Source organism: Gopherus evgoodei, chromosome 12, assembly GCF_007399415.2.
Source record: "Gopherus evgoodei ecotype Sinaloan lineage chromosome 12, rGopEvg1_v1.p, whole genome shotgun sequence".
Classification (NCBI taxonomy): Eukaryota; Metazoa; Chordata; order Testudines; family Testudinidae; genus Gopherus; species Gopherus evgoodei.
The window spans coordinates 18546786-18666585 of NC_044333.1; the positions used below are offsets into that span (position 1 = coordinate 18546786).

At 41.6% G+C, this 119800-nt stretch overlaps 1 protein-coding gene across 2 annotated transcripts; it reads right to left on the reverse strand.

Moving 5' to 3' along the window:
* Positions 1–210: 210 nt before the first annotated feature.
* Positions 211–92662, reverse strand: LONP2 (lon peptidase 2, peroxisomal). 2 transcript variants are annotated; one of them, XM_030581217.1, is made up of 15 exons: positions 92368–92662; positions 89700–89847; positions 87803–87934; positions 84975–85097; positions 83804–83967; positions 80241–80335; positions 72731–72989; positions 62396–62537; positions 46387–46537; positions 44840–44966; positions 43291–43421; positions 27467–27609; positions 10519–10726; positions 7390–7580; positions 211–1979 (listed from the first exon to the last, which is right to left on the reverse strand). In XM_030581217.1, exons 1-15 carry the CDS (start codon positions 92598–92600, stop codon positions 1758–1760), a joined length of 2469 nt encoding a protein of 822 aa, XP_030437077.1. In that variant the 5' UTR covers positions 92601–92662; the 3' UTR covers positions 211–1757. The 2 variants fall into 2 exon arrangements, with proteins under 2 accessions (XP_030437077.1, XP_030437076.1); XM_030581216.1 differs by having other exon boundaries at positions 89700–89934.
* Positions 92663–119800: the final 27138 nt, after the last annotated feature.

Here is a 119800-nt window from a genome sequence, read left to right on the forward strand (position 1 = left end):
ATCATCTTTGCATATTTTAAGAATCCTCTTCCAAAACTCTTCAATAATTAAGAGGCTGTAATTTCCAGTGGGGACTTACCCTACTCTCCACTAGCATGGACACAGTTTTGAAGGTGTGGGCAAACTTTTTGGTTTGAGGATCACAGGGGGGGAAGGGGGAAATTGTATGGCAGCCATGAATGCTCATGAAATTGGGGGTAGGGTGGGGCCAGAAATGAAGTTCAGGGTGCAGGAAGGGGATCAGGGCTGGGGCAGATGTGTGAGGGCTCTGGCAGGGGCTGCAGGGTTTAGGAGAGTGCTCTGCTGCACTGGGTGGCTTTAATAACTTAATCCTTACTTTATTCTTAAAGGTAACTCTCAAACATTATACCTTATGACATTCCTGCGAGAGATAATAAATCATAACTTTTTCAGATGGGGAAAATAGGTTCAGATGTTTAATCTGCTCAACTGTCCCACCATGCAGTGGCAAAGCCAGGCTTAGAACCTTATGCATAATGTGCTAGATGACACTTCTCATGCAGATACCATTTAACCATTAAAATGGGGATAAGTCATGCTTCACAGAAATGATTAATCAATATTTGTGTTTCTTTTCCATTATGCTGTATACTCACCCACAAGTCTTCACTTTTCCTGACCTGATTTGGTCGCCTCTCTGTTGTGAAGGAGTAGTTTTGGTGGCATTCACTGGGTGACTATTTGTGCATTTGACTAACTCTGGTTTGCAAAATATTGTATTTTATTCCACATCTATGAGCACCACCCCCCAAAAATTTCATTTACCACAGATATGTGTATTAAATATTTGTGCTGATTAAGGTGAGAAACTAACTTTTCTCTCATAGTTAAGGAAGAGATGCATCTTAAGTCAAATGTTAACCACTATTCCCCCATAGCTCATGTGAGGGACCTGAAATTTTTACCTGTAGGGTGAGGTCCACAAATACATCATATTACATATTTCCTAGCTTTTTGCATGTTAACGGTTTGGCCTAGAAACTCTAAATATCAGCTGGGGGGTGTTTAAAAAAAATACATTACTGACCATTAAGATTAGGCACTTAAAATAAGTCATTGAGCCAAAAATGGACAAAATCGGGAATACAGAACACTGGCAATGGTATCTGAGCACAATGAAGGTGGTTGTGGCGACTCATGCTTTACATTTCTTTTAAATGTAACAACTCTAAAATTCTAGTATTTTAACACATGCATTTTTGCAAGGATTTTAGACAAAAAAATTAATGCACTTCAACTTTTTTTTTTTTGCTGGGGAAGTAAGCAGCATTCACTGATAGCTCATCTGAAAAACTAAGTACATTTACTTTAATTACATGAAGTTTAATTTAATATAACATCTCTTGCCTAATCACTACAGCTATCATTAAACCCATCTGTATACAGCAGTAACAAAACTAGAGGAAAAGTGTTTAAGTGGGTTAGATGCTTTTGAAAAATATATCCCTAATTTTCACACGCTTAGGTGTGCAAGCAGGAATGTGTACTCTCCCCATTAATGCCTGTACATGCTTGATAAAACATGTTTGGTAAAGTTGCAGGTTCATTTTTCTGTTATTAATAGTTAAGTAGAACTGGGGTTGAGGCCCCACTGAAAGAAAGGCCTTAATTTTAAGGGGTGGCACAGCATATCACAATTTGCCCTCGTGTTTTGTATCACCGTAGATCACATTTTTACCATCTGACAGTTGAGTAAGTGTTTAATGTTGATGTACAGGATCTCTCACCCAATCTGCTTAAAGTTTACTATTCAAGTGCTCAAGTCCAGTCTTGATTGAAAATCCCCCATCGAAAGCTGCATTCAGAACTTCATCCAGGCAGCTTGCCGTAACAAAATTCAAATCCTGCCGCACATTCATTGCAATCTCTTCAAGGTCTTTTTCATTTCTTTGAGGAATGATAATTCTCTTCAGTCCAGCTCTATGGGCTGCTAGGACTTTGTCCTTAATCCCCCCAACCTATTAAAACCACACGATTTACAAAGAAAAGTTATTTAGTTATGATGCTTTCAGCAAAGCAGTCACAAGAGGCATTTTAAATTAAATACTAAGTGAACAAGACAGTATGATGAATTATGGATGTTCATCTGGAATCCTGAGAGCTTAAATTGCATGGACATATTTTTAATGGAATGTTTTTCTCCTAAATCACTTTTTAGGAGAAGGTAAATTTGAAAGTGTTGGCAATCATTTTAGCTCATACAGGTAAGGCAAACAGGCATTTATTAGTCTTAAACTGCTAGAATGGGAAATAAAACAGGATTATTTCAGCTGCATAGCTGCACGAATCTCAGACATGAGGTCTCTTACCCTCACTTATATCCTTGCATCCATCAACATAGGAAAAACACTTCTAAACACTTCTCCCTTATGATTCCCATTTTAAGGTAACACAGGGCTGGACTCTGCCCGTTCTTTTCTATACATGGTAAAGCCCTGTGTATCTTAGTAGCATTAACAATGGAAAGAAAGGCCATTGTTTGTTCCAGGTGCATCAGCCTCCCTCTACAGCTTACTTCAGGCTTGTCTAAATGACAAGTTAGTGTGCGCCCTGTAGACAAGCCTTTATTTTAAAAATTATCCTTGTACAAAAGCAAAATAACCTGCCCAAAAAATGCTCATGCAGACAGCTATGCTTTTCAAGCAGTTGAAAATATGTACTGTAGCATATCTAAAATACAGCCAAGTATCCACTATAGCTATAACTGTGAATCTCTACACTTAGGGACAAAATATGTAGCCTCTCTCTATGTTTAATGCAGTTTGTTCAGACTCCAAAGAGGGATCATTCTGATTCACCAACAGGTTACTAGATTAAAATTTATACAATTACTTCCATCACAGTATGAAATCCTACAGCTGTAGAGCCATGAAGTAACATCCATGTAAACAAGATAGGAATCACCATTTATTGAAAAAGGGACCAATTAATGTTTAAATTAGATGCAAGAGCATGTTGTACTTTCTTGGTTCATGAAAACAAACTAATTAGCATAGCAGAATGGAGAAATCTTGGATGGGATTTTCAGACTCACATATCACAAGATTGTTGTGCTACTATGTCACTTTGGTATGTGGTGTTGAAAATCCTTTTTGTATATGACTGTTTAACAGTAGCACTCCCTTTTTTTATGTCTCCTGTCTGGAGCTGTATAAACCTCATAATTTCACCTCTATTCCTACCTGCAAAATTTACAGAGATGGACACTTTACCATCCAAAGTAAGCAAGTTTTAGGATTAATGCAAAACTAACTTTGCTCAAAGAGGCCTATTTTCCTATGGAAATGCATATATGTACATGTCCCCAACAAAGAACCAAGTTTATATTTGAGTCTGTAATGAAATGCAAAAGATGAGAATTATGAATTCAGTTTTCTTTTTGGTTACAGGTATTTCATAGTTTTCTCCCTCACCTCACCCCTCCAATCTATTTATGGTAACTAGGTTCATGTTTAAAGCAATCTGGAAAAAAAAATTTAACATCCAAATCAAGATGCTTTCACATGGTTTTACATCCTATATTTTATAGAAAAGCAACCAGCTAAAAAGTCCCAGAAGCTAAAACTGAAAGATCCACTAAAAAGCAAGTCAGAAGAAGATAAAAAAAAATCCAAGTTCCATCAGTAAAGCACCATTCTAAAAACTGAACTTTCACAAGCCCTGTTCATCCTCTAAGAATGTTGATCGATAAGTGGTGGGCAACCTGTGGCCCACCCGTAGTCCATCAGGGTAATTTGCTGGCAGGCCACCAGACAGTTTGTTTATATTTGCATGGCCGCCCACAGCTTCCAGTGGCCATAGTTCACTGTTCCCGGCCAATGGGAGCTGCGGGAAGTGATGTGGGCTGCAGGGACATGGCTGCTTCCCACTGATCTATAACGTACATCTGTGGTGCACTCTCCTTTTGGTGGCATGTAGAATACATACTACATACACCCCTAGCACAGGTATAAATAGCAGCATCGCACTGCTTAGGCAAGTAGACACATCAGAACCTTCTGCTATGTACTCTACCACCCAAGCAGTGCCTCCCCTGTCTACAGTGCTATTTTAGGTAGTACTGTGTCCCACTGCAGGGTCCGTTCCTCACCACTGAGAGCAGCTGGAGCCTTTATCTGTCCCAAGGAAAGACACTGGCAGTTCTCCAGAGTCTCCCCTCTGGTTGAACAGCTGTAGTGCATCATGGGAAGGGGAGAGTGGATCATAAGGCACAATCATTTGTGTCTCCTTGAGCAGCCAAAGTAAAACCAATCCAAAAAGAAATATTTAGATTTGGTTTAACAAACTAACTGAAAGGAAATGTGATTTAGGAATGTCAACTATCAAAACTAGGAGAGCTAATATCTTTTATTGGACCAACTTTCATTAGCCAAAGAGACAAGATTTTTGAGCTTACACACAGCTCTTCTTCAGGTCTGGCAATGGAAGAAGAGCTCTATGTAAGCTCATCTTTCTCTATCAGAAGGTGGTCCAATAAAAGATATTACCTCGCCCACCTTGTCTTTCTAATATCCTGGGACCAAGACAGCTACACTGACACTACAAACTGTCAGAATTGTCAATATTTTGACAAACCAAACCAGAATTTTTCAGAACTTTCTATTCTGTGAAAAGTTCAGATATTTTTACTTTGTCCTAATTCAGAAAGAAAACAAGTGTCAAAATATCAATGTCCTGCATGACAGAAATTTCAATTTTAGACCAACTCTAATGATATGTGATCTAGTATCTTGTAACTGCTAGAAGATGTTTTCACAGATTACAGTGATGCCCTTATTGAGCAACGAAAGTTTATTTGTAAGTGTTCTCTCTCTCAAATTCTACCACCAAGCTACTCATGCTATTCGGTGAGAAGAAACATTAGCCACTTTTTTCTCTGTAAATGACAAAGTCTGATCTTTAGAAAGTTACTGCTCAGTACAAAGAAGCACCACAAATACTATAATAGTTAGTTTGAACTGTACCTTCTCTTGATACTATCATTCTGAAGTAAAGGTTAGCCATTGTTAGCCAAAACTGAAATTAACTCAAGTTTCTCTTCAAAATGTAACTTTGCCATTACAGTCAAACGTCTTTGGCAATCACCTCATTTAGCAAGGAAGGTGACATAAAAACAGTGCAATATATGGATTACCATTCTAAACACCCCACAGCATAAGTATTTAAAAAAAATCTTGCAAGTCATAGGTCTGATGTCAAACAAGTTCATGTGCATGTAATCTTAGGAATTCATATATACAGTTAATGTATGCAATTGTCTTTCATAATTGCAAACATAAAAATTTGACATAGCTTTTCTGAAATGCTCAAAATTTGTTAGCTGAAGTTGTTACTGGAATTAAGAAGTCAGATCCTCAGCTTCTGTAAATTGATGTGGTTCTGTTGATGTCAATGAGTCACTTTTAACTTATAGCAGTTAAGGATGAGGCACTAAAGAACATTCCTTGGATACAAATCAATGGGTTTTAACAGGCCATTCTTTGCTTAGGAAAAAGTTAAAAAATAAAGTATTCCAGATGGGAAAGTGAACACATAGAATGGACTTAGGCTGGCAATCTTATAAATCCTAAACTAACGCAAGTCCTTGAGAAGGAGACGAGAGAGATTCCTTTTGCTATGGTGAAGCAGAGTTAGGAGAGTGTAAAATTAGTATTTTTAATACCAAACACAATCCTGCTTTTCACATAATAAAAACAGGGTCCCGTCTTGCTAACTCTCACTATCTGCCATAAGGCATCCTACTATGTGAAGTCCTTTTGAATTCAATGGAATGCTCATGTGAGAGTCAGCAGGATTCTGGACTCTCAAGAATCAGTTTTCAGAAAGGATGGTGTCATTTCTCAAACAGTTAATAGGGACATGTGTTTGCAGTCTGCACTTAACGATGACCTGGCCAAAAAAACAGTTATGCTGTGCCAGATGTCATGTTATTTAAGATACAACAACCCTATTCAATTTGGTAATCTGATTTAAGCCTACTATGATGACATACCTGAATTACTGCAACACTCTCTTTTCGAGTGCGAGCCTTGACAAATGCAGTCATATCCACTCAGAAGGGTGCTATAAAGATCGTTCTCCTAGCCTGTCACATGTCCAACAAACATAAGTGGCTTGTCTTCACTTTCAAAGCCCTTCACAACATGTCCCCATCCTATTACCTCTTCTGAGATGTCAACTCCTAATTCTGATCAGCCCATGATGCCAGCCTCCATTGCCTACTTGTTTTCTGCTGCCCTTCATGCTTGGAGGTGCTCTCCCTAAATAGCTGCAAATTACTCCACTCCTTATCCTCATTCAGATCCCTCTAGCTCTCTGATGCCTACAAAACATAACCATGATTAGGCTATTTGTGTGCTGAGACTACAACCTCTCATGCTAACTCATATTGCCTCATTATTTCCTTGAATTCCCATCCGTCTGTCCGTATCCACCTGTTTTTTTGTCTTATTGTTAGATTGTAAGATCTCTGAAGCAGCAAATGTCTTTTTGTTCTGTTGGTACAGTGGGGACTAGAGCTCCAAAGAGCTATGACAATACCAAAAAAAAAGAGAAAAACCACATAATGGATGTTTCTGCACTGCTCTCCTAATGGCATGGTTTAAGGTCGTTTTTACTTTGTGGAAAATACTGTTCTCACGTTGAGCGGTACAGATCTAACACTAAATTACAGCCAACTTTCTTTACACATAGTTGCTATAATTATGTTCATAAAGAGCTTAGGGCTTGACTAAAGCGAGATTTTATCTACACTGTACTCAACTCTATGGGGGAAGAAAATATTTGTGGTTTAGGTTGAACTTCTGCCCATACCCATAGCACATCTGTGATGCCTGCATATGCTAATTGTACAAATCAACTGTATGTTATCATCACTGGAGTCTAATCCTCTCTCCATGGACTACAATAATAAAAATACCCTGTCACTACCAATAAGTTGATTTTTTTCCCAGGAACTAATGCTTTTTAATTTGCAACACACATGTAGGAAATGTAAATGGATAGTATGAATTTTAGGAATTATTAGAAAAGGAAATTTGTACTTGTAAAAATAATAAATTGAAGTTATCTGTTCCACTGAAAATATCACCCATATACTAACAGCTTTTGCATGCAAATTGCATAAACTCAAGGAACTTTCACAGTATACATCTGGATCTGAATTAGGACTTTTCTATGCATCTGTGCTAATTATACTGAAAGACAATGCAAGGCTGTCCAAGAATCAACTGTAGCAAGATTACAAGGTTTACACCTGAGTAAGTAGCCCTGAAGAAAATTACTAATTCATCTTACAGAGGGGGCATTAAGAGGAAAAAACCCACAGTGCTATCTTAATATAGGTTAACTTTTCCAAATGAGACTTACTGGAAGAACAAGGCCTCTTAGTGTAATTTCTCCAGTCATTGCTACATCTGAACGCACCAGCCGCCCACTGAAAAGTGAGGCAAGACAGGTTACTATGGTAACTCCAGCAGATGGTCCATCTTTTGTGACAGCTCCAGCTGGGAAGTGCAGATGGATGTCGGTGTTGTCAAGGAGATCAAAACTTCCAGAAGCTTAAAGAAAAGAGAATGGTTTTGAATGTGGAAAATTCAAACCTGTGTTATTCCTGGTCTTTGTTCTAAAAAGGCCACTGGAGAACTAGAATTCTTAGCAAATGCATTATTTGAAAACAGTACACTTAAAAATGGAGAAAAAAAAATCCAATGAACACACTACATTGCCACACTAAAATCTAAACTTTTCTAGGCCAAAGGTAGCTTGCTATCAATATTAAACAGGATAAATATCTATAATTTAAAAAAAAAATGAGTATTTTAAGGCCTAAAAACTTATTACAATCTCTTAAAACATTTAAGTAGAAATAAATATGCTGAATCCATGAGCCTTCATAAAAAATTTTGAGTTAAAGGCTGATTTTCTATATAAAGAATTAATCGGGGTAAAATCATTTTGAGGTCAAGCATTAGGAATTGCATAATAGGCCATATACCATAGTAAGGGCTTGATCCTGTGGGCTACCCAGGGGCTGTGCTGTTGGGTTCAAGAGACTGGTAAAGTCATCGCAGCCCGTGGGACCTGGCCTCTGACTCTGGGCGACACACTCATGCATTTCATCAGGATCATCCACTGAGCCTATGTGGATGGTCTTAACCTTCTATTGTACAGCTTGTCCCTACCTGAGCGCTGATTGGCTTAGTTCACAATATAAAATAAAGTCACTAGCAAAGCACCTGGAACCAGAGTTTGTTGAAGTGCAAAACCAGCTTTTGACAGCAATAGCCTCTTCTGCAGGCACAAAAAGAATATTTTCTTCATTTATGCAAAGTTGAAAAATGAATTGGAAGTTGAAAAAGTAGGAAAATCACTTCTTCACTTCCAATCAATAAAAACAAGGGAGGGCATGATATCTGCTAGTTTTAGACATTTGAAGGACAGCCTTTAAGACTGTTTCATTTTCAAGAGACATAAGCAAGTAGGAACTCCAGCTCCAGTCACTTTCATTAAGGCATACTTGAACATTTTCCCAGGCTGACCTGAAATAATCAGTTTAATTCACTGACTAAAGTAATCCCTCTGTTTAATAATAAATCATTTTAGCTGTAGATGTGGACCACCTTTTGAGAAGAGAAATTTGTGTGTCCAAGACATTTAAGGTTGTTTTGTTTAATAAAAATAAATTATGTCCTGTTCTGTGTTTAATTAAATTCCAGTTGCCATTCAAATTCAGCACAACACAAACCATGAGCAAAAAGTTAATTATTTAGTACATAAGAAATATCATTCACCATTTTCTAATATACTAAAATTGTACAATTAATAAGAATCTGAAAACTTAAGCTATAAAAGTGCTTAAATAAATGTATATAGTTATAGCATATCCTCTTAGCTAGCAAAAAAATGTACCAAATCTAGTGTAAAGGCTCTACTTAGCTGTAAATCAACGTTTGAATGGTTATAACAACTAATGAGAAAAAGCACCTTGTTTTAGAAAATGATGAACAAATGGAAACATTTATTAAAATTGATTTAAATTGAGACATTTCACTTAGTAATTTAAATTGCCTTCATATAAGTCAGTCCACCCTGATACTAAATTCCTAGACAAAAAATATAAACAGTTCTACTTACTTACAAAAATTTTAAAATGTTTAGTAGTCAGGAAATTCAGAGTGTTGGTTAAAACTCAAATATTTAAAAGTCAGGAAATGAGAACATGGAATCAGTAAAGGTCTAATAATTTCTGGAAGTAGTTATAGGTTCAAAATAAATCTTAACTGTAACCTGTACCCCAACCACCATCTTTCAGTTATGGACCAGAGACTTCACAACTCCAGAGAAAATGACTTGTGTACGTGTAAACTAATCTCACCCTTAATGAAGATCTGAATGAAGTCTACATCTTCCTCTTGCCCTTCTGATACGGGACACAGAACACATCTCTTATTATCACATAGAACTCTGCTTCTATTTACCACTCTACCTGATACACCCTCTAAAGATTATATGTTGTAGCCAAGCCAGAAATCGTTCATTTGGTCCTTGGATGCTCTGCTGAAACTACCAACAGGAGGTCAGAGAGTCCTGTTTGTTGTGTTGGCTTTACTATTTGGCTACTCAGCTCCCCAGAACAACAGATCACCAAACCATGCTGAAGTCTTCTAGAACGTTTGATTTTCTTGATTAAATCAGACTAGATTTAAACCTTATTTTCAAACTGAAGCCTTTTTTCAGGCTATTGATGGATAAAAGATGCTTGTGCTTCAGTTTAATAGTTCTAGTACAACCCAAACAGATAAAAGCCAGTGAAAAAGTCTATGCCTACAAGGCTTATTAAACAAAGTTTGACAAAAACCTACTTTTTATAGAAATGGTTTCATTATTTTACAGAACAAAAAGTGTTATTTCTGAAAAATGAACACTGCTCGGAGGTATTTAACTTTCAAACACCATAACACAGGGTTGCTAACAAAGAACTAGAAAGCAAGCAAGTAGTTCAATGATGAAAAGCAAATTAGAAATTTAAAATAGAATTTTAAACATCTAGAGCTGCCTTAAATAAGACAGACCAGTTAAAAACAAAATAGAACACTGAGCTGAATCCTCAGCTGTAACCAGAACTGGCTAATCAGCAGCAGGCACAGGAGGAACTGCAAATAACCAATTTGTGGCTGGGTTTTTTTGGCTGGTCTCATTTTCAGCATAGTGTAGAGGAGCCTATTTCTCCTTTAAGGTAAATATAATTGTTCTAATGTGTCTTAGATAATCAAATAAGACAACTTTTCATGTAAATCAGCAACCTATTCGTTATTATAGTTCATTACTGAAGAATATAATGGTACATTTTGGGTCATCACAGAAACATCGTAAGCCTTGCATAGGAATTAAAACAATTGCTTATATGCATCTCTTTGGTGAGAGGTTACAACAGGTATTCATCTCTATGTTGCATTAGGCTCACACCAACATTCTTGTTTTGTGTTTTTCACATACCATTAGTTAGCTGGTATTTCTTTGCATTGCTACGCAGCCAGCTAATTGCAAGATGTGCTGACTCCTTCATGACATCCCCCAGCTGTCCAGTTAGAGTAAGCTGACCTTCTCCATCCATTTGGCTGGCTTCTACAAACATGATCTCACCTCCTAAAGGGGTCCAAGCCAAGCCTATGGCTACTCCTGGCTGATTCAAACGTTCAGATACCTAAGAGAAAACAACTCAGAGTAGAACACAATTTTTAAGAAAGAGAACAACTCAGCAAGGCTTTGAAAATATTTTTGAAACTCTTAACATTCACAACTTAAAAGTTAAAACTCTTAGAATAAACTAATTTGCTAGGGCAGCGATTTTACTGATGCCTTCAAAGCAACTACTAAGTTTTAGACAGAAAGACAAAAGGCAAGTCTCCAACCTCATATTTAATTCCACTCTGCAATAATTTTCCCCAAATGCGAAAATACGTTACAGCATTAGGGCACGTCAATGGATGCACTAGCTCTCTTCTATGGCATGCAGCTGGGCAAACAGGTGCTGATCCAGAGGCCACTTAAATCAATGGGAGTTTTTCCTTTGCCTTTAATGGACTTTGGATCAGGCCCATTCTGCAAATACTTGGTCCAGTTTTTTAAACGAGTTCACTTTGACCATGCTCACCCCTCTAATGTCTGCTTTTTATGACTCTTCTACCATGAGAGTGTCAGGGACTCTAACCCCGACGGCAAAGTTTGTTGTCTGACCGCGAGAGAGACAGGCAACACCAGCAAGGTCCGATCAAAAGCTCTTTATTGACAAGTGCACGCATTAATAGAGAGCAGCTCATCTTCAGAGAGAACCAGCCCCCTCTTTACATTTTAGTATAAGCCTATATAGACAGTTCCGTCGCGTCATAAATTATTCACTGGAGCAACCCACCCCCTTCTTCTAACAACTAAAAACTAGACACCTTTAGTATACATGCATGCCTAAAGTTAGAAATGTAGGGGAGTTAAAAACAAGCAAAGAACAAAACCAGGGAGTGAAAGCAAGGAGGCTGGGAAGCTAGGGCTTTTATTAGTTCTTCGAAGGATCTGCCCTATTACAGCACATCTGGTACTATGCCAGGAATGCAGCTTTTTTCTTATTTTACTTTTTTCCAGCGCTTTGTGAGACGTGCTGCTTTTTTAGCATTTTTCACTCAGGGATTACTCACAAACCTCTGTTAGCCTGACTTTGGTCAGGTTGGCATACCTGGTTCTGTCTGCTATATTTTTATTCAGGCCTAACAAGAGCCTTACCTACATGAACAGTTGTGAAAAACCAAACTTTAAGCTTGAACATTGCCCCAAGGTTTATTTCAAACAATGTTTTCAATAGAAATATTTGCAATTTATGCTGCATTATATTGGGAACAGGAACTATATCATGAGATGAAATATCACTCACTGCAAACCTTTGTAAAGCATTTCAAACAAATAATAAATTGGAGAAAACTGCAATCTGCTAGAGGACAATGTGTGAACAGAGAAGATGCAAAATTAATTGACTCAATTATTCATCACAAATGGTTTGCCCAGTTCTACTAAAGAACAAGACCTTGTCCCTTAGGAAGTATCATGTGCCTACTTCTATGTGGCTAGGACCTACTGAACTGAAAGATTGTATACACCTCCCTGGGCCACACAGCCACTTTGGAAAACAGCCTAAGGTAGAGCCATGTGTGAGAGAGAAGGGGGCAGATGACAGGATGTTCTCGGTGAGGGCCCCTCTGGTTTGGAATTCCCCCTCCCCATCAGTCTGAAACAGTCCTACTATATCAACCTTCAGAGCCTGTGACAAGAATTATTGTTTTTACTGAGCTGTGAGGGGGTGGAAGGACTGTGGCAGAAGATTATAAAGATCTCCATTCGGTTTTCAGCTCCCAGGTGATTGTATATTTATTGCTGAGCAAAAAGGGGATACTGGAATGGTCTGTGTGTACAATCTGCATCAAGCAAAGGAAAGAGCAAAAGAAAAGTGCTCCTTTATATGGAATGAGTGTATAAATCTAAGGCCATGTCTATATGTACAGTGCTGCAGCGTATCTGGTGAAGATGCTCTATGCTGACATGAGAGAGATCTCCTGTCAGCATAATTACTCCATCTTCGTGAGCGGCAGAAGCTAGGTTGGCAGAAGAAGCTCTCCCACCGACATAGCACTGTGCACACGGGCACTTATGTCAGTGTAACATATGTAGCTCAGCGGGGTGGTTTATTCACACCCCTGAGACACATAAGTTATGCCAACATAGGCTGTAGAGCAGACATAGCCTAAAGAAATACAAATAAATGAAGGTGGCATATGAGTTTCCTTTCCATTTTAATATTTTGCCCCCCTTATAGAATGGCAGAGATTGAAAATCATTTGGGTCAGGGCTCTGGAAAGGTGGATTATTTACTAAATGCTTTAGAGAACAGTTTCATTCAATGGGCAGAAGAGAAGTACCCCTAAACAGGCTTTTTGTGGCAGGGAGTGACGTGATTACATCACCTGCGATAGCATGGATGCAACATTTCTACCTGTCCTCCAGTTACATCCTCCTCTTCAAACATCAATATAATGCGTGGAAGGGCATCCACTGTGTGGGTCACATAACTGTGCTACTCTAAAATCAAGGTTTTATAGCAAAACATTATTTGTAAAAGTTTGCACACTAGCTATCCTCTTCCTTCTGCCTTCCTCTGCAAAAAATCCCTATTAGGCCATCAAATACTTAAGGCAAAAGCATCTTCTCAGCTGCAGAGTGGTAGAATGAGTTTCTTTGGAATGCCATCTCTCTACACAGCATAGATTATTGTTAACCTAACAGTTTTCTTAGGTCTGCTATCCTGCAAGTGTTACCACTACTGAAGATAAACGACACTGAAAATGTAAAGCACTGCATATGGTAAGTGTGAGAGACCATTATGTCTGTACCAAACTGTCAACTCCATTTTGTCTTGTGTCTTCCACTGTGTGTGCTAACTGCAAGTTTGTTTTCTGTGTTGTAAAAGCAGCCTGGTCTTGATGAAGCCAGCCTATTCTAGACACTGGTCCTGCCCAGAAAGAGAAACACATCCTGAAGATGACTTTCAGTGAGACAGCCATCAAGGGCCATCAACACTGTCTCTCAACTACTGATCTATCCACAAGACAAGACCAATGAACTGTCTACAAAGAAGCCTGGCTGGGGGGAGAGGCTGGAGTACCTCAGCCTTGGCACATGGCCAAAGGGATCTAATATTTTATTTAAGGGGAATGCTCCCTGTGAAAGGGGGTCATCCACAACTACATGCCAGAAGACTGAGAGCTAGGAACAGTTAGCACATGGGATTCAGCAGTTGGGTCTACTAGACTGGTATCCCTCCAGTGCCAGACTGGGCCAGGTTGTGACACTAAGGCCTTGTCTACACTAGAGAGTTGCAGCGCTGGTGAGGGGGTTACAGCGCTGCAACTTAGGATGCGGCCACACTTGCAAAGCACGACCAGCGCTGCAACTCCCTGGTTGCAGCGCCGGTCGTACACCCGGTCGAGCCTCGGGTGTAGCGATTGCAGCGCTGGTCAGCAAGTGTGGACGGCCACCGGCGCTTTTATTGACCTCCGGGGTATAAGGAGGTATCCCAGCATACCTTAGAAGCCTCTCTGGTAATCATGCACACTCCACTGCCCTGCTCAGCTGACCCCTCCTTTAAATGCCCCGGGAATTTTAAAAATCCCCTTCCTGTTTGCTCAGCCAGGTGTGGAGTGCAATCAATCATTCAATCAATCAGCGACCATGCCTCCAAACGAGCCCCAGCATGGAACAATTCCGAGCTGCAGGACCTCATCAGTGTTTGGGGTGAGGAAGCAGTGCAAGCACAGCTGCGCTCCAGAAGGAGAAATTATGATACCTATGGGCAGATATCAGAGTCCTTGCTGAAAAGGGGCCATGAATGGGAAGCGTTGCAGTGCAGGGTCAAAATAAAAGAGCTGAGGAGTGCTTACTGCAAAGCCCGTGAGGGAAATTGCCGCTCAGGAGCTGCCCCCACAACCTGCCGTTTTTACAAGGAGCTGGATGCCATGCTTGGGTGTGACCCCACTGCCGATCCACTGTGCAGCGAGGGGTGGGGGGACCATGGCTGCACAGAGGCAAGCTGCATAGGGGCCAGGGCGGAATCCACATTGCTGTAGAAGACCCTCCCTCTCTTCCCAGGTAACACGCAGCAGTGATATATCTGGCAGTAGGAAACCCTGTTGAGAATTTAGGGATACTTGAGTGCAGGGCGCCAGGTTCGCGTTCCCCCCCCAGACACGCGGAGCCCTCCGGTCCTCCTCCCTCCCCCCCCAGCAGGCAGCCAGCCCCGCGGAGCCCTCCGGTCTCCCCAACCCCTTCCCAGCAGGCAGCCAGCCCCGCGGAGCCCTCCAGTCCTCCTCCTCCCCCTCCCAGCAGGCAGCCATCCCCGCGGAGCCCTCCGGTCTCCCCAACCCCCTCCCAGCAGGCAGCCAGCCCCGCGGAGCCCTCCGGTCTCCCCAACCCCTTCCCAGCAGGCAGCCAGCCCCGCAGAGCCCTCCGGTCTCCCCAACCCCTTCCCAGCAGGCAGCCAGCCCCGCGGAGCCCTCCGGTCTCCCCAACCCCTTCCCAGCAGGCAGCCAGCCCCGTGGAGCTCTCCGGTTTTTCCCCACCCTTCCCAGCAGGCAGCCAGCACAGCTGTGCTTCCCCCCCCCACCAGCAGGCCGGCAGTTAAGCGGACCGCCCCCCCCGCCAGCAGCTCGCCACCTTCCTGTTCATTACTGTCCCCTGTGCAGGACACCAGCTACCTCCTGTACCCAGTGCTGATAAACCCCAGTGACCCATTGGTCAATTCCCCCTCCCAGGTGCAGTCGGGGCAGAAACACTCACCCCATTGCTCGCCATGCCTTCGCTTCCCTGGCCTCTCTGTGTTATGTGAGGTATGTGGGAAGGATGCTACAAAAAGTCTAAAAACTCCTTCACTGTGTGATAATAAACAAACAATGTAGCCTCTGTGTATTACAGGTTTCTATCTATGTTTTTTTCAGTGACCTTGAGTAATGCAGCCGGATCACCGGTCTCACGTCGTTTGCAGAACTTGAGAAAAAAACCCCGAAAATCAAAAGAAGAATTGATCAAATCAGTTATGAATCACTACAACAGAGAAAGTAGGAAGACGCAGGAATGGAGAGAGAAAATGTATGAATCCAGAGAGAAAACGAATGAGTGGAGGAAAACAGAAAGCAGGACAAAGGAATTGACTCTCAAAAAAACCACAAAGCAGATGATAAGCCTCTTGGCTCGCCAAACTGAGTCTTTCGAGTCTATGGTAGCCATGCAGGCAGATCTGTACCGTGGTAACCCACATCCCTCCGAAAGCTCTCTTTCTTGTACTCCAGTGTTTGCACCAAACACCTTTCTCCAGCAGCCAGTTCCTTATTACACCCAGCTGCCCCCAACACCTGTACGATCACCTGCCAGCCCTGAAAACTATAATTCTTACCCCGTGCACTCCACCTCCATTACCCTGCAGCATAGTAATCCTGAAGTGCAACAGATATTGAACAGTAATCAAAACAGGACATATTCAAACCTCTGAATGTACAGTCCACCACCTAACCCACTTTGCCTTTTATGAACTGTACTTTGAATAAAGGATTTTATGGCTTTTACAATACGTTTTATTATTGCAGGAAGTGGTAAATATTGTACCCCAAGGTAGAACATAGCACAGCAATGGCACCAAACATTACTGTTGGCTCTCAGCATCAAATTGCTCCCTTAAAGCATCCCTAATCCTTGAAGCCCTTTCCTGGGCCTCCCTATTAGCCCTGCTCTCTGGCTGTGCAAATTCAACCTCTAGGCATCGAACCTCGGAGGTCCATTCCTCACTGAATCTTTCACCCTTCCCTTCACAAATATTATGGAGGGTACAGCACGCGGATATAACAGCGGAGATGCTGCTTTCCCCCAAATCTAGCTTCCCATAAAGACACCTCCAGCGAGCTTTCAAATGGCCAAACGCACACTCCACAGTCATTCTGCACCGGCTCAGCCTATAGTTGAACCGTTCCTTGCTCCTGTCAAGCTTCCCTGTATACGGTTTCATGAGCCATGGCATTAAGGGGTAAGCGGGGTCTCCAAGGATCACAGTGGGCATTTCGACGTCACTTACTGTGATCTTGCGGTCTAGGAAAAAAGTCCCAGCCCTCAGCCTCCTGAACAGGGAACTGTTCCGAAAGATGCATGCATCGTGCACCTTTCCAGGCCATCCTGAGTAAATGTCAGTGAAACGCCCACGGTGATCCACAAGCGCTTGCAGAACCACGGAGAAATACCCCTTGCGATTAACGTACTCTGATGCCAGGTGGGGTGGTGACAGAATAGGAATATGCGTCCCATCTACTGCCCCTCCACAGTTAGGGAAACCCATTTCTGCAAAGCCATCCACAATGTCCTGCACGTTCCCCAGAGTCACAGTTCTTCTTAGCAGGGTGCGATTAATGGCTGTGCAAACTTGCATCAGCACCATTCCAACGGTGGACTTTCCCACTCCAAACTGGTTCGCCACCAATCAGTAGCTATCTGGAGTTGCCAGCTTTCAGACTGCAATAGCCACCCGCTTCTCCACTGGCAGGGCAGCTCTCAATCTCGTGTCCTTGCACCTCAGGGTGGGGGCGAGCTCAGCACACAGTGCCATGAAAGTGGCTTTTCTCATCCGAAAGTTCTGCAGCCACTGCTCGTCATCCCAGGCTTGCAGGACGATGTGATCCCACCACTGAGTGCTGGTTTCCCGAGCCCAAAGGCGCTGTTCCACGGTGCTGAGCACGTCTGTTACTGCCACAAGCAATTGAGTGTCTTCAGCGTCAGGCATTTCAATATCATCGTCTGACTCCTCACTGTCACTTTGCAGCTGAAGGAATAGCTCCACTGCCATGCGTGATGGTGCTGGCAACATTCATCAGCAAGGTCCTCAGCAGCTCAGGCTCCATTTGTAACAGAAATCTCAGAAATCGCGCTGCAGACTCACAATGCCGCCAAACTGCTCGGAATGTGTTGCAAAGCACCACGGGGCGTTGGAACAGGAAGCGGAAAGACCTGCACACTTCCTTCCCCTTCCCACAAGCCACAGCGTCAAAATGGGACGAGGTGCTCTGTGGGATAGCTGCCCACAATGCACCACTCCCAACAGCGCTGCAAGTGCTGTAAATGTGGCCACACTGCAGCGCTGGTAGCTGTCAGTGTGGCCACACTGCAGCGCTGGCCCTACACAGCTGTAACTACCAGCGCTGCAAAACTGTAAGTGTAGACAAGCCCTAAGGCTATGTTTACAGACTTCTGCTGGTATTACCTGTTGATCATGGCTCACACCTCTGCTCACTCATGACCAACAGCTCTGCCGACAGAAGTCTGTGATTTAGATGCAGCCACACTGGCAAAACGGCACTTTTATTGGGACTACTGTTTTCCTTCGTGAGGGGTTTTTATTATTTCCATACAAAGTGCAGCTATGCCGGTATACTTGGATGACTAAAACACGCCTAGTGTAGGCACTGCCTAAGTATACTAGTCCTTCTTCACATGCCTCCTATAAACCGCCTCTTGGGTACCTCACAGCTCAAACACAGGCCTACCTTTCTCCAGTCCTGCATGAACAACATGATTTTGATCAGTTTGAGATAAGCATAAGGAAGGGTGTGTTGTACTCCAGTTTAATTTTATTGATCAAGGCTCCTCCTACTAAATGGACATCCAAACACAATTAACAATGCAATATTCAGGCAGTAATCCATCCCATCACCAAAGTACAATAAAAACTGAGAATGCAAAAGTTTCTTAATGTTTGGCTTTCATAAGTTCCCCTTCCTGTCTAACAAGGACAAAACAACTTCCTTTCTGCAGTTAAAATGAGTGAACAACTGTTCACTCTACAGCTGGTGCCAGTGATTACTGGCCAAAAGGATATGCATGAAAGAAACGCAGACAGATGCTGCTGCAATCGATGCAGCAGGTGTCGATTTAGTGGGTCTAGTAAAGACCTGCAAAACTGACAGCACAGTGCTTGCCGGTCGACTCCAGTACTCCAGCCCTCTGAGAAGAGTAAGATAAGTTGACTGGAGAGTATCTCCCATCAATGCAGCGCAGTGAAGACACCAGGGTAAGTTGACCTACACAATGTTGACTCCAGTTACGTTGTTCATGTAGCTGGAGTAGCGTAACTTAGGTCAACCTATCCCGGTAGTGAATACGAGCCCAAAGGCAGCTGATTCTCGCACTCTCTCTCAGAGGGACTGTTCTGCTTGCAAGCCTAGCCAGCTTAGTCATGTGCAGGCACACACTTATCACATGTGTAAGGCAACAAAATGCATTTGCAGCTATTATTCCCTCACAAAAGGGAACAAACTCTACACACTCCTTTTCAGTACTCTGACATTTTTGATTTTGTGTTCCATGCTTTGGCTGTGCTGCAAGGTGTCAGTATCACACTACACTTGACCTATAGTCCAGTGTGATTTTCTTAATATTTACTTTATTTTTCAGTTTGATGGCTCAGATGTGAAAGCTGTATCTGTGCTACCTGAGACTGGCTCCTGAATTATATATCCTGCTTGCTATGGATTGCTGCTCCTTAGTTGGAGGGGAAGGGGCAGGATGCAATATCAGTGCCTTTGGACTCAGGCACGACATTAAGCTGTTTGTTTGCGTTTATTTCACAGGTCAAGCGATTTAGTTACAATTTTTTTTTAAAAGAACATTGATTTCCCTTATATGGCATTCTTAAAAGCATCTAGGGTCATTTAATATACTAAAAATTCTACAAGACCTGTAGCCTAATAGAAGCCACAATGACCAATCCCTGGAATTTGCTTTAGCTACAGTATGTGTTTTTCTCATCACATCTTATTAGAGTATTAAACAACAAACATCTCTTCATCTAAGTAGTAAGGAAAGTCCAGTAATAAAAAAAAAACAACAAGGATTATTTGAGTTCTGTCTGGTTTGAAGTGCCTAATAATGTTCCAACATTTTATTGCTCTTGCTTTGGAGACCAGCTGCCTGACACTCATGCATTTGGGAACCTTAATGCCTCTCCAACAGACTCCTGTATAGTGAGCAAGTCCATCCCATAGACTACTCGTTGGCCTACAGAATGGTGCACTGGACTGGGGGCCAGGATACCATAAGTCTCAATTGTTCTACTGAATCGTGCTAATATCTGTGTATTTCACAACCTTCATTCCTGATCAAGGCCTCATGCCCTTACCTTAGAGAACAGGCAAGTATCATTTCCCAATTTCACAAATAAGGTAACAAGAGGTTAAGGTTACTTAAGGAATATCCAGGAACAGAACCAAGGTCTCTAAAAGGACAGACTCCAAGTGTCAGACATTTTCCCCCACTGTCCTTTGCACTAACTGGCAGACTCAGCAGAGGTCAAGAACTGCACAGGCCTTGAAAACTGAACTACCCTGCTATCCTCTCAAGAATCCCCCTACGCAGATTTGGGTTGAGACATGCTGGCAGGGCAGTGTATGAGGGAAGCTTGTCCTGACAGCTTGGTGAATGTCTTCAAGCCAACATCTTTCATCAGCACTAAATCCACACAACTGGATTTTTTAAACTGAAGTTTATGGTTATATGCAAAGTAGCTTAAATATTTTGCATAAGATGTCACATAGAACGGCACAAAACTTGGCAGCTAGCATAGAATCAAAGAAGTGTAGGACTGGAATGGACCTTCACAGGTTATCTAATACATCCCCTGCCCGAGGCAGGACCAAGTATATCTAGACCACCCCTGACAGTGCATGTCCAACCTGTTCTTTAAAACTTACAGTGATGGGGATTCCACAATCTCCTTTGCTAACACATTCCAGTACTTAACTATCCTTGTAGTTAGAAAGTTTTTCCTATATAGATAAAGACCTGGGCCACTTCTGAATCACTTCATTTCTCACAATGGCAGAGGAATTGAAATTAGAACAAAGCCCCCCATTACATGTGCAAAACAACTGAAATTAACAATAGTCATTTTCAATAGTCACTGGGCCCAATATGAGTTTAATCAAGTTACAAGTGGTTGGGCCTTCTTTTATCCGGTGGATGATGGAGGGAGATGAGGTCAAACTGCATAAACATTTTATTTAAAATCATTTATCCCAGGCAGCGATAAAACCAACCCTTGTTATAAAGTAATTATAAACCACCGTTGTTAAATCTGTTTTGGTGCACGGATAGGGCCAAAAATAAACAAGAAATATCTAAACAGAAGCTGATCTCACTAAATCATGTTTTTAATATCAGCAGAGATAAGAAAAAGGAAGAAATTCTCGGAATGCGGACAGTTTCAGATGTGATGAAGGAAGATAAAAATTGAAACTAGATTGCAAAAAAAAAGCATTTTGCTTCCCAGATGTATATTTCTTTGCTGTATTCATTTGTAGAAACAGGACCCATTTGGTCACGATGTGATGGCTTTGATCCTGCAAATCCACATGTAGTGCCCAAGACTGTAGCACTGCAGCACAAATGTGACCAGATGCTAAGTATGGGCACAAGTAAAATTAAGCATTTAGCACAGTCAGTCCTCTGTATTAAGCAGCAGTCTTACCTCATCTCCCAGAGCACCTACTACCTTGCTCAAGTGCACTGGATTAAAAAATAGGAGAGTGTGGTGGGGAGACAAGGGTCTAAGCATGATCATCATACTGGCAGCTTCCTTTCTTAGGCCTTCTGCCTGCTCCTAAGTATAAGTAGACTGGCTGTGGCAAAGTAGCTATGGCTTTGGTACAGGATCAAATTCCTCCAAGCATCCTGATCTGAACATCACTTTTCGTCTTACACTTATTATACACAGTACATAAATAGTACAGGATGAAGCTCCTACTTGACTATAGTGTCAAAGTGCAAGGCTTGAAAGTGAGAAAACATTACATTTTTGTAACTATATGGATATATACTGAAATTAAATGTTTTCCCCAGTTATACAACTATCATTGACTGTGGGAGTGGAGCCAGTCTTCTTCAGATGTGGAATTAATTTGGAATACAAAGAAACTGAGCCTATTCAAACTACACAGTTTTATCTCTTCTTTTATAATATAAGTGTGATGTCTCTTTCACACGCAGAAGTCTCAATTTTCTAAAACAGTCCGTGGCCAAAAAAATAAATAAATTACTTTCATTCCTTGTTTTTAACTTGTATATGTTCAAAGTATGACTACAAACACAGATAAAAGGAAATTGGGTTTCTTTTTCATATGCCACAGAAAAAGCTTTCAAAACTCACCCTTTCTGTCCGCAAAGTATTTTCCCTTTAGATTAAAAAACCGTAATTCCTGCCAAGACACAGGACCAAATATAAACACACATCCTACTTTAAATAATTTCTCATAAAAAAATTGCCAGAGGGAATAAAAACAGTTAGACAAAGCCGTTTACAAGTCATCCCATCTCTAGAAACTGCATATTACTAACAGAATGAGAACAGTTAACAGGCTATACATAATACATTCTTCTCCCGTCCATTTAAAAAAGGGCATGTTACTTTGAGTTAATGAAAAGTAATTATTTGGTATAGTGAATGTTCAATGAGAAAGATGACATTAAACTAGCTGATGCCAGTATATTTAAGACCACAGACTTCTGCCACACATCTCCAGTGTGTCTGGTTTGGAAACTGAGTAAGTCAGCATCGCTGACAAATGCCCATTACGTCACTGAGCAATTATGCCAAGATCAAGAAGAAAGGTTACTTTAGTTATTAGTTAACACTTTGCTATTATATTATTTTTCTGGAGGCCGTCGCCTCTACACCTTTTCCTATTCCTTTCTGGTAGGCATTTCTGTGATTTACTCCCTCATTTACCACTGGAAAGTCATAGCAGAAGTTTTCCTCTACCTGGGTAAGATTCTCTTCTCCTGCAAAAACCACCACAGCAACAAATGTGCAGGAGGTCAGACTAGATGATCATGATGGTCCTTTCTAACCTTAAAGTTTATGAGTCTATGATGCATTTGTTAGAAAAGGTCTCCTTGAAAAGTGCCCACATAAGGCAAAGACCATCACTTATTTTTTTATCTGCCATCAAATACATTAATTTTTAGATTTGTGTACCACTAATGAAGTGGGACTCTATACCTTCATGGCACCAAGGCTTTCCACTTCCAAGCACAACTGATCTACCTGCTGCTGGGCTCAAGAGCATTCTACCACTTTATGCTCACTCATGTTCACAGAAAAGACCGTGAGTTTTTAATTTTAGATACATAATGTTTCACTTGCTACTGTTTCACTGTTATGATTCTTCCAAAGCCTCATTACATGATTTGTTTCAAATCTGCTATTAGCCTACTTTGACACCCTAGGATATGCAGGTTGTGTCTTTAAGATAACCTGCAAAGATTATTGTGCGTTGTGAATTAACCTTACGATTATGAACAGAGGGCTATATCCACAAAGGGACTAAGGCCTGGTCCACACTACACAGTTAAATCGATTTAAACAGCTTTAAATCGATTTAACTCTGTACCCGTCCACACTACAAGGCACTTTAAATCGATTTTAAGGGCTCTTAAAATCGATTTCTGTACTCCTCCCCAACGAGAGGAGTAACCCTAAAATCAATATTACTCTATCGATTTAGGGTTAGTGTGGACGGAAATCAAAGTTATTGGTCTCATTCCTTTAATGTAGCTACCCGGAGTGCACCGCTCCGGAAATCGATGGTAGCCTAGGACTATGGACGCACACCACCGAATTAATGTGCCCTAATGTGGACGCATAAAATCGATTTTATAATATCGGTTTTATGAAACCGGTTTTAGTAATTTCGATTTTATGCTGTAGTGTAGATGTAGCCTAAGATACTGCAGACCTAACGCTTACATGCCTCATCATCCAATGGAATTCATGGCCCCAAGTTAGGCACTTAGACTCCTTGTACAACACATGGGGGGAGTCATGTGCCTAAGCATGAGATCCACAAAAGCCAGCCAGCTGAGCAGGGAGCGGCCTACACTAGCCAATAGGCAATGGTGGAACCTATGCCCTGAGGAAGCTCTGCTCCAAAATACAGGCCTATCGCTCCTTGGGATTCTCAGACGTGAACCATCTCCTGGAGTTACGCACCAAAGGTTATTTATTTTGCATGAAACACAAGGAGAGAAGAGAAGGCAGAAGTCTCCATTACAACCTTTAGCCCAATGGTTAGGGAACTCATCTGTGTTAGGTGAGTGACCTAGTCACTGGGATAAGAGATATTCTGGTGTGGGTTTCTCTCAATCTGTTGAAGCCTGTTCCACTGTGTAAAAATAATTAACTAGCCATTGGGTGACACAGAGAGAATGAATAAAGTCCAGCGGGTAGGGCAATCACCTGACAGGTGGGAAACCCAAGTTCAAATGCCCGCTCTACATCAGATAGAGGGGGGAATTGCATACAGGTCTCCCATATCTCAAGATTATAAGGGAGACCTTCTCCTCACCCTTCCCCTCACCCCCAAACATCTCTTGGGCTGTTTTGTGGGAGCTCAGGCAGCCTCTGAACATGCCTACCAAATCGAGCCCCAGAGGTGAGAAGTGTGGCAATGCCATTGGAGGATCCTGTGGGGGGGCTTAGGCATGAGATAAGTGCCTGGATGCCAAGACTGAAGCAGCTGTGCACCTGCTCACTAGCATAACCCTAGGCACCTAAGGGACTTTAATGGCTGAAATCAGGTGCCTAGGAACTTTAGGTGCCTACAGAGTTAAGCAGCAGCTGAACAAGGGTTTTGAGGATCTCAGTGGCCCCTTGGGCACCTATGTCCAACACTAAAGTCTTTTTGAAGATTTAGCCCTCTGTCCCTTTCTATTGGGAGAGCTCAGCATAAAATTATAGGTTAAATTTAGTAAAAAGATCTCAATCCAAGGTATTTACCCTTGAGGAGGGCAGATCAGTCCAATCACTTTAAGTGTTCAATTCCTCCTTGCTTGATATACTACAACTAAGTACTGACATGACAATCACCTTCATTGTGTCTTGATTTCAGCTAATTATATATGGCAGAATGCAGGTCAGAGGTGAAGCTCTCAAAAGATTGATATAAAGAGAAATGAGACTCTGTGCAGGCTGAAAAAAAGAAAAACAAATGGAACCCAGTCTTCTTTGGGATGAGGGCTACACTTTCAATTAGAAAGAGAATCACTTGGCCATTTGAGGAAGTTCATTAGAAAGAAAATGTGAGGAAATTCATTAGAAAAGAGTCACAGGATCATCTTCGGAATTAAACACACACACAAAATTCACATGACCAAAAGTGTTTTGAAATATTCTAGAACCCACGTAATATTTATGTACCACAAGATACTTATATAATTGCCAGCCAATACACTGTGTTATTCTGGAAGCTGATCACCCTTAGGTTATGCCGACCAACAGCGAGTTATGGAAACAGTAACTGATGTATTGCTCAGAGATAAATTCACTAATAATACATAGTTCAAGTAATAGACGAGAGAGAAATTTGCAGGCACTTAGAGGCTTTGCCTGGCTTCATCTCTATTCCTATATATGCCATTTGGTTTGAATCCTTGACTTCCAGTATGTCAAAAATGTTTACATGCAAATAGTGGCACTTGCATATTTGTACATGTAGAATTAGGAACGAGGTTTAAAAATCTGACATGTAATATTTATTCCTGAAGAACTTCAGAACAATTAGAATATTTGGGAAAATGTAACAAATTAGCAAAAACAGTACACAAAGAGGTGCACTCCTGTTCCCATCCTGTTCCCAGTTGAAAACCTCTTCTAGAACTGTTTCCAAATTGAGATAACTGAGAGAACTGATGAAAATCATAAATCAAAATGCTGGGATCTTTTTTTTTTTTTTGGTCTAACACCTGAATAAAGAATACAAAGAAATGCAACCATTTTGAAAGGATTCAAGAACCACTCTTCTTTTTGATGGGAAACTGGTGTGTAGCTGTGTGTGTATGTGAACTTTTGTTGGGATATGCAGAGAGAGTCCTTGTTGACACTGCAGTATTTAAAGCCATCATTTCGTTTTATCCCCAAATTTTTATGGCTATGAAATCTCCACTAGCAACGGAGTAGACTTATCCAATCCATGATCACCATTTGTATAGATCAGAGCTTTGCCTAGGTTTTGAATCCCTTGAATATATAAATCCGTGGGTCATTGCAATAGCTTTAGACAAACCTGCAATTAAAGCATTAAAAATTCAAGTAATACTTAGGTGATCCCTTCAGATCCTAGCCTTAAGACCAAATTTTCAGCGGTCAAAGGAAATCTGTATAATTGAGAAGATGATATAAAATATTCTTTACTTGAAAGACCCTTCCTGTATTTCATTCATTCCTTGTTTCCAGAAGCAACAGGCTCCAAGGAAAAAGACAGCACAAGCAATTCCTGTAAAAGCTGTAGACAACATTACAAAGAATTTGATGGCCACTTGCAATTAAACGCAGTCATATCAACACTAGGGGAGAGATTTAAAAAGGCACCATCTTAAATCAAGCTCTCTCTCAAATTGTCATCTGCCCAAATTCTATTGTTGGGGTTGGCAAAGAGGTTTCTGTGGGACTGAAATTAAAGGATGGAGACTGCTGAAAGGCAAATTATTTTGATTTAACAAGAAAGTTTCTGTACTTCCTACCTCCCAATGTGCAAGTGTAGAGGCCAAAATTGCTAATGTGAGCTTATCCCACCAAAGACAGATATACATTTACACTACCACCCAACATTTCACTTTGAGTCCTCCCCCCTTCCCTCAAATTCTCTCAGCTTTCCCTGCTACCATCAATCACTTTTTCATCATCCTTTCTGACACAATCAGTCCCATTGTTCCCTCCTCTTTACCAGTCTCCTTATTTTCCTTTCTCTCCATTACTACCAATCTCTTCATCCCTGACAGGTTTACACTCTGTATCCCCTCAGCTCAATCCCAAACAATTAACTCATTTTCCTCCGCAGTCTCTGCATCCCCAGCTGCCATTTCCTCCTCCCAATCTCTTCACAGTCTGGCCCTCCCATTGCAGTGAGAGGGAACTTCAGGGACAAGATACTAGAAGCAAGCATTTTACATCCCATTAGTCTCCTGTTCATCTTTATTCCTTATTGGTTCATTGCTCTATTCTCCAGAATTAAGGAAACAAACATGGCTCTCTGCATCAGCAACTGTTTTACTATCCTGTGTACTAGACACTGATTTATGGAGTACTACAGCCACCATTTGCTGCTCAGTAAGTTAACCTGGATCCAGGGTGAGGCAGAGAATAACTGTAGTACAAGTAGCCAAAGAAGAATCTCAAGATAGGGAGTCTACCTTGAGGAATGGTAGCTGGGTAGTATAACAGAGAACAAAGTACCACATGCAGAAAGGAGGTAACAGGAGGACTGGAGGCATGCCCTTTGAGTGACAGAGCATGGGAGCCTAAAGTTGAGATGGGGCTGTAAAGTCACAAAACAAAATTTTTGGTAGCAAGTGGTATAAAGTGAAGTGGCTGGTTTTATCCTGATTTTTATTAGGATTCGGGCTTAGCTGTTAGGGCCTCTGTTTAGGAGACAGGTTTCCTGGGTTCTGCTTTTGGCTTTTTGCCCAAGACAAATAAAAACAAATGTATAAACTCTCACAAAAACAACACATTATTAACTACAGAGATCTTAGCTAACATGTATTCATCTCATAAGACTCTTATACACTACCAAACAGTACGCTCATTTATTTTTTTCATCTAAAGAAATTCAGTCTTGTTGGATGCAGTCCAGATGAAAAGGTGCTTAAGGACAAGGGTCATGACAGGAGGAGAAACAGTTATACCACAAACACATTAAAAAAGAAAAAACACACATCCTAAACAAAATCAGTCACAAGCGATGGAACTACTAATCTTTATGGACAAAAATATTTTAAGTGAAAAGTAAGAAGCTGCCAGACAGAAAAATGAAAGACTTACCTCCATTTCATACATAGGTGGCCCCAGGATATCTTTTAAGGCATGGAAATCAATTAATATCGGCATTTCAGGGGGCAGAGCCAGGTCGGGTGTGTCACTGATGGATTCTGTTTTTGCATCTTCTGCAATGTGCTCTCTGCAGTCTAAGAAAAGAAAATCTCACTTAGGGTTTATAATAGTATTTCTTAACATGCAGATAAAATTCTTTATTAACACAGAAGAAAATATAAGACTCAAAAGATCAGGATAATTAAAAGAACTTTATAAATAAACCTAAAACATTTAAGTCTTTCAAAACTATCCACTTATCAGATAAGAAAATATTCAAGATAAGATTATGTGCTCTCCAATTTTACAATTATGTTTAAACATCAGAGTTATTTTAGTGGCTTAGAAGGGATAATGTTAACTCAGAGATGAGGATGGGAGAGACGGAGTAATGTTGACCTACAAATTATTTCTTAAAACTAGGTTGTTTAAAATAGTAAGCCATTTAGTTATTGCATCCACAGAACAAAATGAACAAAGTTTGCTTTGGGGTTTATATTTTCCCTCAGATACATGTATGCATGCATATCTGTAAAGTCTGATCATAGCTAGTGTACCATTATGTGGAAATAACATGCTCTGCATGTGGCAATAACATGCTTATAGTTATGTCTTTTGCTAGTATTTTGTAAATATAGTCAACATTGCATAGAATTGCATCTTTTTGAAAGGGGCCAAGGACTTGAATATTTAATTGGCAACACTCAGAATAAGTTCTATAAAATGAAGCAACAGTATTTGGACTATGCCTGTAACAGACATTGTTCTGCTATATGCCTGCAATTAGCTACGACGATCTTGCTTTTGTGTTCAATCTGGTTTAGTAATACATGGGTGTAGACAACTAGGGGACTTGGGGATTCCATTAATAAACAAACACTGAGCACAGAAGAGAAGCTAGTTATCTCACTTGAAATCTATTTTATAGTTATGGTACAAAACTACTGATTAAAGTGATATTCAATACCTTATTTTAAACACTCCAGTGCCCCCTCTGCCCAAATAAAAAGTTGTTTGTACCCCTGTAATATCAAACAAGGACAATGAAGTTTGCTGTTCAGTAGCTCTACTTCCCTCTTCCCTCACCTCAATCAACAGATTCCATTCCTATCTGCCAAGCAGTGTGTCCTATCAATCACTGATGACTGTCAATTGGGGTGGCAGAGAATGGGAAGCCTGCTACATGCAGTATGTATAAAGAAGAAAGCTGACTGTGTGGAATGCAACCATGTCTGACTGGGGCTCATCGGATCCTGACATGCTGGATTTCACATTATAGGCACTCAGAGGGATGCATCAACCCACTCTAATAAAACTCACCTTTCTTGCTGCAACCCATAAGCTCTCAAAGAATACTCTCATTTCTTGAGATCCACTCTTAGACGGCTGCTTGAGGTCACTTAGAACTGTATGCACAAACTGACTTCCCTAGTTTGTACGGTGGCTAGCTCGGTTCACACTGAGCAAAACTGAAGTCAATAAGAAAAACTCCAAACGATTTCAATGAGACCGTGACTTGGTGGAGTTGCTTTGTCTTGAAATGTTATCCCTGCACTGGGATACCGTACTACTAAAATGAGTGCCTCTATTCTTTTATTGTCTGGGGTGTCTCTCTCCAAGGTGTCCCAAAAACTAACATTACCATAATGAAATTCCTAGGCAAAGATAAATCACTTCTAGATAAGCTCTTATAGATATATTTGTGTGTTGCTTATACACCTTACAGGGCTATGCCACCCAACTAGCCTGACCCTTAGGCCTACTGTATACCTAAAACGTAGGTCAACCTAGTTACATTACATCATTCAGGGCTGTGAAAAATTTCAAGACCCAGGCAACGTATTAAGGTTGACCTAATCCCCACTCTAGATGTAGCTAGATTAACAGAAGAATTTTTCTGCTGACCTAACTATGGTCCCTGGATTTACTACAGCAACAGAAAAGCCCCTTCTATCACTGCAGTGTCTACCCTGCAACAGTACTACTGTATCACTTGTGTAGACATTCCCTTTTAAACAAAATACCTGAGGGCGACAAAACAGGATAATCCAGGGATTTAGGTACTAGCTTGAGATTCAGGCAACCTGGCTTCAGTTCCCTGCTTTATCCGCAGGCTTCCTGTGTGATCTTAGGTAAGTCACTTTGTCGCTCTGTGCCTGAGTTCCACATATATAAAATGGGGAGAATAGTACTTTTCCCTACCTCACATGGGTGAAGATTAAGAACTGCTCAGATACAATGGTAATGGTGGCCATATAAAATACCTCTGATACATAGCTTCAAAGCTCTCTTAACCTAGACTATTTGTGAAAGTATAATTCTTTGCACACTTGTGATGCAAAGAACTCCTCAGTGACAACTGGCAAGAGCGTTACAAGGATATCCTGATTCTAGTATGTACATTTTGTTCCACTAAAGAATGTGATGCGATATTTTAAATGAAAGCGAAGGTCACTGATCATTCTTATTCTGAGATGTATGTACAAATATTACAAAAGTACTTATGTATGTATACTGAAAATATGATTCTATATCATTTTTCTGTATCACAGCAGAAGTGAAGAAACAAGTTTCCTGTCAGACAGGGGATATGTATTCACCTGTCTCTCTGCTGGAGATGAGCAGGAGACAAGGAAGATATGCCCTTATCCAGCACTTACAAAGTAGATGGGTAACACGCTGAAATTCATGAAAATAAGATCTGAACCACACTTGGTTGCAAGTATTGCAGAAGATATTTGGGGTGAGAGAAATTTCTTTAAACAGAAGGTTTACCTTGTTTAATCTCTAGAACATATTATGATTTTGTTTCCATTATCCTTATTCATTATCACTTGAATCTTGGATAATAAATATAAATACATCTCAGTGCTACGGTAACAAGTTGCTGATCCTGAACTGAATCACTGTACACTGGTGTGACAGCAGACCTGGTATTTCTGTAAGAATTCTGTGGATAAGGGGCTGAACGCTACCAGGCAATGCTTCAAAGCAGTGTGCCTATTTTTAACCTGCAAGACAATACTAGGGCTGGCACTGCCCAGAGGAGAGTGCTTTGGTGGCTAACAGACTGGTGGCATCAGGCAGCTGACACCCAGTTAATTATAAGCAAGTCTCCCTCTGCTGAAGGCAAGAGGGTTACAAGGTGACTCAGTCTTGGTACCTTTGACAAATAGCTTCAAAGCTCTTAACTTAGACTATTTCTGTGTGTATAATTTTTTACATACTACTGCCTGCCTGAATAAGCCAAAGAATTTAAACATAGCAAGTGCCATTTGTGCTCAGCCTCCATGTTTCCTGGCACACACAAGTGCCAGCGTACTGAAGAAGATACTGTAAATAAGGGCTCAGTTGCCGGTGGAGTTAGATCTAGGTGCAGAAGACTGATTATCATTCCCTTTAGAGCATTATGCAACACACTGGAAATATCCAGATGTTTCCATGGCAGTGTTGGTGAACATTTTTATTGTATGTATAGTAGTAATGCCTAGATGCCCTGTGGCCGCTATTGTGCTAGGCACTGTACACATATGCATAATGATGATTGTGCTACCCCAAAGATCAAAGAATAAATAATCTAGGAACAAGCTAATAAAATCTAAAAACTTATTTACAGAGGTAATTCCTTATTACCACATGATGTAAAAGATTCCAAAACTTCCCTCTCCCCACCATACTATTTTAGGAAATAAACTTCTGCAAAGAAAAGAAGGCTACTTCACATAGCTTTCTTTTCTTTGAAACTTCTTTCCTCTCCAATTCAAGTGGAGTGTTCTTACGTCCAGTGCGAGGAATCTACTTTCCTCCCACTCTAGTGGAGGCTCGTAATTTCTATGACTATTGATCAAAGATACCTATGAATAGTCCTTTCCAGGCCAACACTTTCAAATACCTGAATTAATTCAGCATTGAGAGTTGTCCTCTTTCATAAAGGAAACTCATGTTTCAGTGTGGAATAGAATAAGACACTAAGTCTACATTTTATAAGGCATATTAATAACTGCCTTTTTATTTATTAGCACTCTCAGGTACCCCTTTATGAAAAACAATGCAAATGCTAAAAATCGAGGAAGTCGCTTGTTAAATCACCATTAACATTCACACCAACCTCAGTTCACGTGTTAATATCAAAGAAAAGTCTAATTATCCCAACAGACTTTTCACATTCAACATACAGCCATCAATTACTTCAAGACACCTCCTCAGACTGGTGACCCTCCAGTGGTTCATGCTTTATATCATATGTTGGACTAGGATTTCTGCTGAGGTGGTATGCAAAGGAAAGCACAATGGGGTAGAATGGCTATGAAAAGAGTAGAAGCAGTAACAACAGCCGGAGCATGGCCCAAATGTTATGATTCTGACCCCTAAGCCTCTCTACACAAGCAACGTATGTTTGAGTCTGCATCAATTTTAGCAAGGCAGAACTAAGGCTACATCTACAACTATGAGTTAGGGTGTGATTCCCAACTCGCATTCACATACTCACACTAGCTATCATCAAGCTAGCACAAGTTAGCATCAAGCTAGCACAGTAGTGTACTGTGGTAGCACAGGCAGTGGCAGAATAGCTTAACTGTGCTGAGTATAAACCTGCCTGAAACTGGTGGGTACGCACTCACTGTCCATGAACCCCAGCTCCACTACTATTTATACTCATGCTAGCCCAATGAAAGCTAGTGAGAGCATGTGTACACAAGCTGGGAATCACACCCATAGCTTATAGTGTAGACATATCCAAAGAAGCAACCACTGTGTGCTTCTCTAGCAACTTGGCTGGAAATGACAGTGGAAGATTAGTGCTATCAATTCTGTGCCTTCAAGACATGAACAAGCTGTTAATTATTTTTAGCAGATGTATAATGTTGGATTTATTTTTTTTTTAAAGAAAATAAATATTCAGGGAGCGCAAGCACAGCTTGTTTTTGTCCTAAGTCAAGATATTTTAGTCAAAGATTTCCACTCCCAAGCAAATATATGATTTCCACATGAGTATTTCTGCCTGCTTTTACTCTACGTAGTTCTCTGTATAACTGAAGCATACACAGAGGCTTCTTGTAAATAAGTCAGTAGTTAATTGCTACGGCCATCTGCCTTATTAAAAAATAAGTTTGTTTTCTTTGTGCTTAAAATAACCTAATTGAGTAAGTCCTCTTCTATATTCTGTAACAATAACGTAAGGCACTCAAAACTCCCCATCTTCTACACAATTAACTTCAACTCTGACCTTTTCTTATGTATTATTAAATTTAAGCTAAATGTTCCAAAGTCTAATCATAACCAACACTATTTTTTTTTTACTCCAAAGATCACACTTTCTCGCTTCAATGTCTTAACAAATAAGCGTGTGCTGAATTTGAGGAATTCAGTAAGTACCAAATAATCAGTTTTGCATTCATTATAAACATATGCACGTGCACATAAAGGCACAGCCATAAATCATGATGTAGGTTACATGACACTCTACCTAACTATTATTTGCAGTGTTTTTATAGATATGTTGGCCCCATGATATGAAAGGAGACAAGGCATGTGAGGTCATATTTTTATTAGATCAACTTCTGCTGGTGAAAGAAACAAGCTTTTAAGCTCCACGGAGCTCTTCTTTAGGTCTGGATAGTTGAGTCTTCTCTCACTGAGCCACCTAACTGTCTAGAAACAATTATTCAAGAGCTATTGAAAATGATTAGATTCAGTCGGAAAGAATAAACTCAAATCTTCAAAAATAATTAGGAGGGGAAAAGGAGAGGTAGGGATAGAATCTAGTCCAGGGACAGGCAACCTATGGCATGCGTGCCGAAGGTGGCACATGAGCTGATTTTCAGTGGCACTCACTGGTCCGGGGGGGGGGGGCTCTGCATTTTAATTTAATTTTAAATGAAGCTTCTTAAACATTTTAAAAACCTTATTTACTTTACAAACAACAATAGCTTAATTATAGATTATAGAAAGAGACCTTCTAAAAATGTTAAAATGTACCATTGGCACACGAAACCTTAAATTAGAGTGAATAAATGAAGACTCGGCACACCACTTCTGAAAGGTTGCTGACCCCTGATCTAGTCTGTTCAAATTTAGCCTTAAAGGAATAAAAATAAATACATAATTACATAAAATAAAAGGATGTATGTGACCAAAGTGCCAAAGCCATGACAGGAACTTCATACTTCGTGCTGGAACTACATTTTCTCTTCTATTATCATGACATTACTTCAAAAATAAGAATTGTAATGTTTAAGTATTTTAACAATTTAGAAGAAGCTCAAACAGAAGAGGTAGCCTATTTTAGATTCAGACATACTCACAAATGAAACTAGAATTGCTCTTCCAAAGCCAGCCAAGAAAGGTAAAAAAATTGTTTGTGTTTCTGAACAGCTCAAGTGTCATATCTGACCCCAAATTATCAATCCTTCCTTTTACAATACCTCCTTAACTAAGAAATATAGTGCTGGACGTAGCCAATTAAGAGTTTTAATGCATAGAAACTTATTTAAAATTGATGCATACAGATGACAGTAACTTTTAGTTTAATATTAAACAGTCCCATGAGAATAAAAGGACTGACAGGGAGTTCAATTTTCAAGACTGCCACTTGTTTTTTTAGGAATACAATGAAAGTGAATAAGCAGAAGTTCTGTACAGTTTGCTCGTGCTGTACCAATAATGTCTGTCTTCTGATAAATATTTGTTTCCACGCAACAAATTTGGTTAACATCAGCTAACCAGGTTGTTTCACAAACAGAGATTCTGATTATGTCTGTTGACCAGAAGTGAGATGGAAAACAAAGAAAACTTGAAAATAAAATTCAAACAATATTTAATGTATCATGCATTGCCTTAGCGCATGGCTACGAAAGGAGGACAAAATTTTTTATTTTTTTTTTAAATCAGCATAAAAACAAAGGGTTTTTGTCCTTAAATGCAAGAAAGGGAAAAAGGCAACATTCTCTTTTCCTTAACTAATTTACAGTATTTACCTGCAAGATCCCCACAGTATGAGAGACCACAGACCTGGTATTCCCTACATCCCTCCAAATTAAGAAGGAAATCCACAGAACTGCTTTATAGGTGGCAGTTAGGGTGAATTAGAAGGCAGTGGTGGTTCTTACCTTCCTCAACCTAAGGAGAATTTTGTGGGAAACCTGTTTAGCACCGGTGTGTTTCATAATGCCATTCCACAGACAGTATTCTACTGTACACCGCTAAGGCACAAGAGATTAATTTAGCAAAACACACACTGCTATCATTGGATTGCCATGCAGTTATTATACAAGTTTAGTCTTTACCCAAAATATTCAATTATCCTTCAGAAATTGATGAGGGGTATTAGAAAAACTCAAGAGAAATTTAGGTTCAGGAAAGTGAACAGCTCCACAATTTTCCACCTGTGGTCCTAACTCATTCAATAGGTGTTTGCTGATGTTTTTGTACTGACCAATTTGTGCACAGAAAAGCATCTTTCGCTATAGCTAGCAGAGCTGTTTTATTTCCTCCCTCCGTCCCAAATTAATAGGGGTGAATTTAAGCACTCATAAAGGGTGCTGGATTAACGATCCTGTGGAAAGAAGTTCTCTGTTGATGTAAAATTATCATGCGGGTATTACAGGACTGAAAGGGTTGCAGCACTTGGCTCAGACTCAGCAGACCTGGGTTCAGTTCCTGAGAGTGTCACAGATATCCTGTGGCCTTGGGCAACTACATGGCCTTGTCTCTTGCTTTTTGCCTATCTTGTCCATTTAAAAAATGTAAGATCTTTGGGAGAGGGACTGCCTCACAACATATGCATGTACAGTGCCTAGCACCATGGAGCCTCAATTTCAGTTGAGGACTGTAGGCACTAGTTTGTAGTGCAAATAAAATAAAAATCTATAATTATTCGAAATCAATGCTCACTCTGTAAAAACAAGCTTCAAACTAACCGAATATGTAAACACTATTTCCTCTTTACAAGTGCAGGCTTTGAGCCCCTGTACTGTCATTCATTGTTTTTCTCTCCTCCTCTTCTCAGTCCGGTGAGGTTTCCAGGAATACCCCAGAGAAGTACTTTTTCTTAAGCTCACCTGTTGCAAGGATGAAGGCCTAAATTCTTCTCTCAGTTACACCAGTACAGACCCAGAGCAACTCCTGTGATATCAGTGGTGCTACAACTTCAGATTTTCAATGGAACAACAGAACAGAATTTGGATCACAAACTATTCCTTCTACAGCAATCTTCTAGGGGGTGACATCTGGACCTGACAGACTGCCTAAGTTATCTAATGCATAATTCTTTTTTTCCAGCATTTTACTCTAAAGCTTAAGAACTACACCTCTACCTTGATATAACGCTGTCCTTGAGAGCCAGAAAAAAATCTTACCGCGTTGTAAGTGAAACCGTGTTATATTGAACTTGCTTTGATCCAACAGAGTGCGCAGCCCTGCCCCCTCTGGAGTACTGCTTTACCGTGTTATATCCAAATTCGTGTTTGATTGTGTGGCGTTATATCGAGGTAGTGGTGTATATATTCAGGTGTTATTCCACAAATGTACTTTTTTCCTTTCAAGGGCCAAATACTCAAACTCACACAATTACTATTCCATCTTGCAAACACACATATGCTTAACTTTAAGCATGTGAGTAGTTCTGCTGTCTTAAAGTTAAACACGCATGTAAACACTTGCGGGATCAGGGCCATAGACATTTCTCAAAAGGTAATGGTTCAATTAACTTCAATTGGAATATGTTCATATGAGTAAGGGTTGGTTGCAGGATCAGGACTCCGGTCTGCACAATATTTTTAAAAGTTGGACATGAATATCTGATAGCTGAAAGTGGCTCAGAATCAATAAAATATTTCAAATTTGTTTTATAATTTTGGTTTAAGGATATTCTGGTCTTGGTATCATGCTTTATATAAAACTCCAACACATTTTTTTATTTTGATGCCATGGAAGAAAGTACTGACAAAATGAAACATTAAATGACAAATAATTTGTTCCCACAACCAACTTTTTTGACAGCATCTGGGCGACTTGGCCTATATAAGGAAAAACAAAAACAAAAACCAAACCCAAGTGATTTGAGAAGAAAACCAAGCATTATATTTTTCTAAGATTCCTTAAGTATATTAACCACAGTGCAATTTTATTCAAAATTTACAAAGGCCTGCAGCTATACCACCTTGAGATTTACTCTCATCAGACTGAACGAGCCAGCTCCCCAGCACAATGTTTAAGGAGGCCCTGTGCTGCTTGCAGTGCTGTTTTTTTGGGTTGGGATATAAAACAGAAGCCCTCACCACTTTTTGCAAGAAAAGGGATGTTATCCCAAGTGTTCTAATTTCCCATACACACTACAAAAACAACCATGTTTGTGACCCAAACATTTAACAATCAGATTAAGAAAACCACATGTTTTTAGCCCTTTCTTGGAGTCTCATCTCCTCACACTGAATGGGTTATTGTTGAGGCTTACTACCACCTCAGAAATGTAGCCTCTTACAGATGTATTTTACAAGAGTGTTTGGCAACAGTATGTTTTTTTGACACAGAAAATTCAATCAGTAGTTTAAAATAATTTGCTAGGTGACAATGGTAATGATGATCCACTGCGTACTCATTAAAAGTAAAATCAGATTACATCATTACCATACCAAAAACCTCAAACTCAGGCTAGGAGCAAAAGTTTGAACATAATATAATAAGGACTTTATTGTAAAATTACCAATGTTCCGATATAGTACTCTTCTCAAAACAGCTTGTATTATTTTGTTTAACTGATGTTGAGGTAATGTATGTTCACTTGAGAACCCGAATGAAAAATCAAAACGAAAATATAGATTATATATATTTTTTCAATTGATGACATATGCTTCAGAAAATACAGCTGGGTATAAATACATTAATAATACAAAATAAACCCCATATTTTAAAGATAAGTGCACAATTCTGTAAATGACTCTAGATTAGCAAAGATCAACTTAAAATCCCACCTGCCTTCTAGATCCTTTCCATTATTCTGTGTTTGCCTGCTGCCACGTTACACCTCACAAACACAAAGACAACCATTCACAGCTCAATGCTTTTGGGTCTGCTCCAAACAGTGTGTCAACCAAAAATACTAGCGTTTCACTCTGTTTTGAAGCAATTACTTTTCTAGCTGGCAGGAGTTGCAAGTCCAGAACTAATTTTACACTGTAAATAACTCCCTTACTGGATTACTTCAACTTTCTAATACAACTCCTTTTTTGTTCTGCAAACTAACAGTAAATAATTCATAATATCAGAAGTTATGTTATTAAGCTAACTTTTAACTGTTTCAGTAGAAACTATGATAATCAGGGTCTAGATACCCCAAGGGAGAACAGAAGGTTTAACCCCCCAGAAATAAGCAGTTAAGCCAACTGACAGCATACTATGTTATTTAACTGTAAGAATATATTGAGTAAAATCTTCTATGAATGCCCGTAAATGCAATGAACTTACTAGTCATTATGAGATATCTACACAGGTTATGGTTGTGAAGGTGTGTGCGCACATATAGAAAATTGTAACTGTGGTGCAACTTCACAAAAACTGTAAAGCCTGAGGTTATGTTTATTTTCTATGTAACTGATATATGTTTGTTCTCTCCCCTACTATTTCATCTTTGAATCTGTGGTTTTTCTATTAAATAAACTTTTTTTTTTTTTTTTATCCCAAGCAGGTCTCTGGTGTGAAAACCGTATTGAGTGTGAATGCCAAAGAGAGCTGATAACTGGGGGGTAAAAGCTCAGGGAGGACCTATTTGGTGAGACCTGGTATTGGAAGGGATGTTGGTGTCACTCTGCAAAGGGTAACTAGGCTAGCAAGAGCCAGGATTAAACCTTTTGCTTGTGGGAAGGCTTTTGGTGTCAGGGAACTGAATCATAGCTGCACAGCACAAAGGCCCCCTAAGTTATAGGAGCAACTGATGACAGAATCCCTTTTTCATCTGGGTAGATCCCAAAACATTACCAAAGTCTTGAAAAATAAATGTTTTTCATTTATCCAGCAATTACATGACTCCTTTTACACACATGAAAGTGAGTTGTATATGACAATCTTTCAATTTAATGAAATTTAAAAAATATGCCATATGTAAATACAAGATACTATTCTACTTCAGATAAGTTTTTGAACTGGAACAAAGTTAAGGTAGACAAGATACTTTGCTTCTGATTACCTGTATCTCTATTTTAACTCTGTTAGTGTAGATAGGTATGTACATGAAAGCTCTCCTTCAGTGTAAGATGAAGCAGATGATAGATTCTCTAGTTATGGGGTAAAGTCACTGATAGTATAAGCCAGCAGTGAATTTGGCCTATAATCAATTTTCTGACATTACATACTATTTCTGTAGAAATTCTTATGATCTCAAAAGAACACAGGAAATGGCAAGTTGAAAAAGAATATTTTTTCGAACACCACATATTGGATAAGATAAAAACAGAACGGAAAATTACACAGAAATATCATGTAACAAGAGTTATATAATGGTAAAGTCCCTTTATATGTTCCTTTCTAATTAATGGTATATTTCTACAGGAAGAAGTCTGAAAGCTTACTGAACTGCATATTACTAAGCTGATTTTTTCCTGTTTTTCTGGTCTCAGAAAAGTCTCCATTTTCAACATGGAGTGGCCCCCTGAAAACGTATAGCGCATGAAAAAACCCTTGGCATATAATATCTATATATGTTTTGCCCTTAACCTCTTAAGTTCTCCACTATTCATAATGTTCAACGTCTCCATGGTTTTTGATCATTGGCATAAAGGTTACTGAAAGTTTTTCCACAATACGAGCTTGCTAGGAGCTTTGAAAGGTACTCAGCACTATCTAGGCAATCTAAACAGTGTAGTCTATCTTAAGGTCCTTCTATTGTAGAGAGGAGGACACTAAAAAATAGACAATTATTTGTCTCACAAAACATATACGGAAAAAGCAATATGTTTTGAAGTATAAAGATACTGAAACTAATACTCCCATAGCCAATCAAAACAGAAAAACAATCTCTGAAGTATATTCTACATCCTAACAGTAAGAGACAGAATGCATTTTATAATTCACATTTAAGATAAGCATGATCATTAGCAAGCATGTGTATTCTCTGCTGCAAAGAAAAAACGGTTACTCACCTTCTTGTAACTGCTGTTCTTCGAGATGTGTTGCTCATATCTATTCCAATTAGGCGTGTACGTGCCACGGGCACAGTCGCTGGAAAGTTTTCCCCTAGCACCACCCGTCGGGTCAGCTGTGGAATGTCCTGGAGCTCCATGGCGCTCAATATCACCCTGCCGATATTGGCATTCAATATATGACCTGTGCACGCGGTGTGCACACACCTAATTGGAATCGATATGAGCAACCACTTGGAGAGATGAGAGAATTCAGAGGACATACCATGCTTTTGCCACAGTATTGAATAAAAAAAAAAAATATGGGGGGGACTATTAGTGGTATTTCTTATCCAAGGGATATTAATTCAGAAGAGAAAATAAATGGTGAGAAGACATGAAAACTCTTTAAAACCCTATGAATGAGCACCTGATTTTAATATTTAGTACTGTATGGAGATATTTTAAGGAGGATGCATTTTTATTAGAGGGGCAGTGTGGTTTAGTGAATAAAGCAGTTGGGTAGGAATCAAGATACCCAAGTTCTATTCCCAACTCGGCCACTGCTAGACGACCTTGAACAAGTCATTTCACTTTTCTGTGCCTCAGTTTTCCGTTTGTAAAATGAAGATAATGGTACTTACCTCCTCTATAAATAACTTTGAGATCTACTGATGAAAACTGTTATACAGGAGCAAGTTATTATGTGTGGCATAAACTATGATGCTACTTAGGAATCTAGGAAGAAAGCAAAAGTTCTTGCTCCAGAGAAGAGAAAAGTGGCAAAGAAATAAAGCCACAAGGCATGTAGTAAAGCCCACTGAAGGTCTACTTTTTACAATGCTTTTCTACCATATCCCTATTGGAAAGACGACATTCAACACAGACACAAAATGCCTGCTCTCAAACCTTCATCATCCTGTCCCACTGCACAGATATAACCAAACTGTATTTGTACTTCCTCTCACAAAGGGATGTTGAAGTAAAGAATATAAAACAAAACAAAAAAAGAGGACACTGTCAGAACAAAATATTAAAGACTTTACAGGGGTTGGTGTCACCCTCTAGTCCATTTTGAGAGGAAAAATTGTCACAATGCCAGTGGCTGGCAATAGCTGCATCAACATCATCAGTGCCAATGGAAAACTCCCCAGTAAAAAAAGCCTGGAAATTTGGTAAAAGTTCAAGCAGTTTGAGTTAATCATATGTTTCAACTACTTTAAGAGTAGTATTCTCTCCTCTTCTACCGTGAGCCTGCATTCACTGCAGAATGGTTTCTCCTGTGCAATTTGCTCTGACAACTTCCACCACTAAACACTTAGGGCTGGAATCCAAAAAGCAAAGAAGTTTTAAGAACCAAAAGAAATTAAAACAAAATACCCTACTGATAATACTTGACAGGCCTGTAATCTGTCTTATCTGAGTAAATGGCTTGCCAAAATAAAGGTTGCTCTCTCTCTCTCTCTTCCATTACTCAGCCTCAATATACTCTAGTCTAGATAAACTCGCTTTTCAGTAGCAAAGCAGATGGGCAGGCATTGAAGTTTTTTAAAACAGCTATTGATAGTACTGTTCATATTAACACTGAAATGCTTTAAAATTGATTTGTTTTCCTTTCTCAAATTAAACAGATATGATAATCACAGACTGTTTTAGGTTCCCAGCTATTCCACAGCTACAACTTGTATCTTGTATAACTTCCATCTGTGGTTATTGATTTTGGTCTTAATTAGTCTATCTGCTATCATAAATGACAAACAAAAAGCTGGCTAAGAAAAATGTTTGGAGAAAAACAGACTCTTCGCAAGATGTCAGGTAGTAGATAGCTTGCCATCAGTCATGTGCTTATTATTAATTTCCAAAGTTTGAGAAAAAATGCTAGCAAAAAATAGTGTAGTGAGAGCAAATGTATAGACACAAATCGTTTTCAAGCTCTCACCAATTCTCTTATCAAGTATTTGTATATTCATCTCTAAAATTATCAGGGTTTACTACAGAGAAGGATGCTGGGACAATGACTGTATATATCACTTGGAAAGCCAAGTTTACTGACTCAAATCTGATTTATTTTCATATTCTTCATGCTATATTTCCATGACAGACCAGTTCACACTTAAAAAAAATAAAATAAAAAGGGTTCTACCAGGCATGAATAATGGGCAAGGTTACTAGAAAAATATATAGGTATAGATAAAATGCATGTTATTCTTGAGATGCAAAACTCCTGCTGTACAACACCTGGAAAACTACCACATTTCTAAGCTAAATCCTGCTGTTTTTATTTTGGAAATACTACCACAGATAACAGTGTTTTGCCTGAAGCAAGACCGCAAGATTTGACCCATATATGATATATTTACAACATGGCAGAGCTCTACTAGGACACAAGTTTAGAGTACTGCACATTTCTCTCATGATCTATGGAGAGCTGACTTTAGCTCTGCCACAAGTGAAAGTCTAGCTCATTAACCTACTGTACCTGCTTAACACTCAGAACATTTCATACCAGTAAAACAAATTTAATTATCAGTGTTTAATTGGATTTGGTGAACTTCTGCTATGCAAATGAAACAGTGGAGTGAGAAGACCCAATCTGTGTTAAAACTTTGTCGTTTACTATTCCAACACAGTAACAAGATACTACTGCAGCAGTATGATGTTAACTAACTTGATCGTCTGTGCATTTTAGTACAGCGATAACTTTTCACAAAGAAACTTTAAAACTGATTGTTAGCAGCTTAGTGGGTTATAAGGAACAATAAATCACTGTCTTCTGTATAAATGGAAAATAAGTATAGACTTGATAAAACTGAACAAAGTTACTAAAGCTCCGAGAGACCAGTCAGTATTGAGTACTACTATATGCCTAGATCAAATAAAAAGAATTCCAGTATTTACAAAATGCAGAACAATTTCATTTGCACACTTAAAAGAGTTTGTCTCTGAGGGGGAAAAAATCGTTCACTTGCTCCAGACTAACTCAACAAAATGTCAAATACAAACTCTTGATCACTGAAGTGTAATTTCCTAGGGTTACAAGGACACTGTTTCAATCTATCAGCCTTACCAAAAGCCCTAAAATTCTTCTTTGGCAGATGTATTGTCTCATTAAAGCAGCATACAAAAAACCTAAACATCTCAGTGTCTACAGGGCACACTCACATTTCAGTAGGTGACCAGATAACAATTGTGAACTGGTAGAGTGTTCTGGGTATAGAGATGGAACAAGAAAAAAAAAAATCACAAAAATTAGAACCAGGCCATAGTTCAATCTTTGGTTAAAAAGTTTACTTTATATGAAGAGCAAAAAGGGATTTGTAAAAGTTTGTTTACATTAACCTGATTTGAGTGACTGAAAACCATATACAAATTTAATCACAGATATTGGAGATGAAAAAGGCCTATTTCATTACCCAGTTAATCTTCTTAGCCGGGTGGGATTGTGCCCTACAATACATGTTCCAGGGCCTGATTCACCATGATTTCACTCCAGTTTTCAAATGTGTTATTCCTTTGAAAAGCATTTTAAAACAATGCAGTTAGAGACATAAAACTCTAGAGTAAGACGACAATGAATCAGGCCCCAAGTACTGGAGGCACTTCTCAAACAAACATACCACCATGAATCTACTTTCTGATAAAGTACGGAAAAGGAACACAAACCTTCTTCAGTCACTTCAGCACGATCTGGCTTTGTCTCCTTGTGGTGTCCTTCTGCCACTTTCACAGCCACTGCTCTGCAAATAGCTCCAAATTTCCGATCCAAAGAGCGGACTCCTGCCTCTCTAGTGTATCTACCACAAAAAAAATATTTTACTCTGGATTTCAGTCTATAAGCAGAGTATCATCAGTGCTTGTTTCACTTAACAACACATCAACTCTCCCTCCCCACCCCCATCCTACTGCTCTACAGATACATTATCAATGTTAGCTTTTCCTTTGTTTCTAGTTTACAGATTTCTCTGAAGATGCTAGAACATCCCTAATCTGAGCAGGGAAAAGGAGAAAGGAGCACCCGTGTCTGAGACCTACTCATAAAATCTGCAGCAGTACTGTGGAAGAGAGCAGAAGAACACACAGCAGACCCATGACCAACTCTTGATCAAAAGACCAGAAGCAGTTTCAGGGAAGGCGGGGAGAAAAATATTTTCTCCCAAGTAGGGAATGCACAGCTGGGGAAGAATCGGGAAGAGCACTTGTGACATCCCTCAGACAGGAACTTCGGGCAGAAGAGAAAACTTACCTTTCAAAGAAAATGGTAGAGATGGGGGGTGCAAGGATGCTCACTATGTGTTATTGACCACTGTCTACAGTGCTCCAGGCTGCTGCCCTCTGCAAGACTTCCCCTGCACTTCCTACCTGGCATTCTTTTGATCTGCCACTCACAGGAAGGAGAGAGGATCATCCTCTCCAGTCCCTGTCATGGCCTCTCTCCTCTTTCTGAAGTGTGAAGTGGATAGCGTAGCCTGCTGCCATTTATGCATGACTCCACCCTTGCGCAAAATTTTCATCTCGAGAAATATGTGTGTAGTTTTTGCACACCTCTAAACACAGGAACTGTGATCATCCCTCATCCTTTAGTGGCATGCGTAAAACTGAGGTGGGAGGTACGTTCCTTGTACCATCCCATCTCATCTGTGTTGCTGGTCCTAGTGCAGGTGCAATTTTAATATCCAAAACAAGTCAAGAAATTCAAAGTTATGTAGCCCACAGCAACCCCCTAACTTAATCCCCTTGTGGATATATGTTCTATTCTCCATTACTGTCCACTGTTAATTTTATTACCTTAATATATATCTGGAGCATCTTGCATCAGTGGTATTAAAAAATAGTGGAAAATTATGTACTTGACTTTTTAATGTTTAAACTTATTTTTTTTTGTAAACCATGTTTCTGCAAACATGCAACAGGTAGTGGATTAACACAGTGGTTCTTTACAGGTGACGCTGACAAGGATTTTCCAATCTAGGCATAAATAAATCTTCTATTAAAACAAAAAGCAGCAGGTGATCTGCTAGAAAAATTATGCATATTCTGACTCTACAACAACAGAACCACTAGAATAATCTATGCCATTAACTATTCAGTTTAGTGAGGAAGAGATTTCTTTGTAATCTTGTGGAAATGCTTTATGTGTCACATTAAAAATCTTCTATTAAAGTACCACAAGAAAAGTAATCTAGAGCCTAAAAGTAGCGAACAGCACATTTACCTGGTGATGATGTCCAGGGTAGTTACTTGTGGAATTTGAATCTGCTGAGGAGTCAATCCATGCTGTTCTAGCTGTTTAGGGATCAAGTGTCTATGTGCTATTTCTATCTTCTCTTCTTGTGTATATCCTTCAAAAGAAAGCATTTCATTCATTTTCTTACCTATACTGTACCAGGATGTCAAACTTCTTACTAAATTAAATGTAAAACTGAGAAAATTGAACAAAGTGAGTCAGTTTACTGAATTATATTCAAATCACTCTCAATCTCAAATAATCTCAGGAGTCCATTAGCTCCAACAGGTGAACTGCCTGCCCAACTAGACTGTTGTTTTAAATTTCCAAAGCATACCCTGTAAAAATGCTGATTTTTGCTTAGATCAGGTCTTGGATTGAGAGACTCCAAAGATTTGGTTTCCGACATGCCAGATGGTACAAACAATCAATGAAAGCAGAAAATGTTTCTGAAGTATGTTATGGGGAAACTTCACATCTCGCCATATACTCTATAGTTACTCCGTTGATAATATGGGAACAATCAATTATTTATTTACTATGATCATCCAAGGTATAATTTTGAAAAAAGCCTCTAATTTCACAGGCACAGTCAATTATGGGTGTACCTATGTTTGCACAGTATGTTTATGAATGATATGTTATATACAACAAACATAACTGAATCAGACATCTATCTGATTTTTGGTTACAAGTAGCTCTTACACATTACAAGTAGCTCTTACACATGGTAGATGGATACCAGCATTATATCCATTTAAACCCACAAGATTTCAGATACAAAATTAGGTCCCAATCCTGCAAACACGCATGTGGGAGAGTTAATTCACTCAAACAATTCTACTGGGATTTATATGAGTAAAGTTATGCACATATGAAACTGTGGATTGAGTAAACTGAGACTCTTGAAAATTTGTTCTGTATGCCATGTAAAAATATCAAAATGTAAAACGTAACAAAAATAAAACCACCAAGAGATTCCTCTCCCCACAAGAATTAGGGGGCACTCAAGAGGAGCTTTTCCTGTGTAGATCAGTGTACATTTCAATGTAGTATCTAGCTGTACACAGCCAGAAATCCGTGACCAGCTAGAATTTAATGGCTATCCATCATTATGATCCCTGCTGTGACCATTCAACAGGGATAGAACTCCAATCTTCCTGCTGCAAAGCAAAAGCTCTCTCGAAGATCTTGTGAAGAAACTATTAGCTGACAGCAGGATAGGACAGATATACATCAATCCATTCATTAAAGTTCTTCACAGACTGCACAGTACTGCATCTGTTACAAACTAGGTCACATGCTTAGGCCTAGATTTTCAAAAGTAAAACACTGAACATCCCACACACTGAAATTCAGAACCTCTGACAGTGTCTCATGATGGACATCCAAAAATGGAGGCAATCAAATTAATTAGTTACTGTATAAAAGTCTTGGCAACAGATTCTAATTTTCTGTGGTGCTAACCTTACAAGAGTACACTTTTTTCTTTAAGGGAAAAAGCAATCATTTTAGTCAAAGCATTTAAGTGTTACCTGGAACCTGAATGACCTCCATTCTGTCCAACAGAGCTGGTGGAATGGTAGCAGTAGTGTTGGCTGTGGCTATAAAAAGGACTTGGGATAGGTCAAAGGCTACATTTAAGTAGTGATCGGTGAAGCCATGATTTTGTTCTGGATCCAAGACCTTAAAAAGAGTAAACACAAAAATAATGCAATTGCTCCATTTCAAAAACACAAAACACCACATATATGCTCTCATTTAGCTATCTCCTATGTGCTATTCGTATTGAAAGCACGCTTTCCCATTGGATGGGAGTGTCAGATTTGCCTGAGTAAGGCATGCAGTACCAGGCCCTAAATGTAATTCCTGGTCTCTGACATTCTGTCCATCTGTTTTAGTTATTTACTACTAGATTCTATACTGCATGGAAAAAATTGCAATAGAAATCCCTTAATGAAACTTGTGTTTAGTTTAGAGTATTGACAGTAGACAAACACCACAAACTATTGAAAGGTAAACTCTGTACAGTACAGACTGTGTATTATGATTGCCAAAGTCTTCTAAACTCATCCAGTTTACTTCAGCCCAGTGCCACTGGAGTTGCTAGAAGCATTTCAAAATTCAATTATTTAAAATCTCTTATATTAGAGCTTTTATATGCATTACTCTTCAGATTTCTGTATGGTCAATCCTGCCTTTTTAAAATGGTTATATAATTCTCAACCATTTTCTTAAAGTTCATGCTGATTCTGCCTGCAGACTTCATATTACTCAATGCCAGAAACACCATCAAGTGTTCCACTGAACACGGCTCTGGTGAGGCCACTGACACCAGAAATAAAGAACTGCCTTCAGGTTAATATTCCCTCTCATGAGACTGCACATATTACGCAAATCACTGTAATCCACCTAATGCTACAGGCAAGGGATTACCTTTCAAGTTATACTCTGAAATAGTAAAGGGTTCCACCTACTGTTATTCAGAGTACTTATAGTGTCTGAAGTATTTATACGGTAGAACAAAGACTTCTCTTAAAGATCTCTGCTTGCAGAGAAGCCCTCCCCCAAGAAACATAACAAATTATAGACTTTTTTTTCATTGTTTTTAAAGAAATGAAGACGTCTTCATTACTTCACATCTATCACTCAGCCTAAATATAGAGGAACACTGCAGCAAAGTCCTTTTTTCCTAAAGAAATTCACTATTAAGTTAAAGTTCACTGTATCAGGAATTGTCACTTGCACTTAACTTTCACACTATAAACTGACTGACTACTTTTGAATTAATTTTAAGTAGAATTCTCTCCATTTCAAAACGCTTAACCTAGAGTTAAGCTTTAAAGAATGTACCATTTGCTTATGGCAAAAAGCTTGAGACTGCTCTAGTTTTTTCCTAATATGCCAATATTAAAAAAAACTTGGAAATTCAAATTTAATCTTCCACATTATATTTAAATAAACAAAAATTCCACACATTCAAACGTGTGAAAATGCAAAGTTAAAATCATCCAAAGAATATTAACTTAACTCGTTATGTGGTCAGCCTTCCATCTTCTCTTCTTCCTTTTATAACAACTTTGTCAATTTATTTTCCGATTAATCAATTTTTGGTTTGGGCTTTTTTCCTCTCTAAACCAGTTTCAAGATGTGCTCAGATTATGGCCAGGACATCCTAAATTTTGCATACCACCCTCCTCCCCCCTCGACACAGTAACCGTATTACCATTAGCCTTCCAGCTTCCTGCATTTCTTTTTCCCCCCTGAAGAGTTTTAAGAAGGCTTCAATTGTAGGTATGGACATCAAATTTTCAGACACTGTTTGAACAGTTTATCAGTGGGCTACCGAAAAACGGAAAAAGCACTGGTTTGGGTAGCTGGTTTCATAAATCTTTCCTCTGACAGATATGGCAATCTCTTGCAATATCCTGGACAAACCTTATTGAATTAAGTTATATCTTACTGTAGTAACTGAATGTATCACTGTGGGCCAGGGATTGTATGCAATTCCATGGCTGGGTGGAGGTGTAATTATGCATATTCATTCAGTCTGTAACACCTCTGACAGGGCACCACCATTTGGAGAGACTTGCATATAGCGGTTCAAACTGGATACCCTAGAAATCAGCAGACAATGAAAGCATTTTTTGATAAATAACCTGGGTTTAAATTACCAAGAGCCTTTGCTCCGATCTAGCAAACAGACAGGACCTTCTGTGAAAGGGGAAGGCCCCAATCCATAGGGAAAGATTGAAAGGACTGACACCAACCAGAGCCCTTGTGGAGATGTTTTCTCTGTAATGCTTTTACCTTAAGAATAAATATGCTTGCTTAGAAAGAGCTGTGTGGTAACTTAACTGTAGGTAACTACACTGTTTATAGCCTCTGAGGCAAAAAGTAGAGCAAGCCTGTTTAGGCAGTCTGACTTGGAGGGAATTCACAATGTAGGCAGGGAACTGTGCAGCCTGGAAACACCTCAGTTAAAAGGGAGAGAGCCTCATGTCTTCACGCAAGAGAGGTCATTGCTGGGGAGCTTGAAGCCTGAGAGCAGATGCCCTGAATGGACCATGGAAGGGGAATACAGGCACTGTTGTCCTGAACTCTGCAAAATGAAGTTTCAATCTTCATTATCACACAAACTTCTGCTCTTTCCACTAAGTGCCAAAATTTCATGATCTTGGCCAAATCAATTTCTATTCTAGGACAGAAAGACACACTAGCTCCAAGTCTTACGACATCTGTATCTTTTGCAGCTTATGGAATTTTTTTAATAACTAAGTAAAACTGCTTTCAATATGCTACTTGTCTGTTCAGGAATTGTTAAAATCAGATGGACCATAAAAAAAGATCATTGTCTGGCACCAGCACTGGATGATTTACGAATAAGGCATTGGGACCAAGTTCTCTGCTGGTATAAATGGGGAACAATGCTGACATCAATGGAATTTTACCCATTTGCACTAGAAAACAATTTAGCCGTCTATGTTTTATGGTCACTGATGACTTGAATTTGTGTAATGACCAAGTAAGATTGTCTCAGTTTGTGATCATGCTCAGGGTGGTGCTCTGATGTAAAGTTAAGGCTGTTTGGATAAACTCAACAATACATTTGTACTTTCTGAATAATTTGGGGGGTTGTAAAGTAGAATTCTTACTTTTCTTACAAAGTTGTTTGGCTGAAGCAAAGGACAGATTCTTTCAGCCTTAACTTTAGGTTAATAATGGTTTTCCCCAAGGAATTTCCATAGATTTTTGAAAAAATGTTTAAGAATTACTCTCTGCATAGACTTCCTGTACTGCTTTCAAGCCATTTGGAGACTGTGATGATTCTTGCAAACTAAGCAAGGGCTGTGGCAGAGCACAGATCATGCCCTCTCTCCTCCTGTGGTGTTCTATAAGGGAGAGGCTCCCCTCACCCGTAAATATATGTTTCCCCAATTCAGAATTTATATCATATGTGGAAGTGGCTGGTAATAGCTAGCTACTATTTACGCATCAAGGCCCGCAACATTTTTAATTTAACACTCCAGAGTAAAAAAATTATGCCTGCTTCAGAGAAAGTCTTTATAAAGCTTTTGTATTACATATTCTTCCATACAGAAATTTCAAAACATATTAAGTTCAACAGAAAATGAAAGTTATTTTAACAGAAATTCACTAACTTGCATATCCTCATTACTAGAGTCCCATAGGATTGGCCTTTTTTGTAAAATGGAAAATATTGATGGATGATCATTAATTCTAATGACTAAGTCTTGTATTGGCACTATATGTCCCCTCTGTTGGTAGCATGGAAGGAAGCAAAAACCACAAAAGTCCTGTGGAAGCCATGCAAGGGATCTACATGAATGGTAGATGCAAATAATGAAGAAAAGTACTCTACTATACTGTACTTCTCCAAATATCTGCCACCAAAGCACTCTTCACAAACCAGCAATGTTTCTATTGCAGGGTAGCCCAGATTCCAAGGTAAATGGATATTAGTTAATGCCGCTCAAAACAGCACTGAACTTCCTTTCTGCATCGTGTGATCCTCCATCAGAGGGGTCACAGAGAACAGCCACCGCCCAGGTTGACAGAAGTTGATCCAATAAAAGGTATCACGTCACCCACCTTGTCTCTCTCATATTCTGAAACCAGTACGGCTACAACAACACTGCTAAATTAAAATGGAAGTTCCACACCAATTCTCAGCTAATCAAAATAAGCATTAGCGCAGAAAGCACCAACAGAACGTCACATGTTCAAGTGGGCAATTGGAGAACTATTTGAGAGCAAAAGACAATTAACTTCTTGCTGGTGTAAGGCTCATTTCTAAATGCTAATATTGGTATGCTCAGAAATTCTAGACTACCAGCACCTACAGAAAATACTTTATTGTACATTCAGTGTTCTCAACAAGCTTCACATGCACACTATTAAGATACAATAAGCATGAGCTGCACTCCTTATTTAGGCCTAATTACAATTAAAAGGGCATTCTCAACTGAAAACCAAAGAAATTTAAAAAAATAACGAGCTAGCAGTACTTTAAGGCGATGTATCCATCTGAGTCCTCCTGCCAGTTTCTATGATTCTACAACAGTAGTCCCTAAACTGTGGGTTGCACTCACCCAAGGGGGCACAGAGGAATACCAGGGGATGGGAGGCACGTGGCAGGCCCAGGCCAGCCACACACTGCCCCCAGCCCTGCTCCAATCCCAACCGCAACTCCCCTCCTGGCTTCAGCTCCCAGACACAGCCCCCGGTGCAAGCTTAGCGTTGCAGGTGCCCAGTTTTCAATCAGAAGTTCAGGTCAGAATGGGGACTGGCAATGTCCAGTCAACACCGCTGACCGGACACTAAAAGTCCGGTTACCCGCAGTAACTGGCCTTCGCTGTTGGGGGGCAGGAAGAGCAACAGCTGCTGGAAGGGTCTCTGGAGAAGCACTCAGATGGCTCTGGCAAGAGAGGTACTGGTGGCTCCCCCATCCTGCCCCGAGTGCGGCTCTCCCTCCTTTGTCCTGCCCCAGTCACCCTCTACCCCCAGAGTGCAGTTTGCCCTCTCGCATCCTGCCCCAGACACCTCCCATAGCCCTGGAGCATGGCTCCCCAACCCGCACCCTGCCCCTATCACTCCCCATCCCCTCCCTACGCCACTCAACTCCCCACCTGGTTTCCGGGGGGGCGCAGACCAGGTAAGGGAGAGACATGATTGAAAAAGTTTGGGGGACCACTTTTTTTTTATTATTATTATTATTATTCAAAGTGCTTTTCTTTCCCTTGTTGCTGTGTGAAAGATGCACACAAACAGTAGGCATTCTTCCTATAGGAAAAAACTTGAAACTGTTTCAAATACACAACTACATAAACAAACTATTTTCTCTGATCTCTTTCAGTTACAGTTACTTTAGAGGTTACTCATCACAAAAGCAGGTAAACAGTTTTGCAGACAGAAGTTTGATTTTTAAGTCGACAGTGGTCCTTCAAATTTCAGTGGTATTTTTGCCTGACTAAAGAATGAAGGAGCAAGGCCAGTGTTTACAAAATGATCATGAAAAGTCTGGAAAATGTATCCATTTAACCAATACCACATGTACTAAAGGTTTACATAGTGTATGTGGTTCTGTTCCAAAGGCGTTTAGTACTCCTAAAGTTGAATGTGTTTGATCTTAGCAAAGGCTCATTTACTATCCTAGGTATGATTTTGGTTTGACTGAAAAACAGCTAAGCCAGTAAGCTCATTGATCCGACTACATCATGTATACTGAGCACATATGTGCAGATGGCTTGAAATCAGGCTCTTCTGAATTTTGTGACTGCAAAAATGCATGTGAACCCCCATAATTTATATGTATGAGTAGGCATTTGTGCACCAAATTCAGGTAACGTGATTTTCATTTACCCAGCTCAGGTAGCTAGATGTTCAATTACCCGATCTGTATGCTTTAAAACAGGCACACATATTCCTGTGAAAATGTGGCTCAAGTATGTAAATTAGGTACAGTACAGAAAAGTCATTGCCATGTAGTGAGTAACTCTGACAAGGAAAACCACAATAACTTACTGCTGTTGTGAAAGAAAAACTAAAGGCTTAAATAACGAAGTGTTGGCTTCCTGTTGCTAGTATTTTTACTTCAGAGTGTTAGTTGAAATACTTGCAAATATTTCAGCTCTCATTTGAGTCATTTTTCACTATTAAACAAGGACAGTATTTACAAAGATCACTGCACTATGAATATGCTGTCCTCTGTTTTTGAATTGTGTCTGAAATTAAAAGTCCATACATATGGCAATAATCCACATCTGCTTCCTACCCCACACCTGTACCACCTTCATTCCATCTCTCTCTCTCTTACATTACTGTGCTTTTTCTTGCCACATGATAAATTACCAATGGTATGTTGACATGAAAAGTTCTCACATTACACATAATGGAACCTATGCAACTCCTGAGCAATTGCATATTGCTGTCAAAATAATTTATCCTTCGCATTATGGCATGAATACATCCCTTGTCTTAGCCATTTGAATTACAGCTATGAACAGTGTTGGTAATATTTAAAAAAATTACAATCTGTACATTTGTCAGGAAAGTGACTGAATAAAACAAACACTCAGAACTGACTTTCATTATAATAAATACTTTGTACTTTTTGAAAGAAAGAACATTTTTGTTCAAAAAGCTTTCGATCACAAAGAATCAGTCGGGGTGCATTTTTAACTCACTGTAAAAGCAAAACAGTTAAGAGAAGATGTAAAATGGAGCTATTTCACAGTTGATGTCATTTGATTAGTAAGGAACTCTAGATTTGAAATCCTGCACAGGGTCTGGATACAAGTATCTGAAAATTTACAATGACGATGTAATAAAATGCAATTCTTATATTCCTTTTAAAGGTGATGTCTGATTATTAAAAGTACACCTCTACCCCGACATAACACGACCCAATATAACATGAATTCGGATTTAACATGGTAAAGTAGTGCTTTCGCTGCGCGCTCCGGCAGATCAAAGCAAGTTCGATATAACATGGTTTTCACCTATAATGCAGCAAGATTTTTTGGCTCCCAAGGACAACATTATATCGGGGTAGAGGTGCACACTTGAAAAATACACTTGAGTCCTAAAGGCAAGGCTGTGACTCATCGAACATTTCCTCTCAACAGATATTGTTCACCACTATATCATTAGATTATTCAGAGGCTTCCTACTTAAGTGCTCTTCTCAGCAGAGACCTGTTGTCAGCATTTTGTCTCAATCAGTAAAGGAGAGGATGAGGCCTTCAAGAATCATAGCCAGGCAACTGCGGTGAGCACTAATTCAATCAACCTGGTTACATATGAATACCTATTATCACATTCATATTCTAAAAGTTTGGAAGAATATATAACCATACAAAATAATGTGAACAAAGCTTCGGCAGATTTTCTCCCAAGAAAACAAGTCTCAATAGATACCACAAATAGAATTAATCTTTTGTTGAAAGCCTAGTCTTGTTCCTTTTCAGTAAAACTGTTCTGTCAAGACTTCCACTGACATCTCTGCAGCACATGGACAAAATGATTTTGTTTCACTTACTGAGATAAAATGGAGCTTATTTATACGGGCAGTTTTTATTAAAGTTCAACCATAAACTTTTCAAAGAGGCCTCAAACCCATCCCCTAACTCAACATGCTTATTTCTGTGTGCAAGCATAGAATTTAGAACTGTGCACAAAACTTGCCACATCTTTGAAGCATACATCATATATATTTCTGAAAATGTTAAATCCATTGGATTCTGAAAGCCCAATATTCTTACTGGCATATGCAGCAAGTTAAAAGCTCTGGGAATTCTCCACAAGTTTTATTTACTGGATTTTAAAATTCATTCAGTTGTATACATCAATTCTTCTTCCCCACTCCCCCCACATCCCTTGCCTAACCACATCCCTTACGGAACCCATTTCTTAGCTAATTGCTAGTTGCTGGCTAATGTGTTATTTACTAAGATATATGTGCAATGGCAATAATGTATTTTTAAATATCTCCAGACAGTATGATTGCTTACATTTAACTGAAATTGTAACAGAAAAAAAAGAGTCGGTTACATGTATGAAATTCTGCATTCTATGATGGAACTTTTTCATAAGAGCAAACATCTCTCCCTAGACTCTTAACTCTTTTCTTTGCCTTGCTAAGTATTTCTAAGGTGGAAAAAAGAGAGACGCCCCTACTCTTACTCGGACAGTATTCCAACCACCTTTCCAAAGTAAACAGAGGTGCATTTCAACAAATTACCTTTATCTAATATAGCAAGGTTAGAATTTTTCAAAAAATTAGGTTGAATACATCATTTTATGAAAAAACAACACTTAAAGAGCAAAAATATCTTGGTAATTTCCGCAGTATATTCACATGCATACAAAACTTTCTCTGTACAAAATATTTTACTACCATAAAATCCAGAGGTAAGTCCTATGGATGTTTAATAGCCTGCCTATAATGCTTGGTCTTATTTCACTTCCCTACAAACACATACTAACAAGCACTTGGATCCATTTCTATTTTCTTCAGCTTTCAACAGAGGTCATCTAAATTTAGAATAAATGTTCCCTTGTTGAGGAACAGTAACTGGAAGTAAGACAACATTCTGTTTTGCTTAAGCAATAACTCCACAGAAGCACCACGACAAAAATATATCTGACTTTGCCTCGAAGCTTGTAAGGTGGGACATATTTATTCTTGAGTTTACCAACTGTACTGGTACCTTTGAAGATTATCACCATTAAAATACACTTAAACCCATTAAGATCTTTTCCCCATGCCATTTAAGATTAATAATGGAAGCTAGTCAGCATAAAAGTGTGGTTTGAATAACAGATATGCCACTCAGCTGATCACTTGCACTCATTAGTTTCCTACAAAACAGCCACATTTGTTCAATCCAAATGGAAATGCCAACAAAGTACAACCACCAAAGCAGGTTAAAATTTTTTTTTATGTTGTGGTCCGAGCTCTCCACTAGAGGAAGTGGAGGACCAGCTTCAAGATGTTTAGGCAGGGGTACCAGCTAGGTTTCAAAATAAGGAGGCAAGCAGGTTTTGGTAACCTTAGTAACAATACTGATATCATTTAAAGAAAGATGCTATTATGGCTCAAATCACCTTAGATGGCAGCAAAAGAAGTGATGAGAAGCAAGACAGCTGAGAAATGAGCTGAAGAAAAGATAGCTAAGACCTTGTAATGAACGTGTACTTGAGAATATCAGAATTTCCACAATGGGTTTGTATCAAGAAACAGAGACTCATTAAACCAGGAGTGGGCAAACTTTTTGGCCTGAGGGACGCATCAAGTTTTGTAAATTATATGGAGGGCCGGTAAGGGGAGGGGGTCGTGGCCCAACCCCCACCTCCTATCTGCCCCTCTCCAGGGACTCCTGCCCCATCCTATTCCCCCTGTTTCCTGATGGCCGCCCCGGAACCCCTGCTCCATCCACTCACCCCCGCTCCCTGTCCCTTGATCACCCCTGAGCCCCCGCCGACCCATCCAACCTCTCCTCTCATTCCTGACGCCCCGCCCTGCCTCCCCCCTGCGGATCCCTGACCCATCCAACCACCCCTTCTCTCTGTCCCCTGACTGCCCCGTTGCCCCATCCGACACCCCACCCTTCCTGACTTTCCCCAGGGACCTCCACTCTCATTCAACCCCCTGTTCCCCCCCCGACCGCCCTGTCCCCCATCCACACCCCTACCCCCTGACCACCACCCCGAACTCCCCTACCCTCTATCCAACCCTGCCTGCTCCCTGCCCCCTTACCGCGCTGCCTGGAGCGCCAGCGGCTGGTGACGCTACAGCCACGCTGCCCAGCTGGAGCTCGGCCACACCACCGCTGCCACCACGTAGGACAGAGACCAGGTCAGGTCAGGCTCTGCAGCTGCGCTGCCCCAGGAGCTCACAGCCCCGCCACCCAGAGCACTGTGCCAGTGACAGAGCGAGCTGAGGCTGCGAGGGGAGGGGACATAGCAGGGGAGGGGTTGGGGGCTAGCCTCCCGGGGCAGGAGCTCGGGGGCTGGGTAGAATGGTCCCACGGGCCTCTCCATTAAACTATTCATTTTACCTAGATGTCAAGGTGGAACAATCAATCAATTAGATTTGGTATTATAGTCAATGTCTAACCATTGTTTGAGTAAACACCAGGGTTGATTAAAAACACTGAACTAAAAACAAATTTACTTGTGATATATTTGGATCTTTCAATATAGGAGACCCAAAAACTTTACAAACTATGGGACAGATCCTCGGCTAGTGTAATGTATTGCAGCATCATTCAAGCCAATGGCACTAAGGCAATTTACACCATGAGAATACCTGGCTCAGAATTCTCAAAGTACAAATTCCTTCATGTCCCACTGGAATGTCCACCGTTACGGAGGTAAAATGTGCAAAATGCTTAATAGTGTATAAAAACGCTACCCAGTAATCTAAGATAGGAAATGAAGAATACTCTGAGACTGCAAGGAGAAGTTACAGGTAGAATAAAATTAACCAAATTAGAATTCAGGTACAACTTTGGAGATAGCATCCATACTTTTGAGAAAATCATCATACTTTTTATATTTCATCCAAAGGATGGTACACCTCTACCCCGATATAATGCTGTCCTCGGGAATCAAAAAAATCTTACCGCATTATAGGTGAAATCGCTTTATACCGAACTTGCTTTGATCTGTAGGAGTGTGCAGCCCCCCCCGGAGTGCTGCTTTACCGCGTTATATCCAAATTCATGTTATATTGGGTCGCAATATATCGGGGTAGAGATGTACCTCCAGATTACAGATGCTGAGCCATTGCTTCAGTATTGGCTAAGAGGACTTACTAAGTGGCACATTTTCCACTTCCACCCTTTATTAAAGTACTTAGATTTTCCTAGGACATTTCTCTTCCTTGCATTGACTGGACTAAGCTGAGCTGGGCCTAAAGTCTGAAGATATGATTGCAGAAGTGTTAGAAAAGGCAGACACTCAATTTGATTATTATCAGTGTGCTAAAGTAGCCTCCATTTGTAGGTTTTAAACAGATTTCTTCTCCTTACTTTTTAAAGCTCATTGCCATGTAAGGCCAGGAGTTTCACCATTCTTGGAGGCTTTCTATGCATTTCAGGAATGGGTACTTGATAGCTAGAGAACTATTTAATTAGATAACCGTGCACTGTTCGGACTTTTTCAAAGTTATTTAATAAGAGAATATGAGAGATTCTTTCAGGCACGCAGATTGCAAATTAATATCAGCTAAACATACCACCACAAAAGAGGACTAAAACACCAGCTTGCACTCATTATGAATCTCAACGGACTGGTTGACAGTCTCAAAAATGAGTCCGTTTTATTACATATAAGGTTAAGATTTCATCATGGTTATTTTTTAGTAAGAATGTCATGGACAGGTTGCGGGCAATAAACAAAAATTCACATAAGTCCGCAACCTGACTTTTACTAAAATTATGGAGGGGAAGGGGGACTGACAGCCCCAGTACCCTCCGCAGCCGTGGGGGCTGAAGCCGAAAAAGTCACAGAGGTTTGTTAAAGTCATGGAATCCATGACCTCCGTGATTAAATCATATCCTTATCATGAATAATGGGGAAAAACAAAATCAGATTGCATTTGTAGAAAGCCATGCACTAGAGTGACAACTGCCATAAAATAACACTTGGTTTTAAATAATATCTTTCATACTTAGAGTATCCCATAAAGCAGTGGGTTAAAAAAGAAATGACTGCAGTAACTCCGTTGGCAAACGGAACAATGACTGCACACTTAGTAACAGTGCGCACACAGCCAATCTTTGATGAGAAAGGATGTTGATTAGAATACCAGGATACGGTTGTATACTCCAGCTGAGGCCTCACTACTGCTCAGTAGAGCGGGACAATTGCCTCCCATGTCTTAAACACAACACTCCTGTTAAATACACTCCAGAATGATATTAACCTCTTTTCACAACTGCACCACATTGTTGACGGATATTCAATTTGTGATCCTCTACTACCCCTGAATCCTTTTCAGCAATACTGCCACCCAGCCAGTTATTTCCCATTTTGTAGTTGTGCATTTGCTTTTTCCTTCCTAACCGAAGTACTTTGCACTTGTCTTTTCTGAATTTCAACTTGCCGATTTCAGACCAACTCGCCATGTTGTCAAGGTCATTTTGAATTCTAATCCTGTCCTCCAAAGTGCTTGGAAGTCCCACTAGCTTGGTTTTATCCGCAAATTTTACAAACACACACTCCACCCCATTATCCAAATCAGTAATGAAAATATCGAATAGTATCAAACCCAGAACTGATCCCTGTGGAAAACCACCAGATACACCCTCCCGGTTTGATAGCAAAACACTAAACTACTCTGAGTATGGTCTTTCAACCAGTTGTGCACCCACCTTATATCCATCTATACCATACTTATATAGTTTGCTTATGAGAATGTAATGTGGGACTGTGTCAAAAGCCTTACTAAAAATCAAGATACATCATCTGCTTTCCCCTCTCCATGAGTAAGGCTGCGAGTTTGTCACGGAAGTAATGGATTCCGTGACTTTCCGGGACCTCAGGGACTTCTGCAGTCAGCCCCTGGGCCAGCCGCACACTCCTCCCCCAGCAGTAGCAGCAGGAGTTTGGGTGTGGGAAGGGGTTCATGGGTTGGTATGCGGGAGGAGGCTCTGGGCAGCACTTACCTGGAGTGTGGGAGGGGGAGGGGGCAACATCTCTTAGCTCCTATACAGAGGCATGGCCAAGTGGTTCTGTGCGCTCCCTCCACTTGAAGGCACCTCACCACAGCTCCTATTGGTTCCTGGCCAATGGGAGCTGCAAAGTCAGTGCTCAGGGCAGAGGCAGCACGCAGAGCCTTCTGACCACGCCTCCGCCTAGGTGTTGCAGGGACATGTTGATGAAATGAAAACCAATGCACTGCCGCGCCAACAAGCACTCGTTGCGCTCCCCCCCCCCCCAAAAAGATTTAGTCAGGAGTATACAGTACAAGTCACGGACAGGTCACAGGCCGTGAATTTTTCTTTACTGCCCATGACCTGTCCATGACTTTTACTAAAAATACTTGTGACTAAAATGCAGCCATATCCATGAGGCCAGTAATCCCCTCAAAAAAGGAAATTAGGTTGGTTTTGCATGATTTATTCTTAACAAATCCATGCCGGCTATTTCTTATATTCCTATTAATCTCTTGGTGTTTAAAAAATAATTGTTTAATAATTTATTCCAGCATCTTTCCAAGTTTCAAAGTTAGGCTGACTGAACTATAATTCCCTGAACTTAGTTGTTCTTGTTAAAGACAGGAACTATGCTTACTCTTCTCCAGACCTCTGACACCTCACTCATCCTCCAGGAGTTCTCAGAGATAACTGCTAAGAATACAATTTAGTCACAGAGGTCTGTGACTTTAATGAACCTCCGTGACTTTAGCACGGGGTGGGAAAACTTTCTGGGCCGAGGGCCACATCTGGGTGGGGAAATTGTATGCAGGCCTGGCACAGGGGGTTGGGGTGCGGGAGGGAGTGCAATGTTCAAGAAGGGGCTCAGGGCAAGGGATTGGGGCAGAGGAAGGGTGCGGGGGATATGAGAGGGCTCAGGGAAGGGGGTTGGGGTGCAGGGTGTATGAGGGGGCTCAGGGCAGGGAGCTGGGGTGCGAGGTGCAGGCAGAGGGCTTAGGGCATGGAACTGGGGTGCAGGAAGGCTTCGGGCTCCGGGGTGGCAGCAGTGCACCCCAGGGCCAGGGCACGCTCCCTGCTTGCCTGCCCTGTCCCCAGCCCTGTGCCACTCCAGGAAGTGCTGCGGCCCCTCGGGGACAGGGGGCATAGGGCTCTGCGTGTGCTGCCCTTGCTGTGCCTCCAGGTACCTCCCTCTGAAGCTTCCATTGGCAGTGGTTCCCTGCCAATGAGAGCTGCAGGGGACGGTGCCTGGAGGTAAAAAAAACCACACAGAGCCCTCTGGCCCCCCCGGCCCAGGGGCCACAGGGACATCCGCTTCTGGAGAGCAATGCGGGGCTGCAGCGCCATGGGGGGCAATCCCGTGGGCCGTAGTTTGCCCACCCCTGCTTTAGCATCACCGCCCCCCTGCATGCCAGAGGCTAGAGCCCCTCCCCTGCAGGAGGCAGGGCTCAGGCTGTCAATCACTCTACCCCCCCTGGGGTTCAGACTTCAGTCCCCCCCAGCGGTTAGCATACCGCTCTCCCATGTTGTTTTTAGTAAATGTCAGGTTGCAGGCTTCCATGAATTTTTGCTTATTTCCTGCAATGTGTCCATGAGTTTTACTAAAAATATCAGACAAAATCTTAACCTTAATAATTGCTAATGGTTCTGAGATTGCTTCAGCTAGTTCTTTAAGTACCTAGGATGAATTTAATGAGATTCTGCAAAGTTTCCAGTTTTGTAGGAGTCCCTTCCCGATTATCAGGTCACTAAAAACCTCCTGATGGAGCCATATTGGCCTCTTACTGTTCTCCCTATGTTTTCTTTGCATCAGGATGGTTTGCAGTTCCTTCTTTAATATCTTCTTGAGAAGCTACCAAACTCCTTCCTCCTGAGCTACTTTCTCCTTTAGAGTTTCTTCCCATGGGACCTTATCTCCTGTTCTTGGAGTTTAAGTCTGTTTTTTTAAATCTATTCTTCTTATTCTGCTGCTCTCGCTTTCCTTAGAAATCCGTCATTTCATGATCACTTTTACCCAAATTGCCTTTCACCTTCAGCTTGGCTACCAATTCCTCCCCTTTGGTCAGAATCATGTCTAAAACGGCTGTCCCCCTAATTACTTCCTCCACTTGTGAAACAAAAAGATGTCCCCAATACATTCCAAGAACTAACTGGAAATGTTGTGTTTTGCCGTATTATCTTTTCAGCAAATATCTGGGTAACTGAAGTCCCCCATTACTCCCAGGTCTTATGTTTTGGTTATTTCTGTTATTTGTTCTAGAAAAGACTTATCTAACTCCCTTTCCTGATTTAGTGGACTGTAGCAGACCCCTGCCATGTCGTCACCCCTATTTTTATCCCTTTTACCCAGAGACTTTCAATTGGTCTGCCTCTCACCTCCTTCTGCACTTCAGAACAGGTGTATATATTCCAGATGTATAATGCAACACCTCCTCCCTTTTTAGCCTGTCTGTCCTGAACAAGCTATACTCCTCTATACCAACATTCCAATCATGAAACTTATCCCTCTAAGTCTCTGTGATGCCATTAAGTAAAAATTTAGTTTATGGACTAATATTTAAATTTCTGTTTACTCCCTACTGATGAGGCTTAATCCATTACTGTTAGTTAAGAACAGAGATTACTGAATTAACAAATAAATGCAAAGCGTTTGTCTCTAATCAGACGTTCACTACAAAAATGCTGATTTAAAATGTAACAATGATAAGTAAGTACTTGGGTGACCCTCTCTGTACTAAGTCATGTATTTTGTTGTAGTATTAGCTTGTACCAGTGAAAGCTTAAAAAAATAAATAAAAAAAAAAGACTAAATCTCAGGGAAAACCTTAAAAAAAAATCTAGCTATACCTAAATTTAACTACCAACACATATGCTGGTTGGCCCACAGGGCTTCTCCACATTGGCTATATCAATAAAAAAATCTATGTGGTTAAAGATTTTAATAGTGGAAGAGTATTCTTAACAGAATCTATTTTCGTACAATTAAAATGTCTGACTTTTTATTAAAGTTTAAAACACTACATTGAGCATGTGTAAAAAGGCCATTGTGAGGTCAGCAAGAGGACTAAAAGTTTAAACCAAGATCACTGTCCTTATAAGTATTTTATAAGATGTGCAGCCAGTAGAGTTTGCACTATGTATGAGAAACTGCAAAAGATCCAACTATCATTAAGTTCACTGACTAGCGGTACACAAAACCATCACCTCAGCCTGTCCTTCACTCAGTACAAGTCCCACTATGCCGTCACTAAACTAACACCTTCTCCCTGAGAATAATATTCAAAATTCTGCTAGTCTGAAATGAATTAATCTTTGGAATGTACAGTATGTGGCAGGGAGAATAAGATGATTACATATCTTACCTCAAGCAAAGCAGCTGCAGGATCTCCCTGCAGGCTCTTCCCCAGTTTATCAACCTCATCTAATAAAAACACTGGATTGTTAACCCCAACAGTCTTCAAACCATTGATTATTCGACCAGGCATACTGCCAACATAGGTGCGCCTGTGTGAAACACGCAGAAAAAAGTCAGAATCAGACGACATCAGGCATGAAAACAACAAACCTAAAACCAAAAGAAACAAATCTGGAAACAAGCAGCCTTACTGTAATACTTGTGTAAAAACAGTCTTTCTTCCTCTGTAATCAGTGGACAAGTCTCTCATGTTTCCATTGTTGAATATACAACTGAATTAATGTAACTGATTAAAGGATGATATTCTAATCCCAATTCCTTATTGAAATATTTGTCCCAGGCAGAGTAAAGCATGTCTAAAATTCACATAGTGCATGATCACTATAAAAGTGGTTGAATGCAAGGTCTGGGATTTTTTTAAACCCTTTGGCCAACCAGAAACATAGATTTTTGAACTCTAATATTTTTATACTTTTAACAGAAATGATACTGGTATCCTAACTGTGACACGCAGAATTAATAAATTTGGGCATAATTCCACAAATGCCAGATTCCATGAAGCCTATAGTAGGTAGATGTGTGTCCTAACTGGAACCCATAAACAGAGATATTTTTAATTGAATAACTTCTTAAAAAAAGCTTATAGTTTATTTTGTCATATTTGAACAAAACAGAAAAATTAATTTAGCAAAGCATGCATGGAATGAAAAAGTATCTATCCAAATTTGTTTAGGAAATTTGTTTGTTTTACAGTGTGGGAGAGAACTATATATATTTTACACATAAGCACACATCATTTCCTAAGTTTATCACAGTCTTTCTGCTTGTGCCATAACCAAACAAAACACTGATGGCTCAGAAGAAACTGATACATGATGTGCTATACTGCAGCAACTATCTCATGAGCCTCACAAAGCAGACATGCAGAACAGGCCTAAATGCTCTGCCATATAATCTGTATTAAACTAGTCAGAATAAACAGGAAGAGCTTTGGAAAGATGAATCCTAAAAACCATGGGAAGGGTTTTAAAACTACTAAAGGTGACTGTAAATCATTGAACTCCACAGTAATCATCATCACACCCTGTAATAATGATATGGTTTTATATTAAATTTGTCTGTTGAAGGAGTGGGCATGATTCTGTAATTGTTTAAGTGATAGTTACATTTAACTTTATAAAGTTATGACAAATTTGCTGTTATTCTCGAGGGCTCAAAAACTACTGAATACATTCAGCCTCCTTAATCTTAGGAAAAAATAGCAAACTAGGCAAACTGAGACGACAAACCTAACTATCAAGAGCTGTGGTGAGAAAAGATGAAGGTGGAAGCATCTGTAAAACAACTTATGGCAAGTCCAGCAATATCAGGATCTTGCAAGGTGCAGTTTCAGTGGCTATCTTGATAACCTAACATCTTTCCAACGAAGAATCAGAAAAAAAACAGGCAAAAAAAAATATTCTTACAGATAAAGAAACAAACCTATGACGGGAACATTTTTAAGTTGTAGCCCTTCAAAGAGTTGCATCAGTGTGTAAAAATAAACAAAACTGCCAGAGGTAGAGACTGGGAGTTGCTTTGGTTCCTACTAAAATGGGGTACTCATAATACAAGAAGGCTGAAATGGGCAATATAGGCCTCATGAGATTTTCAAGGTTCAAATGTAGAAGCAGCTTTGTTGGGCACAGGTCTCAATTCAGCAAGCATTTAAACATATGCTTAAGTCCCATGGAATTGAAGCTTAATCGCTAAAGAGTTGGACAAGAGCATGTGTTATAAACAGATGGGTAAGGGTTAATGCCTCTTTTACCTGTAAAGGGTTAAAAAGTTCACCTAGTCTAGCTAACATCTGGCCAGAGGAACCAATGGGGGAACAAGATGTTTCAAAAGGAAGAAGGAAAGTTTTTCCTTTGTTTAGAGTTTCAGTTTCAGCCGGAGTGAAAAAGATCAAGGAACCAGCCTCTTATCAGAGTAGTAAGTTTTAGAAAGGAATAAATAGGTTTATGTTTATTTCTTTGTAACCTGTCTTATGCAATTTGAGGTAGAATCCAATTGGGTATTTTTTTTTTTGCATAACTAAATTTGTGTCCAGGGGAACATCCTGTGTTTTGAATCTGTTGTCTGTGAGAGTAGCTGGTATGCTAATCTCTCCCAGAGGGTTCTCTTTTACCTTTCTTTTCTTTAATTAAAAGCCTTTTTCTTAATACCTGATTGATTTTTCCTTGTTTTTAGATCCAAAGGGGATTGGATCTGGACTCACCAGGGATTGGTGGGGGAAAAGGAGGGGGGATGGTTAATTTCTCCTTGTTTTAAGATCCAAGAGGTTTGGATCTGTGTTCACCAGGGAATTGGTGAAGTCCCTCAAAACTACCCAGGGAAAAAAAGTAGTGCTTGGGGGATGGTGGCAACGATACCAGATCTAAGCTGGTAATTAAGCTTAGAAGTGTCCATGCAGGTCCCCACATCTGTATCCTAAAGTTCAGAGTGGGGAAGGAATCTTGACAGCATGGGTAAGTAGGAAGAAATTACAGTTCCAAACAGTATCCTAACTTTTTCACAGTTATCGCCCTTCCTTTCCCTCACTTCTCTCCCTCATCCCTTGTAACTGTAACAATTTTTAAATATAGCAAATCGAGTTAATTCAATACAGCTGTGTAATCAGTGGATTAAATTCTAACTTAAAATGTGCATGCATTTATTTACATAATTTGACATGCTAACATGGACAACTTAAATTTACAGTCTGAATTTAACAAGTACATGGATATCAATTTTCCCTTTACATCTGTAACAGCTTTCCTTGGAGAAAATTAGACTGTCTATAACCCTGTGCTTCAAAGTGCCATTCCTATAGGTGGGCACTACCCAATTTTATTATTGCATTAATTTGACAGACTCAAGACCCACAATAGTGACAAGTGATGCTAGTTTTGAAAGAGGTTAATAAATATCAAAGGCATATCTGTATGAGGGCACTAGAGAAACTAAATACAATGTGACAGGTGGAATAACGGCTTAATAATATGATAACCATGTGTCTGAATATCTTTTACTGAAATTCCTGATCATTTAAGAATCTAAATTATTTCCAAGTTTCAATATTCAAAAATTAGTGACTGATACAATTAATTACTAATAACAAAACCTTGAACATTTAAGATGTTTTGAACTACTTTTTTCTGTCACAAATATAATTTCCTTTGCTGTGCAAAAGCATAACTGAAGCTTCATTAAGATTCCTTTCTGTAGAGTTGTTCCCCCATACCCCCAATCAGTAACAAAGCAGTCCATCCAAATTAAAATTTAAGAAAAGCAGCAGCTTTATAAATGTTGTCCAAACGCTAGAGGTTGATATGGAAAATAGAACAAAAATATGGGAGTCTTCAAAAGAACAGAAACAGGGCCCAAGTGTCATAACACAAGCCTAGAAAGTAGCTGATAGCAGCTTCTTCTAAAGACATTATTGTAGAAAAACGCATGCTCCCTCATATGGGTCTTCTTAGGTTAGGCTAACACACTTTAACATGGACTTTCAACTTGCTTTAGGTCTTGTCCACACTAGTATCAGAATTTCGCTAGCAGTAACACAACTATTGCTAGAGGGATTTTAACAAATTCCCTCATCAATGCACATGGAAGTTACACTAGTTGAACTATAGTATATGGTACCAAACTTAAAAAAAAAAAATAATCGGATAATTTAAAAAAAATGTTTCTACTATATCTTCAGTTCTCTTTTTAATAAGGAAGTTTGCATCAGATGTAAGCAACAAACTTTTACATATGGAGTAAGAGTGGTAAAAGCTAAGGACAGATGGAGGATGTCTGATAAAGCAGTTCTGTTTTTGTACTAAAATGCTGACTTCATTTTGAGAATGCAGAACAGTAGTGGCTACTCACAGCCTAATGAAAAAAAGGATTCACAAACTCCAGCTGCAAGCATGTGATCAGTGCTTAAATTGTAAAAGCTGGGCATTTCCTGATTACCGTATTTATACATCACATGGAACTGCATGCCATCAAAACACCAGCCCATGACACAATGCTTTTCCTGTTGAATAGCTCATTCATTATATACCTTTCTCCCACCTAGAAGATCAGTGGCAAAATATATTGATTGCTATTTTTGGTAGCCCTTGCTTGCAAACAAAACACAAGAAAATGATGTTAAATTACATCTATTTACAAGCTTTTATTCACTAGAAGTAGGAGAGGTAACAAGCACTAACCATACCCCTACATATTGCTACAATGTTAATGGAAAGTCCTCTTTAAACGGTGTAGAAAGGAGCCACTAGATGGCATCAAGACCTGATTCATAACAAATGACTCACAGACATACTCTCAGAGAACCTTGTGTCTTTTTGCATCGGCATTATCCTAGGTACTTTATATTTCAAAGAAAAGCCATCTCCCTCTCTCCTACCACCCCTTGGTTTCTTTTCTCCTCTCTTTTTATCTCCACGTTGCAGTCTGATAGTATTCATTACATAAATCTGTAATGATTTTTTTTTTATATAATTAAAGCATCTTTGAGGTAGTTTGCAGGAAAAAGTTATATGGTACCATTTTTTTCTGTGTGTCCCCAATTCTTTAATTGGATCCTTACGGATGCAGCCCTTTCCTGGCACACAGCCCACTGAAGGCACAACACAGGTGCAGGGGTTCACTTGTGAACCTTCTATTGTGGAACCAGGGCTTACTTACATAAAAGACTTTGTAGAAACAAACTGTGCATGCAGAAAATCTTAAATTTTTAACAGATGCAAACCCTACACAAACACAAAACAGCTATAGTAAAACTCAATAAAAGCTGGGAAAATTCAAGGGCAAAATTACAAACATTTCAGTCTTAATTCATCCTGTTGTGTACAAGCATTCCAGCACATCCTGATCCTAACATTACACACACAATCCTGCAAGAGTAGTCAGAAGAGTTAAGAAGGGAGGGACAAATCTGGCTACTGACTAAGTGAGTGCAACTTACATTGAGTTTAATTGGCACAGAAGGATATATTTGGTCCTTAAATTCTGTATTTCCTTGTTCACTGAAGAATTATCTGAATCTCTTGCTAATACCCCAAAGATAACTTGTTCTTTCCTGATGCAATACACTGGTAGCCAAAGAGTTTTCAATCAATTTATTAAAAAAATATTTACAGTTAGGCATTTATATCTGCACAGAAAGCTTTATTTCAAAACATGCATTTCTAAGGATAGTATTTTGATAAAGCCCTTATAAAAATATTAACAACTTGAACATTTTAGCTTAAAATTGTATTACATGCCACTATTATATAACACTAGTATTTACGTTTTAAAATGGATGAGATGGGAAGTCTAAAATAAAACTGGTAAAACTATGAAGAACTATTGGTAACTAAAGAAAGTTACTCATGTCTTCACTTTAGATAATTACGTAAGCAGAGCACTCATCTGGAAACCTAGCAGGTAGGCAGGCGTCCTACCACCTATTCTCTGTTGAAAAGCATGTTCATTAGCATAGATGCATGCTTCTTTAAGAAATGCTTGACACCCTCCAGTGGTTCCAGTCTGAATAGCAACACATGACAATTTAAATTGTGTATGTAATGTGCAAAATTTTAACGTTCATATCACTAGAAACACTTGAATTATTAAATGCAAACTACTGCAGAGCTTTGTATCGATATAAGGAGACAAGTTTTCTCCATCTTCCATCAATGCCCGAGAGATTTTGCAATATGAACAGATGCTAAAAGGTCAGATTTTATCAGACTGTCACAGAAAACACACTCGTCTGTTGCAACCTAAAAAATTGCGTCTGTGTTTAAATCATCATGGCTCCCTCTTTTCACTGACCGCTGGATCCACATGTAGCTCCTTCTCCAAGAGAAGGTTTAAAAGAGCCCCTGTAAAGTTAGAAATTCAAATACAATCAAATATGCACTCTTGGAAGCATGTAACTCCTGTGGAGACTTGTATATTTCCTATTTAATGTGCTGCTCCAATGATGTATATAATGAACGAAATAGTTGTGTTCGTCTTTAAAAGGTCATGCAAATAATGTCGGCAAACAGCATAAGTGTCAGACCATTTTACTGACATGTTTTCTAAAAAGAAATAGAACTCAGTTTGCTTCACACCAATTACTGCACAAAGAGTAGAGAAAACAACCTTGGGGAAAGGAGGTGCAGTTATTAGTCATCTCCAACCAAAAGTTGTCCACACATTAAAACATACACAACAGTGCCTTTTAAATATATTCTCTTCTGAATTTCCAGAAGCTGTGTATATTTTCACCAGGAAATACAATTCCAGTATGTTTTTTCACATTTCATCAGAGCCAAGTGAAAGGACTAAAATAATGAAAACAGGCAATGCTTCTAAACCAAAGAAAGAATGTAATATTGTCAAAAGTTGTTAAGAAGATAGAAAAGATTCTTGCTCCTTCCAAAAAAAGTGTGAAAAATAAGTTCTTTTGGATATGTCAAGCTCAAGTGCATCACTGAATAAAGTTCTGTCTTGAAAAGGAAGAATAGAACACTGATGAGTAGGAAGATACTGCCAACGAGATATTTTCAATGCCCTCAACATCATGCAATATAGCTGCAGTAACCCAATTCCAGTCCTTCCATCAAGTCTTCAGCACCAACTTCATTGGACAATGTGTATGCTTTTTTATGTTTGTGTAAGAAACAGTTACTTGCTGTAACTGCTGTTCAAGTTGTGTTTCAGACATAAAATCCATTTAGATGTGTGTGCACCCAACACACCAAAGCTGAAGACTTTTGCCTAGCAGTACGGGTGGTGTTTGCACTTCATGGCTGTGGCCCCTCCCCTGACTACAAGAGGCAGTGCCTTTAGTTCCAAAAGCCCATATAAGAGGAGACTCTGATGCAGAGGGGATGGAGGGTGAGTTGTGGAAAACTGGTCTGGATTACATCTCAAAGAACGACAGTTACAATAAGTAACCATTTCTTCTTCTTCTTCTTCTTCTTCTTCGAGTAGATGCAGACATATATTCCACTTATATGACTCATGAGCAGTATCCCAATCCCAAGGCGGGGCTCACAGTCTACTGAAATAAGGATCACAAGACCTCCAGCTGGGCTCAAAGATGTGGTAACAGCATTGTAGTCCATAAATATATGTAAGAATGACTACGTGACTGTCCTGCAAATGGAAGTATGGAAATTTCACTGATGATTAATCACTATTGATGTTGCTTGTGCTCTCATGGAGTGAGCCCGTACCTGCTGAGGAGGCACAGCCAAAGCTATGTCATTATTAATCTAGAGATAGTCTGTGCACAGACTGCTGCCCCTTCATCGGGTCCACATACGACATCAACAGGCCAGGCAAAGCACAAAACTGTTTAGTCCTGTCTAGATAAAAGGCTAGATATCAATGACATCCAAACTATGAAGGTGCTGTACTTCCAGAGAGGAGTATGGCTTAGAGAAAAGATACAGGTAAATCTAGCACATGATTCAGATGAAACTAAGAGAACACCTTAGCTAAAACATTTGTGTGTGGTCACAGCATTACCTTGTTCTTTGAAAACTGAATGCAAGGCAGCTCAGCCATTAGGGCCTGCAACTCTCACTCTTCTTCCTAAGTGATGGCTATCAGGAATGTGATTTTCTCAGACAGAAGGGACAGTGGACAGGATACAAGGGGCTCAACTGCAGGACCCATCAGAGCTGCCAAAACCATGTTTAGGTTCCACATGGGAACCGGTTCACAGACCACAGGATATAAGTGGAGTAGCCCCTTCAGAAATCTCATCACCATGGTACTGGAAAACAATGACTTCTCTTGAATCAGGAGATGCATTGCTGATATTGCTGTCAAATGCACTCTCAGAGAACTGAGCACAAGGCCTGACTTCTGAAGATGTAACAGGTACTCCAAGATGTCCTGGATGGAAGCCTCTGTTGATTGGTCTGCTGGCCAACGAACACACAGAGAATCTCTTCCATTTTACTAAGTAGGCCATCCTAGTGAAGGACTTCCTACTATTGAGAAGGACGTATAGGACGGCCTCTGAGCAGTGTGCTCTCTCTTCATGTAGCCATGCAGCAGCCACGCTGCGAAGTACAGGGAGCTGACTGCAGGATGGAGGGCACGGCTGTGGTCCTGTGTGAGCAGGTCAAGATAGAGGAAGTGGTATGGGAGGCTGAGCCAACAGAGCAAGGAAGTCCGAAAACCAGCACTGTTTCGGCCACACTGGAGCAATGAGGATGACCTGCAGAATGATCGGAATGGGGGGGAAAGTGTACAGAATGGAAAGCCCCTCCAGTAGCACAATAGGCAACACACTTTCTGTTTTGTTATGGGACACACAACCTCCATATTGGTGTATATAACTTTCATGTGGTGGGGGTGGGGCCACAGAATTCAGCATGTGGGAGGGAGATCAGGGCTAGGGCAAAGGGTGGGAAGGTGAGGGCTCTGGCTGGGGGTGCAGGTTCTGGGGTAGGGCCGGGGATGAGGGGTTTCGAGTGCAGAATGCCCAGGGGTATGGTGGGGAGAGAGGATTCCCCCCAGCAGCACCTGGCCTAGGGGAGGGAGAGGTGCCTCTCCCCCACCTGCAGCAGGGCTGGGGGTGGGGCTGCGGTAGAGGTGCCTCTACCCCCAGCCGGTCCAGCTGGACTGGGGCTGAGGGAGAGATGACTCTCTCCCAGATGCAGCAGGTCCGGGTCGGGGCTGGGGCTGAGAGAGGGGCGCCTCTCACCCAGCTGTGGCAGGTCCGGGTCTAGGTTGGGCTGGGGCCATGGGCAAGATGTCTATCCCCCAGCCGCAGCAGGCCGGGGCTGGGGCCGAGGGAGGGGCGCCTCTCCTCAAGCCATGTCAGATATGGGTATGGGCTGGGTTGGGGACGTGGGCGAGACGTCTCTCCCCAGCTGCAGCAGGTCTGGGCCAGGGCTGGGGCCGATGGAGGGCGCCTCTCACCCGGGTCCAGCAGGTCCAGGGCTGAGGGAGAGGCATCTCTCCCCACTGCAACCCTGAGCGCCTGCACGGCACTTACTAGGCTGCTGCACAGCTGCGCAGCTTAGAGGGAACTTAGGCTCCCCACTGCAAAGATGACCCCAAGAACATTCTCTTCTGTGCTCCTGAGTCTGCTGCTTAAATGACTTACAAATTCAACAGTGCTGTGTACGGTGGGCTTTGCCAGGACACAGCAAGCATGCGTGAGGGAGTCACTGTTGGGGACCATCCCTCCACATGAAGAACAGTGTTTAAACCCTGATGAGGGCATCACCAGGGAATATTAAGTATCAACTATAACACCATTCTAACTACTAACACTAACCACACACAATAAACTAGGCTAAGATGAAATGCGAGGTGGTGAGACTACAACCACACAGCTCCAACTCCAGCCCAACTGAGTGGGGGTTGGGCAGCACCGCTTTATATAGCCAGGGGAGGGGACACAGCCACAAGTGCCACCCCTCCACGGGTACTAGGCAAAAATCTCCGGCATGCTGGGCATGCACATCCCCTAAGTGGAACAGATATCTACATGTACTCAGAGAATAAAAATGTTTATGAAGTAAATCACATGGCGTTCATTTGGCATCTTGTTTAATAAAATCTTTGTGGTCTTTTTAGTGGAGCAAATCAGAGCCGCCCTGTAAAAATTGTTATGTCCATGCAGGAGTTTGTCTACTGCAGTTCAGTTCCAGCATGCACAGAGATGGGAGATGAGAGAGGGCTGAACTTAACAATGAAACAGAATTATGTCTACCTCCCCCGGTTTCCTTTTTAATTCCCTCCTATAATAATGCCGGATGACCACCCCCACAAACTACCACCCTTATGAAAAAGCATTCCAGTATAGCAGGAACAGGACAGATTAAGGAATAACTTTTGTTGATAATTCGATCTACCGTTAATTTTGTATTTTCACTCCTTAGGAATGCTCCAAAGCCACTATACCCTTGTTATCATTATATCAGAACTGTCTTTTTTTCATATTGTTTTTGACATATGTTGATCGCAGACAATCACAAACTCCTGAACTCTATCCACTATTCTTAAATTTTGAAAGAGTTACATACTATATGAGCCCTACTAACAAACAACAACAGGAGCAGGTACAGATGACAAGTCCAGTCAGCCTTAACACTGAATGTCCTCAATTATTGTTTAATTTCTATCTTGTTGAGTGGGTGCCACAACCATGTTAAACAATAAAAAAAAATCAGTGGGAAAATGATGGGAAACCACCACTAGCAGCTAACGGGGATGGGTGCAAGGGGGAATTACCAGTTTGAAACAAAGATAAAATTACCTGTGACCTCGAATGTCAGACTGATCACATAATCCTCCTAAGGCAATCCTATGGAACTCTCGGCCCAGGGTTTTTGCAACAGATCTTCCCACGCTAGTTTTACCGACTCCAGGGGGACCCACAAAACAAAGGATAGGTCCCTTTAGGTTGTTTTTAAGTTGTCTGACAGCTAAATACTCCAAAACTCTCTTCTTCAACTTCTCCATGGCATAATGGTCATTGTCCAGAAGAATTCTAGCTGCACGAATATCCAAACGATCTGTCAAGCATCAAAATGAGGAGATCAGCATAATTTCCCTTTAAAGATTAAAGCATTGTTTCTGAAATGCAATTGATAAAATGTGCTTACTATTGTAAATGGTCACATTTCAGACTCTTTTTCCGAGAAAAAACAGTTACTCACCTTTGCTGTAACCGTTGTTCTTCGAGATATGTTGCTCATATCTATTCCAGTTAGGTGTGTGCGCATTGCGTGCACGGCTGTCGGAAACTTTTTCCCCAGCAACTACCCATCGGGCTGGCTGTGCAGCCCCCTGGAGTGATGCCAATATGGTGCTCTATATATGACCCTGCCAGCCCGACCCTCCTTCAGGTCTTTCTTGCCAGCTACTCCAACAGAGGGGAAGGTGGGGGGAATGGAATAGATATGAGCAACACATCTCAAAGAACAAGTTACAGAAAAGGTGAGTAACTGTTTTTTCTTCGAGTGCTTGCTCATATCAATTCCAGTTAGGTTACTCCTAAGCCTTACCTTGGAGGTGGGGTTGGAGTCAAGATATTGCAGACTGAAGAATCGCCCTGCCAAAGGTCATATCATCACGAGATTGGTTGATGATGGCATAGTGCAACATGAAGGTGTGACCTGAAGCCCATGTGACAGCCCTGCAGATTTCCTGGAGGGGTACGTGCGCCAGGAAGGCTGCTGACGAGGGCTCGTGGAATGAGCCCTACAGACGACGGAGGGACATTTGCCATGTTATAATAAGTGTGGATACACGCGGTGATCCATGAAGATATTCTCTGGGAGAAAACCAGTGCAACTTTCATTCATTCCGGTTGTTCGTTGCCATGGCAGGTTGTCTTGCAGAATGGCTTTGTCCAGTCTATGTAGAAAGTGAGCGCTTTTCTGACATCTAGTGAATGCAGCTGCTGCTCTAGAAGGTCGGCCTGTGGTTTTGGGTAGAAAATAGGCAGGAAAATGTCCTGGAGAACTTTAGGTAGGAGAGCTGGATGAGGTCTCAGCTGAACTTTATCCTGATGGAAAATGGTATAAGGCGGTTCACACGTGAGAACCCGTAGCTTGGCAACCCATCATGCACTAAGAAGGTGACCTTCCAGGAGAGGAGTGAGCAAGAAGCAAATGGCTTAAAAGGGGGACCCATAGACGGGAAAGGACCAAGTTAAGGTCTCAGGCTGGCACAGGCAACTTCATCGGAGGATGGATTTTTTTCAGGCCTTTCAGGAAGCATCCCACGATAACACGGAATTCCTGGCTACACCCGGGTGGAATGGTGAAATAGCCGCGAGGTAAACCTTAAGCGAGCCAAAAGCTAGGTGTTGGTCCTTCAAGTGTACCAGGTAGCCCAGGATGCACAGGATTGAAGCATGGAGTGGGAACACCTGCCATTGAGGGCACCAGGTGGAAAACCTTTTCCATTTTGCTTCATACGTGATTCTGGTAGAAGGTTTATGGCTTTCCAGGAGCACCTGTCTTACCAAGTCCGAACAGGCATGCTCAGCCTGATTCAACCACGGATCCTCCAAGTCATGAGGTGGAGTGACTGAAGGTCCGGGTGTAGGAGACAAACGTGGTTCTGTGAGATGAGGTTGCGGATCAGAGATAGATGCAGTGGGGCCCAGATCGACAGATCCAAAAGAGTGGGGTACCAACACTGGCGAGGCCAAGCTGGGGCCACCAGTATGATGTTCGCCTTGTCTGAGGACCTTGAGGAGTACCTTGTGGACCACAGGAAATGGTGGGAAGACATAAAGCAATTGGCCGGACCATGGCATCAGGAAGGCAACCGCGATTGAGCCCAGGCTGCGACCCCGGAAGGAGCAGAAGGCTAGCCATTTCCTGTTGTCTGTGAAACGAAGAGATTGATTCGGGAAACCCCCAGCTGCAGAAAATGGAGTGCATGTCCGGAAAAATTCATGAATAAGGAAACGTCTGCTCAAGCTGTCTGCCAGTACGTTTTGAACACTCAGCAGGTATGAAGCTTGAAGAAGGATGGAGTGGGCTAAACAGAATTCCCACAGAAGAAGGGCTTCCTGGCAAAGGGGAGAAGACCAGGCTCTGCCTGGTTTGTTTAGATAAAACATGGCCATGGTGTTGTCTGTCAATACTGCTACACAACGGCCCTGTAGGTGGGACAGGAACACTTGGGACATGAGGGGGATCGCTCTGAGTTCCTTGATATTGATATGCAGGGTTAGTTCTTCTACCTGTCATAAATCTTGCATTGTCAGGCTCCCGAGGTGTGCCCCCCATCCCAGTGCAGATACGTCTGTTATCAGGGTCAGAGTCGGCTGAGGAGGGAGCAACAGAACTCCAGCACCCACCATGTGGGGGTCCAGTCACCAATGCAGAGATTCGAGAGCATGGCTTGAGACTGTGAGCACCATGTCCAGGTTGTCGTGAGCTGGGCGATACATGGACGTCAACCACGTCTGTAGGGGCCTGAGCCTCAGTCTGGCGTGCTGCACCACGTAGGTGCAGGATGCCATGTGACCTAGCAACTTGAGACACTGCCTCGCTGTGGTAGTGGGGAACCTGCAAAGGTCCGTGATTATGTTCGCAAAAGCCAGACATCGGGCCTCCGGGAGGAACGCTCTCACTTGGTTTGCATCCAGGACTTCCCTGATAAACTCTATTGTTCAGGTTGGGGTGAGAACAGACTTGCCGACATTCAACATGATGCTCAAGCAGCTGAACGTATCTGTGACCATCTGCACCTGAGACTGAACTTGCTGGCAAGATCAGCCCCATATGAGCCAGTTGTCTAGGTATGGGTAGACGTGTATGTGATGTTGGCAAAGAAAAGCTGCCACAACCACCATGCATTTGGTGAAGCCATGAGGGATGGTGCACAGGCAGAATGGGTGGGCTGTGAACTGATAGTGCACCTCCTTCACCACGAAACAGAGAAAATGTCTGTGGAACGGGGTGATTGAAATGTGAAAGTAAGTGTCTTTCATATTGAGGGTGGTGTACCAGTCTCCTGGATCCAGTGAGGGAATGATAGTGGCCAAGGAGACCATGTGGAACTCCAAGTAGACAATACATTTGTTGAACTCCCTAAGGTCCAGAATGGGCCTTAGGCCTCCTTTTGCCTTGGGTATGAGGAAATAACGTGAGTAGAAACCCTTGCCCCTGAGCTCCCGAAGCATCTCCTCCATCGCTCTTAGGGCAAGGAGTGCCTGCACCTCTGGAATAAGAAGTTGCTCGTGAGAGAGGTCCCTGAAGAGGGATGGGCAAGGATGGTGGGAGGGCGGGGTGGAACAGAAGTGGATAGATAGAATATCCTGCCTCTACCGTGCGGAGGATCCATCAGTTCGATGTAATAAGGGCCCGGGGCGCACCCCTCTCCCAACTGCTATACTACACTTAACACTAGAGAAAACTACTAACAATTAACTAACAAAGGTAACTATATACAGAGATAAGAGATAGCTAGGGAGTAGTAGAGTGCAGTTATCCTGAAACTGTGTTACTCAGAAACAAACGAAGATGCAAAAAGCAGGAGGGACTATTCCAGAAGTGACAAATAAATGCCAGAGATCTTCCGGCATTTGCTTTCTACTAGACACAGGCCTGATCTAGGACATCCTTATCCATATACAACTGTCCTCATGTGAAGAGACTGGGACCAAACCGAGGATTTTGCATGGAGCCCACCTCTACTATCTACCTCCAGTGACCTAGTGCTGGAAGCTGTTAAACTCTCTTGAGCAGAGCAGGATTCAGCAGGTTGGACAGAATGCCTCCAATTATTACCAACTTATTTTAGGATGCAGTAGTGATTCAACAATCAGTACTTTGTCCAAAGCCATTTCTGAGCTAATGGACCACATTGTTAAAGGCTGAAAATGGTGTGTTGCAGCTGCCATGTTTTAAGAAAGACAAATTGGAGAGCCTGACCAGTTGTCGTCATTAAATTTCACTTTATGTAAGAGTTGAGGTTTTACTCCGGTGTCCTGGCCAAATTCCAGACAGCTCCATTTGAACGGTGCATGAAGGGATTCCTTACATATTGCATACCTATTTCACAGGAATGTGGTAACGTTTATAAAGTACTGAGCTCCTTGGACAAAAGGTGCCACGTAAGTATTACTATTGGCATGAAAAGCAAAGAGGCAGCAACTGGAGAAAAAGCCAGGGATAATATCTTCCGATAAAGTGCAGCTTTGCCACAGAAAAAGTGTTTTGACCTTAGGCAAATAAATAACGTGTCAGTCCCAAGATACTATATGTTCCACATATTCCCTTATGATGAAAATATTTTTATTTAAAATGCATACACATTCTCTGTAAGAACCCCGTGATATTTTCTTAAAAAGCCACCACAGTACTGAGCCACCAAGGGGGCAAAAATACAAGTATAATTGTATTTCTCAAGTTTCTAATACACTACTGTGAATGTGTTACCGTGCATATAGGCACAGAATGTATGTGTACATACAGTACACAGCATGCCTGAGATTGCAAAGCCAGCACATTTGTCCAAGGTGACAAGATTCAAGCCATCTTCAGCAATGGTGTCATTTTGGAAAGTAGAGAAGTAACAGATGTAGTTAAACATTCCACCAAGAGAACTGAAAGAGTCCTGTGGTTCAGATTGTAAATAAATTTCAAACAGCATGCTTTGAAAACATTTATAATCCCAGGCAGATATTAAATATGAAAAAATCAGAGTATTGTTTAGTAACATCAATAACGCAGTGAGATATAGGGCTGTGTAGTGCCAAAGTAAATGCAAGTTGATCATGGTAGCTGAAAGAACCTTGCTAAGTATTTTTTTCAGTTTAGTTTCAGACCTACAAGTTTTTATTTAGAATGATAAAAATCTTTATATTGCAACTGAAATTGTCCTTTTCTAGTTTTCAGTTGCCTAACTTTCAGTCACTCTGTATTTAAAAACTAGATGAAATCACTACAAAGAAGAACTTCAACTTATAAATCACTCAGTCGTACTAAAATATCCATTTTGGGCACTAGCGTCATCAGTGTCATCAGCCCAACCTTGTGAATGCATTAGCACCTAATGATTAGCCGAAAGCTGCTGCAGAATCAGCAAATGGAGCACAGAACTCTAACCTACTAAAACATTTTTTAGTAGAAATACTCTAGTCTATATTCAGCTGAGCAAATCCAAGCAAACTCTCAGGACTTCAGAAGATCAACACAAAAGAACCATACTGGCCATACTTGGTCAGACTAGTGGTCCATCTAGCCCAATATTCTGTCTTCCAACTGTGGTCTGTGCCAGATGTTTCAGAGGGAATGAACAATTTACTGAGTGATCCACATCCCCTGTGCACTTTTACAGATTATTTACTGTACGCTCCCTTTTTCCAAATCTAGACTGAAAATGAAATGTTTACTCAACACCGACTATTAACTTTAAAGTGCCTTGATCCAAACAGACTCTGAGAGGCTGACCTGTAAGGCTATGTCCACACTACGTGCTAGAGATGTAATTCCTATTCTCGTGTACACATGCTCAAACTCTCTCTCTCATCGAGCTAGTACAGTTATAAACAACAGTATGGCAATGGTAGTAGGGATAGGAGCAGCAGAGGCATGGCTTACCCATACTGAGTAGGTACCCACCAGATTCAGGCAGGTCTGCACTCAGCACACGCCTCCACTGCTGCTGCCAATCGTACCACAGCTAAACTATACTCATGCTAATGCAACTATCTGTACACAAGCAGGGGACTCATACCGCTAGCTCACAGTGTAGACATGGCCTTTGCACTGCAGTCCCAAACTACTAGAATAAACTAACTGTTCCACTTTAACAGGCATCAGAAATGTCGAGGTTTTAGAAACTTTTGATCTCTTAACTAACACTGTCAAAGCAAAAAAAGCTGAATGATTTTTAGATGTTTTAACTATGAACAGCTGACCCAACAGTTTCTGCCTACAATGGTGCTACCATGTTTAACAGCATGTAAATTAGCATGTTTTGTAACATGGTTCACCTAAGGTATGAGTGACCCACATTCTTCTGTTTATACCATACAGAACATGTCCTGGAGTAAGACTGTCAACTGTTCTCCTGTTGGAACCCTGATGAAAACAAGATATACATTTCATGGAGCTCTCTCTGTAACCAAATATTTAAATAAAAATTCAGCAAGGAAACAGATTTCTTTGTCAAGCTTCTGTGAGGTTCCTACAGAAATGTGGAAACAAAATTACTTTACAAAACAGTGGAAACTACCTTGTCAGGCTTCATTTGAATCAGTGGCTCTCAACCTTTCCAGACTACTGTATCCCATTCAGAAGTCTGATTTGTCCTGCATACCTCCAAGTTTCACCTTATTTAAAAACTACTTGCTTACAAAATCAGACATAAAATAACAGAAGTGTCACAGCACACTATTACTGAAAAATTACTTATTCTCATTTTTACCATATTATAAATAAAACAATTTGAATATAAATATTGTACTTACATTTCAATGTACAGTATATAGAGCAGTATAAACAAATCACTGTCTGCATGAAATTTTAGTTTATACTGACTTTGCTAGTGCTTTTTATGTAGTCAGGACAAATATCTAGATGAGTTGATGTACCCTATGGAAGACCCCTGCGTAACCCTAGGAGCACACGTATCCCTGGTTGAGAATCAATTATTTAAGTAACAGACCTATTTCCTCAGCTGTTTGCATATCTTCAGTGATGCTCAAAGCAAAAAGGAGACACACAAGGCAAAATCACATTGGCTTCAGTGACCTGTTCTTCATAAAGATGTCATCTGGTCTAAAGTTTTATTGCTGTTTTGTTTTTTATTCATTTTTAATTTTTTTTTTTTAAGGATAATGAGTGAGTGCCAAATGCAAACTCATTAAACAGACAGAAAAGAATATGCTGTGAATTTCTAAGAGAATATCAACAATAATCACTTAAAAAACATTAACCTATGGGCTTTAATGACTTTAAAATCTAACGAAAAATAAAATACATGACCTTAATAAAATAAGAAAAATTAGGCAGCGATCAGATCAAATCTTTTCGCTCGGTGATCCTCTAATCATAATTTTTCTGATGTACACACAAGTTACATTTCATAGCCACTTGATTTGTTTTACTGGGTTAAGAATAATTTATTTTAAAAACCAAATTAGCACACTAAGGATATTTCTGCTATCAGACCATGCAACAAGAATTTACAAGACAGACCCAGTTAGGTACCACAGTATTTAATTGCCAGATACTTATCCTGGAATTTCTCTGTGACAGACAATCAGCACCAAAGAAGGACTAACAGGCATTTACCTTTTGTACTTTTGTTCCATGGAAGTTCCACCATTAGTTCCAAATAATTTCTGGTCAAGGCATATTCTGGCATTGATTGAGGCATTTTCTTTAACCTGAAAGTACATATATTTAGTAGATGTGTATCAAGGAGATAGTAAGTTTCAGCTGAGAGTTTTTCTTCCTACCACAAAACCTGTATCTGGTACATTGAGGCCCACAGCATTCCTATTTACTACACTGAAAATCTTAATGCTAAGAAATGACGCAGAGTACTGTTGTATGAATTATAACATTGTGGTTTTTTTCTGATTTGGGTCTGAACTAGAAAAACCTGAACAACATTTCAGTTTGGTTCTAACCAAAATTGAAATATTTCACACACACTCACAGAAACTAAACAAATACAAATGCTTTGTGTTTAGATTTCAGCTTTTTTTAAACCTTTTTTGTTTTTTAAATGAAAATAGCTAAATTTCTAAACAAAACATTGTTTCAAAATGCTTTATTTCAAAATGATCAAAATTAATTATTTTGACTTTTTCTTTTCTTTTCGTCAAAGCTATTTGTCAAATTCCACCTGAATTTGCAAACATTTATGATACCCCAAGAAATGTATTTTCTGACAAATTTAATATTTACCAAAAAAATTCACCTAGACCTACTGAGAGTCATGCATGAAAACAGCACCTTTGTATAACTAGCACAAACAAGCAGAGGTTCTCCCTCATATTTACACTGATGAGAAATCTCAAATTTATATTATATATATATATATGTATATATATATGTATATATATAAACCAGACGTGCCACATTGCTGTAGGTGTCAAAAACGTTTCTCGTGTTTATGCACCATTCATGCCCAATAGTAAGGGACCTCCCTGAGCCAAGACTGGACAGTAGTACTATCACCAGATGCTCGTTTGTCTCTGTTTTTCAAGACCTCACTAACATATACCCATCCTGAATCTGTTCTTCAATATCTGCAGTGATGGAGCCTTGATTATCCTTCTTGGCATCTATTCCACTGCACATATTTGAAAAAAATAACTCTCACCTGAAGCTAGTTCAAAATCTTCTATTATTAGCTGTGTGCAGGTGCAAATGGAATGCAGATGCAACTTAGTAGCTGTGCCTCTAAGTAACTGACTGTAAGCCAAAAATTAGGTAGTCAGACGTCACCAGAAAGAATTGTGGGCAAAATACCTAAGTTGGAGTATTCAAAAATGCAGGTGCAAAAAAAGAGGCAGAGAATCAGCCCTTTAGAAATGTATCCCTAAAGGTTTCCCTCCTTATTTCTACCGTAATGGATTTTATTTATGTATCATTTTTATCTATACCAGGAGTAGGCAACCTATGGCACGCATGCCGAAGGCGGCACGCAAGTTGATTTTCAGTGGCGCTCACACAGCCTGAGTCCTGGCCACCGGTCTGCGGAGATCTGCATTTTAATTTAATTTTAAATGAAGCTTCTTAAACATTTAAAAAACCTTATTTACTTTACATTCAACAATAGTTTAGTTATATATTATAGACATATAAAGAGACTTTCTAAAAACATTAAAATGTATTAACGGCACACAAAACCTTAAATTAGAGTGAATAAATGAAGACTCAGCACACAACTGCTGAAAGGTTTCCAACCCCATATCTATACCCTTACTAAAATCCTAGCAGGCTATTATCCACTGCATTTTCTTTATCTACTAATTAATTTAGAAACCTCAAATTTGATTGTAATTTCCTACTTTAATAAAGAGAAATAGATGCCCAGAAGCCACTGCAGTGTTTTACAAAGTTCAGGTCACGACCCAGTACTGGGCCATGGCATATAAGGCACTGGGTTGCCTTGCTCAGCAACCAGGGACCCTCTGGTCAGCACTGCCAACTGGGATGTTAAAAGTCCTGTCAGCGGTGCTGCCCAACTAAGGCAGGCTAGTGTCTTCTTGTTCCAACAACACTGTGCCTCAGAAGCGGCCAGCAGTGGGTCCAGTTTCTACGCAGTGGATCCCATGGAGTTCCACAGGCTGCCCCTGACTCACGCACTGGCTCTGCACTCACTGGCCTGGCTTGCGCGTCTCTGCCTAGGAGACAGACCTGCTGCTTGCCGCTTCCAGGGTACAACGTGGTCTGCGATACCAGGACAGACAGAAAGCCTGTCTCTGCACCCTGGCTGCGCTGCTGATTGGGAGCTGCCAGAGGTAAGTCCATGACTCAATCCCCTGTCCCAGCCCTGAGCCCTCCCACACCCCAAAACCCTCATTCCCAGCTCCATTGGCTCATGGGCATCAACAATTTTCTTCAACTGGGTCCCCAGAAAAAACATTGGAAAACCACTGCCCTAGTGGATAGAGCACTGGACTGGGACTCAGGAGACCTAGAGTCCAGTCCCAGATTGTTCACTGGCCTGCTAGGTGACTTTGGGTAAGTCACTTCACCTCTCCTTGCCTCTTCTTCTCCACTATAAAAGGAGGATAATGAGGTTTGCCTTCATTGTAAAGTAGTGACATCTCCTGATGAAAAGTATTATATATGAGTATTACAGGGCAGGCTAGTGGCATTAGCTATTATTAAGTTTGCCCCAACACTTACAAATTATAAGACCCTTTTTTCAATTTAACCAAACTCTTCACAGGTGGCCACATATTATGTTTTCCTAATTTTCTGGTTGCCCAATGGGAGACCCTGGTGCTCCATTTGCAGAAGTGCAGAGTGCTCGCAACTGATGCCAATGGAAGATGTATAATGCCAACGACTCGAATAAGTCAGGTCCTAGTGTCCCAAATTGTCCAAAATTAGTGGGTATTTTTGACCCTAATGTCTCCGAGCCTCAGCTCCCCAAGTGTAAAATGGGGATAATACCACTCCCTCACATCACAGGGATTCTGTGAAAATAAATTGCACATGCAACCTTTATTCTAGCATTTCCTAACTTCTGAGTGCCCAATTTGCAACCTGAACAACATGCTATTAACATAGCTTTTTGTGCAATTATTTCTATTGACCCATGAAAATATAAGTGCTATTTAAAAGAAAAAAAAAGGAAATTAAAAGCTTTTGGCCTTTTAGCTAAGAGAATCCCATACATTATTTTCATCAGCATGATTTAATGATAAAGTCCATCCTTCTTATTTTAAAGTTTTTGAGACCGTTCCACATCTCCGAATGTTATACAGATTTTTAACAGCACATCACCACAGCCAAGCACTAACATTATCATAAACATAGGTTTAAAGCTTGAGCATGTTACCTGTTTTCTAAGCAATGAAGATTTAGAGAGGCTTTAAGTTTTTAGTGTAAAGTTATACTGATTCTTAATCATCACTCAGGGGCTTTCTTCAGGTTTCCTCTAATTTATAAACACTTTTTTTAAACTATCAAAATGATGAAATTAACACTATGTAAAAACATCTCTGTTCTGCTTGAAATGTAATTTTTTTTTTTTTTTACATAATCAAAAACCTACAAAAATATAACATCTCAAGAGGAAGACAGGCTTTCGCAAGAATGGCCAATTGGAAATTTAAAGTCAATTAATAAACGTTGGAAAACCTCACTATTACAGAGATTTTATGACCTACCTTTTTATTTCTTTTACACAAACTTTAAGAGCTTGCTCTGGCATACTGGATGTTTTAATTTTCTTTTCTAGCATAACAATGTCATCATGATCTTCATCCTCCTCTTCATCTTCTGCAGTACCTGGAACGTGATTGATCCTCCGAATAGGACGAATAGCTACAACCTAAGAAGCGGAAAACAGAAGCATAAAATGGCACACAAATATCTTTCAGAAGATAAACTGTGGTTTAAATTGAAGTTAAGGGCATGATGCATAATTTACTGGATAAGGTTCTTTGGCTTGTTTTACGCTGAAAGTCAGACTAGACAGTTAAAATGGTCCCTTCTAGGATTAAAATCTATGACTTTATTAACCTGTTCTAAATATGATCTCATGATTATTAAAGTAAAGAAACATTTATCTTACGGCACCTGTTTACAAAAATACATTAATTAACCAGCCATACCTATGGGACACTAGAAGACAAGAAAGAAATTTGAAGTGTTATTAATTATACTTTTAAAATCTCTGCATTATAGCCCACAGTAATAACTGAGTAAGACTAACCTTCACAGTGAGTAAATAGGGCTCTTACTTCCTCCCCCCTCAATTCCCATAAAAGTAATTGTTCATCATTAAACATGGTTGTATATATACTAATATATGTGATCAGACTACCATGTTTTGGAAAACTACAGGTCTCAATGTTTGTTTCATTCATGTATAAAACACCCATTTCAGAAGTAACAATTTTATTCTCATACTATTGGACAATAAAGGTCACATTCGGAAAGAGACCTCAACATGTACTCAGTTTTTCACTTCTAAAGTTTTAGATAGTGCAAACAGAATTTGCACAAGCAAATTCGGTCATGAAATGATTCTGTTTAAGCCCATCTGTTTTTTTTTAAATGGATGTCAAATGTGCTTAAAGCCTTTGCTTAGGTGCTTTTATATGGTTTACTAAAAATTTAAATAAATAGCCATCTTGTGTAGAATATGGGAGGTGGACGTTTTATACAGGTTATTACCTGGATATGAAAAATTATGGTCACAGAAATTAAATGTGAATGATTGTGGGTTCAATTTTAGATGACATTTTTGAAAATGAGACCCTATATTTAATTACATTATTCCTCTCTGCCAAACCATGAAGTGCATTTGAGAATCCCATGTTTAAAAGTCAATACCCTTTTATCATCATCCTGTTTGCGTTTTCTGGTTTTCTGAAGCAGCTTCAGGCCTTCAATCTGTCTAACAAGCAATGGTATAGTCATCTTGAATCGGTCCTCCAGGCTAACAGCATCTAAAATCTAACAGCAGAAAATGAGAGTGAAAATAGTTAATAGTATTTTTCTGTAGCATTTAGAGGTTAGTCTATAAGTAATGACAGCACACAGATTTTCTCCGGGTTAATGATGCAATGTTATCAGAGTTCTGAAGTAGACAGTTTGCAAAAAAATATGAAAGCAGTTATTAGTAACAGCAGAATGGAATATAAGGCTCCTATCTCAGATGTGTGAAATGACTTTAGAGTTTGGTTTATGCTTTGCGTTTGTTGTTAACAAGAGCACAAAGGCAACTGGAAGCACACAGTGTAAGAGGTGAACAGGGAAAGTTGACGACATAATGTGTGTTTACACAGCAGCTGGGAAGATGCTTCCCAACACACACAGACAGATATGCACAACTCTGCTCAAACTAGCATGCGAAAAATAGCAGTGTGGCAGGGACAGCAGAGGTGGCAGCTTGAGTTATCCATCCAAAAATAATCCTGCGCAACTCCCTAGGTACGTACTCAGGTGACTAGACTAAGCCACCACCCAGACTACTGAGGCCACACTGCTATTTTTAGCACGCTAAATCAAGTAGAGCTATTAATGTCTGTCTGCCCAAGATGAAGGGCAGACAGACATGCAAGGTAGAGGAAACCTTCAAAAGAAGAGACAATAGCAGTGTTGCTAGTTAAAATAACTTTGTATTTCATGCCTTATTATCTTTTTCTGACAGAGAAGTACACTTCCCTCAAGTACCTGCTTTAAAGAAATTCCCAGAGCAAAAGTGGTGAAATTTCTGGGGCACAATTCTACATTACCAAGTTTTAAACACACAACTGAAAAGGTTCAAGGGGTACTATAATTCTAAGGCTAGCATCAAAAGACGTCTACTAATTACTCCAGCATGGCTACAGAACAGGAAGAAAACTGCTCTTACCCTGCCTCTCTTTTTAATACACCTCATTAATGAGGTGCATATCCTGCAGCAAACCAGTATCAGCGGTCATTTCTCAATTATTAAGCCTGGAGGCAGGACCTAGCCCTCTAAGAAAAATCACAAAATGATCTCTTCCTTCACCAGCAGTCTCACAAACCTCGCCTTCTATCCTCTGGTTTCTTTTCCAATTGTATTTCTGACTTCATTTTCATTTTGAATTCCAAGTCTGTTCACACTGATCATGTGAATGTTTGGGCACTTCCTCTCTTATTAGGCAGGGAAAGCTTCTTATGGCTTGCTGTCACTCAAGATGGGACTTGCAATGTTGGCAGGGTTAAAAATGCAGAGATTTACTTATCTGCACAGGTTACTAAACAGTGAGCGGTGTGGCAATGAAGCCAACCATCGGCCAATTAGAAGTTCCTATCCCCATGCTCAGCAATGCCCTGAAATACATTTAATATTCTCCTCCCATTCTTGCTGGAGCTGGGTCACTAGGAAAGGTGGGGAGAGGCTCTCAATGCTCCTACAGGCATACTAAAGCCAAAGGAGTAAAAGTAACATGACTTCTAGTCTGAAACAGGCAGGTGGATTTCTGAAAAGACACCTTTTCTACAAATATCTTGGTGCTGTCTTCTACTCTATGCTTCCCACTGCATTCAGATGGCCAGGAAGCAAGTAATAGACAGCTGCTGGCTACCTCCATCCACTCTACTTGCAATGACAACTGCAGGAAGCAGAGCTAAGGACTGCCCTATCTTTCCTTTGCACAAGGACCAGCTGCATTCTGTATTCTCACTTCAGATCAGTAACCAGGCTCCTATCTGGCCTGCCATGAGAGCAGAGAAAGTCTGGCCCTGTCTCACATAGGAGGAGGAACATCACAATTAGTAACCAAGCTAAATACTAGGCCCCAGGCCAACATGGTGTTGATTCATCATCATGACTGTCACATGTCATGCACCTGACAGGCCATGGCAGCACAAGCAAAACCTTGACACTCAGCCCTTCAGTAAAGAGAACACATGCAAATCCACTTTTAGTGGTGGTTTGCAGCTTACCAAGGAGATTCTTCTACATGCCACTCTCTTACTCAACATATTCTTCTCTCTCTCTTTTTCCTCTCTACCAGCTGCTTTATTGATAGAAACAAATTATTACTGTTAGCACTAACAAGCCAATACCACTATAGAAAACCGAACTGGGGTCCAGTGCACCAAGAGAACTCTCAATTAAATTCTGATGGTAGAATATTTACATGCAAGGGTGAAGTAGAATCTCCAGGTGAACTATTTAAAATCCCAGGTTTAATTAGCAGCATGGTAGTTACAAAACAAAAAAACTTTTTACTTATGAACAGAGCAAACGGGATACAGAAATCTCTGAGACCAATAAATATTAAACCTTATATGCCATTTTCACAGTGTAATTGTATGCCAAAGAAATTAAAGCAGTTAGATTTATACCTATTTTCTAAGAGTCCCCAATGCTCCAGTAGTCTAATCTCCCACAACTAACTACAAAAGTAACTGGGGTAATTGACCAAAATGCATGAACACAAACAATGGTACAACAGTAACCTCTGAACTCAGTTTGCCAACTCAATATAGTTTTGAATAATGTGGAAATATTTTTTAAAACAGTCACACAGGTGCAATGAAGACAATTACTTTTTTTTTAAGCACAATATGAGTACTTTATAATTTCCAGAGATGAGTGATTCTGAAGTTATCTAATAGTGGATTGAACTGTAACTGCTAAACCCTTCGTTCCCCTGGAAGTTTAAGGCAGAAGCATACAGTACCTGCAGCTTTTCTTGGTTGCTTGTGCGTATGATTGAAGTTAGTACATCTGGTAAAGCTTCTCTAGGCAGATTGTCTAAAAGACGTCTCAGCTTAGCAACTGCAGGGACAGACATATCCAACATTTCAACCAGCTGTAAGGAGGAAACAAGGAAGTGAGAACAATTTACAGTATTCCTGGTGTTTCTTTCTGATGTGAAAAAACAGGTGTCCAGATATTATCAGTAAGGTGAACAGCCACAAACCGAGAAATAATTGAGTCTTTGAAAGGAAAAGATTTCTATTTGCATAGCTAAACAGCACTTCTAACAGTCAGCAAAAAGAACTAAGAGGCATTAAGTTAACCCCATCTCCCAGGACTGTCAAAACTTCAGTTTCTTCGCTTGTTTGTTTGAGATAGATGCTAAATATTATTAAAGTTCTTAGTGCTTTCTTCAACCTCTTTTATTCAGTGTTAGAAAGGAAGAAAAAACAAAAACTCTCCCATTCACACTGTACCAGATCTTTTTGATCCCATAAAATGTGATTAGAACAGTTATGATATTTCTCTGACATTTCAGATTTGTGCATCCCGTACAAAATAATTTCTATATAGTTGTTTTTTGTTTGATTTTTGTTTTTTATGGTTAAGGGGCAGTACCTTAAACAGACTTTTAATAATATTCTTGTTACAAGTAGAACAATTTAAAGCTTATCCTGATATATGACAATAGTCATGTTTGTTCCTTCAGAATATTATATTAAGGTGCATTTAAGATTTACATAGCTCTGAGTATCTCATTTTTGGGATAAGTAAAACACTTTAGACCATGGCGCCCCTAGTGCAACCTAAAAACACGTTAAACCCTGGTGCTCCTAATGCAACCTTCAGGAAGTCGTTGCAAGATGGGGGAGAAGTTAAGCTAAGTCTGGTATCTTCTATTTAATCTTTCCAATTTATTTATTTTTCTTTCAACAAACTTACTCAACATACTTAATCTCCATCTGTAAATGGAGTCTGCTAAGACATCACCACTCAGTTCATTCAAATTCTTCTACCAATCACTTCTCCCATGGTGCCCACAAAAGTAAAAACAGCAATTATACTTTCAATGCCATTTTATACTTTCAGTGCCAACTGCGGAAATCAGGCCTTCAGAGGATTTGGCACAATTGTCACCAAGGCCTAATCTGAAGACAACAGGACTATGCAGTTGCAATTTGGATAAGAGTTCTTTTATTACTCGAATGATGCAGGAGATGGAAAGAACTCTGCTTGACTCTGAGAAAATAAGATATGGAAATCTGTGTAAAACAATGAATACAGAACCCCATTCACACAGAATGCCATTCTTCATTGCTTTTCAGGGAAGAACCACACTTTAATACCACCAGCTCTGGGCATCCATTATCACATTCCATTCCAAAGACAGCACCTCCAGCAACCCAGTGCCTCCGAACACTAACCTACCAACATCTTTTTTTGCAACTTAAGTTTTCCTTAGCTATGTCTGATTCAAGGGCTAGATTCTCCAGAGGACTGTCTCTTCACTCCCAGAATCAGGCCCCACTGGGATTCATAAAACCCACACTTAGCTGCCACCAAACCCTGTAGGCACCTAAACTTTGGCAGTAAAAGTTCTCTCTGTGTCTATGTTTCTGGCTGTGCACAAGTGCACTGCAGCCCCCCTCCAGGTATGCAAACACCTAAGCCCCAAACCCCGCCCAAGTCTCGCCACCCTGGGGGGAAATGGAAGGGGGGAGCCAAAGCCCCGTCTTCCCGGGCCAGGGGGCCAAAGCCGAAGGGCTTCAGCCGCAGGGAGGGGGCCTGTAACTTAAGTCAGCCCTGGCCACCCATTTAAAATGGTGTCCCGACCCCCAGTTTGAGAAGTGCTGTTCTAGAAAATTTAAGCAACGAACCTGTACTGCATATTTGTAGAACTGTTCTGACAGCTCTCCCAATTCTTCCTCGGATTTCGTCTGGTTGGTAAATTGTTCAAGTCGGTCCAATTGTTCAACCTCAGCAACAGGATATGGTTTTTCTTTCAGCAGTTGCAAGATTTGAAATCTGCAGAGGCCAGTAATTAGCAAGGTGTAATGTGGTTTAGGCCAGTTACTGCCAACTACCTGAACTGCCAGAGCAGCAGTGCCAATCCTGAAAATATTCCAAAAATTCATGTTATTTATAGCATTCAGCTGAGCGTTTTACCCCAACAATCAAACCACCATATATACTCGTTCATAAGCTGAATTTTTTAGTAAAAAAGAGAAGCACCAGAGAAGGGGGTCGGCTTATGAACGGGTATAGAGGGAGAGGTGGGACACAGCTCCTCCCCACAACGGAGGGAACAAGGAGAGGCAGCACAGTCAGTAGAGCCAGAAGGGAAGCGGCAGGGCCAGAGTCTCTGCTTCTGGCCACACTGCTCTCCCCACACCTCCAAAGCAGCTGCAGCTCCAGACCTGGCAGGCTGCAGCCACACTACCCAGCCCAGCGGAACATGCTGCAGCTGTGCCATCCGGTCTGGCCTGTCAAAGAAGGCTGCGGCTGTGCTGCCCAGCCTGCAGGAGCAGCTCCAGCCATGCCAGACACATCGTCCCCGGCCCTCCTCAGATAAGGTGGGAAGGGGAAAGCGTGGGGGTCCCGGCTAGGGGTGGGGGGTGGTCACAGGTGTTACTCTCGTGACCCCCAGCTTCTTCCCCCTCAGAAAAATTTCCCCCCAGTTGCTGTCCCGGCCCATCAGGGTAAGCAGCTGGTGCACCAGGACACTTTGTTTACTTAGCTTTACCTCCGTGCCTGAGGACGCTTGAGGTAAACAAACCATCTCGGCCCGCCAGCAGCTTATCCTGATGGCCTGGGAGCCAAATGTTGCTGACCCCTGAATCATAGGGTCGGCTTATGAACGAGTCATAAAAATTTTCAATTTTTACTTATCCATCTTGGGGAGGGGGGAAGGGCGGGAAGTCGGCTTATGAACAAACTGGCTTATGATTGAGTATATACAGTGATTTACTTGCAACATTTATATTTTATCAAAAATTCATACTGAATTAAAAAGAAATCAAACCAAAACCTCAAGAAAAGAAACAAAGCTAACCACATTAAACATAATTTAGGGCCCAAACCTGCATACATGTATAACTTTATGAACATGAAGAGCCCAACTGAACTCAGTGGGAACTCATGTGCTTTAAATTTACTTGTGTGTATAAGAATGTGCAAGACTGAGATGTATTTTAATATTTAAGTTCTTTGAGAGGGAGTCTGGGCCTTATTACAATCACACACTGTTGTAAGTCAGGTGCTACCACATTTCAGGTCAATGGAATTACACTGGTATAACTGACTTAAGTAACTTATCATTGTCTGTAATGGGCTATACCAGGGATCAGCAACCTTTGGTACCCTGGTGGGCCGGGCTGGTTTGTTTACCTGGGCGTCCACAGGTTTGGCTGATCGCAGCTCCCACTGGTCACGGTTCGCTGCTCCAGGCCAATGGGGGCTACAGGAAGTGGAGCGGGCGGAGGGATGTGCTGGCCGCCGCTTCCCGCCACCCCCATTGGCCTGGAGTGGGGGACTGCAGCCAGTGGGAGCTGCGATTGGCCTAACCTGTGAACTCAGCAAGTAAACAAACTGACCCAGTCCGCCAGCGTGCTTACTCTGGTGGGCCATTTGCCAAAAGTTGCTGATCCCTGGGCTATACCTTACATTTATGCACCAGTCATTCCAGTGGAGGCAACCTATTTTGCTTATGAAACAACCCATGTAACTAAAGTATTCAGGTGTGTGTTTGCAGAATCAGTCTCAATCACATTACCCATGAGAACAACAATAAGTCATGAATAATTACCATATTCTTTAAATGACCCAAGATTCATTTTTTGCAAGTTTCAATTAAAAAAAAAAAGATTTTATGCTCTTCTACCTCTCTTCTACTATTTTGCCACTCTTTCCAACCAGGGAAGCACCAGGGAAACCAGACAGGGGGCAAGGAGGCCTGGGTAAGGGATGAGGATGGTGGTGGCTGGAAAGCAGTGAGCGTGGCAGGGAGAAGGCAGGGAATGGGGGACCCGGCCAGGCTTGGGGGACAGAGGTATGGTGGAGAGGGCAGGGAATGAGAGAACCTGGTAGCAGCCAGGCAGGAGAGGCCTGGCTGGGCAGGGAGTATGCGGTGGGGAGTGACAGAGGAGGAAGGGGGTAGGGGGAGAACCCAGCTGAACAGGGCAGCCAGACAGAGGGTGTGCAGCAGAGGGTGCAAAGAATGGGAGAGCCCAACGGTGCCTGGGCAGAGGGGAGAAGGAGGAGGGGAAGGGCAGGCAGTGGATACCAGGCCGGGCAGGGAGCGAGCCCGGCCGGACGGCAACGGGGGGAAGGGGCACGGAGAGAGGGGACGGGGGGAGCGAGCCCGGCGGGGTGGAGATGGAGGGGGACGGGCACGGGGGAGGCCGGACGGGGGCACGGGCGAGCAGGAAGAGGGGACGGGGCGAGCCCGGCCGGGCGGGGGGGGGGCAGGGAGAGGGCTGGGGCGCCCGGTGTAACCACACAAACAGCTCCCACTCCCCCCCGCCGGTGGCTGTGCCGGGCCCTCACCTGTGCAGCGAGGGCAGCTCGTCGCAGTCGGAGGCGGGGTCGCTGGTGTTGGGGATCACCCCGATGATGGTGCTCTTCAGCGAGGTGCCCTTCAGCAGCCGGCTCCGCACCAGCTGCATGTTCCGCGGCGAGTCCACGCTGCTGCGCATGGTGGAGCCGGGCAGCAGGACCCCCTCGTGGGTGAGCAGCAGCGGCAGGCGGCTAGGGATCTGAATGGCGCTGCCGGAGGCCATGGCCGGGCCGGGCAAAGTCCGCAGCACCCGCTCACCACGCTACGGGCCGCGGGCAGGGACAATCCTCAGCCGCTGGGTGCGTCGTGCTGCCACCTGCTGGGCGCGACGGTGGAACCTCCAGAGCCGCGGGGTCATGATCATCAATGCAGAGAACAGCGGGGCGCCCCTCAGAAATACACATTCAGGGACTGACCTTAGTATTAAAATAATACATAAAGCGAATCATGTTAAAATTAAATGCGCAGTAGTAAGTAAAATAATGCACCCAATACCTTATACCAATTATAAATTATATAATTAATACAACGAATGGCAATATCATAATTCATAGTGATTTTAATAGATAATATGTAGGTTGGTGGTGTGTCAAAGTCCTGGGGAGATTTCAATATGAAATGAGCCAAAGTGCTAAAAAAACAAAGGTTCACACAATTTTAATCAAAAATTAAAAACTTTGCTTCTTTTCCCACCCATCCCCAAATCGCAATCTAGACATTTTTACTTTCTTCAGAATGGCCAGTTTCCTTAGAAAACATAAATATTCATTGTACATGTTTTGATTAAGGAAAAAAACAATCCTTGTCTGAACAAACGTTTGAAAATCCTAATTTTGGAACACAGTAAGGACTGGCTGGGTAGCCAGTGCTGACCAGGCATCCAGCTCTGAGCGTTGGACAGAATGTGTGTGTGTTGGGGGAGTGTGAGAGAGACAGAGTGAGTGGGAGAGAGTGTATGTGTTGGGGTGGGTGTGTTCCTGAGTGTGTCAGCATGCTGTCTCTTTAAGAAGAGCATTCAGAAGCCTGAACACCAGAGGCGGTAGCTCCCACTTTGCACCCAGAGGCAACAGGACAGATATACTCCCCCGGACACCCACCCCACCCCAGCTCAGTGGAGACCAGGTATACAGGTGGGAGGAAGGGGACACCCTGACATCAGCATCCTCCTTCTGCCCCACCCTGCCCAGCAGACAGAAGGCAGGCTCCAGGTCCAAGATTGGCCGGGGAAGCTTCACAGTCTGGTGGAGTGGGGACAGGACCAGCAGTGGCTGTAGATGGCAATGGAGCAGGGCAGCGGTGGAGGAGAGGCACCCCCACTTCAGAGGAGTTACCTGACTGGTCCATCTGCCCCTCTGCAGCTTGGTCCATCCCTTCTCTCCAGACACTGCTCACACGTGCCTGGCTGCCTCTAAGCCCTACTGGCTGTGGGCTGGGCAGGTCTGGTGGATGAGGGGGATACTAGCATGGTGTCTTCTTGAGTACCACACCCTGTGTGGGGCCAGCCCGCTCACCCCTAAGGTCAGCCCTGACTATGGGGATATAAGTTCTAGACCTGGCTCTAAAACTTACCTGCTGTGTAACTTATAAATCATTTCCCTTCTCACACTTTGGCTGTCCCTTAGATACAGAGGGTTTCAGGTGCTCTGTTTTAGGCCTTGACCCTGCAAGCTGCTCTCTGCATGGACAGACAAAATAAAAAAAAACACACACTGAAATCATTCTGGATGGGCTTTAGAGAGGGTTGCCTACCCTTTTAGCACTCACATTGCACTAGTAGTAAAAGCAAAATAAAAAAATGCACCATAGTTAATAAAAGGAAATTATGGGTAGGTATTGAGATGGTGCAGCAGACATGTGGAGAGACCCGGGTTTCAAAGTAAAGTGCTGCTTTTTCTATTTGTTAATTGTTCATTACATCACTCAGTGGTTTGAGCATTGTCCTGCTAAACCCTGGGTTGTGAGTTCAATCCTTGAGGGGGTCACATAGGGATCTGGGGCAAAATCAGTACTTGGTCCTGCTAGTGAAGGCAGGGGGCTGGACTCAATGACCTTTCGGGGTCCTTTCCAGTTTTATGAGATAGGTATATCTCCATATATTATTATATTAATACCATATCTCACATCTGCCAAAATTCCAAGTAGCTTCTACTCTTGAAGCTTTCTGAGTGTTGCTACGGCTGTCTCAGCCACCAGATGTCAGGCCAGCACCTACAATTAATTTATATTGTTTTTGTTAAAGGGAGACAAAATGTACTATAAATATACGGTCTAACATGGGGATGGAAGTTTATACAAACAAGATATTGTCTTCTGTTAAATGTGTTGGTTCATAAGTGACTCCTGGCTCTTCTCTGTTTCATGGTCTCTTGCTCACTCTTATTATGGACTGAATCCTCCCATATGCTGTTCAGGTGTGCAAAGGCACAAGGAGCCTCTTTCCTTACACAAGTAGCAGGGCAGGAATTCTCTGAAGTGCTCAAGAGAAGCCTGGAATGTACTGATGACCCATGCACCACTTCTTGTGCAAAGTGAGGGCCCATGGGTTAATCAAGTTATCCAGCTTCCCAGCAGGCAAGTTTAGACAGCACTATTTGGAGGAACACTGCAACTGCTACAAGAAGCCACAAAGTGCAGTACTATACAAGTATGTCCCTTCAGCCATCCCCATGGAATCCTGACCTGGTCAAGAGGAGGTCTTTTCCAGAGGATAAAAATCTATGTTCGCCTTTCTTGTGCCAACTAGGCTGTGATTTAGCTTTACACAATAAAAAATCCTTTGAGGTTTTCCACAGAGCCCACTACATACTGAGACTGGACTCTGGGTCTTAGCAAGTGCTAGGATAAGGGCCCATTGTACAACATTTTGATTTAAGAAACTCCACATCTTTCGGGAAATAACTGCACTCACTCCTCTCCCTAGTCATCACTACTCTTGTTCCATGTTTCCAGTTACTATTTTCTTTCACTAGAAACAATCCCTAAAAACAAATGTGAAGAAAAGAGAAAGTGGAATAAGGCCCATGCTGCTTGTTTTTCATCAGCACTGGATTGGCCTCTCAAGGCCTGCTGATGGAATGTTGGTATATTACAAGCTTTGGCCCCGATCCCACAAAGTTCCATTAAAGTGAGTGATCCAAGCTCCCAGATCAGATTGTTGGATTGGGCCCTGGAAACACCTCATTCCAGCATGTTCTTTGCTGATGTAAAAATATGCAATGTCAAAATGCCTGTGACCTGACCCCTTGTTAATTACTGACTTTGATGGTATACTTTGAACTACTGCTTTTCTGTACAGAGGTAAAATCTCAGTGGTAACAGAAATGTTTATACTAGAGTGACCAGATGTCCCGATTTTAGAGGGACAGTCCCCAATACTTGGGGCTGTCTCTTATATAGATGCTTATTACCCACCACCCACAGTCCCAGTTTTTCACATTTCCTGTCTGGTCACCCTAGTTTAAACTAACTGTTGTCTTACAAATCTGCTGCAATAACCACAGTGCAAACTAACTTGTTTAGCCCCATTGCTAAGAAGATGTTAATAAACCATCTTGCATTCAGCTTGAAAATGCCAAACTAACAGGATATATTTAAATACGTACAAGAGATTCCTATAGCCAAGTAAGATGTCCTTACTCAGAAGGATACTTCTCCTCTCCAGCCCCCACCTCAAATACTTCAGCTGGGCTGTGGGCAGGGCTGGATTTAGGGGCAGGTGACCACCTGGGGTACCGGGCTTATGAGGACGCTGGGCTCAGAGTGCTGTAGAAAAAATAAGGTATTCAAAAGTTTAATAAATGGAAGGGAGGTGTGTGCAAAAGACACTCCTTGCCTGGGGCACCATTTGGTCTAGGGCCAGCCCTGGCTATGGGGCTTTGTCTGGGACAAGGAGGGAAGGTTTTCAAACTTGCTAGTTAGTCCACTAAGCATCTTCTTCAGGAAAGAAGCACTAGTAGATGCTGTTTGCCTATTTAAATGTACTGTTCAATGTGGTGTTTAAAAAACATGAATGCCAAAGTGCAAATTAAACAAAAACATGACAAACATTGAACTTTCTGGTATTAGACATAATAAGCATGTGAACATATGCTTAACATAAGCTTCATATAAATGTTATGCTAGTGCATATTCATTTAAAGGGTTTCTGAGCCATCAGATAAAATTTTTGCACCATTACTGCATTAAAGGAAGCACATCCATCTATAGTTATGCCTATCCTTCCCCTCCATCCATTTTTTTCTCTTCCTGACAGATGGTTAGTTCCTAAGATCAGCTAGGCAGAGCTCCTCACTCAATTTTTGGGCTCTATAAATTCTTTCAAGGAGAAATAAATTCCAATTATTGATATAAAAGCCTCTGCTTTGCTGATCTGTCTTTAACAGCTCTTCAGGGCTGGGGCTGTCTCTTACTACATGTTTGTACAGGAGTTAGCACTGTGATGGGGATCCCTGGGGTGCAGCTTGGGACTCTTGGGATCATTGTGCCTCCTGAAGTCTCTCCAGCCTGGGCTGTCTCTCACAATGCCTTGCTAGTGACCAACAACAAACCCCTCCAGGTACTGTTATCACTCAGTACAACCGCATGGGGAAACCCCACACCTAGCTAGATAGCATGAATGCTCCCAGAGCCACTAATGAATCATACCAAAAGAAAAGAAAATATAACCACTCAGTCTAAACTCTTAACCCTATTAGACTGGGCAACATATAGATTAAGCAGTTTTTCTCACCCCACTGGATGATTCCTTAATATACAGGTTTGTCCCTTAAACCTGGGCCAGCCTCCTCTGCTGGAGTCTTTAGTCTTCTTCTGAGTGTCTTGGTTGCTTGCAGCATAGGTGGGGGCAGAAGAAAGGCCAAGCAGGAGGCCTCAGTGTTCTGTTTTATACCCTCAGTCCCATGCGCTTGGAGAACACAACTCCAGGCATGTCTGGGGGGCATTGTTGAGTCTCCAGTCAAGGTTGAGCAATTCCCTTGGTGTGGCCTCATGCAGGTGAGTCTTTGAATTGTAGCTCCCTTACTGGACAATACCTGTTGATGGGTTGTTTGACACCCCACCTGGGGGTTGGTTACTTTCCTTGCTGTTGCCTCTGGGGAGCTAATATCTGGCTGAGTCCCCTATTTACAGCATGTGACAGCCACACAACACAATTCTCATCACTTCATATGCACTAATGATATATACATATGGATAGAGAAATGACTTTCAGCAGATCATAACTTTTCCCCTGATACCTTATAAGGCGTGCTTGGTATGTACTATCACAATTCTATACAGATGAGGAATATAGGGGTTACAAGACGCTCATCCAAGGTATAGTATGTCACAAGCACAAAGGGGCCTGAGTCATGACTGGGATCGGTCATAGGGTGGCTGGCCCTTTACCAGGGAGTTTGGCTCAGCCTTGCCTGTGATGTAGCAGTTATCCTCCAGCTGATCCTGATCTGGTAACTTAATTATAACTAATTCTTCGCTGTGAAAGGCTCAAAGAGAACTACACAGGGAAAAGAGGAGAACTCACTGGAGCAGATGAGAAAACTTCCTCTCTTGAGTAAAGGTCTGATGAAAGTAGCCTGAAAAAGGACTACAAGGAGCATCATGGGTGGCCGGTGACCTGGCTGTTGGGGGTAGCTAGCCCCCGGCCCTCCCCTTGTGCCCAAGGCCCTGGCCCTCTCCCTCTGCCCCCTCCCTCCCCTGCAGGATCCTAAAGAACCCCCACCGCAGCCCCCAGCAACAGGTGGCCAGAGGGCGAGGCCCCAGCCCCAGCGCTCTGGGCAGCACAGCCAGCCCAGTGCTCCAGATGACAGGGTGGTGCTGCCAGCCCCGGCAGGCTGGGTGGCAGGACTCCCAGCATGCCGGGCGGCCCAGTACTCTGCCCAAGGCAGAGCACTGGGAACTGCAAGAGGGGGCCTGGCCTGAGGGCGGAGCATGGGTGGGGCCACGCTGAGCTGTTTAGGAAGGCACAGCCTACCCCTGCTTACGATACCTGCCGCCCATGAGGAGCATGTTGAGCTTCTGTGGGAAGTTCTGAAGTAGGACCTACAAGAAGTGGAGACATCCATACAAGAAGCTGCTGGAGGTCCTGAAGAGGGAACACAGGGGAAACCTGCTGGAAAAGAGGGACTTTAAGGAAAGCCCTGAAATGCAGCCCTTGGCTTAAGGAAAATAAACTCTGCCAGGCCTGAAACTAGGGGTGAAGAGTAGGCAACTTTAATGTACCCCAAGAGGGGCAGAAGACCCATTTCTTTGGATGTTTATATGGAATTTGCTAGGCTTTTGCTACCCTGGTAGAGGGGCTGAACTAGAAGGCAACCTGACCAGAAGGCTAGGCCACTGAAGGTATAGATAAACCATGAAGGGCTAAAGAAGATGTCAGAATGGGGTGGTAGCAATAAAAATCCCTGCAATGTCATGCTATAGCAGAGCGTGGAACCACATGCAGAACCATAATACAAACAATAAATAATAAGAGATGTCCACTTAAGTGAGCTCAAATAATCTTTGATTTTCTGCCTCCCTAAACTTCTTTAGTGGATGGCAGTACATCACTCAGTAAGTGACGAACTAGCCCCTCACAATAAGATGTCAAAGGGATTTCTCAATTAGCTCCATAGTTTCATAGAACTTAGGGCCCAAAGGAACCATTATAATGATCTGACTGCTGGTATAACACAGGCCATAACAGCAATATCTGCATCAAGCCTGTAACTTCTGTTTGAGCTATAGCATATCTTTTAAAGATATCCAGTCTTGATTTAGAGACTCCAAGTGATGGAGACCCTACCATATTCCTAGATAAGGATATCTGTTAAAATGTGTGTGTTATTTCTAGTCTGAATTTGACTAGCTTCAGCTTGCAGCAATTAGATCTCATTAGCTCTTTCTACTAGATTAAAGAACTATTTACTATCGGAAATCTCATCCCCATGGAGGTACTAGCAGAGTGTGACCAAATCACCACTTAACTCGCTCTTGGCTAAACGAAATACACCTCTACCCCTATAAAAAAACGACCCAATATAACATGAATTCGGATATAATGCAGTAAGGCTGCACACTCCAGTGGATCAAAGCAAGTTCGATATAACGCGGTTTCACCTATAATGCGGTAAGATTTTTTGGCTCCCGAGGACAGTGTTATATCAAGGTAGAGGTTTAGCTTGAGCTTTTTAAGTCTCTCATTGATTTGGGGTCTGGAAAACAGACCTTACATTCTTATACCCCTTTGCTGAATCCCTTCCAACTGTTTGACATCTTCTTTGAAATATGGACATCAGATCTGGACCTAGTACTCCAGTAATGGTCTCACTTATGTCATATACAGAGGTAATACCGCCTCCTTACTCTTACTTGATAGTACCTTGTATCTCCAAGGACTGTGTTCACTCTTAGTTACAGCATTGCACAGGAGCCCATATTCAGCTGGTTATCTACCATTATCATAGGCTCCATGGAGTCACGTGACTATTCCCTAAAGCTGGTTTGCAAAGACAATTGGGCCTGGCAGTCAGAGCCTTTGCTTTTCAGCTAACATGCACTTTAGGGAAACTTAGCAAAATATACATCTGCACCAGTGGGAGGTGTAATGTTGACAATGTTATGACACTTTCTGATGTCTGATATCAAGCCGGGCTAAGGCTGAGCCAATATGTCATGGTACAGTGTACCGGTACCTCTCTCACACTGCCATTATGTGCTCCAAAAATTCAGCTCCTAATTTTTCTTAATAAATCTGTAAGTGTTACAGTAGCTAAGAAACACTGAGATCACATTTTTTAGGTTAACTGATGCAATGGGTCTGAAACAATAGCTCTGAGCGGCGTGAACTGCCGCTTTATCTCAGTGAGGTATTAACTCAGATGCCCAGTGATGATATTGTCAATGCTATTAGCTACTTGCTAATGGAAGTATGTAAGCAAGGAGAGGAAAGATCACATCCTTACAATATCCTCAAAGTGATAGTGCAAAAATTAAGTATGCGTGGGTGGTGTCTGGGAGATACCTCCACTTATTCTTTTACCCCAAGTTAAAGGAGCCAAGCAGAGATCTGAGCCCCACCAAGGAAGAGCCAAGCCCAAGGAGCATATCTGGGGTTCTAAGTACCACAGAGGTGAAGCCACACTTGAGGAGCCCAGCACAGTCTATTGACACATTGAAAGCATGCTGAAGGGGACCAAGTTTGAGGAGCCCAGAAAATAGAACAATCATATTTTGAATCTCTGAACAATCTACCACGAGTAGTACCTCATTTTGGTTGACTCAAATGGGTGAAGCTTATTCTGTGGGCAGAGCTTGGAAGAATATCACCACCTTTCCTCTCCAATTTGCCACCATGTCACTTAAACTTCTGGAGGAGATGGCAACTCTACAAATGCAGTGGCTCCCGGAAGAAGCTTAGACTGTTTGGCCCCATGTAAACTAAAATTGTTCTGGCCTGATTTAGGAACCAGTTCAGCAAGGTACTAAAACCACATACTTAATCTTGAGCATGTGAGTAGTCATACTTCATGTGCTTAAGTGCGCTGCTGGATAAGGCACAAAATGCTGTTGAGCTGGTTAGCAAGGTCATATCTTTTCTCAGTCAAGTTCCCCCTCCCCTTGACTCCCACTTCCACTGTGAAGCCTACAAGAAACTAGCCAGCTTAGAGATCTATTTATTTTATTCCTTTTAAAAATTAACTTCTTTACTCCACTACACAGTCCATTTTACTTCAAAGTGCATGCTCAGCACCTCTGAAAACTAGGACTTGAGTGTCTCATGTTGGCCACTCAAAATTAAGATATAACAAATACTTCTGAAAATTTGGACCTAAGACTTGCTCAAGTCACACAGAGGGTCAGAGCCATGAAGCAAACCCAGAAATCCAAATTCTTAGTTCTCTGCTCTGATTCCTACCTCCAACTTTTTTTCTAACATATTACAAATTGACTTTTATAAGAGACACATTTAATTATATAAGTGCTTTATCTAGAATTGCATAGGACTCTCTAATCTAACCTTTAGACTACTTACACGGAGAAATTGTTGCAATACTACCATACATAAAAACATTTGCCACAAGAACTTTGTCCTTTGCACAGAAGCTCCTTCAACTGGACAAGCCAAACTCTTCCAACTCACATGGTAATGTAAGCTTCACTTTTTTTGTGTGTGCATGATAAATATAAACTTTAAATGAATTGAGATTATTCTGCAATAAACTGCATATTATACATGATAATATAATGGTATCAACCTATTTTTCCAGATTCATTTTCCATTGAGTTTTAATATGCAGACATAGATTTAAAAGAAAAATGACTTACCTTTTATATTAACTGTATGACTTAACTTTGTTAGTTATGAAAATACTGTTTCATGAAAAATCTATATTATAAGTAACAATGTCTATGAAAACAGATCATACACTGTGCAATGCTTCCACCTTATTTCTTTTGAAGAGCAACCTCTAACTATTTTGTACCCATTGCTACTCCGAGTAATTAATTCCTCTCATTAATAGAGAGGACGACAAGACAATTTTTTTATATACAGTAATGTATACTATCAGATAATGACACTATTACTGGACTATGATAGATTTAACTTAGTATATCTTTTGAAATGATAATTACAGCTGATAGGTTTCTTTTACTTTTTTTTTAGTAGGGGAACATTTTACTTTAGGATGCAAGACTTTATATTGTTGAAATATCTTTTGAGAAAAGTGCATACAATGAAACAGTTTCATGCTTGATGAAGTTAGCTGTTCCCTTTGGCTCACTGCAGACTGTCACACGTGATACTGTTTTTTATTAAAGTTTCTGCATTATAAGCTCCCTATCCAGTCCCAGAACCTTTCTGCAGCTGCTGTCTTTATTCTACTGGTGCATTTCTTCCTTAGTGGGTGCAGAGCCACTCCACAACAGGCACCAAAGCTCCAGCCTGTACAGACTAGTCTCAGCAACATATTATATCACAGCTTTATAAACTCAACATAACTTGAGTCAACATAAATTTGTAGTGTAGACATGGCCTGACTCTGATGGTCTCCTTTGGGAATTGCATTCCTCTCCCCTCTCTAAACTGCTGGATTAATCCCTGTAGAATTAAGATAAAGCAAGCTAAGGCCACTTGACTTCTGGATGAGAGCAACCACACATGGATTTAATGTACTTTAATTTCATACCTTTAGTTAATTTGTCTTAACTTTCCTGCATTTCTAGTAAAAGAAGCAGTTGGAGGCAAAAAGCTATCCTTTAAAAAGTGAAAGTTAAATCCTATTGAGGAAAGTAGAAAGGAGCACAAACTCTGGCAAGTAAAGTGTAAAAATATAATTAGGAAGGCCAACAAAGAATTTGAAGAACAGTTAGGCAAAGACTCAAAAAGAAACAGCAAAAAAAATTAAGTACATCAGAAGGAGGAAGCCTGCTAAACAACCAATGTGACCACTGGATGATTGAGATGCTAAAGGAACACTCAAGGAAGGTAAGGTCACAGCAGAGAAACTAAACAATTTTTTTGCATCAGTCTTCATAGCTTTTGTAAAGGGAAATGATGCCTCACCAATCTAGTAGAATTCTTTGTGGGGGTCAACAATCATGTGAACAAGGGTGATCCAGTGGATATAGTGTACTTAGATTTTCAGAAAGCCTTAGACAAAGTCCTTCACCAAAGGCTCTTAAGCAAACTAAGAGGGAAGGTCCTTTCATGGACCAGTAAGTAACTGGTTAAAAGACAGGAAATAAAGGGTAGGAATAAATGGTCAGTTTTCAGAAACTGAGACAGGTAAATAGTGGTGTCCCTCAGGAGTTCGTACTGGGACCAGTACTGTTCCACGTATTCATAAATCATCTGCAAAAAGGGATAAATAGGGAGATGGCAAAATTTGCAGATGATACAAAACTACTCAACATAGTTAAGTCCCAGACAGACTGTGAAGCATTACAAAGGGAACTCATAAAACTGGGTGACTGGGCAACAAAATGGCAGATGAAATTCAGTGTTGATAAATGCAAAAAGTAATGCACAGTGGAAAACATAACCCCAACAATACATATAAAATGATGGGTCTAAATTAGCTGTTACTACTCAAGAAAGAGATTTCGGCATCACTGTGGATAGTTCTCTGAAAACATCCACTCAGTGTGCAGCAGGAGTCAAAAGAGGTAACCCAATCATTAGGAAAGGGATAGATAGTAAGACAGATAATATCATATTGCCTTAATATAAATCCATGGTATGCCCACATCTTAAATACTGCATGCAGATCTGATCGCCCCCATTTCAAAAAAGATAATTGGAATTGGAAAAGGTACAGAAAGGGCATAAAAACTAGTAGTTTTCATATGAGAGGAGATTAATAAGACTGGGATTTTTAAGCTTGGAAAAGAGATAACAAAGGGGGCAAAGAGTCCTGTGGCACCTTATAGACTAACAGACTTATTGGAGCATGAGCTTTCATTGGTGAATACCCACTTCGTCAGATGCAACAAAGGGGGGGATATGATAGAGATCTATAAAATCATGACTGATGTGGAGAAAGTAAATAAGGAAGTATTATTTACTCCTTCTTAGTACACAAGAATGAGGGGTCACCAAATGAAATTAATAGGCAGCAGGTTTAAAACAAACAAAAGGAAATATTTCTTCACACAATGCACAGTCAACCTGTGGAACTCTTTGCCAGAAGATGTTGTGAAGGCCAAGACTATAACACGGTTCAAAAAAGAACTAGGTAAGTTAATGGAGGATAGGCCCATCAATGGCTATTAGCCAGGAAGGGAAGGGATGCAAAACTATGCTCTGAAGTGTCCTTAGCCTCTGTTTGCCAGAAGCTGGGAATGGGCAATGGGGGATGGATCACTTGATGATTACCTGTTCTGTTCATTCCCTCTGAAGCACCTGGCATTGGCCACTGCTGGAAGACAGGATACTGGGCTAAGTAGACCATTGGTCTGACCCAATGTAGCCGTTCTTATGTTCTCTACTTATCCAGGATATTCGCTACGAGGCCTCCCTCCTAAGTTCAGGCTGAGTACTGATACCTAGGCCCTTAAACATACACTCAACCATATGGATATGAGCTTTAATCACCACTTTAATCAGCTGATGATCTGGCCCACAGAGAATGCCTAAAGGAAGGTGAGGTAGGATGTGATAGAAAGCATTTATTATTATAAATTTGGAACAACCTCATTATGCATAAGAGATGAAGCCATGTAAAGTTATGCTAGATCATATAGGATGCACTGTCTACTTTCTAGGTAAAGGAAAAGAGCTGAATAGTCTGATCATAGAATATCAGGGTTGGAAGGGACCTCAGGAGACCATCTAGTCCAACCACCTGCTCAAAGCAGGACAAATCCCAAAACAGTTTTTTGTTTGTGTTTGTTTTTGTTTTGTTACCCCAGTTCCCTAAATGGCCCCCTCAAGGACTGAACTCACAACCATGAGTTTAATAGACCAATGCTCAAACCACTGAGCTATCCCTCCTCCCAACAGTAATAATAATCAGATTATTTGTCTCAATATAGAGAGACTTCACCTTTTCCAAATGTGGCAGTTTCATATATTTCTCAGCATTGTGACATATATCATCAAGGCCCCACAAATCAAAAGAATATCATCAAACAGGAGATTTTGAATGTCAAGTTATTCAATGCATTCATCATAAAATAACCGCACTGAATTCTAAAATTAATCTGTCTCAGTGTCTCTCACACTAGATGGTTGCACTGGAAATGTAAAAAGCTATTTTTCATATGTAGTCTCTGTATTAAATACCCGCAATCATTCCTCTGCCCTCACCCAAAGGATCTCTGTTTTTTTTCTATATCCAGCTTGACTGAAATACTGCCAGTTGGTTGTGTAAGCTCAGTACATGGAACACATGCCAAGAATTGCTGGCAGTCCATTCCTGACAAAAAGAATGAGTATAAGACCTTCCAGAGATTTTCAGTTGTGTGTGTGGGATTCTTTCACAGTAATTGCATTGTGCAATATTCTAGGGATATTTGCTAGTGAATCTCAGATTTCAATCTCTCTATTCAAATATGAAAGAGGGGCCATGGTGAAAAGGGGAGAGTAAGAATTGGCAGCCCAACAAGAGAAAGTTCAGTCTGACCAGATATAAAACTGGGGCCCATGGAAATGCACAAGGGGTGGGGGGACAAGCAGGGGCAAAGACACCTCCAATAATTGGAGGGGGCATAGAGCTCCTCTGGCCCTGGGGGATGCATAGAACATGCCCCTCCAAAATCCATCACATTTTTATTCCTGCGCATGCCCCAGCTAGGGCCTGGAAGTGGATGGAGGAGGAAGTTCAGAACTAGCAGCTCAAGAGGAGGAACATCAAGGGTGCATTGCCCACCCAATCTTGAATTTGATTTTCATGTGAACATTTTAACACTAGAAATACATCACAAAAATCTGATGCAAACTAACTTCTTTGGAGGACACAGGTAATTCCTATGGAAAAATCAGCATAGCTCCATTCCTTAATACCCAACTGAGGACCTGGCCCCAAAAGTTGCTGTTCTGCATCCTACCAGATCAGCTTTTGTTTAGGGAACTGCTGATAGGAGATAAGTGTTTCTTAAACACAGTTTAACTGAATGAAAAGGCTGTGGTAATGGAAAAGGCTTCAGGCTCGCTTACCTTTGCTGTGTTTTTGTAATGTTTATTTTCTTTTCTTCTCCATTTTAGAAAAGAAAGAGTTGTGGTATTAACAGAAAATGCCAAGTAAGAAGACTAAATGTTTTTCTGGCCCCAAAAATAATTCAGCCAAAGAGAAGAATGTAGAAAGTAATGGAGTTACTGGCCTCGCTTACGTAAGTAGCAATTTATTGAGTTAAACTACATTACAGCCATGTATAGTGCCCCAAATTCTATTCACTCACCCAGTCTGAAGGCACTACAAAAGGAGCTTTCAATGCCACTTTAAACTGGCAGGAGCATTTCTCTTCTATGTAGCTCATAGGAAGATTTTCTTGTCTGCAAAGTAAATATGGTATATTAATGGCCTAAAATACTTCCAGTTTATGACTTTTAAGAAAGGTCACAGTTGGGGGAGGAAGACAATCATAGGGCCTAATCTTGCATTCCACACTCAGGCAAAGCTCCCATTGTCTTGGTAAGGAATACAGGATGGGCCCATTTAAAAAGTGTTTAATATTGTACCATGAAACAGCATTTGCACAGCTGATCCTACAGCTTACAGCTAAAGACTGCTTCTTTTCTTTTATGACTGGCTACTAAAAGACACCAAAGAGGGCAGGATGTGTTCCCTGCCCTCACCCCAGACAAGGACTGAATCCCCATGCTGTCAAATCTCACAGGAGCTAAAAAAGAAATATCTTTCTGCTGTTTCTATGTGTCGGCTCTGAAAGAGGATTCAGTATAGGTGTGGCTAGCTCCAGCACTGCGGACCCCTAGAGGATCCTGCACTGGAAGGGAGCCTTGTTGCTGGGCTACAAAGAGGATCTGTAGTGGAGTTAATTTGCTCTTTATGCATAAAAGGTTAAGCATTCTCGATGGACATCTTCTAGCTTTTGCTTCAGGCAGAATGTTTGGGGTGATGTTTCCTTAACAGAATAGGGGAAGAATGTTGGTGCCAGAAGGTTCCCTGCAGGTTGCAAGTGGCAGTTGGACTGAGCAGTTGGAAAGCAAGAGGTCTGTGTAATAGTAATGACAAGCAGGACTTCCCTCAATGTGGAGAGAAACAGATGATGATGAAAATGAGTTGAAGGAGAAACAGAGTACCAGAGAAAATATAAAGAACAGATTCAAGACACAAAATTAGAAGGAAAGGAACAAGAAAAAGGCCAAGGAAACAGATAAGTGTCTTGTGTTGCACTTGCTAGGGATGTCCATCTTGGCCCTAATTTTCTGAGCACTTACATTTCCCACTGACATCAGCTGGAGTTGTGGGTGCTCAGCACTTGAGGCCCCTGGTGACTAAAGGGAACAAGAACTCCTCAATAACTATAGTACTAACCTGTAAAGGAAAGTGTTGCACGGCTAGGGGGATAGATTGCTGGAGGGAATGGGGAGCTTGTCGCATGGGACATACACAACTTTTGTTAGTTTTACTTTAAAATATTCTCATTTAACTACTCCCATTTAAAAAATGTTTTCCCTTACAGAGGAGGCTTCTGCTCTTGCTAGTTTACATGTCACCTGACAGCAGGCTAGGAAAAAGACTGGGGATACAGAATAAAGAGGGAATAAAAAGAAGCCACTAGTGTTCCACCTATTCTGATTCATACATTCCAAAAGTAAAGAGCCTAAAGTCAAGGCAGGAAGTGGAGCCTGGCTAGGAATGAGTAGTCTTGACACCAGGTTCCCAAATGATGTCCTTTGTGCCCCTAGTATAAGGCTCCCTGTAAAAGATAATATGAAATAGGAGGTAGAGCAAAGAGAAGACAACCTGTGTAACGGTAATAATAATCATCATTTTATTATACTCCATTAAATTATCATGATTGCTTATGACCCCAAGGAGCTATTCCAACAGGCAGGAATTGCTGTGGTCATGCCCCTTTTCTCCTGGTTACACCTCTTCTCTGGCCACAGGGAGGTGGGAGCTACTACAATGACTAAGTGACATCCTAGGATACACTCTATGCAGGAGGAGTCCTCCAGAGCTGGCTCAGGGCAGTGTCACATCCAGTGATGAGGTGACAAAATATTAACAACCAGTTCCCTCCTCCTCACCCCATGAGGGGGTCATGCTCCTCCCGGGACTCCTGCCCCATCCAACCCTCCACGTTCCTTCACAGCCTCCCCCGGACACCTGCCTCATCCACCCCCCTTCCCTGTCCCCTGACTGCCTCACGGGACAACCGGTTCTAAAAGGGCTTCTAAATTTAACAACCGGTTCCCGCGAACTGGTGGGAACCGGCTCTAGCTCACCATTGACTATGGGTAGGGCACTTGGAGCTAGGGTTAGGGTTCCTATGGATAGGGCTTCCTGCCTAGGGTTAGGGTTCCTAAGGATATGGTACTTGGAGCCAGAGTTAGGGTTCCTATGGGTAGGGGACCAACCATAGGGTTAGGGTTTCTGTGGGTAGGGCACTTGGAGCTAGGGTTAGGGTTCCTATAGGTACGGCACTTGAAGCTAGGGTTAGGGTGCCTATGGGTAGGGCACTTGGAGCTAGGGTTAGGGTTCCTATGGATAGGGCTTCCTGCCTAGGGTTAGGGTTCCTAAGGATATGGTACTTGGAGCCAGAGTTAGGGTTCCTATGGGTAGGGGACCAGCCATAGGGTTAGGGTTTCTGTGGGTAGGGCACTTGGAGCTAGGGTTAGGGTTCCTATAGGTACGGCACTTGGAGCTAGGGTTAGGGTGCCTATGGGTAGGGCACTTGGATCTAGGGTTAGGGTTCCTATGGGTAGGGCTTCCCGCCCTAGGGTTAGGGTTCTTAAGGGTAGGGCACTTGGAGCTAGGGTTAGGGTTCCTATGGGCAGGGCGCCCCACACTAGGGTTACAGTTCCTATAGGTAGGGCTGTTGGTGCTAGGGTTAGGGTTCCTATGATTAGGGCACTTGGAGCTAGGGTTAGGTTTCCTGTGGGCAGGGCGCCCAACCCTAGGGTTAGGGTTCCTATGGGTAGGGCTGTTGGTGCTAGGGTTAGGGTTCCTATGATTAGGGCACTTGGAGCTAGGGTTAGGGTTCCTATGGGTAGGGCTCTTGGAGATAGGGCTAGGGCTCGTATGTGTAGGGCTGTTAGTGCTAGGGTTAGGGTTCCTATGATTAGGGCACTTGGAGCTAGGGTTAGAGTTCCTAGGGGTAGGGCTCTTGGAGCTAGGGTTAGAGTTTTTATGCGTAGGGCTTCCTGCCCCACGGTTAGAGTTCATAAGGGTAGGACACTTGCAGTTAGGGTTGGGGTTCCTATTGGTAGGGCTTCCCTCCCTAGGGTTAGGGTTCCTATGGGTACGGCACTTGGAGCTAGGTTTAGGGTTCCTTTGGGGACGGCGCCTCATCCTAGGGTTAGGGTTCCTATGGATAGGGCACTTGGAGCTCTGGTTAGGGTTCCTAAGGGTAAGGCACTTGAAGCTAGGGTTAGGGTTCCTAATGGTAGGGCACCCTGCCCTAGGGTTAGGGTTCCTAAGGGTAGGGCACTTGGAGCTAGGGTTAGGGTTCCTATGGGTAGTGCACTTGGATCTAGGGTTAGGGTTCCTGTGGGTAGGGCTTTCTGCCCTAGGGTTAGGGTTCCTAAGGGTAGGACACTTGGAGCTAGGGTTAGGGTTCCTTTGGGGAGGGCACCTCTTCTTAGGGTTAGGGTTCCTATGGGCAGGGCACTTGGAGGTAGGGATAGGGTTCCTATCGGTAGGGCTTCCCACCCTAGGGTTAGCATTCCTAAGGGTAGGGAACTTGGAGCTAGAATTAGGGTTCCTATAAGTAGGGCACTTGGCGCTAACATTAGTGTTCCTAAGGGTAGGGCACTTGGAGCTAGGGTTAGGGTTTCTATGGGTATGGCTTCCCGTTCTAGGGTTAGGGTTCCTAAGGGTAGGGAACTTGGAGCTAGGGTGAGGATTCCTAGGCGTAGGGCTTCCCGCCCTAGGGTTACAGTTCCAAAGGATAGAGCATTTGGAGTTAGCGTTAGGGTTCCTATGGGTAGGGCTTTGCGGCATAGGGTTAGCGTTCTTAAGGGTAAGGCACTTGAAGCTAGGGTTAGGGTTCCTATAGGTAGGGCATTTGGACCTAGGGCAGGGTTCCTATTGGTAGGGCACTTGGAGCTAGGGTTAGGGTTCCTATGGGTAGGGCTTCCCGCCCTGGGGTTAGGCTTCCTAAGGGTAGGGCACTTGGTGCTACGGTTAGGGTTCCTAAGTGTAGGGCACTTGGAGCTAGGATTAGGGTTCCTATGGGTAGGGCACTTGGAGCTAGGGTTGGGGTTCCTATGGGTAGGGCTTCCCGCCCTAGGGTTAGGCTTCCTAAGGGTAGGGCACTTGGAGCTAGGGTTATAGGTCCTATGGGTACGGCGCCCCACCCTAGGGTTAGCGTTCCTAAGGGTAGGGCACTTGGAGCTAGGGTTAGAGTTCCTATTGATAGGGCACTTGGAGCTAGGGTTAAGGGTCCTAAGGGTAGGGCATTTGGAGCTAGGGTCAGGGTTCCTATGGGTAGAGGGCCCTGCCCTTGGTTAGGGTTCCTAAGGGTAGGGCACTTGAAACTAGGGTTAGGGTTCCTATAGGTAGAGCTCTTGGACCTAGGGTAGGGTTCCTATGGGTAGGGCTTCTCGCCCTATGGTTAGGGTTCCTAAGGGTAGGGCACTTGGAGCTAGGGTTAGGGTTCCTATTGGTAGGGCTTCGTGCCCTAGGGTTAGGGTTCCTAAGTGTAGGGCACTTGGGGCTAGGGTTATTGGTCCTATGGGTACGGCACCCCACCCTAGGGTTAGCATTCCTAAGGGTAGGGCACTTGGAGCTAGGGTTAGAGTTCCTATTGGTAGGGCACTTGGAGCTAGGGTTAAGGGTCCTAAGGGTAGGGCTCTTGGAGCTAGGGTTAGGGTTCCTATGGGTAGGGCTTCCCGCCCTGGGGTTAGGCTACCTAAGGGTAAGGCACTTGGAACTACAGTTAGGGTTACTAAGTGTAGGGCACTTGGAGCTAGGGTTGGGGTTCCTATGGGTAGGGCTTCCCGCCCTAGGGTTAGGCTTCCTAAGGGTAGGGCACTTGGAGCTAGGGTTAGAGTTCCTATCGGTAGGGCATTTGGAGCTAGGGTTAGGGTTCCTATCGTTAGGGCTTCGTGCCCTAGGGTTAGGGTTCCTAAGTGTAGGGCACTTGGGGCTAGGGTTAGAGTTCCTATCGGTAGGGCATTTGGAGCTAGGGTTAGGGTTCCTATCGTTAGGGCTTCGTGCCCTAGGGTTAGGGTTCCTAAGTGTAGGGCACTTGGGGCTAGGGTTAGGGTTCCTATAGGAAGGGCAGCCCACCCTAGGGTTACAGTTCCTATGGGTCGGGCACTTGGAGTTGGGTTAGGGTTTCTAAGGGTAGTGCTTTTGGAGCTAGGGTTAGGGTTCGTATGGGTAGGGCTTCCCGCCCTAGGGTTAGAGTCCCTAAGTGTGGGGCACTTGAAGCTATGGTTAAGGTTCCTATGGGTAGGGCTCCCTATCCTTGTGTTAGGGTTCCTATGGGTATGGCCCTTGGAGCTAGGGTTAGGGTTCATATGGGTAGGGCTTCCCACCCTAGGTTTAGGGTTCCAAGGGTAGGGCACTTGGAATTAGGGTTCCTAGGGGTAGGGCACCCCACCCTAGGGTTAGGGTTCCTATGGGTAGGTCACTTGGAGCTAGGGTTAGGGTTCCTAAGGGTAGGGGTCTTGGAGCTAGGCTTAGGGTTCGTATGGGTAGGCCTTCCCACCCTAAGGTTAGGGTTCCTAAGGGTAGGGCTCTTGGAGCTGGGGTTATAGTTCCTAAGGGTAGGGCACTTGGAGCTATGGTTAGGGTTCCTAAGGGTAGGGCAATTTGAGCTAGAGTTAGGGGTCCTATGGGTAGGGCTTTGAGCCATAGGGTTAGAGTTCCTATGGGTAGGGCGCCCTATCCTTGGGTTAGGGTTCCTATGGGCAGGGCATTTGGAGCTAGGGGTAGGGTTCCAATGAGTAGGGCTTCGTGTATGGATAGGGCACTTGGATCTATGGTTAAGGTTCCTACGGGAAGGGCTTCCCACCCTAGGGTTAGGGTTCCTAAGGGTAGGGCACTTGGAGCTAGGGTTAGGGTTCCTAAGGGTAGGGCACTTGGAGCTAGGGTTAGGGTTCCTAAGGGTAGGGAACTTGGAACTAGGGTTAGGGTTCCTATGAGTATGGCACTTAGAGCTAGAATTAGGGTTCCTATGGGTAGGGCTTCCCCCCCTAGGGTTAGGGTTCCTAAGGGTAGGGCAGTTGGAGCTAGGGTTGGGGTTCCTATGGGTAGGGAACTTGGAGCTAGAATTAGGGTTCCTATGGGTAGGGCTTCCCCCCCTACGGTTAGGGTTCCTAAGGGTAGGGCAGTTGGAGCTAGGGTTGGGGTTCCTATGGGTAGGGCTTCCCGCCCTAGGGTTAGGGTTCCTAAGTGTAGGGCACTTGGGGCTAGGGTTAGGGTTCCTATGGATAGGGCACTTGGAGCAAGGGTTAGTGTTCCTATGGGTAGGGCACTTGGTGCTATGGTTAGGGTTCCTATGAGTAGGGCACTTGGAGCTAGGGTTAGGATTCCTAAGGGTAGGGCACTTGGGTCTAGGTTTAGGGTTCCTATGGGCAGTGATGAGCTGCCAAAATATTAACAACCAGTTCCCTTGTCCTCACCCCATTAGGCGGTCATGCTCCCCCCAGGACTCCTGCCCCATCCAACTCCCCACGTTCCTTGACAGCTCCCCCCTGGACCTGTGCCCCATCCACCCCCTTCCCTGCCCCCTGCCGCCCCCATCCAACCCCTGCTCCTTCCTGACTGCCCCCCGTGGGTCCCTGCTCCCATTCAATCCCCCTATTCCCTGCCCTCTGACCGCCACGACACTAATCCACCCCTGCAACTCCCCTGCCCTCTATCCAACACGCTGTTCATGCTCCCTGCCCCCTTACCGCGCTGCCTGGAGATGGGGGCCGGGCCGGGCTGGGCCGCTCAGCCGGGGTTGGGACTGGAACCGGGGCACTCGTCTGGGGCCGGAGTTGGGGCTCCCAGCTGGCCGGGGCCAGGCCGGAGCCATGCCGTTCGGCCAGCTGGCTGGTCCCAGGGGCTGGGCCAGAGCTGCACCACCCGGCCAGCCGTGGTCAGGACCGGCCCGAGAGATGGGGTCGGCAACCAGGCCGCAGCCGTGCGGCGCCTGGAGCCCTCCTCGCACCCCACCCCCCTGCCCAAGCTCACCTGCGGGAAGCTGCTGCTTTCTTCTCAGCTCTCCCAGACTTCCCGCATGAACAGCTGATTCATGGGAAGCCGGGGAGGGGAAGAAGAAGCCTTGGGAGCGTTCAGGGGAGGAGGCAGAGGTGGAGTGGTGTGAGCTGGGGCCGGGGGAAGGGCAGGGAGCTGCTGGGGCTTTTGTTAAATTTAAAAGCCCTTTTCGAACCAGTTGTCCCTCACAGGACAACTGGTTCTAAAAGGGCTTCTAAATTTAACAACTGGTTCCTGCGAACCGGTGGGAACTGGCTCCAGCTCACCACTGGTCACATCAGTGGCACAGCATAGAGTAGTGTCAGTGTAGGATTGGATCTGGCTTTATATATTCCCTTAGTGAATCCTCATTTAATTAATGCTTTTTAACCCATACCTAACCATGTTTTCAAAATCCTTCAGTATATTTGTTGCTTTTCTTTGGATACTCTCCATTTTATTAATATCCTTGTGGTAATTCAGATGCAGCTTCATTATTGCTGTGTCTGCCTTGTCTCATATGAAATACCTCCTCTGATACAGCTTGTGCTTTCTCTGCAACTGTATTTCACTGTAGAATAACATTCAATTTACTGGCTATTATTTTGCCAAATCTGTATCTGAAGTATTGCTGTCTGACTAGCATTCTTCCATATTAATTATTGCACAGGCATTTTATTCTTAGGTATTAAAAAAAAGTGGCCAAATCCCAAGAAGCGTTGCTCCCTTGCTAAACACCTGCAATTCGCACTGTGGTCCACGGTACTTGCAGATAGTTAGCACGTGCTCAGCACCTTAGCATTTGTCTTTACTGAACCAAATCTATAAAAGTTACTGAAGTAGATAGAAAGTTTTAGCTCAAGTTATATATTTGCTTTGTCTTATATTGTTTGCCTCTCTGCCTCATGTTGTATCATCCCATGATTAGGGGTTTGGAACAGGTCCCATAAGAGGAAAGATTAAAGAGGACTTTTCAGCTTGGAAAAGAGGAGACTAAGGGGGGATATGATAGAGGTATATAAAATCATGAGTGATGTGGAGAAAGTAATAAGGAAAAGTTATTTACTTGTTCCCATAATATAAGAACTAGGGGCCACCAAATGAAATTAATGGGGAGCAGGTTTAAAACAAATAAAAGGATGTTCTTCACACAGCGCACAGTCAACCTGTGGAACTCCTTGCTTGAGGAGGTTGTGAAGGCTAGGACTATAACAGAGTTTAAAAGAGAACTAGATAAATTCATGGAGGTTAAGGCCATTAATGTCTATTAGCCAGGAAGGCTAAGGAATGGTGTCCCTAGCCTCTGTCTGTCAGAGGGTAGAGATGGATGGCAGAAGAGAGATCACTTGATCATTACCTATTAGGTTCACTTCCTGTGGGGCACTTGGCATTGGCCACTGTTAGTAGACACAGCAAAGAATCCTGTGGCACCTTATAGACTAACAGACGTTTTGGAGCATGAGCTTTCGTGGGTGAATACCCACTTCCTCAGATGCATGCATCTGAGGAAGTGGGTATTCACCCACGAAAGCTCATGCTCCAAAACGTCTGTTAGTCTATAAGGTGCCACAGGATTCTTTGCTGCTTTTACAGATCCAGACTAACACGGCTACCCTCTGATACTTGTTAGTAGACAGTATACTGGGCTGGATGGACCTTTGGTCTGACCCAGTATGGCTGTTCTTATGTTCATAGGATTTCTGTTAGAATATTAAAGTATTGTACATAAAAACAATGGCAGATATAGACACTTATTTTTGCACATTGCATCTCTGTTAAAACAACTCTGCAGCTGCTGTCTTTTTATTGACAGATCAAATTGCCTTGTGATAGGCTGTGTACTTCTGAATGCAGACATAGTTTTTCAGTATCTTATGCAAAAGTTTATTATGGCTGTTTAGAAAAGTTCCTAGGAGCATTTTTTTTTTAAAATTGCAATTAATCAGACTTAACAAAAACAAAAAGCCCCAAAGACCACCTCGTATATCAGATATTATTAAATGTGCAGTACATACCTGGGAAATTTGTTGTAATTTACATATAACTGACCCAATTACGTACATTACAATGCATGAATTCTCAGAATGTGCTGTGCAGGTTGAAATTCATGGTTATGATGTCACAGTTTAAGGTCAGAAGGGACCACCAGATAACTGAGGATGACCTCGTATATATCACAGAGAAGGGAAGGGGCACATTTCACCAGAATTGGAGATCTGAGTGAAATAACTTGTGTTAAACTAGTTTTTCCTCAAATGACATCCAATATGGCAAGTTATTTCACCAACATTATTGAATATATACAGGGTAACCACATATTTCAGGCCTTGTGCAGGAAGACAAATGGAGAGTATCCTGTGCAAGCAGTACTGAAGTGAACTATAAAATAATGACAGGAAAGGCAGATTTAAGTTGCTATATGCTTTAGCCCAGAGCTGGAAGTTTTAGCCCACCTCCTGCCCTGTTCAAACAACCTTTAAATCTCAGCCCCACAGCTGCCAAGGATTGAAGATTGTTTATTTGCACTATAATTAAAAATGTAGGGCCAACTATGGTGTCCATTACACTGGTGCGTGCCCATAACTTTCAGTGGGGTTGCACTAACGTAACAGAGCAGAATTTGACCCTTATTCTATTTAATTAAATCCAGGATGCATTAAATTGTTACGCACATCTTTTGGGATAGTCTATGTTTCATTCATCATTATTAATTAAAGGTGATCTTAAAAACAAAATAAAATTTGCTTTTACCGTATACACTTTTTTATTAGACTCTGATTTAGTAAAGAGCTTAACACTCACTCACTCTATCTCTGTTCTGGACAGCACTTGAGCTTGTGCTTAAATCTCACTGAAGTCAAAGTTAAGCATGTATTAAGGGCTGTCCTGAATAAGGATAGCTTCCTGAATTGAAGTTTATATACACAGATGGTCTTTCAAACTTTCAAAAAGTTTTGCTTTGGTTGTATGTGAGAAATTTCAGTGATAACAAAAGAAATGTCAGGAATATCAAAGACTCTAAGAATCAGTACCTCTGTTCCTAAAATTGACAGAAGGGAGAGGTGCAGTTTACCTTACAGCCTTATGTGACGCCCAAATAAATTTGTTAGTCTCCTTGTTGTTTTTGCTGATACAGGCTAACATGGCTACCACTCTGAAATCAATATTAAGGTCTTCCAAAAATGGCAAGATCCTCCAGCAAAGAGAGAGGAGGCTGTATCTGCTACTTCTAAAATAAAAAACAAGAATTTCTCTGTCCCCATATCACCAGTCCTGGGATGAATATTTACACAATGCATGTATGTGTGACTTATACAAATATTCATTGTGTATGTATTTATATAAACACACACAAATAATTTTTGTAGGGCACATGCCCTGAATCATTTTCCGATGGCTAATGAAGATTAAAATTTATTTTTCAGTGGGCCTTGGCTACCTCCACCTTCCCAAATAATAATCTAGCATTTACTTCACATGTATTTGAGTAGAGATTATTTTTTCTGCTGCTGCAATAGGACAGCTCCCCGATCCCCAAATTTATCACAAGTATAATGTTACAAAATTAACATTTCCTATTTGAATGGCAACGTGTGTACTACATTAATGAAAAAACATATTTTACATAATCAAGTATAATACAATCTCATTGTCAGACTAAAATCTCCAACATCATTATGAGCAAATATTTATCACATAACTATATTATGATCTATATAGCTGATAGAGTCCTGTAGTTGTCCATTAGCAATTTATATTACAACTCTTCTTCAAAAATATATCTTTACATATTTTTAGAAGACTCACTATATATTGTACTTTTGATATCTACATACAAGAAAAAATAGGGAAAGAAATGGTAAAATGAAGCCTTTAGAGATTTTACCAGAGGAAACTGACATGAGACATGGTTTTTGCAGTTGAATTGCAAAGAGCACCATTTTAAAAATTCATGCAAAGTATTGCAACTTGATTTCTTAGCAGCCTCAATTTTATTGTTAAATTAGTTGAGTATTTTAAATCAGCATAGTTGTATTGGGCAGACTATTATCTTCAGTTGACATGATTGCAGTACATTTATTTTAAAAATTGCAAATAGTGGGAGTTATTTTGCCCAGCATCCCTCTGAGCATTTTCAGTAGCAAAATGTAAGAAGAAATAAAAGGTTATAAGACTTGAATCTCTGAACAGTGATACAGACAGTAATCAGTCTTTTTCATTTTTTCATAAAGATATGCCTTTTTCAGCATTTTAGAAGAAGGTTGCTAGAAAATGTCCTATTTGAAAATCTCAGACCTTGTTCACCAAAGAGTTCATTTTTTTTGGTTGTGTGTTCAGTGCTCAGCATATTGTGTCAAACACTTTGTTCATATATTCCTACAAGGTCTAATCTGATTTCCGGGAAATATAATGGTTATGGGTTTTCAGATGCACTTTACTGCCTTAAACTAGAAAGAAAAGGGAGACAGGAAGTGTTTACAGAAGAGATTCTGTCTATAATGGCCAGAAAAACAGTGCTAGCACTTACCATCTTTCTAGTGAACTGTGCTTAAACATTTTTTTGCGTGAAAACCCTAATCAAAGTGTCCATGCCCGTTGTATGCAGGATCATAGGGACCATGCAAACAAATTAAACGGCACCAACAGGTTTAAAAAATAATGGAAGAAACAATGGAAATGAGCAAGATACCTGTTTCCATCTTCCAGCATTTATACATGTTCTAGAGATGGATGATGTTAGTGTCACAGATATAAATCAAGACCAACTCCAGTAAAGACAGTGCAGTAAGACTGGTGTAAAAATGGAGGGAGGGAAATCAGAATCCAGCTCCTGCTAGGATAAATCTCTCTGCTCAGAGTATTTATAGTCTCCATCAATGTACTATCAAACGGTTTATTTTCATTACATGGAGGCAAGATATGAAATGGATGTATGGTCCCAATAGCATCAATATTGGGTCTATGTTTGGCTAATACTTTATAAACGATTTGGAATAAATGAATTGTAAATGGATCAATTATGCAGATATCACAAAATTTCTGGAGGAGGATCTGCAAACGTGCCCTTACAAAGAATTACAGAATGATCCAGAGAGAACTAGAGAACTGGACAGAAATAAGTGGGAATGAGTTTACTTTGAAAAATGCATTATGTGAGCATGCAGGGGAGGAAAGAAAATAATAGCATTCAGAAGTTGTCATAAACAGATAGCTAAGGGTTAACGTCTCTTTCACCTGGAAAGAAGTAATCTGAAACACCTGACCAGAGGACCAATCAGGAAACAGGATTTTTTCAACTCTGGGTGGAGGGAAGTTTGTGTGTGAGTCCTTTGTTCTTGGGTTTTCTGCCTGCACTCTCTTGGCTATGAGAAGTGATTTCTGTTTCCTGCTTTCTAATCTTCTATTTCCAAGTTGTAAGTACCCTATAATAAGGCAGTAAGGTTTCTATTGTTTTCTTTTTGTATTTACATGTGCTGGAGTGCTTTGAATTGTATTCTTTTTGAATAAGGCTGTTTATTCATATTTCTTTAAGCAATTGACCCTGTATTTGTCACCTTAATACAGAGAGACCATTTTTATGTATTTTTCTTTCTTTTTATATAAAGCTTTCTTTTAAGACCTGTTGGAGTTTTTCTTTAGTGGGGAACTCCAGGGAATTGAGTCTGCAGCTCAGCAGGAAACTGGAGGGAGGAAGAAGTCAGGGGGAAGTCTGTGTTTGTTAGATTTACTAGCCTGACTTTGCATTCCCTCTGGGTGAAGAGGGAAGTGCTTGTGTTTCCAGGACTGGAAATAGAGAGGGTGGACTCCCTCTGTTTAGATTCATGGAGTTTGCTTCTGTGTATCTCTCCAGGAACACCTGGAGGGGGGCAGGGAAAAGGTTTATTTCCCTTTGTTGTGAGACTCAAGGGATTTGGGTCTTGGGGTCCCCAGGGAAGGTTTTTGGGGGGACCAGAGTGCCCCAAAACACTCTAATTTTTTGGGTGGTGGCAGCTTTACCAAGTCGAAGCTGGTAACTAAGCTTAGAGGTTTTCATGCTAACCCCCATATTTTGGACGCTAAGGTCCAAATCTGGGACTAGGTTTATGATAGAAGTACAAAATGGAGCTTGATGGTTAAGACATCTTAAATACAGAGACGAGTATAGGCACAAAAATCCAACATGAATTTGGATTTACACTGAAGAGAAAAAAGAAAAGCTATTCTGGGGCATATACACACTTCATCTCTTAATACAGGTTTAGTACGTTCAGACTCAGACTGTTTACAGTTTGAAACTCTTCACTAGAAAAAGACTGAAGAGAAACTCCATAGAAAAGCTACAAAAATAATAAAAGGATTAGGCATTATAACATACAAAGACAGACTAAGGGCTCAATCCTAGTATCCTCAATGTAGGAAAAAACCTTCTTTTGACTTCAGTGGGGTTTGGATAAGACCCTAAATTGCCAAGAGAGGTCACTCAGGCAACAGCATTAGAGATGTTAACCATAAACTTGATTAAACTCATATACCAACATTTTCAAGTATAGGTACCTAACATTGAGGACCTACTAGTATAGCCATATTAGGTACCAAAAATAAATGACCTGATTTTGAGAGATGCTGAGTTGCATGTGTTCCG

Bases quoted from the DNA above. Each gene is read 5' to 3' on its own strand.
- LONP2 (XM_030581216.1), bottom strand. From the start codon at position 92,600: ATGGCCTCCGGCAGCGCCATTCAGATCCCTAGCCGCCTGCCGCTGCTG. The intron at 89,935-92,367 runs GTGAGGGCCCGG...GAATATTTTCAG, and splicing joins GAGCTGCCCTCGCTGCACAG to GATTGGCACTGCTGCTCTGG. The intron at 1,980-7,389 runs GTAAGTCTCATT...TGGTTTTAATAG, and splicing joins TAAGAGGCCTTGTTCTTCCA to GTTGGGGGGATTAAGGACAA.